Source organism: Sorghum bicolor, chromosome 4, assembly GCF_000003195.3.
Source record: "Sorghum bicolor cultivar BTx623 chromosome 4, Sorghum_bicolor_NCBIv3, whole genome shotgun sequence".
Taxonomy (NCBI): Eukaryota; Viridiplantae; Streptophyta; class Magnoliopsida; order Poales; family Poaceae; genus Sorghum; species Sorghum bicolor.
Window position 1 is genome coordinate 65076022 of NC_012873.2, and position 139405 is coordinate 65215426.

Below are 139405 nucleotides of genomic sequence, written 5' to 3' on the forward strand. Positions count from 1 at the left end.
CCCCCATGCATGTGGTGGATGCGGCTATGGTAGAAGCATTTGCCCCAAGGGATGGTCTCTTGCTAGCACAAATACAAGGTGAGTATGGAAGTCGTGACCACGATGAATGAAGGAGGCTTCTCAGCCACGACGGCAGCCCCTATCTATGGTGAATGTTGCCAACACTGGATGGAATTCGCTGCTATATCTATTAGCCATTGTAATAGGAGTTGTAATTCAGAGCTCATGAATTAACAAGGCAAGCTTTGTTAGATAAGAGTTCTTTTGTCTGGGTTGATGACCCCCCCCCCCCTAAATTCTATCCTGCAATTGATTGTAAATGATGTAACAATTTTAGTGAATTAATAAGGTTTGTCAGATTACTAAAAAAGCCAAAGTGTGTAATCAGTGTCAACGGTGATTAATCACTACTATATAAACCATAACCTCTGCTGGTCCATCGCTGGAATTTTAAAACCGGTAACGGTAGAGTTATCACTGAGAATTCGTAAGAAAAGGACATTACTGCCAGATTTTAAAACCCGACAACGGTGATAATAAGGTGCTCATGTTTGCGTAGATCAATATAGTATATCTAAGGACCTAAATACTAGTGCCTATAATATTGTAGTGAAAATATTGCCTTGTTTAGATCATTTTTTTTATTTTAACACCGTATCATTTTTGTTTTTATTTAACAGATATTGTTTCAATCATGAAGTAAAAATATGTCGCCGTCGTGGCAGTTCCCGGTGAAAATATTATTGAAGCCTTATACTAGCTCGGACGTCGTCGTCGTCGTCGTCGCGCGTCCGTCGTACGTCACACGCTCTCGTGCCACCGCGGCGGGCGAGGCCGCTATAGGCCATGCACGTACGCAATCAACTATTCAACTCACGCTAACGGATCAGAGGAGGGCGTCTACTCAGGGTACACGCGGCTTCTCCAGCGACCAGCGACACCGTACCTGCATTGGTCGACGACGAAAATAAAAACGCTACAACGTACGTGGACGAGTTGCTAATTAAGCTATAAAGCCGGCCAATCGAAGACCAATCATTCGAAGTTTTTGCGCCATGACGAAGACGAAGTAATATAACGGAGAATAATATATGCATCCCTAGCTCGTCATTGCATTGGCATGGCAGCTCTCTCGGCTCGCTCTATAAATACTTGCGGTATCCGCGGCTGATGAGCATCGCAGCAACGCACGGAGAGAGCTCGCATTTTGCAGTAGCTAGCTAGCTAGCCTTTGCATTACAATCTCGCTCGCTCGCTCGCTGCTAAACACGTTCCAATTTGCTCAAACCTAACAGAGCACACACACACACACACACACACATCATCATCATACACAAGATCAAGATCAGAGAGATATATAGCTAGGTGAGCTAGCTCTGCTGCATCATGCCCCTTCGGCAACGTCCGACGATGGGTGGTGTAGCTAAGATGCCGGCTGCAGGGCTCTGCTGGTTAATGCTAGGCGTGTTGTTAGCCATTGGAGTTGCAGCTAGCCCGGCCCAGGCCTCCAGGAATACTCACTACGACGTTGTAAGTTGATCTCCATACATCTCATTTCAACTTATATTTACCAGTTTGATTATTTCATTCAGAGATGCAGGCAGTAGCAGTTGTAGTATTTGCATGCATGCTGGACTATTAAGAAGCTAAGACGTCGGTACAAACGACTAATAATAATGTAAAACGCCGGCGTACGTATGGTAAATTCTTTTGCAGATAAAGGAGACGAAGGTCACCCGGCTGTGCCACGAGAAGATCATCCTGGCTGTGAACCGGCAGTTCCCGGGGCCGACCATCTACGCGCGCAAGGGCGATGCCGTAGTCGTCAACGTGTACAACCACCAGTGGCGGAGCGAGAATTTGAATCTTGAGTATTCCTTTGTTGGTGTTTAGTGGGCCACCACTCAACTGTTATCTATAACCTCATGACCGATGTGCGTCTTCACCGGTCGCTATGTAGGCGTAGCATAGAGACAGAGGCCGCGCCCGCGCTGCACGCCCCGCGCCGCTAGGAGCTTAGGACACTGGGAACCAGCAGTGCCGCTACCACGTTATGCCTAGTCAGCTAGGGTTAGAGATTTAGGAAGGAGGATTATGAAATTGTCTCCTACTCATGCCTCGTTCACTCACACAAAAAGAATACTTTGTTATACATGTTGCCATGTGCAAGACAAATAAGATATGATTTGTACTAATATTTGGTGGCACGAGTCGATATGTATGTGATCTGGAGATAAATAATTAGATTTTCATTTGCAGAAACAACAAAATAGAATAATGTTGGCAATCGAGCTAACATAGAACCTATGTGTAAAAAGAAATACAAGGATAGACTAAAAAGAATGAGAAAAAAATTTTATTTGCTAAATATAAAAAGGCTAATATATTAGATATAAATATATATATATAAATATGTACCTATATATACTTAGTGCATAAAAAGTTGGGTATTCGTGGAAATACCACGAATACCCACGGTATCCGCCCATGACAACCAGGGCAGCAAGAACATCACCCTCCACTGGCACGACGTGGACCAGCCTCGGAACCCGTGGTCCGACGGGCCGGAGTACATCACGCAGTGCCCCATCCAGCCTGGCGCCAACTTCACCTACCACATCAACTTCACCGAGGAGGAGGGGACGCTGTGGTGGCACGCACACAGCGACTTCGACCGCGCCACTGTGCATGGCGCCGTCGTCATCCACCCAAAGCACGGCTCCGCCTACCCCTACCCCAAGCCGCACAGGGAGGTGCCCATCATCCTCGGTGAGTGGTGGAACATCGATGTGGAGCAAGTTCTCCTAGAGGCCCAGCGGACCGGCGGCGACGTCAACATCTCTGACGCAAACACCATCAACAGCCAGCCAGACAACTTCGTCCCGTGCTCTAAGAACGACACCTACAGGATGCTCATGGAGCACGGCAAGACGTACCTGCTCCAGATCATTAATGCGGGGCTCACCAACGACATGTTCTTTGCCGTTGCCGGGCACCACCTCACAGTGGTCGGCACCGACGGCCACTACCTCAAGCCGTTCACCGTCGACCACATCATGATCTCCTCCGGACAGACCATGAATGTGCTCCTCGAGGCCAACCGTGCCACCAATGGCTCAAGCGACAACAGCCGCTACTACATGGCCGCGAGGCCATACTTCACCAACAAGGGACCCCTGGTCGACGATAAAAACACCACGACCATTCTGGAGTACATGGATGTGCCAGCGTCACGCTCTGCGGGGCCACCAGACTCCCTCGACCTGCCAGCCATCAATGACACCGCCGCGGCAACGGCGTACACGGCGCAGCTCCGGTCCCTGGCCACGAAGGAGCACCAGATCGACATGCCGACGGAGGTCGACGAGCACATGCTCGTGACGATCTCTGTCAACACGCTCTCCCTGCGGAGCTAACAAGACGTGCAAAGGCCCCAGAGGGGACCGCCTCTCGGCGAGCCTCAACAACGTCAGCTTCGTGGCGCCGACCGTTGACATCCTCGACGCCTACTACAACTCCATCAGTGACGTGTACGAGCCAAACTTTCCTGACAGGCCACACTTCTTCTTCAACTTCACCGACCCCAACTCGCCAAAGGAGCTCCAGCTCACAAAGCGGGGCACCAAGGTGAAGGTGGTGGAGTACGGCACCGTGGTGGAGGTGGTGTTTCAAGACACATCCATCCTCGGTGCCGAGAGCCACCCCATGCACTTGCATGGCTTCAGCTTCTACGTGGTAGGCCGAGGGTTTGGTAACTTCGACAAGGACAAAGACTTAGCCATGTATAACCTGGTCGACCCGCCGTACCAGAACACCGTCACCGTGCCCGCTGGTGGCTGGGCAGCAATCCGCTTCCGCGCGGCAAATCCTGGTGAGTATTTTGCTATATAAATTTTAGCGACAATAAACTATATATATATATATATTGTTATATGATTTTTTTTCTTATGTGTTGCTGTTTTTTTATTATTAGGTGTGTGGTTTATGCACTGTCACTTTGATCGTCACACTGTGTGGGGCATGGACACTGTGTTTATTGTGAAAAATGGCAAGACCCCAAAGTCTCAAATGATGCCACGTCCTCCTCACATGCCCAAGTGCTAATAAGGAAAACATGAGCCATGACTGCGGTTTGCACACAAGACAATCGAGCAAAATAACTGGTCTTACTAGATTGGTACTTGATTTAACTATTTGGTCTACAGAGTTTAAGTAGATTGGTTTTTCAAATATTTTTTATTTAGTATATATTGTTTAATTTTTTAATTATTTCATTTGGTCGAGAAAATATATTCGTTGTATTCATTATTTTTACATGTTCTCCTAGTTCAATCTTCAGGTGTAATTAAAAATGTATGTTACGATACATTCTGTATCCTGTGAAATTCAATATAAATATGTGCTTCATATATTTATGTATTTATATTGACCATAATAAGATCATAATCATTTAGAGAAAATATATGGAGCTCCCGGCGGCGGCGCCCACGAAGCTTCACTCTACGGTGCTTCTTCTCTGCTACTGGCAGTTGTCGCTGCACCGGCACGATATGGTCTTCAGAGGTCGACGTCTCCTCTCCGCCTGTCAAGATGCTTGTAAGCTATGGGCAAATAGACTAAAAGTAGATGATAGATGGATCCTCCATGATTGGTGTAATCTTTTCACTCCTTCCCCTTAACCCTTCTCCTACCCGCACTCTTTGCGGTTGTAAAACCTTGGCCATGAGCCACTTTGGTGCACTACAAGATATGTGTGGTTTTTTGACGTTTTTAGTATGACAAAAGGTAATAATGTCATTATATCATCCGATTTATGACATTCTATTTCATGTATCTCTACTTAGTGACAATAAAAAGTTGGATGTCATGTCACAAGTCCTAATTTTCTAATGTCATAAATCTTTGACAAATGTTATGTGTCATCACTTATTTTATTGAATTATTTTAAATGTTCTTGTCCATAGTGGCATTCGAATTGGCACGTAGCATATTTTTTTTATTATTTATTTCTTTATTTTGGTTATGTCTTATTTTTTTTCTTTAAAATGGGTCATGCGCGCCGAAGAAAAATGTTAAAAATAGAGGCGGCAGTGGGGATTCAAACCTGCGTGCTCCAAGTTACTTTGAAGCAATCACGCCACTAAGCTACGTACCAATGTTTGATTGGCCAGCACGTTTTATTGTATATATAACAGAAGCTGCTCATTGTTGAAATTTGCGGCCAGATCTTCGATGTTGTATTAGTACCCGAGCTTGACTCTCTATTTATAAGACTTCCTCGGTTACTCCGTGTATACAACTAAAGCATCAAGGTTTGAAATAACCTTGTATGAAAAACCCACAAAAATAAAAGTTGCAGATCCTAAAAAGTTATGAAACTTTGTAGTTGATAACTTTTTTTATTTATATTCGTTTAGAGCCTCAAATAATCAATTTATGCTTGGTTTATGATAGTATATGGGGAACTAAACTCTAATATAGACACAACTGAGTGATAGGTGGAGTGGTAGAGGAGGGTACGTGCGAGGGTGAGGTCTCAGGTTCGAATCCCACGGACCGCGTAGCACGCGATTTTACGCGAAAAAACGGGCGGGCAATTAGCCACCCTGAGATTATTTTTTTTCCTATTTTTAAAAGCCGATTTCATATTTTATAGAAAAATATTTTTGTTAGCAGACACTAGTAAGCAGCGCATAAACCAAATTTTGGATGTCTGGGCCTGGCGCAACCGCGTAGTGGCGCCATGTCTCCGCGCCACACCAAAAAATTTGGAGTGAAAATGTCATTTCTATCCAGACATATACCACAACAACTCTCCTTTGGATAAGGATAGTACAGTAAAATTACCCCCATACCGTGACCTATTCAGCTCATGCTCCCCCAAACCCTAGTCAATCCAATTCACTCCTCGCAGCAGCCGCCACTTTGTTGCCCTCTCTACTGCCTGGAAAGAGGATCCGCCGCCCTCCACTGCCCACAGCCGAAGAGGCCATGCGCCCCCAACGACATCCTCAGCACTCCGCTCCAAGCTTCCTGGACTCGTGAAGATGGCTCCTGGTCGGAAACCGAAGACCCGGCCCTCAACCAGACTTCATCGTGAAGGTAAATTGTTGATTGCCTCCTCTTACTTTGCAATCCATATGGCGGGTAATTGCAGCACAGGCTCTGGTCCTAGATCTGGGGATTTACATGGGGAGGCCTGCCCTACAACCTGAGCAGCCAGCGTTGGCGCCCGGCGCGGCTGCAGGGATGCAAAGGCTCTGGTCCTAGGCGGCGAGGCATTGCATAGCAGCTAGGGGTGTGGGGGTGTGTGTGGGTGGGTGGGGGACATGAAAGAGAGAGGTCAGGGATGCACGTTAGCAGCTGCCATTTAATCTTATGCTTGTTTCTGTTTCGCCTTTTATTTCTGTGTGGATCCTCCCTTTTGATTGTTGGCCGTGGCTGCAACAAGATCCAGGTGAAACTGTGAAAGGGCTCTTCTCGATCTGGTCTATTTGCCTTGGCTGATGTGTTCTATATCTCTGCTCTTTTGAGTAAAGTATGTATTTTGCTGAATAGCTGGTCCTTGTTGAGGATATGAATATTTTATGAACTGTTGTTAACTGTTATAGATGAGAAGACACAATTTCAGATTACTGATGTTCTGATGCTATCCTTGTTGCTAGACAAGTAGTAATTCTGGGCATTGCACAGGGCCTCATCACTTATTTTTAGTGTTTGAAGTACTAGTAAATTATCTTTGCTTCTATTTAAAAAAATTCTAAGTAAGCTCTTTTTTAAGAAACAGCACAAAATCTATTTTAGTACGTGACAAGGCTGTGTATTTGGTCTCATATTTCACTGTGAAATTTATGTACTAATTCTTAACGATACATTACTCTATAGGTTTTGTTCTCACATGCTTAATTTACATGGTCTGTTCTCTCACAAGCTTAATTTACTATGATTTCTTTTTCTCGTGCAAGTACAGAGGCTCCACTAATTGACTATGAGAAGCAGAAGATGGAACAAGTGATGCGGAATAGTCGGATCTTCCGCAGTCTAAACCATAAATCATATAGGAGGTTGTATGTGTCTAAAAATGGTGCTTGTTGCATGGAAAAAAATGTCTACTTATATGCAAAGCTATTTATTTAGGTCTATTTGCTCAAGGATCTGAAATCATCAAGGATGTTCTAGTATGCAAATAGGGTATTTTGAATCCACTTCATGGTGATTTGGCTAGTTACTGATATGAATAATTGGATTGCGGATTCGGCAAATACTGTCTAGTTACTCATGTAAATAACTGGATTGGTCATTCGGCTACATTTGTTTTATGCTTCTACATGGCCTACTCGCATAATGGAAATCAAACATAGTTTTAGATTTATAGCATGTCAGTTGTAATGAAATATGTGATTCAATAAATGTTAAGATACTGCTGGTGTCATGCTATCTTAGGATACAAATAATTAAATGTTAATGTTGCTGCTAATGTGTTGTTGCTGCTGTTTGTTTTCTATTTTTGTGTAATTTCAGAAGCAAACTAAATTTAAGGATGCGCCACCAACTGCGATTGATATTTTCAAGGACACCCACTGCAGCAGCAAGTCAGGTTTTAATGAGCAAGCAATGGATGCCATTGTGAGTACCATTTCTTATTTCCTACTGTGATGAACAACATCATAGCCACATTGTAAGTTTGGATAGCCACTAGATTGCCACTCAGTTTAGCATGTTTAGAGAAATAAATCAAAAGAAAAATGAGTACACAATTCTTTACAACAACATGGAAGATCATTTCATATATAGCATAGAAGGTTCCACTCGATAGATACCATTCCATTTCTTCCACTATGTTGCTTTACCTATAGACATGAGTTCTAGAAATACATAACTAGTGCTGAAATCTAACTTTTTTGGTGCTATTGTTGCTAGGCTCAAATGGAGGCCTACGTTGCTGAACCAACGGAAGAAGGGCAAGATCCAAAGACTCCTGTTCAAGCTATAGCTCATGTTATGCCAAAATCAACTTTCCTTCACAATGTTGGCATGCAGTCTGCAGCGATGAAGAGAAATGCCAAAGCTGCTGCAATGAATGATCGTGTGAATGAGCTTGAGAGTGAATTGCAAGCTGAGAAGAAGGGATCAGATGGACTAAGATCACAGCTGGCTGATGTGCAGAAGCAATTAGAGGATCAGAAAGAGGCAGCAAGGAAGAATGAAGAAGCAGCAAGGAAGAACGAAGAAGAAACTGAGAAGCTGAAACAGCAAGGCCTTGAAATCCAAGGTTTCCTTCGGACCTTGTTTGGCAACAAGTTTGCATCACCTGATCCTCAGTGGTAAGCTGTCTAACTGCATTAGGCTCATTTTGGCAACATATGTGTCTAGAAGGATAAAGATGCTATTTTGGTGGCAATTGCACTATTGGTGCTACCGCTGCTGCTGCTGCTATGCTGCTACCGCTGGTGCTACTATAGCAAGTTATAATTTGAGATATTGAGACTGTGTGTTGAATTGGTGGATGGATGTAATGTGTTGTATTTTAAGACATGTGAAGTGCTTGTGATATTGCAATCATGTGGAGATATTTGTATGGGCTGAAAATATTTTGGGCTGAAAAAATATATGGGTTCAATTGTGTGCTGTGAAAAAATTTGTACAGGCTGAAATTGTGTGGGCCAATAAAAAATGAACTAAAACAATGGCCCAAGAAATATGGGCCCAAAAAATCTTGTGACCTATGGAGGGCTGTCTGGTATGTGGGTTTTAGCAGACCAAGACTTATTTTGTGACGTTTTTTTCCTGCCATGTCAGCTTTTGATCCTACATGGCATTTGCCCATGTGGCAAGGCTTAAGATTTTATGACGATAAACCAAAGTCATCAATCTGTATGACACTAAAACCCAATGTCATAAGCTTGTGACACTGAATGTATAAACGTCACATGATCACTTTGTGACGCGGGTTTTTTGACGTTTGAATTTTTGTCAACTGAATGTCAAAAACCTTAAGTTGTGACATTTATTCTATATATTTTGACATAAAAAGTATGTCAAAAAACCATAGATTTCTTGTAGTGGTGCCTAGCACCCTCCATCACCGGCTTGCCGGGATCAATGGAATTTATTTAGGTGGGTCTCTCACCCTCCGGTGTTATCTTCAAAAAAAATCTTTTTATTTTTAGATGATAGAATAAAATCACATCCAATCCCATCGTTTACAAATTATTACTCGTACATAGTCATAGATGTTTTTTTTTCCATTTGTTATTACATTGCAATAGTTGCACCCACAGAAATAGTTTTGGAAATAGTTTTTTTGGAAGGGGGAGAGATTTTATTCATAAGGTAGCACAATTACATCCTTGTTTACATGCAAGCCTCTGGCATCCAAAAAAACATACACATCCAGAGCCTCCTAAATAATCTTCACCTCTAAACCATGTTGATGACTAGCTAATCCTACCCATTGGAACTCAAGAACGACATGCACCAAAACTTGAAAACACTGCATGATCCAACACCACTAGAACTTCCCATGACACATCTGTCACCTTTTCTTGAAGAAATTGGAGGGGCCACAGGGGCCTCTACATGCATTTATTAGTACTAAAAAGATAGTTCAGTACTTAATTCATCCCAAATTATAAGATATTTGACTTTTTCGACACCAAGTTTGACCACTCGTATTATTTAAAAATTTATGCAAAATATCACTTCTTTTGTCGTGGCTTGGTTTATTAATTAAAATTCTTCAAGAATGACTTAAATTTGATTATTTTTACACAAATTTTTTGAATAAGACGAGTGATCAAACTTAGGGTCAAAAAAGTCAAATGACTTATAATTTGGGATGGAGGTAGTACAAAACAAAGCAAATGAGCAAGGACAAGCTCAAGAAACAAAAAAAAAAGAAAAACATGGACCTAACAAGGAAAATTACAAAAGATTCCGGATCCATAGATTAAAAGTGTGTGCAAGTCTGGACCTTGCCCTTATGGAAAGGATTCTCAATTCTTTTTGGAATAAAGCTTTGATCGCAACAACGCGGTTGTTTATTCTTGAAGATAAGGTCATTCTGCGCATTCCAAATTCCCTAACATGCCCAAGTGCTAATAAGGAAACAAGGGCATTAGCCATGACTGCGGTTTACACGCAAGACAATTGAACAAAATAACTAATCTTTGGGTAGCATCGTGGCGATAGTGAGGGAGCAGGTAGCAGGCCTCGACCCTTGATGGCCAGGTCAGGGTCTGGTTGGCCTTGGAAGTTGGAAGTCAAGGTCAGGGTCGTGTGACGCATCCTGCAGTGCTGGCTTTGGTCGGCGCAGAGCCATATCAGGGCTTGTTTAGATGTGAATTTTTTTTTGGATTTTGCTATTGTAGCACTTTCATTTGTTTATGGTAAATATTGTCCAATCATAGACTAACTAGACTTAAAAGATTCGTCTCGTGATTTACAGACAAATTGTGTGATTAATTTTTATTTTCATCTATATTTAATGCTTCATGCATGTGCCGCAAGATTCGATATGACAGAGAATCTTGAAAACTTTTTGGTTTTCGAGGTGAAGTAAACAAGGCCTCTGTCGTCATCGTCCGCAAAGTTGTCTTGTCTCACTGGCAAAAAAAAAGTTGTCTTGTCTGAACTAGGATGTGTAGAGGATGCATTCTGCCTTGAGATCCCGCGCTTCCAAGGATGGTCGTCCTTTTCGTTCTAGCAGAGCAAACGGCTCCGGTGTGCTTGTCCCTGCCAGGGTACTTGTACTTGGTGGCATGCATCTGGCCTCTCTCTGTCCCTTCTCGGTGTCTAAGATGGAGGAGAGGTCGAGTGACATCACGTGCGTGCAGTGGAAGGAGAATGAAGAGGTCGTGCTAGAGCCTAGATCGCGTAACTTTGCAACTAGCCCAGGACTTATGTAGGTTGAGCGTGCCATGGTAGTTGGGCCTTGGCCGACTGGGCCGCTTGAGAGGCCAACTATTCGATGTGTCGACTGTTGAGATACCAGGGTATCTTGACCTCGACAGTAGCCCCCGAGCGTCTTCGTGATCTTAGAGTGATCGTGGGGAGAGCTGAATTTCTGGTATATAGCGCTGCGGAAGGTGCATCTCTGCAAACAGGGACTAAGGTTTTTGTAAACCCTTCTGTCATTTTAGATTATTTATTGTTCAAGTAAATTGTAGAACAAAAATAAGGATATGTAGCCAATTTCATTATTATCCTCATTAATTACATCAAAGTGTTCTTGTTTTTCAAATTAAAGAAACTTTGTGATTACATTGATGATGGCCTGAGTGTTTTAGAATGTGAGAATGACAAATATTTTGATAGAAAAAAATTGAATGCTAGAATGATAAGTAATATGAAATGGAGGAAATATTTAATCGTCGGCTCCATATACACACAAATATCAAGAAATAGTTAATTAGTTACCGATAAATAAAGTAGTGTTGTAAGGCATCAAATGAATGGCTGATAAAGATATCTTCTTAACAAAGAGGGAAGTATGGCATCACTAATTAATTATTATTAGCCACATTTGCTTCGCCCACCTACCTACAAAAGGTTGAAAGCTTGGACATAGAAGCATCACAAAGCAAGCCTAGCCATAGGTTAAGAGAAGTTCTACGATTAGATTTGAAACAACAAGCTGGTGGCGGCACGACGAACTATTGCATCCTCCTCGTTGCATTGGCAGCTCTCTCGGCTCGCTCTATAAATACTTTGCGGTATCCCGTATCCGCTGCAGATGAGCATCGCAGCAACGCACGGAGCCGAGCTCACATTGCACAAGCTAGCTAGCCTTTGCATTGCATATTCTCCATCGCTCGCACGCTGCTAAACACACGTTTCCAATTCGCTCAAATTAAACTAGCTAACAGAGCACACACACGTCATCGTCATACACGAAGACCAGAGAGCTATCTTGGTGATCTAGCTCTGCTGCATTGCATGCTCCTTCATTCGGCAACCAACGTCCGATCGACGATGGGCGGTGTAGCTAAGATGCCGGCGGCAGGGCTCTGCTGGTTACTGCTAGGCGTGGTGTTGGCCTTTGGAGTTGCAGCTAGCCCGGCCCGGGCCTCCAGGAATACTCACTACGACTTCGTTGTAAGTTGATCCATACATCTCATTTCAACTTATATTTATGTTTGATTTCATTCATAGATGCAGGCAGATAGTTGCTTGAACAGTATATATGTGGTATTAAGAAGACCTCGGTACAAACGACTAATAATGTAACACACCGGCGTACGTATGTTAAACTCTTTTGCAGATAAAGGAGACGAAGGTCACCCGGCTCTGCCACGAAAAGACCATCCTGGCCGTGAACGGGCAGTTCCCGGGGCCGACCATCTACGCAGGCAAGGGCGGTGTCATCGTCGTCAACGTGTACAACCAGGGCAAAAAAAACATCACCCTCCACTGGCACGGCGTGGACCAGCCGCGGAACCCATGGTTCGACGGGCCAGAGTACATCACACAGTGCCCCATTCAGCCCGGTACCAACTTCACCTACCGCATCAACTTCACCGAGGAGGAGGGCACGCTGTGGTGGCACGCACATAGCGACTTCGACCGCGCCACTGTGCATGGCGCCATTGTCATCTCCGCGGCCTACCCCTACCCCAAGCCACACAGGGAGGTGCTCATCATCCTCGGTGAGTGGTGGAACGCCGACGTGGAACAAGTTCTCTTGGAGGCCAAGCGGACCGGTGGCGACGTCAACATCTCCGACGCCAACACCATCAACGGCCAGCCTGGTGACTTTGCTCTGTGCTCCAAAAATGACACCTTCAAGATGTTGGTGGAGCACGGAAAGACGTACTTGCTCCAGGTCATCAATGCGGGGCTTACTAACGAGATGTTCTTCACTATCGCTGGGCACCGCCTCACGGTGGTCGGCACCGATGGCCACTACCTCAAGCCATTCACCGTCGACCACATCATGATTTCCTCTGGTCAGACCATGAACGTGCTCCTCGAGGCCAACCGCGCAACCAACGGCTCAAGCGACAACAACCGCTACTACATGGCCGCGAGGCCGTACTTCACCAACAAGGGACCTCCGGTGAACGATAAAAATACCACAGCCATTCTAGAGTACATGGATGTGACAGCGCCACCCTTCGCGCGGCCACCGGACTCCTCCGACCTGCCGGCCATCAACGACACCGCCGCGGCAACAGCATACACGGTGCAACTCCGGTCCTTGGTCACAAAGGAGCACCTAATCGATGTGCCAATGGTGGTTGGCCAGCATATGCTCGTGACGATCTCGGTCAATACGCTCCCCTGCAGGCCTAACAAGACATGTGCCGGCCCTAGAGGCGACCACCTCGCGGCGAGCCTGAACAACGTTAGCTTCGTGCCACCAACCATCGACATCCTCAACGCCTACTATGACTCCATCAACGGCGTGTATGAGTCGGACTTTCCCGATAGGCCATCCTTCTTCTTCGACTTCACCGCCCCCAACCCGTCGAAGGAGCTCCAACTCACAAAGCAGGGCACCAAGGTGAAGGTGGTGGAGTACGGCACCGTGGTGGAGGTGGTGTTCCAGGACACGGCCATCCTCGGTGCCGAGAGCCACCCCATGCACCTCCACGGCTTCAGCTTCTTTGTGGTGGGCCGAGGGTTCGGTAACTTCGACAAGGATAAGGACCCAACCATGTACAACCTGGTGGACCCACCGTACCAGAGCACCGTCTCTGTGCCCTCAGGTGGGTGGGTTGCAATGCGCTTCCGTGCGGCAAATCCTGGTAAGTACTGTATTTGCTAAATTAAATGTGGGCAACATTGCAATGATGAACTACAATATGTTGTTATATGGTTTTTTTTCTTATATATGTTGTGCTATTTTTTCTTGTTTATTAGGTGTGTGGTTTATGCATTGCCATTTCAATCGTCACATGATGTGGGGCATGGATACTGTGTTTATCGTGAAAAATGGCAAGACCCCAAAGACTCAAATGATGCCACGTCCTCCTAATATGCCCAAGTGCTAATAAGGAAACAAGGGCATGAGCCATGCCGGCGGTTTGCATGCAAGACAATTGAGCAAAAATAACTAATCTTACTAGTAGATTGATAATTGGTTTGGCTGTTCGTTTGTCTTATAAGCCGTATTTTTCTGTCAGCCAGCAATGTTTTTCTCTCGTAATAAATCAGTGAACAATATTTTCTGCCATGACTTTTTAAACCAGCGAACAAACTTTTGCGGCACTTATTTTAAGTAGATTGATAATTGGTTTAATTATTTGCTCGTCATCGCCCCCTTCGCTGCACCTGGCGCTCAGCCCACCGGGGACCGGGATCCCCGACGGGAACCTGAACGCTGCCGTGTGCGCCATGGCGTGCGTGTCCGTGATCTTCGTGCTCATGGTGCTCGCCAAGCCAATGTATATGGGCGCGGCTCGAACTCGACGTGCTACTGGGCCCGCGCCCAAATCCCCTGCCAGAAGCTGCTACTCTCTTCAAGATGCTGGCGACGCTACTCATCTCGCGTTGATTCTCGTCACATTTCTCCTGGACATGTCCTACTCTACCTACGGCCACCTGCTGCTCAGCACCGCTTCTCTTCAATTCTTCTCCTGCATAAGGATAGGGGCCGTGCTCCAAACAAGTACTCATAGTTCTTTTCTAGTATAACTAAATAAATTAAATAAAATATTTAGTTTATTTAGTTACACTATTCATTCGGAGGGTCATTCCCATCCTTGCTTCTGCAGTCCTAGGGGCCAGTTCTGCTCCTACCCTACCCGTGTCAAAAGAATTATCTTTCATTTGCTGGGCGCCATTACATGCCACACACTGACCGTCTCGAAAAATAAAGCATACACCAAGGGCAAGTTGTTTAGCAGTTTAGCACATTTCCGAGGAAGACAGGCACGGACATAACATAAGTGTGTGCCTACCGAGTGAGTGTCAACTGCGATGAACATTTCTTTTGTAATCACCAAACGATATGGACTGATATATATCACCAACGCATAATACATCCAAAGCTTTTACACACAACCGTGAAGTTCCCAATGATGTTCCACCCTAAATTACGCATATAGCTTTCCGCGGGCATATATATTATTAGTTAATGGAAAAAAAAACTTGGACTGCAGGGGATAGCATGGACAAACACGTTTACCAAAAACGAACCAACAGACTCACGTACGTACTACTAATCTTCATTCAAGATGCTGCAAATGCATTACAACGGATGTGATGTTGTCAGGTTATGCAGAAGCACGACAGAAGCAGCAGCAGATTTTCAAGCAGACCCCCTTGATAATTCCTCCGCGTTTCGGCGGCGGCTTGCTCGGTCAGACTGGGCATTCGGTTTAAACCGATAATTCGGTTCGGTTGTTCGGTCTTGGGAAACTTCGGTTTTGGAGAATGTCACAACCGATCGGTCCCAAAGAAAATGAGAAACCGACAATTTCGGTTTCGGTCTCATCGGTTCGGTGTTCGGTTTAAACCGAGATTTGGTTGTCTCGTACCTGTAGCCCAATGCCACCGTCGCTGGCCTGCTACTCGTCAAGACTCATGTGTGGATAGGGTCTATTTTAGGTTGATGTCTGCAATGTGTTGACCGTTGGGCCATGTTGGGCCTTTGGTCTGGGCTGCTGATAGCCTGCTATGCGGATGCCTCATCCTGTGATTTGGAGTGATGGCAAGTGGTAACTGCAGTTCGGTTGATTCGTGTGTTCGGTTTCGTGAACACCAGAACCGAAGCCGACAACCGAAGCCGAAGTTCCCCAGCACGGAAACCGAAACCGAACCGAACAACCGAAAAAACCGACATTACGGTTCGGTTCGGTTCGGTTCGGTTCGGTTTTCGGATTTCGGGTTAAATGTGCCCAGGCTGATTGCTCGGCGACCTCTGCCTCGTGGTCGTCGTCGCGGATTCGTCTCGCTCTCCCATGTGGTGGCCCGACGACCCCTGAGCTCCAGCTCCCTCCATCATCAACGAACTAATGACACGCACAATTAAGCTCACGACACCAGACCAACTTGAGCAGTTGAGCTACTCACTTACCTCTCTCTCTACGCCAGGAGCGTAGCTTAACTGGAACGGATTGATACCATATTTATACACGGTTTCCTTGGTATTTTTTTTACCACAAATGTGGAGACATTTTTCACGCCTGTTTCCGGGTACAAGCAGGAGAAAATACGCAGCCCAGCCCAGGGACGTGCCGATGCCTTTCGGAAAGGAAGTGGCCGCGCGCTTGATCAAGGACAAGGAAGAGCTTTTTTTACCACTCACACAAATATGCAAGGTAAGTTCTCACGTCGCCCAAATGCAATGGTAAGTTCTCATGTTTTTGCGTGCTGCCTTCGCCAACAGGTCACACAGCCAACAAAAATCCAAAACGGTCTCTGTACGTGCATGCAAAGGTTCATTTTTTTTTTCTCTCTCTCTCATCATCATCATCATCAACAATCAAGGGTTCAAATCTGGCGATCGATCGAGCTGTGCAGACGTGCAGTGATCGTGCACGATGCACGACGACACTGTATTTTTCTCGACCCAGAAGAAGGTGCAGGCAGATTGTTCTGACTGTAGCTTTAAGTGGGGACCACCAAATCTTGACGCTTGGTCCCATACGCTAGTGTGCCGAGGTCAGCGCCACACGTTAAGGGCATGTTTAGATTGGAGATGAAAAATTTTTTGGTGTCATATCGAATATGTCGGAAGGATGTCGGGAGGGTTTTTTAGAAACTAATAAAAAAACAAATTACATAGCTCATCTGGAAACTACAAGACAAATCTATTAAGCATAATTAATCTGTCATTAGCACATGTGGGTTACTGTAGCACTTAAGGCTAATCATGGACTACCTAGGCTTAAAAGATTCGTCTCGCGATTTTCAACCAAACTGTGTAATTAGTTTATTTTTTTATCTACATTTAATGTTCCATACATGTGTCTAAAGATTCAATGTGATGGATGAAAAAATTTTAGGTGGGAACTAAACAGGGCCTAAGGCTCCACATTCATCAGTGTCAGATTCTTGCGAAAGATGGTGGTTTTTATCTGGTTTCACGAGTGGGCGCATGCACGTCTCATCTCGGAAAGCTCTCTTTGCGAACAATTATCTTGTTTCACGAGTGGGCGCATGCACACGTCGCTCAAATGGAATGGTGCTTGATGACGTACTCCAGGTCAAACTTGGAAGTCGGAACTCCACCAGCCTTTTTGCTTGAACTTACCAGTAGAATCTATGAGTGGTGTTTTTCTCTTTCAACAAACCAGCCAAAAATGTTATAGTTTATTAGGACGACAGTTAGCAGATGGGCTCTGGGACCTCCAAATCGAGCAAAACAGGAGATACTCATATGCACGACCCACATCGGCACCGTGCGGCACGCCGCCAGAACGCTCCGCTCATGGGCCAAAATGTTGGGCCGTCTGCTTTTGAGCGATGAAAAAGGAATGTGCAAGCCCTGTATTTTGCATGAAAGCGACTAAGGCCTTGTTTAGATCCATTTTTTTTTTGAATTTTAACACTGTAGTACTTTCGTTTTTATTTGACAAACATTATACAATCATAGAGTAATTAGGCTTAAAAAATTTGTATCGTGATTTAAAGATAAACTGTATAATTAGTTATTTTTTTATCTATATATAATGTTTCATGCATGTGCCGCAATATTCGATGTGATGGGGAATCTTGTAAAGTTTTGGGTTTTCGGTAACAAAGCCTAAAGCGAGTGGTGGCCTTCCTCTTTTTTTTTGCACTGTAACGTTTTTTTTGAGGCGGTTGAATTTTTACCCGTCTGTCATTGATCTAGAGACACACATTTTATCACACTACACATAGGCACGTATATATGAACCTAAGAGGCTAAGAACGCTAATTTCCATGAGCGAGAGCTACTGAAGACACACCTGTAGCAAGTAAACTTGGTGGATTTGACTATTATGTTAGAGTAAATGTAAACAGAAATTGTACCATATTGTCTACCCACATAGGGTGTTTGTTCTATGTACTACATAATCAGGCTAAGGTCCAATGCAATATATCCAATATTTCACCAATCTATTCCTATTCTCCTATATATGGCATCACAAGTCTAGGTTTAGATCCTAACCTAGCCGCCGCTTCCGCATTGCACACCTCCGGAGAGAGATCGATCTCTGCGGGGCAGCGTCCTTGTTTAGGCGTACAATTCTATTAATTTGTCTGTCATCGACTCATCATTGTTGGGGTTGTCTCCTTGTGCTCAAGGCCGTTATTCTATTAATCTGTCTACCATTGTTGTTTCAAAGTGGCAAATTGAGTCGTCTCCTCATGCTCATCGGCTCATCGCCATCGCAGACATGTCATCGATGCCTTGTTCCCCAAGCTCGTCGTTGGGCCCTCGCCGTCCTCCTCTTTTCGGATCCACCCACGGTGGAGACGGCTGACCTACGCACCATCCTACATCGCCGTTGTGGCGGCCAAGCTTGGTCGTGTCTGTGACTTTCAACTGCCATGGTGGTGGTTGGGACAGGTCGTGCGCCCTCGCCACGTTTACTCTTTCGACCTAGCACTCGACGTGACTGGCAGCACTGGTGACGCACTCTACCACCGTCTTCACTCGCGACCTGCTCATGCCCTGAGACGCCCCGTCCATGAGGCCCAATGCATTATATCTAATATTCCACCAATTCTATTCCTACAAATTCATCTCAATATTTTTTGTCTTTGATGGTGAAAAGCAGCCCAGTATCAGATCCCACATGCCCTTCTTCAACTTGTTGTGGTCAGGCATCTTTTGCTTTGGGGAACAACTTGACAGCTGAAAACGATATTAGATGTCTGAAAACACTTCTTAAACTGCACAGGAAAAATGCTGGGAGCCTTTGGGGCTCACATTTGGATGATGACATGGCTTGGGGGCTCCCGCTCAGGCAAGTCGATCCAGCCCTAGGCACTGGAAATCGATGGCCTGGGTGAGGTGCCTGGGCCAGGCAAGCATTCCAGTCTTCAAAGCAAACAGGTGCAGACAAGCAGCACTCATGAGGACGTACTTTATAGAGGTTCCACAAGAGGCTGGTCAATTGGGATGCCTGAAGGTTATTATATAGAAGGCTTTAGGAAAAGAATTGGAAAACCACAAAACGGTTCAGTGAAGAAGCAGTCCATTGAAGACATGTAAATAATTGTCACTGAAGAATGAGTCCTATAAGTGTCTGAATAAGTGAATATTTATGAGTAGCTGATGTTGCATGGCCTCTTCAGGGACGAACAAGTTAGCCCCAAATGTATGTACAATATTGTACTGTACCGCCACAAATGAAAGACCAAGGAAACTTGGCATGCACGTACGAGGTAAATAATGCATGAAGGAACACACAAGGGGTACGGTTTGCTACGCTTGTACACACCAAATCATGCTTGAAAACGACTGTGCTGTCATGGAATGTTCACTGAAAGATGCGTCTATGGACCTGTTTGGTACAGCTCACAACAGCTTCATGAGCTGTTATGAGCTGTTTTTTTTTGCCAAACACTTATTTCCAAAACAGCTTCATGGGTGAAGCTGTTTTTCCCCTCCTCTCACAAAGACATAAGTTGGATAAAACTGGAAAAAAGTAGCTTATTGCAGCTTCTCCTCATTTCTCTCTCTCTCAACTATGTATGAAGTAGTTGGTGAAGCTATTTTGTCAAACACTTTTTCCAAAACAGCTCAGCTTCATCTAGAAAGTCACTCATGAAGCTATTTTCTAAAAAAACAGTTTTACTAGTGAAGTTGAGCTGTGTCAAACAAGCCCTACATATACGTACGCCCTCTTGAAGTTAAAAAGTGTTAAAGTGATCGAGTTGCTTGATGTGCAAGGCTTACTCTGCTTACAAGTCTAGCTAGTTTGTGAAAACTCCTGCATATACATTCTACAATGCTCGAATGCATGACTTGACCAGTCTTTTTTTTCTACAGAACATGACTTGACCAGTGACCAGCTAGCAGACAGTGTGAGCTAGAGTGCAAGCGTCACTGATGAAGTGATGAGTGACGATTGCTGTGGGTTTGGTTTGAATTTGACGTCGTCCAACCTCTATCTGATGCCTTCACTGGTCGGCATGCAAGCAACACGTACGACCGCATATGTTACGCGGAAACGGGGACTCGACTCGCCTGTTCGACGAAAAATATGCTCCGTTTGAGCGTAGTACGCCCTCCAGACATTGACTGAAGAAGCATATAGTGTATGGACCGTTTACCTGGCCAGCTTTGGAATGGTTCTAGTGCTGCTACTCGCCTACTTGCATTGTTCGCCGCCCAAAGAGATGCTAATAATTGACAATGATCTGTTGACGTATCGCGTACAGCATCTTACGCGCGTCTTGGTTCGTGCTTGTACGCGTCGCGTACATGCATGAACCATGTAGGAGCATCGTTTAGCTTCCTCACCAGGTCAGCAGAAAAAAAATAACAGAGCACTCATTCATGTGTCTCATCTCTCATGCATGCATCATCTAGGACAAATGTGAGTTCCAGTGATGTAATCCGTTGTTGGTTGGTGAAATGGAATATTTTCAGGTTGCCCTCCAAATGCATCGAAAAGTATGGCATGGTGTACTTGGTACATCTCATGAATACTCGTGAAAGCTTCAGAGAACCTGCATGCTCCCGGGTTATATCTTGCCATGCATCTCTTCAGTAAATTTGCGTGGGGGGAAGAAAAGCAAATCTCAAGCGTTCAGAGAAATGGAGGCGAATAATTCTCTATCGATCGTGGTATTGCCTTTAGAAGCCGTAATATCGGCGTGTAAAGTGTTTACACATAGGAACACAAGTTCTGGACCTGCAGACTGCAGTTGGTATATAGTTTTGAGCAAATTGTCAGATTCACAGAGGAGTGTTAATTAATTAACCCTTTGGCTGATATATTATCAGATTTAGATAGATCTCACAGTCTCATGAGTCATATATATGGCTTGAGACTTTATTCTTAGAACTCGCAAATGATAGAGACATGGACCAAAACATGAAAGATTTTATTCCAGGACGACCTGTTTTACAAGACACTTACACTTCCATTATATTCCACACAGAATTCCAACACCCTTACACACACACACACACTTAATTAACATGACCAGCCACAAATAATCGAACAAAGCAATGAAGTACAAGGACTCTACATATTTCAAGAACCATACAGCTCCTGACGACGGCGTATACAAAAGAATAATTTGGCTACCTTAGATCCTCATGTGTTTTAACTCTGCATCCATCACTTTGTCTTGGGAGATGAGCAACCGCAGAGGTAGTCCCAAATGCTCTTCTTCACGCCGTTACGCGCCATCGCCCTTCACCCACGAGCTCGATTAGCTCAACACGTCCAAACGCTCCAAGCAGATGATCCTAAAAATAACAAATTTATATTAGCTTAGACAACTCAACACTTTGCTCATTGTGTGCAAATGAAAAACGACTATATGGAATATGTCATCATATATAGCTGGTGATACAACTAACACAAGCGGGACCTTCAATTAGCATAGAAGCACGCATATGCCTAGTGCATCTGCATGCATCTCAAGAGAGAGATTGTACTTGTACGTACCTGAAAATCTGAAATAGAAGCTCCTCTGAAATGGTGAGCAATGAGCAATGCCGGTGGTGCATTTGCTGCAAGCCTGCTGCTCCTTTTATAGGCGCGCGTATAAGTAAGTTCGCTGAAGAGTATCCCGCTTTACCTTGTCTTATTAGTAATTGTACGCGATTTTACTTGGAAAAGCTCGCGAGATCGAATAGACGACACATGAATTTTCAGTGAAGAACGAGTCCAGCTTCTTGGACTTGAACAGGAAATGTGCGGTCCTCTCAGAGAAAGCTCAGTGACAGTAGTTGCTCGCCATCAGCTTAATTACCTGAACCTACATACGCCCTGAATTTGAATACGTATATACAGCGAGTCTTAGACGTCCAAGTTTGTTTAGCGCTGCTGCACGTTTGAAACTCTGAATAACGTTGTAAACTGAATGCGACTGCTTCATTATAGTATATCGTTTATAGCTAAAAAAAATGTACAGTAGTGGGCTTCAGTCAATGCTTCATTTCGAGATCCTTGCTGAGTGCATACGCGTGGAAAAAAAAAACGGGGTCGCGTAACGTGTAGCGGGTGTTGCTTTGCTTCTGTACGTCGGAAAGCGCCGTCCAGTGGGATTGAAATTAAGGTTCAGCTCAGGATCAGTTATTACTCGGCAGTTGAAGGGAAAACGTCCAGCGGTCGGGGCTGCCGGCGAGGCGGCGGCGGTGGAGCGCGCGGCTCGTCGAGGGGTGATTCCGGCTGGGTGTCTTCGTGGGATTGCATCAGCTCGGTGGAAACTAGCACGGCAAAAAGGTCAGTTTGAGGTGTGGAACGAAGCGACGAATTTTGGGCATGTTCCCTCTCTGCACCAGCGACGGTGAGCGTGGAGGGCTGGAGGCGGACGATCGAGGCCGCGGCGCGGGAGCGCCGAGGCATGCAGTACCGACGCTCGTCGTCAGTCGTCACATACTCACATCCATCCTGACCAGAAACCATGGTCCATGGCAGATGGCATGACATTCATGATGAGGCCAAGCACCTCGTCGGGCACCATGCATGGCGGCCGCGCGCCGGCGTCGGTCTCGCAAAAAGGGGGGAAAAAAAGGAAATTGAAACGGCCATGGTAGGACGGAAAGGGAGAACTGCAACTGCTGCCAGGCCAGGGCATGCCCCAGGAAATCGAAACGGCCATGGTTGGATTTCGCAAGTTTTTTTCCCGACGATTTCGCTGCTGCAGCAGCAGCAGCGGGAGAGTGCAAGTAGAGCTTACGCGGCGCGGGAGCAGGGAGCGAGCCTTTTTGGTCACAAATTACAACTTCGATCGATGTGCTAGTAGGGTCGCGCTAAATTTGAAGCAGCCTTCAACCAATGCGCATGATTCATTTTTCCAATAAAAAGTGTGCCCCTCGTTAGCAGATAAATAACTAAATTGTACTTGCACACCTGCAAGATTACAGATCAAATAGAGTACAGTAGTACACTCGATCAGTGCAAGCTTCTGCCATCCTACCCTATCGGCTGGTGGCGGCCAACTAGTATATGCCAGCTTTATTGCATATCCAATTATCCTATACACTATATATATAATGAATATACACCATGAATATTAGTAGCTATCACACGAACACATCTGTATGTGTATATGAACCTAGCTAAATACTGAAACTTCACTGTGGAAGCAGAGAGAAGCCTGAAGAAGCATCAGAGACGACTAGAGTGGATCCATATATCTCAATCATCCGTCTTGGATGAAGAAAAGCAGCTGCAGAGCATAGCCAGCATGCTCTTCTTCACGCCGTTGTGGTCGTTCTGCATCTTCCTTCCCTTGGACGAACAGCCGGAAACAATGGAAGACGAAACCTGAAGCTAGCTAGAGAACTGGTCTTGGAGCCTTGAGCTAGCTAGTGAGCAAGCTGCAAGCCCAAGCTGAGTGTGCAAACCAGCAGCACTCCTGACGCCCTATATATAGCGAGTGTGTGCCAACTGCCAAAGATGTTACAAGCTTAGCCCTGCATGAAGATCTTGGGCCTTGTTTAGTTCCCAGAAAATTTTACAAAATTTTTCAGATTTCCCGTCACATCGAATCTTTAAACGTATGCATGGAGTATTAAATATAGACGAAACTAAAAACTAATTGCACAGTTTCGTCGGAATTGATGAGACGAATCTTTTGAGCCTAGTTAGTCCATGATTGGACAATATTTGTCAAATACAAACGAAAGTGATACAGTGTCAATTTTCCAAAATTTTTGGGAACTAAACAAGGCCTTGGGGAAGACTTGGCCTTGTTTAGATGCAATTTTTTTTGAAGTTTGACATTGTAACATTTTCGTTTATATTTGACAAACATTGTCTAACTATGGACTAACTAGGCTCAAAAGATTCGTCTCACGATTTATAGATAAAATATGCAATTAGTTATTTTTTATCTATATTTAATACTTCATGCATGCACCCAAAGATTCGATATGATATGGAATATTGTAAACTTTTGGAATTTTAAGTAAACAAAGGCCTTGGCAAAGAGACGAGAAAAACGCAAGAATCTTTATTCTGCAGCAGTTTAGGGAGTGTTTGGTTTGGGTGGTAAAGTTTAACAGTAGCAATTTTGTCTTATTTGACAATTAGTATTCAATCATAAACTAATTAGGCTTAAAAGATTCATCTCTCAAATTACTCTCCAGATGTGTTTTTAGTTTTATAAATAGTCTATATTTAGTACTCCATGCATGTATCCAAATATTCGATGTGACGAGCGATAAAATTTAACCGGACAAACCAAACACCCCTTTAGAGCATTTTGCTGTCGGTTGTACATAGTCATGCACGCTGTACGCGGTGTAAGAATACGCAATATTGAACGTAGATCAGGACAAATCAAAAACTTTTCAAAATTCTCTATCGTATCAAATCTTGTGGCATATACATAGAGCATTAAATATAGAAAAAATTTAATTATATAGTTTATCTGTAATTTGCGAGATAGATCTTTTGGTTGGACAATAATTACCAAATACAAACAAAAGTGTCACATTGTCAAATAAAAAAAATATGGATTTAAACAAGGCCTTAAACGTACACTGCTTAGGCCTTGTTTAGTTGGCAAAAACTTTAGTTTTTGGCTACTGTAGCACTTTCGTTTTTATTTGACAAACATTGTCCAATCATGGAGTAACTAGGCTCAAAAGATTCATCTCACAAATTACAGGTAAACTGTGCAATTAGTTTTTATTTTTATCTATATTTAATGCTTCATGCATGCGACTAAAGATTCGATGTGACGGAAAATTTTGAAAATTTTTGCGAAGTAAGGCCTTAGAGGATGTTCGAAAGTGATACGGTTAAGGGTACATTTCTGAACGGCTTCTAGTAGCTACCATGACTCGCGGACAGCAACAAGTGCACAAGTGATAGGTGAGTGTGTGACTTGAGTACTTGACCCAGTGTGTGACTTGACCTGGGTCAGCTCTGATGCTTTCTGGTCGGCATTCATGGAGCATGACCACAGATATTACGCGTTAACGGAGACCTTTTCCGCGGTCTGATGCCTGATGCGGTAAAAAAGTCCCCTTGGCTGAAGCATAACACTGACCCGTTAACTTGGTTTATTTTAGGACCGTTGCTTTTTCTTTGCCGTGTTTGCATTGCTGCTCCTTCTCTTTTCTTTTTTCATTTTTCCTTTTTTTAATGTCCATATTTCCACACTACAGATTTTGGTGCAACTTACTATAAGTTTAGTTCGAGTTAGAAAATGTGAATTAGAATAGAGGCATAGAGCTAAAGTAAAAAACATTTTTTTTGAAAACAGAAAAATCATAAGTTGTGTATTTATGTTAACACATTAAAGATTTTGGTGCAATTTATTATAAGTTCAGTTAAGGTTCGAAAATGTGACTTGGAATAGAGGCGTAGAGCTATTTTTTAAAAAGCATTTTAGAAATGAGGGAGCAGTATTTATGTTATGTTTTGATGCCCATGGTCCACTTGTGCTTGTGTGTGTCCATGAAGGGATATCTGTGCAAAGAGCTACGATGCACCTTGCAACAACCACAGAGTTGGACAGTATCGTGTACCACAGAGTTGCAACAACCAGTTATTCTCTTTTGTTTTTTCAGGTGGAATAGTTGTCGCTCTATCCCAAATTACAAGTTATTTTAAGAATCTTCGAGAGTCGAATTTTTTTAAGTTTGACTAAATTTATATAATAAGATAATACCCCCTCCATCTAAGTCATTCCATGAACGTTGGAGAGTCAAAACATCTTAACTTTGACCAAAATTATAGAGAGAATTACAAAGACTTATAACATCAAATAGGTATAATATGAAAATATAATTAATGAACAATGTAATGATACTAAATTGACACCATAAATATTATTATTCTACCATATAAATTTGGTCAAACTTGAGATGGTTTGACTCTCCAAGATTTTTGAAATGACTTATAATTTAGAATGGAGAGAGTAGCATTTACAATACCAACTAAGTATAATTAGATTCTTCATTAGTTATATTTTATAGTATACCTATTTGATATTATAAATCTTTGTATTTTCTTCTATAGTTTTAATCAAACTTGAGATACTTTGACTTTCCAAAATTCTCGAAATGATTTATAATTTAAAACGGAGTGTAGTAGCTAAGCTTCCAGCAAACTACCCGTGATTGGATGATTAATAAAACAAAACACTTTTTACGGCCCTGCAGATGCTATCCCAATGCATAGAACATGGCATGACAAATCTCAGAATACTCCTGTCAACTTCAGACGCCCTGCTTTCAGTTTAGTTGAAACCAAAGGTGGATGCTTCCTCCATCCTTAAATAAGGTGTGTCTGTTGTAAGTTTAATTCAATTTGTAAAAAATACATATAATATTCGTATCTCTAAATAAATTTATTAAACAATTAGATTCAAAGATCTTTTTAATAATACTAATTATGCATTATAAATATTAATATTTTTTAATATATATTTAATTAAAGTTATTTATTGGAAAATAGAGATAGAGGGAGTAGTATCTTAGGGGGAGGTTTGCTTCTGCCGTTTTAGAAAATAGAGAAGCTCTGGCTCGCATGATTGCACGTAGTCAGGTTCTTATAATGTTTTTACCGTTGATAAAAAAAGACAGTAACAATCGCAACGATTTTTATGACTAACTCATGATAGGCAATGAACACATAAAAACAACCTTTGTTCCAAGGACTGTGATTGTAACACATCGTTTTTCAGAAAATCTGAAACGCCAAACACATTCTCTTTTTTTTTTCTATGCCACCAGAGGTGCAACACGACTTTTTTTTATGTATCACCAGGTGCGAGTTTTTTGAGGAAGCCAGAGGTTTACAAAAGGATTTCAGCTCATTTTTATATTATATAGGAGCAGAACAGGGGAAAGCCCAAACAGAGGAGCATGATGTTTTACATTGATACCCAACAACAGAACTAGAGCAACACAGGACCATAAACAAATGGAATCAAACAACTGAGACGACCGACTCGTTACATCTTTCGTGACGCACACAACAAATACATATAAAACGACCAGACACGAACTGAATCAAACAAATCAGCAGACAGGCCTATTGCATCTGCCATTAAACAACTTCTGACGAACTAGTTTCGGAAGTTGAGACCATGGATCTGCCGTCCGTTGAGCTCTGAATCAGTCCGTCGTCTGGGGTGAGGAGCAGCCGCACAGCAGCTGCCAGATGCTCTTCTTCACCTTGTTACGCTTATTACCGTCTCCCATCCTTCCTCCAATGGCTGCCGCCTGCCGGGGGGCAACACAAGCTGAGAATCTGAGATGCTCCAAGAAGGTGTGTTCCTGAAAACAGAACGCCGACATGCTAAAATCGTAAAAAAACTACTTGTAGCTGTCTTCGAATTCTACAACTAAACCTGCAAATGGTACAGGGAATGCAACTGCATCTCCAGGAAAAGAAGATACCTGAGATTCAGCACTCTCTGAAACTGAACTGAGCAAGGCAGGCTTGGCTCCTTTGGTAGCTTGGTGCAAGCATGCTTGCTCCTTTTTTATAGGTGTTATAAGCGTGTAGCGACTGCTCTTAGGAGTATCCGCTGACACTCGGTTTCGTATTGTACGAGATTTTACCGGGAAAAGTTCGCGAGAATCCACATGAACATTCAGTGAACAAGTAGTCTAGCTTCCATGCAGGACGTCTTGAAATTCGTGGCTCCCCGGGTTGCAATCGCAGAACCTTGCTGGAGTCCAAGGAAGTTGAATCAGAATCACTAACATGCTTCAGTCACTGCATGCGGCTAATTCATCCCGCCGCGTAAAATCAGAGGTAGTATACGTATACAGTACAAAATATGCAGTGGACTTTTGAGTATAGAATGTGTCGAAGACTTTTGTGCGTGCTTACTATACGCGTTCAACAAAAGTTCAAAACCTACGCAGCGTACCGCGGGGGCCTGCTTACGTGGCGACGAAAAGCTGGTCCTGTTGATGGTTTGAATTATCGAAAAAAATATTCTACATCCCCCCGATTCCCCATGGACGACGTCAACGCCTCGAAAACCACTGTCATGTCTAACCGAGCCCATGTTTAGCAGAAGGCAGAACCATTGGAGCCCACAGTCTGAATGTTTTCCGGTCGGCCCAACAACAAAGGCCCATGTACGTCTCCATGTCTCGATAGCCCACGAGATCTCAGCGGCAGAGCACAGAACGCCTTCGTTCGGTCCGAGCTTTTAGTACCACCTCGCCAGCCGAAGATAGAAGCGCCGTGAACTCCCGCGATAAGATGAGCGCCCCGTGCAACGTTGCTCCATACTTACCTGGACGGGGCTCCCGGGCGATCACGAAGGCCCGTGGCCTAGGTCAGTGGCCTGCATTGCACTTTGGCTGGTGCGCTGGCTTACCATCTCCCCAAGCGGGAGAGTGGACGTCATAATTTGTGGTAGAGGGGGTACGCGTTCGCGCGGCCCCTGCCAAATCTCAAGAATTAAGTTTTAGTCCCTGGAGAATTATGCTTGGGCCCCTGTCAGCTGCAGGCCTGAGCGGGGTTTGTTGTTCTTAGCGCTTTTGCGTTGCGATCCAGATTTGGGTTTCTGCGGCCCTCTTCCTGGGTGCGACCAGGCCCGTAGATTGGCAGGAGCAGGGCCTCCAAATGACTAATTAATCGTGGTTTGTTAATTGAATCAACTCACCAGCTTCCTTGGTCTGTTCATTTTTCCCGGGAGCTTCTTTTAAAAATTAAAAAAAACTGCTAGGATGTTAGTTTATTACTTAAGTACTACTTTTTACTCTTTTAGCATTGTAAAGATTTGGTCCGTTCTTAATAGTATAGACCCATATAAATTTAAAGTTTTATATAATTATAAGTGAAAATATGTTCTGATTTTCTCGAATTTTAGGATCTCATCATGCATTTTGTTCGTTCAGGGGTCTCCAAATCCTAGGTAGGGCCCTGGGTGCTAGGTTTGTGCTACGTTTACGTTTTTCTATTTTTGCTTCTCCTGCTCATCAGTCAACGTGCAAAGTTTGTGTTACCACTTTTTTTTTACCTCCTTTTTTTTGTGTTTGACGCAATCATTTTTTTTCAAAATATTGTTTGACGCACCCAGATCAGGCACTCAGGCTCGGTGGCTCGGTGTTGCCTTTGCCAGTTCGCCGTACACTCAGACATGCCTACGGCCAATGGACCGAACGAGACTACGAGAGCGAACAGAATTTCCGACAAGTCGTATTGGGGCGTTCGCAGGGCCGAACCACGGCCCAGTTATCTAAGAACTGCCTTATGTGGAGGCCCATTGAATAGTTTGGTCCATGCGGCCTTGACATGCGTCGTCTCTCTTCATCTCTTGCCTCGTGTTACGTGTAGTATGAGAGACAGCGCCTGCCAAGACGAGGTGCTACTGTTGTGTTTCTGCACATGAAACGTGTCAGTATCCATTTCCCTTTGGTGTGTGAGTGTGACTAGCCAATTCTTGGATAGTTGAGTACACAAGTCATGCAAAGGTTGGACATGGAATAAAAATCCCTTTCAGTTTCAGTTAAATTATCCTCGGTCGGATCAGCAAGTACCTGTCATCCATACGTAGTTACGTACGCACTGACAAGTCCTTCCCACACATGTTTTGATCTGTTTATTTATACGCTCTCTTATTACTTTCCGGGACAAAGCTGACCAAAGCAGGTATGCACGACCCTTCAAGACGATCAATGAACAAGCAAACTTTTGCCTGTAGGGAGTAAGGACTATAGGCAATGCGATTCCATTCCAGCACCAGCCTCAGCCTGCAAACCCTACACCGGCCGGCCCACAGTTTTGCTTGTGCAGTCCTGCTAGCTTCAGCAGACAACTGGTAACGATACATCGATACCGTGTTGGGTTCTCCATGCGTAGAACGAAAAATGAATAACGAGGCAAGCTATTTCTGTTAAGAAAGCGACAGTTTCTGTTTTGGTTTTTGGACACCTCTCTTATAGTCGAATTCCATGTGATTGCCCACAGGAAAGAGACCTCGTTGGACACTGATAACTCTTGAAAGACTGCTAAAACTACACTTGGAGCCAGATAACAGCCGGAGCTTTACTAACCTTTGGACCAAGCCACCGTTTCTTGTGCTTTCTAGACAAGTAGAGAGCCTTCTGGGCGTTTAGTGCCATCATAGTATGTCCAGCTGGCAATGCCCTCCCGACCGTCAGAAACCGACTCGATCACATTCACCTCAAGGAATAAAGCCAACCTAGGCTCCTACGAATAGTAGTCAACTGGGGATATTTGGCTCGACTCCAACAATCTTAAAGCTGTACGAGCACTCCAACTCAGAGCAGAACCCGAACTCTTCCCAGGAACAGCGCTATATATAGCTGCCTCTGCGCCTCGGCCTTCCTGCACCACCTTCCTTTGCATCCCAGCTTCAGCTTCACACCTTCACATCTTTCGTACACCAGCGAACTCCGCAAGAAACTCGCAGCAGGTCCGGACATGGCAGCCGAGAAGCGCACCATTGGCATGGGCATGGACTACTCGCCGTCCAGCAAGGCCGCCGCAAGGTGGGCGGTCGACAACCTGCTCAAGGCCGGCGACAGGATCATCCTTGTCCATGTCCTCCCCAAGGGGGCGGACGCCAGCCACAAGGAGCTCTGGAAGAGCACGGGCTCACGTAAGTAGAAACATCTGTCATTGGGTTTTCACTTCGGCTGGTATCTGAGCTCTTGAGTTCAGACTCTTCTCCGTCGCAAAGATTGTCAACTGAACCGTTGTGTTTGTTCCTTTTTTGTAACCTGAAGCTTTGATTCCTCTACCGGAGTTCATGGAGATGAACGTGCAGGCGAGGTACGGATTGAACCCTGATAAGGAGATACTGGAGATCCTGCAGGCTGCATCCAAGTCCAAGCAGGTAATATCTCTACAGCAGCTACTGACTTGTTGGCAGAATTTTCTGAGGCATCACGTAACTTCTTCACTCTTATTCAAGGGTCCTGCTAGATTATTAAGCTAGAGGATGAAAACTGTATTGTTGCATAAAACAGAATGCGTAGTTGGCAACTGATACAACCAAAGTACTTTTATATTTAGAAAAGGCAGCACAATAGCAAGGGCTATGGCCTAAAGATGGAAACTGTATTGTTGCATAAAACAGAATGCATAGTTGGCAATTGATACAATCCAAAGTATTTTTGTATTTAAAAAAGGCAGCACAATAGCAAGGGCTATGGCCTAAAGTTCACATCTAAAGCTACAGAATTGAGTAATATAGTTAGGACCCCATAAGAATTGTACCCAACAAGAAAAAAAAAAGACACACTCAAATGTGTTGTCAGAAGTCAGATCAATCATCATGAAGACATAATCTCAAACTTAATCAAGTTTAGGGTAGCTGGCTAGCTTCTATATGTGATTTTGAATCATAGCTTACCCAAACATCAAACTAAAGATGAATCTTTTTTCAGACATTACTGCCTCCTGTGTTATGCTCTAAATTCTAATAGTGTGAATGCCTATGCAAACGAGTCAGGAACAAAACAATGGGCCGAACACTTACCAACTATTAAACAACCTGCAGAATTAGTAAGGGTACTGAGCAGCTGACATATGAAAATATACAGACAATAGCTCTCTGTGGCACGGCTTTGTCGACGGCTGCTTTTTATATTTTGGTAAGGGTAAGGCAACAGCAACATTGTAAAAAGCACTTTCAAAGGTTACTTGTTGCCTGCCTTTCATGGCTCCAACTATCTACAGAAATATTTTTATTTTGTAGGCAACAAAAAATAACATTGTATCCAAATATACTATTTAGTAAAATGTTGCTTCTATGTTGGCTTGATCAGGTGGAAGTACTAGCAAAGATTTACTGGGGTGATGCAAGGGAGAAACTCTGTGAGGCAGTGGATGATCTCAAGGTGAACTCCTTTGTGCTTGGTTGCAGGGGCTTAGGGCCACTGAAAAGGTTAACATCAAACCTCTCCTCTGTCAAACTACAAGTGTTTAGTCTTTGGCTAACATAGCTCCCTAATATTTTTTACATTTCAATAAATCTCAATGCAGGGCTCTCCTTGGAAGTGTCAGCAACTACGTAGTCAACAATGCAACATGCCCAGTTACAGTGGTGCGCGGACCAACTGGATCGAGTGCCTGATCTTTTCTTTTCAGCTTAAAGGTGGAACTTCTGTAGTGCAAGGATCATTTAGTAGAACTGGGTTGACGTGGTTTGTGAGGATGAACTGTTAGTTCTGGTAATTAACTACAGTATTATACTATTATTGCTTGACATCTGTTGTCCAGTTGTGATATCTGTGAATTCCTCTCTGTTAAATCTTGTCTATATTTATGCTTTTCTTTGTGAAATTGTGTAAGAAAATTTCTACAGACTATATGAATGTGCTAGTGGTGAGTCTGCTTTTATCTATGCGCATGACAAGGCTTCCCCTACTAAAGATCAATGATTACTTCACAGGTTTCTGAAGAATGAATGAAACTATGTAGCTGTTTTTTTTTTGTACAAGTTATTTTGGTTCTTAATTGAAATTCAGGACATAAGGGGACCCTACAGGTTAGCACTTGGTAGCTGCTTTGTTGAGGGCGCTAAAGACCTACAGATAGGCAGGTCTTTGTCGCAGAAAGCCATTTCCAAATTAAAAGTTCTTACAACCAAAAACAAGGTTGCAGGCAGAAAAGACACGCAAACCTCCACATTAAAAAAATATTTATTTCCAAATGGCAGAAAGATGTGCTTTATTCTTAAATTGCATCAGTGCTCTATACAATGTGAACCATCCATTCTGCATTTTCTTGCACAAATGTAAGAGTAAAAACTCTATGATGAATGTTTGCAAGAATGAGCCTTCATGGAAGTGGACCATACTGATCAGAACATCTTACCAGTGCCATCTTTGCGTGGAACAGAATCTTCAAGATCCATTCTGCGCCAGCTCCCAGCCAAAGATGACAACTGGTCAGCCTTATCATACAACCCAAGAAGACCACCTGTGTGGATAAACAGAACTCTTCTCCCTTTCCACTTGGTTGGATTGGCAGCCATGTCTTTTAGCAATCCATAAACCGCCTTCCCACTGCATTCAAATGACGCATGTATTTTTATACAAGTTTACGACTATCAAAGACCAAAACATAGACCACATGCCAAATCTATCTATTTCATTGATTCAGACATAGGTTGCACCTGTAGACTGGATCAAGGACAATGCCTGTTGCTGCAGCTATGTCTTTGACAAACTTAAGCTCCTCAGCTGTGTTCATGGCGTAGCCTAATCCCTTAGCCTGTCAAGGTGAAGTTGAAGAGAATGTCAAACGTTGATTGACCTTTGCAAATTTTTGATTATGAAATGTAGTTTATATATGTAAAACAAGTTGCAACAAGGCACTGCAGATGAACTTTTTGGAGATAGCACACCAAAATGATTTACTAATAAATAATGAAAAGCGTACTTACATTTTTTATGCTAACTATATCATGTGAATCCAAACCAGAATCAAGTCCATCAATCAGGCCTTGGGCATAGTCATAGAAATATTCAGGATCATCACAAACAGAGAATGCATGGACCTATCCACCAAGAGGATATTAGTCTGGAAACTTGAGTGCCAGATAATACAACAAACAAGGGTAGATCATACTTTTGTATTTAAGCTGCTCAATCTGGATCCTAAAGCAAGGCCAGCAATGGTTCCACCACTGCATGAAGTTAAATATTATCCAACCATAAAGTGATGTCTCGCAACTTTCAGAACTTAGGTATAACACGATAAGAATTGTACACACAAAATTACCCATAAGAAGTATACCTGCCACACGCAACAACAATATCATCAAACTGAACATCAGCAGATTGCTGAATTTGCTGCTCGATCTCCCTTATTGCCTCAATATATCCCCTGAACAATAAGATTTAGAGATCAGGCCGCACTTTCTAAACTGAATTCATTATTTGACAAAAAAAACTGAATTCATTAAAAAAAAGCTGACACAGTATGTGCCAGACTATTTGAAATCCAACCCATTACAGCATGTAATCTTGAATCCTTATTATTTTATTAAACTCTGACTCAAGGTCCATAATAAATTATGTAATATTTATACACAAGGCAATTTCTTACATCTGCACTACACCAATATTGAAATGTCTTATGCCAATATTGAAATGTCTTATGTGTATGTTATCACATGATTCAACATCTAATCTATACATATCCCGTTGTAGCATAAAGGCCAACAAATATTTACAACAAAATGACAACAGCCACCATTCATGGACACTGACCCTGACGTAACTTCAGATTATTTATTAAACACAAAAATGAAATATGCAACCAAGAGTTGCCCTTGGCAGTTAGCACTGATTATAGAATAATACCAAGTTCCTAATGAGTTTGATCCACCAACAGGAATCACATATGGCTTCCTCCCTTCTTCCAGAAGCCTTTTTTTCAGCAGATCAGCTAAAGCCTACACCAAATAAGTCAATGTCATACAATTAGAAATTCCCTAGTCCAAAAAAAAAAAGAAACTAGGGCAAGTGTCAGTGCACAGTGGCACAAAGCATAGTTTTATTTACTTAAGTGTAAGCTACTTGATTGGTTCTATAGAGAAGTGACTAATCATGCCTGAATGACAAGTAACACCACAGTGGGACAAAGGCATTGATTACGGATGGCCATGCAGAAACACGATAAATGTTCACATCGATAACATAATTAAACATGAAGAAGAGCTTACCACACTGCCAATTTTTCCATACTCTTCTTTCGACACAAGATCAATGTGTGCCCCAACTAGTCTCTCGACAAGGAGATTGCCAACCAAACCAGGGTCCTTATCCACAAGAAGCTGAAAATGTTCCACCAAAACCAAATTATGCCAAAGCAATCTACAGATTTCACATCACCAACAACACAAAATTTACCTTGGAGGTACGTAGTATCAGGTAACAATCAAGATTGAGATACTTAGCAGCCACAGCTGTGGCACGGCAGTGGTTGCTCTGTATACCACCAACAGTAATAACGCAGTCTGCCCCTTGTGCTACAGCATCTGCCAACAAGAACTCCAGCTTCCGGACCTTGTTTCCACTCAACTGCATTCCTGATAAATCGTCTCGCTACAAATCCCCCAGAAAAGTCCCGTGTCAGAGAAAAAAAATGTCAAATTAACATGAATTACAAGTTTTTGATTGAATTTTAACGGGAACCGGGGAGACTGGTTGCACCTTGATCCATACTTCCGTGCCTTCCGGCAAATTGGGCAGATTCCACTTGTGAATCGGCGTTGGGAACTGTTTCAATTTGATAGCATAATTCACGAGTCACACGAAAGTGATCAACTCAGACACAGCCAAGTCAATTAGAAGTTAAGAACTAATCTGAAATAATGGATAGAGCAGGTAGCGATCAAGCAGTGGGGCAGGAATAGATGGGGAAGGGAAGCTTACCTGGCCAAGCGAGAAGGTATGGGAAGGCATGGGGGATAGGTGCGTGGCCCACGACGGCGGCGCGTAAGGCTTCTTCGAGAGGAAGCCCCCGATCTGAGAGGTGGCAGAGGAGAAGGTGGAGGGAACTCCGGCCACCCCGGTGGCGGTGACTCCGGCCATCCCGGCGGCGGCGACAAGACTCAGGTGGCGGACGGCAGCGAAGCGACAGAGGAGTGGAAGAGTCGAAGTGACGGTCACTCCGAGGAGAGCCATGGAGCATTGACGTTTCCGCGACCAGAACTCCAGAAGGCGGCCCGCACGCCAGTTAGATGGGCCAAAACCGGCCCAACTCTAGGCCTAGGGGCACGCACGATTGGTTTCGGTCTAGCGTGAAACAAAATTTTCATGATCAAAGTTTGAGAGCATGGCCAAATTTTGGCAAACTAGTAGTTTCATCAAAGGGACAAACTAGTTTCACCAAACGCATCTACAACATTGATAAGAAGAACAAATTGTTATGGGTTCTAATAAAACGTGACAAAATCTTTTCCAGTAGAGAAAGGTATAGGTCGGCTTTGATAATAACAAATCGAAATAACTCATTACTCATCAATCAAGTCCAACATTTGCATCCCGATATTTCATTCATCATCATTATTATAACGACTATAAGGAACCCCACTGTGGAGAAAGCATGGCAGGTTAGTAAATGAGATTTTGATTTAGCCAGGTCATTCATGTATAGAACATCTTTACGGCACCAAATTTTTGTAAGAGATCATGAACTTATTCCCAGAAAAGCATGGCAGGTTAGTATATTCTTAAGGCTATTTTTAGTGGATAATTTTATAGTATTGTTGCCCAGAATGTCATGACAGACGGGATGCAATGAAACACAGGCGAAACAACCACCTTCAATGCATGATTTTATTCTACTGTTTCATATACATTTAATCTATAAAATAAAACAAAACCAAGGAAATTTTATTTATATGATATATATTTTTTTAAAGGAGATTACCTCGGCTTTTAAGAAAGCCAATAACAGAGTCATTACATACTGGGGATACCAGTTTCAAAGGAAGCAAAAACCCACACAAGTTCAGACCAGCAACAAAACAATCTAACTAAGTGACCAGCCTACAGAGCCAACCACCCAGAAAGATACAAAGAGCTAAATGACCATCACATCCGACAGGGAGTTGATAGAATGATCTTTCTGCACCATCCAGTCAGATAAGGACTGCACCATCTCCTTCATCTTGGCTCTGTCGCTCTCCCTTTGTAGATCCGTCCAAGTCTGCAGAAGATTGATAGCCGAGTGAATCACAACATCAGGTGAGTTAGGAAAGCGTTTCTCGATGGCCATCTTGTTTCTATTCTTCCAAATTGCCCAAGTCACTCCTGCAAAAAGTGTGAAGCATAGTTTCTTAGAGATACCGAGCCTCCTTGGCACCCATTGAGATGTTACATCATGAATCGACGTTAGAAAAGTGTGAAGATTAAAAGCATCCCTTATGCAACTCCAAACGTATTGCGCAAAGACGCATCCAAACAAAAGATGATTGACCGTCTCAGATACAGGACAAATACAACAGAGAGGGCTTCCCTGCCATCCCCGTTTTGTAAGAGAAGAAGCAGTTTGTAATTTCCTATGGAAAACTTGCCAAAGGAAAACTTTAACTTTTAAAGGCATTCTACACCCCCAAATTAGCTCGTTTACTTTATCTCTGACTCCCCCATGGGTGAGACAGGTATAAAGCGATCTAGTTGTAAATTTCCCTGATTTTTCAAGAACCCAACTGACATCATCCTCTCCTAATCCATCTAAACTCACCTCCTGCAGCACCTCTTGAAAATCATTCCATTCATCCAGAACAGCCCCATGCAGACTTCTTCTAAGAGGAATATCCCAACCACTCTCTTTCCACATACTTTTCACTGTAGCTTCTGGATTTTGACAGATTTCAAAAATATGTCTATATTGTATCCTCAAGGGAAGACCTCCCAACCAGTTATCATGCCAGAAACGAACAGCACTCCCCTTATGCACCTTATATTCAGCACCCCAATTATACAAGTGTTTCACCTTATGGAGGCCCTTCCAAAATTGAGAGGCACCCTGACAAGATGAGCCAAGGAAACCTTTTCCTTTCATATATTTAGCATCTAAGATTTTATACCACAGTTCATTGAGCCTCTTATCAATCTTCCAGATCCATTTTGTGATCAAGCATTCATTCATCAAAAGAGTATTGATAATCCCTAGGCCCCCCTGGGCTTTCGGTCTAGCCATTGCTATCCATTTAGCCATATGATACTTAGACTGTTCCCCTGCCCCTTGCCAGAAAAACTTTGCTCTGATAGCATCCATTTTCTTATGTACCCCCTTGGGCAACATATAAAACCCCATCATATACATTGGCAGATTACTCAGACAAGAATTTGTAAGGATCAACTTTCCACCAGAAGTCATAAACTTCCCTTTCTAAGGATCTAGTCTTTTACTCATGCGAGCAGAAAGCCCTTAGAAAGCATTTATGCCTAACTCCTTGTCAGACACTGGAATGCCTAAATACTTAATTGGTAACTCCCCCAGTTTACAATTTAGCATGTTAGCCTTTCTTTCTTTTTCTATCTGAGAATAACCAAACAACAGAACCTCACTCTTGTGATAATTAATTTTCAAACCAGATAGCCATTCAAAGCAATATAGCAGGATTTTGAGGTTTGTAATTGACTGATCAGATCCATCTGTCATAATAATAGTGTCATCTGCATATTGGATATGAGAAATACCTTTATCAATTAGAGAGTCAAGCACTCCCACAATAAGATTTTTCTCAACAGCTTTGTCTAACATTGAGCTCAGAGCATCAGCTACTAGATTGAATAAAAGAGGAGATAAAGGATCCCCCTGCCTCAGACCCCTCAAAGTTCTAAAGTAGGGACCCCTTGTCCCATTAATATTAATACAAACTTGTCCTCCTTTGACAGTTTGCATGACCCAATTGACCCATTTCACAGGGAAGCCTTTTCCATGTAAAACTTCCTCTAAAAAATCCCATCTCACCCTGTCATAAGCTTTCTCAAAATCAATCTTAAGGATCATTCCTTTCCTCTTGCCATTCCTCAACGAGTGTATGACCTCATGGAGAATGGCAACTCCTTCCAAGATGCATCTTCCTTTAATAAAACCAGTCTGATTGCTACCAATTACATCTTTCACCACAGGAGTCACCCTCTCTGTAAGAACTTTAGTAAAGCCTTTGTAGTCCACATTGAGAAGGCAAATAGGCCTATACTGCTTAATGCAGCTAGCATCCTGAACTTTAGGAACTAAGGTTATAACTCCAAAATTCAATCTCTTTATGTCTAGCTCACCCTTATGGAAATCCAAGAACATTTTAAGATATCTTTCTTTAATGACCTCCCAAAAGGTTTGAAAAAAGAAGGCACCAAATCCATTTGGGCCAGGAGCAGCATCCTTTTTCATATAAAAAAAGGCATGTTTAACTTCTTCTTCTGAAAAATCTTTTAGTAATCTCTTTTTATCATCCTCCTTAACTTTCTTGCCGTCAGACCAGAAATTACCAGATAAGAAGATATGTCTTTGATCCACAGGCCCAAACAATTTTTTGTAGAACTGAACAACATGGTCCATAATCTCCTCTTGAGTTTTGATCACCCCATGATCAGTTTACAGTTGTATAATAGTACTTTTTCTTCTTCTCCCATTTACAAATTGATGGAAAAATTTAGTATTTGAGTCACCAGCCTGCAACCAATGTTTACCCATTCTTTGCCTCCAATATAATTCCTCTTCAGCATATAAAATCTCCATCTGTTTTTCTATATTGTATCTATGCAACCATTCCTCCTGGCTGAGTTCCCTTACTTCAGCCTGAGAATCTATAATAGATAGTTCAACCATAAGCTCATTTCTCTTCTTTTTCTGTTCACCTATTCTCCTAATATTCCAACCTTTTAATTTGGTTCTTAGCCACACCATGCAGCCATGCCATGAATCTAGGGAATAACAAGTTTCTGGGCACCTTGCCTCAGATTCTCTCCAAATACAGGTAGATAACTCTCTAAAACCTTCCACTAGCACCCATTGCTGATCAAAAAAGAAATATCTAGGCCTAGTAGTCAAGCTTTCCCCATCATCCACAATGACTGGAGAATGATCTGACCCTACTCTGGTTAAACACCAAGAGAGAGATAAAGGATACTTCTCCTCCCAACCAGAAGAGAAAAGCACTCTGTCCAGATTAACCATGATTGGTTTACTCTGCTTGTTAGTCCAGGTATACCTCTGCCCAGATCTTTTGAGTTCCCTTAACTGATGATCCCCTATGAAAGTATTAAACTGATCCATTAAATGAAAATTGACATTATCAGAGTTCTTGTCAGATTCTTCTCTTATCAAATTAAAGTCCCCCCCAATGATAATGGGTAACACTGTTTGCTGGCAAACTGAATCTAATTCTGCAAGAAAGTCTCCTGAATATTCATGCTGTACTGGACCATATACAGTTACCATAACCCATCTAAAATTAGAAAATCTATTTCTAATAGTCATCACCACACAATACTCCAGAATATCACAAGCTTCCATTTCTAGCTTCTCCTGATTGACCCCCATCAAAATACCTCCAGATTTTCCTTTAGCAGCAGACCATTTCCAAGAGAACACCTTGTTCCCAGCTAACTCCAGAAGATCTCCATCTGAAAAAGACTCTTTGATTGTCTCCTGTATCCCTACCACTTGCAGGTTATGTTCTTCAATAAACTCTCGAACCTGTCTTTTCCTACTACTCTTTCCTATCCCCCTGATATTCCAGAAAAGAAACCTCATTTAGATAACTTTTTAGGTCTTCCCCTCTTCCTAGGGGCTACTACAACTGTTTCATTGTTAGACTCTACTGCAAACCCTCTTGCTGTATTGTCTATAACATTCAAACTATATTCTTGAATGGCCTCCTCTCCTTGAGGGGCAGTTCTCTTATTAACAGATTCCAAGTACTCCTTGTAATTGGCCTCTGCTAACGCTGCTCTAACCTTTTCCTCGGCTCTAAAAACCTCAATTTGGGTATCAACATTAACAATATCAAGATCAAGAGCCGAAGCTACCTCTTGGATGTAATCATTGCTTAAATTGTTTAATACCAAAAATTGATTAGATTCAGAAATACCTTTTGATACATCATCCCTGTTCTGTGCCCGTTGCATAGCTTTCTCCAGCATGGATCTTCCATCTTGCTGAATCCTGTTGCTCACTCTTGTTGCAATCACCACCTTGCCTCCTGTCTTCTTCTTAGCTTTCTTCTTCGAAGAGCTAATCCAGGTTTGCTCCAGTACTTCAGCCATATCATCATCATGACAGGACTCCATGTCCCCAAATTCTACCTCTGATTCCTGAGTGATAATCCCCAATTCTCCTGCTTCATCATCATCTAATAACCCTGATATCAGTTTACTTCCTTGGTTGGAATCACCAACGTTTTCCCCCAATGCATAACTTTGTGGGCTTTCATTTGCATGATTGGGTTGTGAAATGTTATCCAAAGACTCTCCATCCCCATCAACCACATATTCAGTAGAGATCAACTCAGATTGTTTCCTTTTATCCATCAAATATGTATCCATACCTCCCTGGACAGAGAATTGAAAATCACACATATCCTTCTTCTGTATCACTTGTTCCTCACTTGCCCCAATACTCTTTAGTTTCTCCTCCTGATTTTGCATCACATATGCATCCTTAGGAAGACCTTCCAGCTGTTCAGAGATAGCACTCTGCTTAGTCATGACATCAGCTGGAGCCCAAGCATGTTGGTCCTTCTGTATTTACATGATATATAAGTCGAATAAACTTATACAGAGACTAGTCTAAATGTACTACGATATTGTTGCCCTTCGTCGATGCACCAGTATATCATACGAACACGAAAGCAAGGAAAAAAACAACTACTGGTAAAAAAATGTCCACTCCAGATGCATGCGATATATTTGACTAGAAAATAATAGACTTCGGTGCATTTGACCAACAAAAGATTGTAAAAGTTTTTGCTTGTAAATTGTGAATTGTTAAGAATAGAGAAGTCGAGAAAATGGACTGCTATAATCTAAGCCAGAGGTTGCATTTGAAAAATAAACACTCCCTCCACCTAGAAAATAATACAGTTCCAACACAAAGAGAGTGTTTGGTTGATGGCACATATTCAGTGCCCTTCTGAGTAAGAGTTCAATGTTGGCATGGCGCTACCAGTCACTAGTGGAAAAGCAAGAATAGAACCAATATTTTTGTTGTATGGCATTTAGTATCATAAAATTAATATTTTTACCAATATAATTGATTAAATTTTAGATACTTTAATGGAGAATGCATCTAAAACTATAGTTTCTTTTGGCAAATAATAATCTTACCACAATCACTATAGTTTATGGACTTCATTGTCTACGCGTTAATATGTCTAGATCAGCTATGAAGTTTGTAGACAAAAGTTAATTATGTTTAGATCAGCTAGAGTCTGTGGGAAGTGTAATCTAAGAGCATCTCCAAGAGACTCTGTATATTCTTCCTAAATGATAGGAATAGCAATTTTGTTGAAAAACTATCCTCCAACAGCTTCTCTAAATATTCATCCAAATATAGCTATTGTCTATTTCGGTTTTTTCGCTAGCCAGATATAGAAGATGAGAATGACTCTCTAGAGTACGCATGAGATTTAATAAAATTGTTGGAAAGTAAAAAATATAGAAAATATTTTTTATACAAATGGTTCTCCAGATAATAATTTTAGAAAGTGAATTTTAGAAAGATTCTTAGCTCTAACTAAAACAATTGTCTTTATGGCACTCTAGAAAAGGGGCGAACTAGTTTGGTCAAACACGTGTACTCTACGATGATGGCCGAACAGAAAGCGCCCGTTTTGTCAGGCTAGGAGTACCAAGTCTAGTAGTCATTTAAAACACAAAGAAAATTGACATTATTAGGAAACCTGTGATGGATTCTGAAACAAATCAAACAAGACAAATCTCTTTCCTAACAAGAGAAAGGTATGAGTCAGCTTTGATAACAAATCAAATGCACCCATTGCACTTGCACATGCACACAAAACAAGTCAAAATTACATTATGATGCGTCGACTCGACTAGAAGAAAGAAAAAAAACCAAACAACGACGACGAAGAATCCAGGTCTCCATCCTGCACCGGCCAGGACCCTAGGTGCGGTCGTGGCGCCGCAGCCGCTGGATGCTGCTAGCGACACTTCCACCATCCCATGTTCACAACTTCAAACTTTCACGGACAATGACGAGACGGTCCCCACAGATCCACACATCCCTCGTGCCCCCGCTGTCAGTGACAAAAGTTCACAAACCTAGCACGCCTCCGCCTCCGCCTCCGCCTCCGCTCCTGCTAAACGAGACGAGACGTCTTTTTGACTCGTTGCTCCTTCCCCGCTCTGTCATCTCACTCCTGTCCCTGCTTAGCGGCGAAGCCAGAGAAACGGGAGTAGTAATAATAGATTAAAGAAAAAGAAGAGAGAGAGAGAGAGAGCGCTCTCGCGGTCTCGCCCGCTGTGCGAATCGAACAGCTCGAAAGCGATTTGCTGCTGCCTGCTGCTGCGTGCGTTTCGGCTGCTGATCCCGAACATTTCCTGGCCTCGCGACGAACAGCTCAGGTTAGGCACTCCGACCTTCGCTTTACCCATTCCCGTGCTTCTCTCGGAAGATGTGGTTGGAGTAGGTGCAGCTGTACTAGTGACGGCGGGAGTTGATTTTTAGTTGCTCATCTTTGTGCAAAATCTGGGGGGCTTTTCTGCGGGGGTTTCCGACGCGCTGCAAGTGCAAGGCTCCCGCAACGCGGGTCTGGAGTAATTTCTGGGATTGCTTTCGGTTCCAGAGTTTCCTAACGAAGGGTGGCGCCGCGGGTCGACGCGTTTTGGATGGATTTACTGTCCTTCTTTTCCGCGCATTTTCCATATCTCATCACGGGTGGGCGGGAGGTTGAGATGTGCAAGTACAGAATGATGATTCTGCTCTTGCTTGATTGGGACTTTGTTTGTTTTTGCATCTCATCACGGCTGTGATTTTTTGTCGTGGTCTGTCTCTTCTGGGGTTTACGGGGGATGCTTGGTAATCTTTTCTACTAGTTGCCCATTGTTTCATCGGATTCTCTCTGCTTGCGCGAAGGGGCCTCTAGGGGCAATGAATTGCTTCTGTTCCTGATTGTCTGTCTTCCCCCACCTCTCTCAACCAGATAGAAAAAAAAAACAGAATCCTCGTTAGTTATGTTCTCTTCATTAACGGTCTCATGTGCATGTACTGCCTCCCTCCCAAAATAGTTGCAATCGGGTTTTAGATTGAGTCAAAATAAGTTAGGTTTGACTAATGTCTAAATATATTTCATGGTGAAGCTAATTATAATTATTTGGTACATTTTTTTGTATATATTTGGTCAAAATTGAGATAGATTGACTTGATAGAAAGCTAGAATTGCTCAATTGCATCCTTTCTTCGGTTGGAGGGAGTACTGCACACACAATTCGCGCACCTTTTATCTGGCTCATGTTTACTGTAATGTGCACATTATGAGATTCATTGTTTTCTATGACTCTTCAAACCTTATTTTTCATGCTGTTGCGTTTGCAGGGCCAGCAGAGTTTTAGATGAAGACTTGATTTATTCTTTCAGATAATACAGGTAGGCCTGAGTAGTGTTAGTATTAATGCAGTTTGTTTTGTTGTGTTGATATTGCTTGTATTCTGTTTTCTTGGATTTGTTTTATGTTATTTCAGCAGTTACCATTTATGTGCATTTGCAAGCTAATGATACTAGTAATTATGAAGTCTTATTTATTTCGATGGGTCATTTTTAACCTTGGACACCACATCATTATTCTTCTGTTGTTTTCTCACATTTTTTACTGTTATATCCCACTGTAATTAACCAGTAAATATTGGCTAACCTGGATATCCATGGAATTCTTACTTTCTAAATAAGGATAATCTCATTTTTGTATAAAGGATACATGCATGCTTGCAGAGAATCTATATTTTCGCTGTTTAATTGAAAGTCATGTGCTAATGTAATGGATCTGTGCTGCAGTGTTTTAAAATGACTGACCAGGAGCGAGATGACATTCCCATGTTGCTAAGAAATGTTGAGCTACCAAGATTTCCTCTAAGAAGTACTTCAATGTGTATACCAGTCAGGGATGATGAATATGAAGAAGACACCTTTGTACCCCATACTGGTCCTCTATTCGTTCAGACGCCAACTCAGACGGCACCGGGAATTTCATTTACAAGTAGAGACACACCTGATAGGCTTCCTAGACCTTCACAGGGAAAACAAGTCAGCAAGCCACATGCAATCATGCCTGAAGAAATTAGAGGAAATAGGTGGTCTTACAGTGGACAGGTTCCAAAGAATGAACATTTGATGATGTCTGGACCTTTGGGGCAATGTGATAATCCTGATTGTGTGAATTGCCCTCCTGCTTGTAAAAATAAAAGACATTTCCAGAGAGGTTCGAATGCTTTAGACAATAAGGTATGCCCTTGAAATATGTTATTTGAGCTAAGTTGCAAATAATGGCCTGTTCATCTGTTGAATAAGGTACTAACATGTTTTCCTTTGTTCCTGTTGAAGATTCATAACATTCTTTATGGTCACAGTGGTGGATGGAAGAAGAAAATTGAGCAGATCATGGCATACATTCCGATTATGAACCCACATGCAAAGCCGGTTCAGCAGTGGAATCAATTCTTTGTCATATCATGCCTGATTGCCATTTTCATTGATCCCCTGTTCTTCTTCTTACTATCAGTACGCCAGGTAATGTTATACAAAATTTTCAGTATGCTTCAGATCTATGTCCAGTGCTTCTTATATGCGTTTGATTACGGCATTTTGTTAGTCACGCTTTAATTTTAATCAGAGCTAACCACCTTTTGTTTATTTGATTTTGACAAATGCAGGATGGCAACTGCATAGTGTTAAATTGGAACTTTGCTACAGGACTTGCTGTTGTGAGAAGTGTGACTGATGCTATTTATTTCCTGCACATGCTGCTTCAGGTAAGTTCATCATCCTTTTACTCTTCCAGATCAGCTTTTACATTTTATCTTCTATACAATATTTATCGCTCATACACAAGTTGTTACAACGTACAAGATGGAATGCTTGGTTGCAGATTTAAGATGATTATTATGTGCATTCTATATTAATTATATTCAGGACACTTCTTTGTGAATAAGTTCTGCAGTTTCTTTAAAACAAATCTTCGGTCAGATACTGACTTCTGGAAATACTGAAGTTACACTGTCCAGAACAACTTTCTATTGTTTATGTTGCATATCCTTGCTATCTTGATCTTACTCCCTCCGTTTTGCAATAATTGTCCACAGCCCACCATGTGCAGAGAATGAGGAAGTACTAGCTTCATCAAGAAAAAACAATGTGAAACAACCAACCGTACCCCTATTTTATGGAATTATATAGAACCATACCTTTTCTATCAGCGTTTAATTAGGGAGAGTGGAAATACTGCAATAACGATAGGTTTCTCTTTGTTAATGATCAAGTATTTGTCTTGTCAAAAGAAAGTTGAATCAACCTGCTTATGTCACTATATTTTCATGAATATAATTAGATATTTGTCTTTCAGTTCAGACTGGCTTATGTTGCGCCAGAGTCACGAGTGGTGGGAGCTGGAGACTTGGTTGATGAGCCAAAGAAAGTTGCTATACATTATCTTTGTGGTTACTTTTTCCTTGATTTCTTTGTGGTGCTCCCACTCCCTCAGGTAACATAAAGCTTCCCTTCTGTGCTAATTCTCTTGCTTTAGATACTATAAGTTTCTTCTTCTTTTACTTAATGTATTCACACATCTTATTTTATTGGAAAAAAAATATTGAAACTCTACATGTTACAGACCCCTTTTTGTTTAATTATGTTGTCTTTATTTCTGTAAGGTCTGAGTGTGAGTATTTTCCATTACATTTAAGGTCAACAAGAATATAAAAAAGACATGAATTGTGGTTTCGATAGCCTTGTATATACCCAGGCATGGCATGACTTTTTCCTGTTACTGAACTTGTGACATGTAAGCATCTGGGAAGAATTGATGTCGATTTAGTCATGCTCACATCTAACCATAGTTTTGAGGAATATATTTTCGTGTTTATCAACAACTTGCTGCTGCCTTACCTGTTTGCAGCTTTGCTCCATGAACCTTGTCTGTCTGTGTAGCACTTTATATAATTTTACTTGCATGAATGCCATGTATCTGTCAACAGCTAAAGTTCGTTGTCTAAACTCTAAACTGATGACCTGTTCTTTTCCGATGTAGTTAACAACAAAAAGAAAAGTAAAATATTTTTACACATTTTTTCTTCGTACTCGTTATGCTCTTTGCTAATATTTTTCTTTGTTTATTGATCAAGGTGATGATACTGCTAGTTGTTCCTAAAGTTGGGTTATCTGCTGCAAACTATGCTAAGAATTTATTGCGTGCCACTGTTCTTCTTCAATATGTGCCCCGTATCATCAGATTTGTGCCACTTCTTGATGGTCAGTCCGCCAATGGATTCATATTTGAGTCAGCATGGGCTAATTTTGTGATCAATCTTCTGATGTTTGTTTTGGCGGGACATGTGGTTGGTTCATGTTGGTATCTCTTTGGCTTACAGGTTAGCTGATTTCTTTTGTAGGTTGTTTACAAAAGTTGGTAGTGCACATTGATTCAAATGTTCCAATTTGATCATCGTACGAACAAATCTAGTGTGCAGCATGTTTCACTAATGAAGAATGAGGAATACATGTTGTACCTACTTAAAGTGGAAAATGTGCGGCTCCAAATACCTATGTTAATCTGTAACATGTTCAATTTATATATTCAATCACAACTTATTTGGTAACTACTGATTTTAACTGATACTGAATGTCCAGATCAATCGTATCATTTTCTTTTGTTTCTCATTTTGTCACAGAGGGTTAACCAATGTCTACGAGATGCTTGTTCTGCATCAACCATTCCATATTGTGACTCCTTTATAGACTGTGGACGTGGCATTGGGAGTGGACTGTACAGACAGCAGTGGTTCAATGACTTGGGTGCAGAAGCTTGTTTTAACACTGGAAATAATGCTACTTTCCAATATGGAATTTATGAGCAAGCTGTTTTGCTAACTACAGAAGACAGTGCTGTAAAACGATATATATATTCATTATTTTGGGGGTTTCAGGTATTTGCCATCATTTGCTTGTGCCTTTCTACTTCTGTAGGTGTCTTTTTGTTGCATCCCAAATATGTAACAATTTGACTGTCATGTATGATGTTTAGGTTAATATCTTATGTGTCATGCTAACTAATAAGGTTCCATTCTATTTAAATTCATTACAATCTAACTAGTGTTTTTACTCATAGTTTATGGTTTGATTTCAGCAAATAAGTACCTTAGCAGGAAACCTTGTCCCGAGTTACTTTGTATGGGAAGTTCTGTTCACGATGGCTATTATTGGTCTGGGACTGTTGCTTTTTGCATTGCTTATTGGAAACATGCAAAATTTTCTCCAAGCTCTTGGAAGACGGTATGTGGTTATACTACTGGCTTATTTATCGTGCTACTTAACCCAAATGTAGATATAAGTTCATCTAGGTTTGTCCTAGGTCAAACCTTGTTTTACTTTGACTAAAATATCTAAATTTTTGCTACATAGATTGACAACATAAGATTAACATTGCTGTATTCATTATGAAAAGTACTTCTATAATATAAGCTTCATTTAAACTAAAATACTTTTGTAGATGTTGGTGTTGGAGTATCAGTAATCTAGGCCCATGAGGCTAGGCCCATGAGGCCCTTGTATGGAACTATATGGCTACCCTGTCTAGGGTTGGCCCAATCTGTGTGTGTGTGTGTGTGAAAATTCTAACAGTTGGTAGTAAAACTGTCGTACTGAAGACCGTGTCAATTTTGTAATTTTGATTGGAGTAAGTATATGCTTATATGCTTGTATGGTCATGCACTATGGCATGTCGTGTCCTGGGTACTGAATAGGGATGTCAATGAGCCGATCTCGCGTGAGCCTGGCACCTCAAGCTCAAGTTTGACTAAATTTCTAGCCAAGCTCTACCAGAGCCTGAACTCTAGAGCTTCTAGTAAGGTTTGAGCTCGGGCGCTCGGTTTAATAAAAGCTCGAATAAGGATCAAGCTCGATTTTAGCATGCTAGATTGTAGCCAAGAAGATGACATATTGAGATGGTTGACAGTCGTCGGTGCTTCCCAAAGCTTTGGGCACCAGCATTGTTGCCGAAGGAGGACAACGGTGCCTCTGGGCAAACAGTGTTGGGGATTCTCTTCAACTACATGAATAAGCTGAGGGATCAATCATTTATGGCAGCTAGCCTGCTACCATGCTCAGTGCTGATGGAGTAGTCCATGGGGTATTAGGTGACTGCAGTTTGCATTGTAGCTGGAGGGAAGTGTAAGGATCGTTTCCCTTCAGCAGGGAAGGAGATCGAGGCAAGCAGGCAGAACCATGTGGAGAACAAAATGGTGGCATTGTGTTGTGAAGAAAGAACATGATTAAGGATGATAAGATTTCTCTTTGTTTATTTATCAATTGAGTGGAGTGTGTGACTTGCATATTATGGGCTGAGCATCATGTGTGACAGGGACCTCGAAGGAGGTGGTTGGCTTAGAAAAGTTGAACTGGCTGGAGGGAAGTAGTAGTAAAAGGTGGGAAATTTTATTGTGCTATGTGTGCTGGCGAGTGAGCAATTCAAATTAAGCTCGTGAAACTCGGCGAGCAATCTTGAGTTTGGCTTGATTAGCAGACAAGCCAAGCTCGAATGGAGCTTGTAGAGAAGATCTTCGAGCTTCTTTGACAGCCCTGCCACTGAACAACTGCAAGGAATTGGGTAGAGTTTAGATGGCGATTAGCATTCGATTTGTGGTAGACGGCAGGAAGAGGAGAGATACAGCCATACAGGGATTGGAGGAGCAATTGGAAGGAAGACGAAGCTCCGGTTGGTTTCTGTTCACTCAGCTGCTGTTTGGTGCTTTAGTACCTCTCCACCTTCCCAAGTGACTGGCCTACATAGCAATCTGATCCCAGGGGCATGCGTACATCTCTAGGTGAAACGTGTGCTATCAGCCCCTTGGCTCAAGAAATCTCTATAGGCCCCTTTATACAAGCCCATTAAAGTCATCAGACATCAGTAGATCAATTCACTCAGCAGTTAGCAGTAGTCCAAAGCGCAGTGAACACAGGAAAACCCATGTGATTGATTAAATCATTTTTTTAATTGTAACTATCTTGATGTTTGAACGTTTTACTCCTTTTACCTTCTGACAGGAGATTGGAAATGCAACTTAGGCGACGTGATGTTGAAAAGTGGATGAGCCATAGACGATTGCCTGAAGATTTGAGAAGGTTCCTCTGCAGAACTTACTAAGCAAATCTTTATCACTATTTTTTCTTTCAAAAAACAAAGAACTTAGCTAGCATGTTTCAATATCTAATGCAGCCGTTTGCTACTATACTGTCAAGCAGTAGTACCGATCTGGTTGTGGTTCATGATTGACTAGGGCCCTTGTGACAGCAATGATATACTTCACAAATCTTACTTTGTAGTCATGAAAAAAGGTGTATGCTGTATTGTCAGATAGTCTGAAAACATAACAATAACAATTATTTGATTAGTCCAGAATTGACATTGGCAATTGGGGTTTCAATGTTTCATATCCACAAGATGTACCATCTAGTATAGTGTTAATGAAGAAACTGAATGTGTTTGGAATGTTTTTTTTTTGTGTATTGTAAATTTGTAGTCACGTGGGCTTGTTTGGGTGGAGGTATTTAGAGATAAATCCTTAGCATTTAGTTCAATCAATATTTGAGCTATATACCAAAACTCTCTGATGAAATACCCTAACCTGAAAGGTAGTCATTTTATTCTTACAGTCGAAGATAACAACACCTGCACCTTTGTATATGTGTAGGAGGGTTAGACGAGCTGAAAGGTTCACCTGGGCAGCTACTCAAGGAGTGAATGAAGAGGAGCTTTTGAGTAATTTACCTGAAGATATCCAAAGGGATATACGTCGCCACTTCTTTAGATTCCTTAATAAGGTTAGTTTCTAAGGTGTCAACAAATATTACTCCAATACCTTGTATTTCCACTCGCATCCTTTCTTTCATCTACCATGTCCATAGTTAGTTCTGTGCTTATATGAAATTCTACTGTTTTGGAATCTTTGCTACTGCTGTTTGGTTCTTAGCATTCACAACTTGTAAATGTAACTGTTATTTAGGGAGGGAGAATGGGAAAGAACTTTATCTCCAGGGGAAAGGGGTCTGAATTGTTGTGGGACTACAATCAAATGTGGTGCTGAGCTAAACATATGGTTCAGCACTTCCAAATAAGCAATAGCCCAAAATATTCAGTGCGAACCACCCCATTCAGCAGCACAATTATGAAACCCCCCTTGAAATATATAACTATAATTTTTTTTTGAAATGGTGCAAACTCAATGTACAAAAATCCATGTGAAAATAACAAACTTCAGATGGCATGTGCACTAGAAGGCAAAATTCCTGTGATTATCTTCTACATATGCTACTGGAATTTGTCATTTTCATATGAATTTTCAAGGAAAAAAATTGCATGTTAAACTTTTGCGACAATGTATACATACATCTATATATATGCACTATGGAGGTGCATCATTTCAATTTTTTTTGAGAACTATGTGTTTCAAGGGGTTTTCATGATTGCACCACAAGTGTGGTTGCACCGTATAGTTTTCCACAGTGATGATGGAAACTGGAAGAAGTTTAAGAAAAAAAAGTAGCTACCTGTATTTTCTCATTCACGTTGTAGGTTGCCTCATTTACATGATTTCTTCTATAAATGTTGTCTGGTAAAGATAACTCTTACAAGTTTCAATTAAGAGTTGACTAATTTTTATCTTATTATTTGCAGGTCCGATTATTCACCTTGATGGATTGGCCTATCTTGGATGCAATATGTGACAAATTAAGACAAAACTTATATATTAGTGGAAGTGACATTCTTTATCAAGGTGGCACTGTTGAAAAGATGGTCTTCATAGTGAGAGGGAAGCTTGAAAGCATCAGTGCAGATGGTAGCAAGGCTCCATTACATGATGGAGATGTATGTGGAGAGGAGCTCCTCACCTGGTACTTGGAACACTCTTCAGCGAATAGAGGTATGCAATTTCTGCCCTCCCTGCCTGCTGTTTGTCTTTTGGTTTTGTAGTTGTTCCATCTCATGAGCTACTGCTGTTTCAGATGGTGGGAAAATTAAATTCCAAGGTATGCGGTTGGTTGCTATACGCACAGTAAGATGTTTAACAAACGTTGAAGCTTTCGTACTCAGAGCAAGTGATCTGGAAGAAGTCACCTCACAGTTTGCTCGATTCTTGCGTAATCCACGAGTGCAGGGAGCGATCAGGTAATCACATTTTTGTTTAATTTATTACGTTTTTACCATATTCCTGCCCACCAGAATAGTTAAGGCTGTTCTTATAATTGTTTTTTGCTAATTCGTGGCAAAATATGATAAATTTTAATAATCATGCATCATTGTGACTTAAGACTTGTTAATTCAGTTCCTTTTGAAATACTGTGTCGACTGTCAATTGATGCTTGAACCTCTGCGTCCAATAGATATGAATCCCCCTACTGGCGAACCATTGCTGCAACTCGTATTCAAGTTGCATGGAGGTATCGAAAAAGGCGGCTGAAGCGAGCTGAGAAGTCGAGGTTGAGCGAAGAAACCTATACCTCACATGGGATCTTGACACCTGATTCTTTTCAGCGTGGACAGAGGGGATGATCTCTACCTGACTAGGCACTAACTTATCAGTTTCAGTTCTGCATCTAAAGCTTCTAGAGCTCTGAAATTCTCCGGACATGTCTACTTAGTGGAACCTAGTGCATGGGGCAAATATTTTTGGCTTTGGTGTTCAGAGTACATGATAAGAGAATAGTTTTTTTTTTCATGCATGGTTGCCCCTGTTAGAGCTATTACACGCACATATATGTTGCATTCGGATCACTAGGAGATCAGTTATTTGCCTGCCAACCAGGATGCTCATCAGCTGTAAATAAATATTCATTATAAAAGAAAATTATTTGGCATGAAACAGCTCCTTTTTCAGAGTGAAGAGCCACACAATATTTCAAATTTTCAATCCATGGGGATTGCACGAGATTTGCAGTTAGGCACAGAGATAAAAGTGTGGATATTCCAAGTGAAATGTCCAATCTCTTTGCTATGTTATTCATTCAAACTACATGTTTACAAATTACAGGAACGTCTGAATCCTAGCGAACACCAGTATTAGCCATAGTGCACCTTGCCAACGCCATAATTTTTCTTGAATTCCACAGGAATTTCGTGTCAGGTGAGCATTACAAAGGTCATTTGAAACTGGAGTATTTCTCTAAGGCCTTGTTTAGTTTCCCAAAAATTTTTGCAAAATTTTTCAGATTCTCCGTCACATTGAATCTTTAGAAGTATGCATAGAGTATTAAATATAAATAAAAATAAAAACTAATTATTGACGAGACGAATCTTTTGAGTCTAGTTAGTCTATAATTGGACAATATTTGTCAAATATAAACGAAAGTACTACTATTCCTATTTTGCAAAAATTTTTGGAACTAAACAAGGCTTAATCCTACGGTCCCGAGTTTGAATTGTTTCGTTCTCCGTATGAATCTCAGGAAAATTCTCTGACGAGTGACGAAACTGTTCCAAGCAGTCGGCGATCGCCCGAGCAGTTCTCAGAAACCTATTTATTGTTCCGGCCACGGCGATCGCCGGCTTGGAGCACGACATCGCGGATGTTGTTGACGAACTCCTCCCACCCGAGCCAAGAGCCCTCCACCGCTGGATCGAAGCTCGACGAGAACACCCCGTACGGCACGCCCAGGAGGACGCCGAAGAGCAGGAACGCCACCCAGAGCGGCGGCTGCAGGTCCAGCCCCGTCACCTGTGCCGCCGCGCGCAGCGCCGCCTCGCCCGCCGCGGACGCCGCGAGCGCGGCGGCCGGAACCCTCCGCGCCACCCGCCACAGCACCTCCTCCGACTCGAGGAACGCGAGTTGCCCCTCGCGCTCCCGCCGGAGGGCCCACTCCTCCCACTCCTCGTCGCTGACCGAGGCGTCGACGACCAGCAGCGACCCGAGCAGGAACGACGCGAGCGAGTAGGCGAGCGGCATCCAGGCGGGCACGCGCGCGCCTGCGGCGTCGCCGAGGTACCCGAGCAGCGCGGGCACGCCGGCGAAGGAGAGCGCCGCGACGGCCGGGAGCTTCCACAGCATGCCCAGGTCGGCGTCCCCGCCCGGGAGGTCCGCGTCGATGAGCGCCCGGAGGAGGTCGTCGTCGTCGTCGTCGTCCCCCGCGCCGCCGAAGACGTCCGACTCGTCGACCACGCCGGCGTCGACGAGGTTCTGGAGGAAGGTCCGGAGGTCGTTGTTGCTGTTGCGGTAGGCGTCGACGACCTTCCGTAGCTGCGCCACGAGGCCTTCCTTGTCACTGACGTTGCTGCGCTCGCCCTCGCCGTCGTCGGTGGTGTTCGATCCGCCGGGGCTTGAAGCGGAGAGGCAGATGTGACGAGGGGGAGCGCGGAGGCGTAGCGAGGAGCGGGGGAGGGTGGGAGAGAACAGAGAACAGGAGGCGCCGGCGTGGGTGCGGGTGCGGGTGAATCGAGGGAGAAGAGAGGACTCCATTGCTTTGCTTGTTGGAGCTCGTGAGATCTCGGAGTTGAACAGACAGAAGCCATCCATGGCTGCCATGGCCTTATCCAGGCAGGACCCACTGTAGATTATCTGGGCCGTGAAATCGTGGCCCAGCTACCTCGGAGCCTTTTCTGCATTCCCTTTCGGCCTTATGAAAATTACCACAATTGTGGGTTTAGAAAAATACTAGCACTAGGAAAGACTTTTACCAAATTATCGTTATGTTTACCAAATATTGGCTTCAAACCAAAGCTCATCCAACTTTTGGTATGGCTTGCTTCCTTGACGAGAAGCGATGTCTGAGTCTGAAATTGAGGGCGCATTCGACATTCACCGCCACAACAACGCAGACAGCATTCAAGCGTTCAAAGAGGAGCAAATCCTTCTTTGAAGCTGCAAGGAGAGAGACGAAATATTTTGCATCTTCAATCCTCTAGTTAAAATTGGAACCGGATGTTCATCAGATAAGTGATAACAATAGGTTCAATTGCATCAGCAAACGCCACCTCAAGATAAAATAGGACCAGCATACAATCAAAGGGTGAAATTGAAATCTTTACTATTCACCATCATATCTCTCTAAAAGCTAAGCACTACGGTACGGATTAAACAAGGTCGTTTAGATTAACCAAGGTCTGTTATTACATTTACGGATTTACCCCTTGATCAATCAGTCTTCATCCTCCTCGTACTCCTCTTCGTCTTCGTATTCCTCGTCGTAATCCTCTTCCTCCTCGTCCACCGAGGAAGAGGAATCCTTCGCCATGGAAAGGACGTTCCAGTGCCGCACGGCGAGGTCCCACCCAACGACGGACCCCGTCTCCGCCGCGTCCCACCTCGACGACAGGAACCCGTAGTGGACCCCGAGCAGACCCACCGCGAAGAGCACGGCGGAGCCCGCGGTGGCAGCCCACGCCGGCACGTCCCCGGGCTGCGCGCGCTCGAGCAGCCCCAGGAACGCGGCGTCCGCCGCGACCGCCACCGCGGGGGGCGCCAGCATCCGCCACATCATCCCGCGCCGCATCTCCTCCGACAGGTCCAGCTCCAGCCCGAGCCCGCCCGCGCGCCACTGCTTCTCGGCGCCCGTCGACGACGTCGTCGTCGCCGTGGCGTCGATGACCTCGACGTTGCTGGAGCTGGCGGCCGCAGGCCTGGCGGCGGTGGCGCCGGCGGCGCGGCGAAAGGCGCCGTGGCTGGCTGGGAGCAGCGGCCGCGCGCTGGCGGCGCGGCATGGGAGGAGCAGCAGCTCCATGGCTGGCTGGCTGGCTTTAGCGTGCGTGCCGGTGGGGGGCTCGTGTCCGGCGTGATTCTGCGGCCTGTGTGTGGGTTTTTTTGATAACCAGCCTCTGGGGTTGGGGGTGGCCCGTACGTACGTTTGTGAAGACGAGAAGAAAAGGGCCTGCTGCGTTATCCTGAGCTTTTCCTTTGGGGATGGCAACCTGCGTGTGAGATATTTGAGGTGCAGTTGCACACTTGCACCCATCCTCACCAACCCTCGAATGAAACGCAAGTTTTTTCTCCTAAATCATGCAGCAATTTATTATTTATTTGGTTTCTGTAAAATTTCATGAAATGCCTGTATCACAAAAATTAGTACCTGTTCATTTGTGGATTAGACCGTGATTCCTTGTTTGGTAATAACTTATCCTACAGTAAGCAAATGATAAATCTACTGTGAGCAGGATCTCCAAGATGTTCTAAAAAAACATCCAAGAATATAGACTTAGGATACACTGTAAAAAGACATACTCCCTCTATCCTAGAATAGATGACGTTATGGGATGCATGCTGGTCAAATTTCTCAACTTTGATGAGAATTATAAAAATACATGCAACATTTATATCTCTAAATAAATTTATTATGATAGCATATTCAATTATCTATCTAATAATACTAATTATATATTATAAATATTATTATTATTTTATGTACAATTGGTGAAAGTTCAAAAAACTGACTTTTCGAAAAGCGAATGACTTCTATTCTAGGACAGAGGGAATATTGTTTGCCTTAGTTTCAGCTTATTTGAGCTATATTCTTCTAAACTACTCCCTAGCTCGGTCCTCAAAGAAGAATACCATTTGAGCATAGTATCAAGTTAGTGTATCTTGAGTTTTTACTCACAATAAATAAAAAAATCGATATTTATATTGTCAAATAACTATCATTAAATTTGTTATGAGATATATTTTTATATTAATTTAGTGCCATAAACATATTTTACTTATATATTCAATCAAACTTTAGATACGTTAACCATTTTTGACATAGGTAGTATAACAAATGGACCTTAGGTTCACCTAATATTTTTTTTCCCCCCGGTCTAGTGCCGTTGCTGCATGACTGATGTTTGCCGATTCAACAACAGGCAACCGGGCAGCTGCAGCCAGCCAAGGCTAGCATAGCAGCCCGGTCATGAGTCATGGGTGGCTACTGGGCTACTGGCTATGGCCTCTGGCTCAGCTAGGCCCGCGAGGGATTGACAAAAAAGGACGCACTAATTCGATTGATTAGGAGGGACCGGTCGGAATGTTGATGGGCCTGTGGGAGAGTTTTTAGCCACGCAGTAGAATTGGGAGTGGCCATCGAAATTCGTTGGAGGGTCGATCGGTCTTGTTCTCGGCCCAAAAATGCTGGTTTTAGAAATTGTTTTTTTTTAATTTTTTTTTTGAAGATGCTCTAAGAGACTAAGAAGCATGCTATCATTTGCAAAATGAGGTGCGTTTTGTCCTGATTTGAAGACGGTGATTGGTTCTCTTACACTGATTAGCACATGGCGGATAAAAAGAAAAGATGCTACGTAGCCGTATTAGGCCTTGTTTAGATGCGAAAAAATTTAGATTTCGCTACTGTAGCACTTTTGTTTGTTTGTAATAAATATTGTCCAATCATAGACTAATTAGGGCTAAAAGATTCGTCTCGCGATTTACAGTCAAACTGTGTGATTAGTTTTTGTTTTCGTCTATATTTAATGTTTAATGCATGTGTCGTAAGATTTGATATGACAGAGAATCTTGAAATTTTTAGATTTCGGGGTGAACTAAACAAGGCCTTAGTTTATTGTCCACGAGACGATACCGATACAGTGTCCACTGAACTGGCGGGTTTGACTAAAAACATCTCATCTCTGAACAAAACAAAGCGCCGACGGGGGCAACGGAGCACATGGTCTTTCCTCCACCCTGACACTTGCTTGTCTGAACCAGTGACCCCTTCATGCTCTCGAGCTCGTTGTTGCCTCCAGCTACAAGCCATGCAATGCAAACAAGGCAAGATGTGCACCAGTAGTCTAGTACACAGTGACTACTCCCCCCACATGCAGCTTTGAGATCTGCTAGCTCAACCGGATCTCCTCTGCTAGTACGTGCTAGCATCCATCCAAACTCCAAAAGCATCTAACAAAAGCATCCTTTTCATTTCACCCAACCCTAGTAGTATACTCTTTTTTTCCCCCTCTCCCTCTCTCCGTAAAAAACGACGCGAGACACCGACGATGTGTATGTGCATGCCTTGTTGTGATTATGCCCGGCCGGATCCTACTGCTACTACACTATACTGCACGTACTGACGTACTACACGGTACACACGTTGATGAACCTGCAGAAAACATTGTTACGGAAGGAAAACTAATCACAGGAAAACTTCTGGTGAAACGTGCTTTGTTGCTCCGACAGCCCTGTGCGGAGTACTTTAGCGAGTGCAACATTGCCTTGACACTGACAACTTTCTATCGTCGTCCGTGGCAGCCTTATGTCACGTCAGGCCTTGTCCGGATCGCTGTTCCAGCTTTTCAGGTGATTTGAAGTTATAATTTGACGGCAGGAAATGTTCCCTTGCCCACTGCACTGTCACTTCTGTTCATGCACCGTTGCATGACCAGCACAAGCATTTTAAAAATTTCACGGAGTAGAATAATCAAAACAAAAGAAAACAAAGAAACGAGCTACCGCAGATGCACCACGCACGACATGCACCAAGAACACCGCGAGCAGCCAAAGCTGCGCCAACAACAGCCACGGCAAAGGAGTGCACCTTGACACTACTGCTACCCACTACCCACTACTAGGGGGGGGGGGGGGGGGGGGGGGTTGGTTGCAATGCAACGACGAACGAACAAAATAAAGATTGGTATTAACAACTAATTAATCCGCCGCAAAAATTTCACCACAGGGTACGGCACCACAACATGTACATGTTTAGAAACGCAACAAAAGAATCCAGTCGCCACCACCCACCAGGATTATATGCAACCCCACAACGATGCATGTCCAAGAATCTTAATTCGCGCGTCCCCATGGTAGACGGATCTCAACCAGCCATGCCATGCGCGCCTAGCTAGGCGCCTAGCATTGCTGCACGCTCGGCGGCAGAGGCGCGCGGCACGTCCGCCTTGGGCGCGGTGGCGGTAGCCGCCGGGGCCACGACAGCAGCGGAGGTTTTAGGCGGCACGACCGCCTTGGGCGCGGCGGGGGTGGCCGGGGCCACGGCAGCGGCAGCGGAGGTTTTCTTATTGGCGTGCTCGGTGCGGCCGAGCTGGCCGGGGCCGCGGCCGCCGGTCTCGGCGCTCCCACTCTTGATGCGGCCCTTGCCGAGGTGGTACTGGCAGAGGGCGTAGCCCCCCAGCGTCGGCTGGCTGCACCGCCACCCGCGCCCGTTCTTCCGGCTGCACCGTGACCCCGCTGTCTCCTTGCTTGGGCTCGGCGGCGCCCTCTTCACGCCGACGCTGGTGGCATTCTTTGTCACTTGCTGCTTCTTCTTGGAAGAAGAAGCCTTCGCGCCCGTTGTTGCTGTCGTTGTCACCACCGCTGCCGCTGCGGCGGCAACGCTGTTATTGCTAGCCTGGTTCGTCACTGGCTCCGGCACGTGGCGATGGAGACCATTCTTCTCTAGGCTGCAAAGTGCGTTGCAATGTAGCGTTAACGTTTTGTACATGCTGACACATGCTGGATTTAGACGGGACAGAATAAGATGCAATGAACAAAGAAAGAAACAGTACATCATATACATATCATACAGTAAGCAGATCGATCACACAACATTGCAACCGCTGAGAACAGCGCTAGGAAATGTTAACGATCCGGTTTTCTTGATCACTACAGCACTGCGCCACGCCGAATCATCATGCCCACAGCAAGAAAAATACCAGCCGAACAGACCCAATGGAGACCCCAGAACCTATTATTCGATCGATCGTGCACTTCATTTGACTATATCTGAGTGCATCGCGATTGCATCTCCAAGCAGGCACGGATGCAAAGCACTAATAATGCCTTTCGACAGAAAACAAAGTGCAATGTGCAAGTGAACTGGACTGTTTTCATGATGCGGCACGCACAACCGCACATGGACCATGTTTCCCAAAGCATCCGAGTTGCACTTGCACCCATACAGATCGAAAGACCGAGTTGCACTCATACAGATCGAAAGAAGAACATGGAAAAAACGCAAGGTGCAGATCGAAAGAAACATGGGCAACGCAAGGCAATCAAGCAAGGAAGGTCCCGATCAATCAAAAGAACATGAACGACGACGCAAGGCGATCGATCAAGCGAAGCAAGGAAGGTCCCTGATCTCGAAGTGGCGAATGAAAGAGGTTGCACTGGATGGATAGATAGATGATGTCGCATTCGCATGCATGCACATAAGGGTGGCAGGAGCAGTGGCCGGCGCCGGCTCCACCGTACCACACACACCTTACATGGGTACATGAGGGCTTTGTCTGCTGGCAAGCAAGTGAGGGCATTAATCGATTGGACTGATGTGTCAAGCTGGCATTGCCCACTATAGTAGTGTGAGAAACAGTGAACCCAAGCCCTGAAAATAATAATAATAATAATAGAAGGTGCCTTGGATCCTTTCCCTTTTTTTATTTTTCTATTCGTAAAATTCCCTCAGCCATCGCAAGAGCCCACCCGTACCATACCATACCCCACGAAAACGAAACGGACGGCAACACAGCACACGCAGGCACGCACAGGCCGCAGCACTTTCTCGTTCTGCTCCTGGCTGCCACGGTTTCATTTCAGGCAGCAGCAGTTCGTTCGTGTTCATCACATACATACCTTCTGGTGCGGCCGTCTGCAGGCCCCTGTTGTTGTTGTTCTTGTTCTTGTTGCGCGCCTAGTAGTAGTAGTAGACCCCTGCTGCCCTCCACCACGCCGTCCTGCGAAAGCAGTAATCGAAGAACATGGGGGTTAGCTAGATCTGCCCGCCCAGCCCACAGCCCGTGGGTGCAAGTGCAACGGAACGGAAGGCAACTTTTTTTTATTTCCCAGATTACGAGACGCGACGAGACGACGATGATGTCCTGAGAAATTCCCTTTTCTCGTCTAGGAATGCGCACGCGGGATTGGAATCGATCGAGAACGAACAAGGAGGAGGAACTGGTAGCAGCGAGCGTGCGTACCTGCGGCGGCAATGCCGGGCGCTTGAGCGGCGAGGAGGAGGAGCGGGGGTCCCCGAGATCCGCGGCGGAGGAATCATTTGTTGCGGGGTGCAAGTAGTGCAACTCCCCGTCTCCTTGCTTGTCCCCCGGAGGCGGAGGAGGAGCGCGCTCCTGATGATCTCGCGACGCAGGCGGCGGCGACGACGACTGGGGCGCGGGGTATGGATCTGAGGGCAGCAGGTAGGCGATAGGCTGGCCCGGAGGCCGCCTCCTGATCCTCATGGGCGGCCGCGGGGCGGAGGACGAGGGAGACTGAAATGGGGCAGCAGTGGGAGATTTGGGGAGGGTGCAAATCGAAGGAGGAGGGGAGAGGGGGGAGGGGGGGTGTTTTGGTTGGCCTTTTTATGGCTGCATCTCGCTCATGCTCATGGATGCATTGCATTTATTTATGGGAAGCAGTAAATGTGGTGTGAGATCTTGGTGCAGTTTCCGTCGTCTCGCTCCGGCACTCGCCTCGCCTGCCTCTTTTTGGTTCGATTCGATCCGTTGGGAGGACTAGACTAGAGAGGCCAGGAGGGGAAGATGGCGTGACGGGTTCAGTGCCTGGGGTGGGCACCGTGCCAAGGCAAATGAGATTTGCCCCTGGGGTAGTATTGCTAGGTGTACAGCGGTACAAGCAATGCGTATTTTCCACAACCAGGCATTGAGTACAGTGTATGAAGTTCGAGGGTCTAATAAGATTTGCCCGAGAGTAAAAATTGTGGTGAAAGAATTTATGTTCATCTCGACATAAAAGAGGTTTTGGAGTGAAGGGTGGCTGCTAGTAGCGTGAGTAGTAAGAAGAAATGTTTTCGTTCGGAAATTAGGTTTATATAAGGGCTCAAACCTTGTGTGAGACTCTTCAAAGTAATACCAAAGTGATGTTACGTGTTGACCACGAAACCACCCGAAATCCACGTAACCACTATTACCTACTATGGAAATATTTCTATCTGGATATTAGATTTATATAAGGGCTCAAACCTTGTGTGAGATTCTTTGAAGTAGTATTAAAGCGATTTACGTATTGACCATGAAACCACCTGAAATGCACGTAGTCACTGTTACCTATTATGGAATGTCGTGCTGACCACGAAACCACTTGAAATCCACGTAACCACCGTTACCTGTGGAATGTCGTGTTCACCACGGAACCACTTGAAAATCCACGTAACCACTGCTACATGTGGAATGTCGTGCTGAACACGAAACCACTTGAAGAGGAAAAAATATATATTTGCATGGAAACAAAACTTTAGGATACGTTCGAGGGTCTAATAAGACTTATCTGAGATTAAAAATTATGATGAAAGATTTTTGTAGATCCCAATAAGTTTCATGTTCAACTTGACACAAAAGAGGTTTTGGAGAGAAAGGAGGCTGGTAAGTATAGCGTGAGTGGAATTTAGGTTTAAGAGCTCAAACCTTGTGTGAGATTCTTCGAAGCGGTACTAAAGTGATGCTTATGGACCACGAAACCACGTGAAAATCTACGTAACCACTGCTACCTATAGAATGTCATGCTAAACACAAAAATATTTGAAGAGAAAAAAATGTTAACTTCAATATTGGCATGAAAGCCAAACTTATAGTAGTCCTAGTTTCTATAGAAAACCAATAAACACAACATATTTCAAGTAGCACGAATATGCATTAGTGGTTCGACAATAGCTGACCAAAACTACGTAGTCGTAGACAATTGCACCACAGTTATGGCTTTCGGCTTACTTTGGGGACAACGCGCATTCATCCAAACACAAAAGATGCATGGTCATGTATGTAGAGCCAAACCAAACACTTGAGGTGTTGTATAGTTGTCATACCAAGTTGACCAAAACGAAGCCCTGTCATAAGGACCGTGTGATGCCCTTTCTTTAGTTTTTCACCTACTTTCTCCAAAGTTCAATTGGTTAAAAATATATAATAATAATATTTTTTTGTCAAAAATGAAATACAATCGGTGTGATAGTCTAAAGATGGCAGTAGACTAGCATGCAAAAATATCCTGACTCCATGAGTATAGCATTTATGGTACTGATTAATTTTGACATGCAAAATAGGTTGAGTGCACCCAACTTTTGGCCGGCGCCCAGCATGGCGTGCCTAGTGTATAATCGGCAACCTACCACGAGTACGGGGTTGCCCACGAGAGCAGTGGGTTGTGCTCTAGCGGGTTACCAGCTTGCTGCCAAAATTCTTACTAGGCCAGATCTGCCGTGTCCTGCGTGTACCAGAGTCGTCAGCGTTGACCTAAGGGTTTCACTGACAAGTGGGCCCCTTCTCTCTCCTGAGGCGTTACTATAGTAGTGAGCAAAGCCTGTCGGCTTGTTTGTTTTTTTGCTTACCCCTTGTGAATTGTGATGAATGAAATGAATGGTAGACGAGGCAGTTGGGCCCAGTTGGCTTTTGCATAGGCGGACCTGCGTCTGTCAAAGCCCATCAGGCCCAAGAATTTGGGTGTCAGTAGATGAGCGTCGTCTTTTTGAACTTTCAGCTCTACTAGTGAAATCGTTGAGAGGCTGGGCACACACAGTTCAGGATGCGAAAATGCCTCGTGTGTTTCAGGAATTTTAAGAGCGAAGAGACCACTGATAGATAGAAAGATCCATTCGTCATTAATTTGTCCGTGGGTCTTTGCCGTCTTGGGGTACCTTTTGTATGTCGGGTGGCCTGATGGGGCAATAAATCATGCATTTTGTGTCATGATTTTGTGGGCTGGCCTACATGCAGTCCACATGATGTGTCCTAGAAGAGGATTCAGGGCTGCCACACAAACATGCGGGCATGGCCTTCGAATTAATATAACGCATGGATGGACCATCAGAAGGTTGATGCTTCGGTTGGTGAATGCAGATGGGCAATGGAGCAGAACGTACGTTCTCTAGATCCTTGGACGTACTCATCTCCTGTGTCCTGTCCTCGTGTGTTAAACCCATGCTGCTGCTGCTGCAGCAGATGGTCGTGCCAGATCAGAAACCTAGCTCCATGCCAACTAGGCAGTTACTACCATATGGAAGGTGCGTCAGATCCCAAATTTCAAGCGTCCTTGGTGGCATGGGTGGTACGTAGTACAATCCAATCCTCCTGTGTGTTTAGAGAGGGGAAGGGGGCGATTCAGTCATGATGCCATATGACAAATTGACAAGGGAAAGGACCAGCGACATATGCATGGTCCATGAAGTGTAATCGATCGAGTTCAAGGTAAATAACAAAACGTACACCGTCAACAGCCGAGCTAGGACCTTTTGTCGTCGGGCTCAGCTAGCACGATGAAATTCAAGATTTTTTTAATAGTTTATTTCTTGTTTGGCATGATCCATCCATTTTTTAATTGGACTAAGAGCGTCTCCTAGCTAAACTAATAGATTTAGCAAGCTAACAAAAGAAATAGCAACATTAAATTTTGTTCTTCTCCAACAACCTTCTTTATTAGCTTCTTAAATAATTTTGCATTCGAAATCTTGAATTATTTCTAACCAAACAAATCTTTTTTTATCAAATTTTCCTACCTTTTTCGCATAGGGAATCCTTTATTTTCTTAATTTACTCATGGGTCTAATTTATTTTAGATATCCCAAGAAAAACTTAGGACGAGGAGTACATACAAAGTTCCTCTCGATTGCGAAAACTTATAGTTTAGAAAGGATATTTGGTAGCATTTTAGTTTTAAAGAGCTCTTTTACAAAACTGTTGGAGCATACTTTTTTTCTTTTTTTATACAAAACTTGTGGAGATGCGCTAATAGCTCTGGTATGCTTTGAAATTATGACCTTAGAGCAAGAACAACAATTTATCCTATATTCAAGTTAGTCAACATTTTTGTTGATGTGGAGAAGAGAAGGGAGGAGAGCTCAGCTCTTAGAGCTGCTCCACCAGTTTTTCAATAACCTATCCCCAATATTTATTTTTATAGATACTTGGTAGTTGTTGCAGTAGTATCCCAATATATCTTTCTCCGTAACTATATGGAAGATGGGTCCCGTAGGAGTGTGTAGGAGAAAAGATAGCTGAAATGTGGCAGTTAGGGTGGTTCCCCATGTCATTGGTGGAAATAAAGGAAAACTGGTGAAGCAGGAAATAATATGACGATTTTACGGGGATAGAGGAATGTATTGAAATACTGCTGTAGATATTCAAGCAAGAAGGTTGGTCATAAGAATCTTTACGGTAGTGACTAGTGAACCATGATAACAAGTGTATGTGATAAGGACGAAAGAGAATGTGCACAGAACGCTTCAAACAAGATCTAAGATTAAAAAAGGGCAAATCTATTTTACTACTGGAACAAATCACTTTGTCCTGTATCGAGATTGTTAGTGTAACAGACGAAAAAAAAAAGAGAATAAGGAGACCCTGTTTGAAGTTTTTTTTTAATGTTCTGTTTGAAGAATTTTGTTTGCTTAGAATCGCAAAACCGACATTTACAGTAGGGTTTGAACTTTGAAGAGGTCGTAGAAGTTGCTCCAACAGCCCATGCTATTGCTGAATGGTGGAAGAAGCAACTACTAATCTGTCAAAAGAACAACGATCGTCGGGTGTCGTAATCACTGGAGTTCTAAAACTGCAAAGCGCGACGATTAGAATTTCAAATATACAATTTTCTCTCTGTCGTTGGTGTTGTAATCACTGGCGCATCCAGCGTGCGGCAACCCAGGGCCACCTCCGGTCACGTGGGCATCCAATTTACTATAAACAATTATTGTATATGTAACATCCCAGATTTTCACGAAAACCAAAAATACGAACTTTTTAAAATTTTTCTTGTAATCATGTGTAGCATATAATTTTTAGGCCTAACCCGATCCCAACCCGCTAACAAATCGTGGCATACATGTAGATTTGTTTGTAGGCGAGCGCTTTTGTTCGCGAGTCAATTTGGAGTTGAGTTTTGTTTAGGGTTTGGAGTGCACAAATCCGTAGCAAGGTCTTCCCGAATCTCCGTTGAGCCTATCTCAAAAGGCGAAGCGAATCCTTTCTCAATCTTTCAGCTAGGGTACGTCTCAAACTCCTTGATCCTTTTTGAGCTATTCCCAAAATTCCCTTCTCAAACCCTTTCCTTCTTTGATCTTATCCTAAATCTCCTCCGCAAAATCTATCTTAAGTTCATGGCAACTCATCTCAATCTCTTTCTGAGTTCTCTCGAATGCCCCTCTTTTTCCCCTTTTAAATTTCACTCAAGCCCTTGCGTCAAATTCGTAAATGGAAAATCCATCTCCTTTCATGGGCCAATTCTTTCCCCTCCCCTCTGCCCCCTGCTGCGGCCCAGAGCGCTCCTTGGCCCAACCGGTGCCCTCCCCTTCCCCTTAGCCCAGCTGGAGGCCTGCCAGGCCCAGCAGCGAAGCCCGCGCGCGTGGCCCATCTCCCTCTGTGGCCCAGCTCGCCACCCAACCTCGTGGCCCAGCCGCACCTCCCCTTGGCCCAACCAGCCGCTCGGCCCAGGAGTGCCCCCTCCCAACCCTCAGCCAGGAGGACAGCCGCCGCCACCAGGGCTCTGCCCCGCCCGCGCCCCCAGCCCCTGGAGAGAAACCGCCGCCGCCGCCTGATGTCGCGCCCGCGCCTGCCCCTCCACCTCGGCGTTCGTGCCGATGCGCGCCACGCGTCCCATCATGGGCACGGACGCCCAACAGCAGCTGCGCTCGCCCCGAAGCCCTAGCGTGCGCGTATAAAGGCCGAGCCGCCGCCGCCGCCTGCTCCATTCCTAGACTGCGCCGCCACCACTGACCCTTCCACGCCGTTCTCGCCCAACCCGAGCGCCCCGGCCTCGCCTCGGCCTCGACCCGGAGCTCCGTCCCGCGCCACCAAGCCCCGGCCGAGCCCCGCCCGAGAGCACGACCTCGACGCCGAGCACCGCCGCGCCAAGCTTCGTCTGCGTCCTCGCCACGATGACGCCGGAGCCGCGACGTCGATCTTCGACGACACCTCATCGACAACGCTAGCGCCGAGCCGACCACGCCGACGCCACTGGAGCCCCAACCTCGTCGCGACGCCGCGCGCCAAGCCCCCTGCACCGCGAGCTCCTCGTCGCACCCCGTCGCTGCCGCAGGGTCTCGGCTGGGAGCAGCGCCCCCGACCACGACCTTGCCCCGCGCACCCAGCCGCCGTGCGCTCTCGACCTGTGCCGTGACGTCGCCGACCTCACCTTGGACCCCGACCTGCACGACCCCGATGGAGCTCCCCATCGACCACCGCACCACAAGCATGACGACCACGACGACGTGTCCTGACGCTGCGCGCCGAGCCTCTGCTCCACTACGCCCTGCTCCGACCCCGCGGCCACGCCAGGACGTCGCCATGGTCACCGCGTCAGTGCTGGTCATGGTGATCGCGACCCCGACCACGACATCGTGCAGCGTCGACAGCACCACCTCGCCAAGCCCTTCTCTGCTACCGCCGGTGAGCCACCAGTGCCCAAGTCCCCTTTGTTTCCCCTTCCTGCATTCGCCATGCTGAGCCCGGCCTTCGTGCCATGATTCTCACTGTTGCAGAGAAGCAGTGGCCTCGTTGTGCCCTTGCCGAAGATGTGACGCCTTCCCGATGCCTGCTGCACATCCTGGCCAGCCGCAGCGAGCCTCAGTCGGCCAGCAGTAGGCTTGCAGCTAATCGACGCCCATCCTCGGCACAGCAAGGTCGAGCCCTCCAAAAACCCGTTGACGTCGACGTCAACAAACCCTTGCTCTTCATTTCGATATCATACATGCCATGTATCTTGCTCATGTATGCATTAAGATCTATCTGCATGACCATTTGTTCATCTATCCATGTCATGCACTTGTTACATGATTTATCTCAGTCTATTTATGCCAGTGCCGTGCCTTCGCGCCGGTCTAATTATTTATTTATCTATCTCTATCTCTCTCTTGTGCTATGGAAATGTGCTACTCTGTATCATCTTGCGTCGATCGTGTTGCCAGTCGTTGTGTTGTGGTTCTTCATGCGTTGTTCTGGTGGTTGTGTGTTGTTTGTCGTTGTTGTGGACCGAGCCTTCGAGCCGGTCGGGGATCGTAGTAGGTTCGACCATTCGGTCGTTGGATCGTTCCACGGTGGCCGTAATGCCGAACCTAGCACGTTTCCCTCATTTTAGTTGACTCTCTAGTGCTATGAATAATAGCGACCCTATTCTACCCACAAGCGTGGTCACCATGGACTTGCTGTCGGTGCGCCTCCTACCCGCACTTGGCGAGCCACTCGTGACCTTGTTTAGTGGGAGGATTAGCGGACGATGATCATGGGACTTACGAAAGCCAACTCGTTAGGTGAAGCTCATGGTCGCGAGACGCCTCGCCATGGCCATCGAGCCTATCCTATTTTTCCTCGCATGTTTATCTTATCTGTCTCTATGCTTATACCACCTAGACCCGGGCATTTCCCCTAGTTCTCGCGATGACAACCGCATCGCCTGGAACTATAGGAATGACCCTGTGCCGATTCCGAAGCACCTAGGTCGAGAAGTGTTAGGAGTTGGAATAGATCATGGGGTCGTATCTCTTTTTATCCAACTGTCGTTCATTCCATGATGAGTCGGTCGAAAGAGTAAGAACCCCATTCTTCTTCTCTCTTGCTATAATCCCCGTCGATCCAGTAAGATGTGGGTTTGCCCCTTTTGCTTGCTTAGTGTTTTGATTCCATTTCCACGATTCCCGCTGTTGCTATGGCGAGTGGATCAAAGGAAGATGAATCTCGTGTCCTTTCCCGCCTTTTTGGTTCTTCGTGTTTAAACTCTTGTACGCTTGTACCTATTCGACCGTAGCATTTCTTGGTTCTCGTGGTGACAACCGCACCGCTAAGAACCCTAGTGATGTCTTAGTGCATTTAGTGCACCTTGGTTGTGGTACCCTACAAGTAGTTTGAGCACTCGTGTTCTTGTGTGTCACTCTTTCTGATTCCCCGTCTCTTACCATGGCAAGTGGATTGGAAGGAGTAGACCACTTCCCTTTTTCTTCTCTCTTTATCCCACCCTCTCTTGACTCTCGCCAATCATAATGGCGTACGGGTTGAGAGAGATCAGAGTTTCTTGTGCTTACAACCGTTTGGTTCTCGTCAATCTTTATGACGCTTGGATCGAAAGTTCGTAAGCCCTGGTGTTTACTTAAAATAAGTTAGAGTCTACACCTTTGTTATTAAAGCCGTACAGGTCGACACGATCGACCCGGGAAGTAACGGCTAGGCGAAGACTCCAGCTTGTACTTAGTAAACAACCATTCTCATTTCTTTTAGCCCAGGGATCGGACATCCACCAAGAGGGCTAAGTCGTTATCCTTTCGGTGCTCTTTTAGTGTAGTTGTTCTTCAGTGTTCTTCGTCTCTTTTCGCAGTCTTTCGAGCTCTAGTGGTTTGATTGTTTCGTCTTGTTTGTCGCTTACGAGGTAGTTGCTTCGGGTTAGCGTGGATCGAATCGGAACCAGTCGAAGGAAGGACATGCAGATAGGAGAAAGACCTTGGATGAGTACAACTACAAGTGAACTGAGGATCTTGGAAATGTCACTCGACAGGTGCCACGTCCCACCCAACCTCGTAGAATCCTATTAGACATGCAATATTATAGATGCTAGTGCTTTACTTTTATGCAAATGAACTATGATAGGTTGCATGGTAGAAATGCTTGTGAGCCATTGCCTTGTTGCAACCTATAACCCTCGCACACCCGCTGTTAGGTTAGATGCTTGCATACTACTTGCTACTGCTTCTACTACGCATTATATCTGTGATGTGATGCATTGTGGAGGATTGGATGTGAGTGGATAAGGCACGTGTGCCGATAACTGGTTAAGAAATGGATAATGGATATGGGGAGATCTTGGCGTGTGTCTTGGGTGTGTGGTGAGGGTCGAGTCGACCGAGCAGGATTTACGACGAGTCTTGGGACAAGTCTTGCCGGGGAACGCTACCTGGGCGTTCTCCATGAGAGATACCTGTGGCGGGTACATGTGACAGGGAGAGGTCTCGGAGTGGAGTGTCTTCGTGGGACGAAGCACCGGGATGGGAGGTGCTGTATAGCACGGGGTAGCCGGGTGTCCCGTCGAGAGGGGCATCGGCTGGCCCCTCGTGAAGATGTCCTGTTCGGTTACCCTAAGGACTGAGATGTTCTGAGAACCGGTTCGTAGGAAGCCTTACACGCCACTCGCCTTATTATGGTGCGGGACGGATGTACGACCAGCTAGTGCGGTGCCACTACTACTAGGTTGATAGCGGATAGTGTAGGGAGGTACGGGCATGAGGACCCACACCCTCCTAAGACAGCGTAGTGACCCTTGGGGGCCCGGTACTACGCCTCACAGTCTCAGCATGCCGGTGGTACTCCGGTGTGGCCCCAGTCCTGAGTGGTAGGGTGGCATCGTATTTAGTTGGAAGGCAGCCCGGTAGGCTGGTGATCTTGTGGTTAGTGTAAACCTCTGCAGAGTTTGGTTGATCGATCGATACATATGCCGTCTTCTCGGCTATGGACCTTTCCTATGATCCGCTTCGCTTGACTAGTGAGAGGAGTCCTTTCTACCTTCTCCTGGGTTTGTGTTGGATCCGGCGTTGGCCGTTGAGGCAAGGCACGAGCGGGAGTCGTACTTGCCGCCTAGAGAGTGAGAGTGTGGTGAGATGTGTGTGATGGGATGGATGGATGGATGTGTGGATGAGATGGAATAAAACTTGATGAATTATTATTATAAAATATTGATGAACTTGCATAGGAAAAACTACAGCTATACATAGGCCTCTTGATATACCCTTTGCATTTCCACCTACCACAAAGCTACGCAAAAGCATAGGGTGGGAGCCAGTGGCCAGTACAAATCGTACTGAAAATTGTTTAGCAGGTTTTGAACGTGGTCTATGACGATAACTACGGAGAATAGAAGGATTAGGTGGTCTCGCTCCTGCGCTCAAGTTTGGTTCAGAGATGAAGGCTACGCCCGCTGATAAACTACGCCGACTCTGATGATTGTCCGTGAAGGAGGAGCCTTCACCGCTGACGCGCTACATCGACTCTGATAAAGACTCGCGTGTGTTCTCGCTAGAAAAACGATGTAATAGGCTTGTTGACCAAGAGTTGTAAAGTAAATGTGTTGTAATCTTGTTTCTCATGATGTATGACTACGATAACAGCTGATATATGATAATGCGATGGTTCAATTTTTGAATTATCACATTATAATTCGAATCTGTGGATTTTTCCCTTTGTGGAAGAATCTAGGTCGTTTCAGTATAGCTTGTGTACTCTACTCCAAAACATGGCCTTTATTTTTTATTTAGGTGCTCTCCTACTTTTAGATGGTCAAAATTTTTGCTTCCACTCTAACATCACTCCCAAATGAAGTCCTCCAAATCTAAATTAGCAGACAATGACATGTGGGACCCACACATCACTAGGTCAAACCTTTCTTTCTCGCATCCTCCACGTAAAGGCTAGGACACAAATAAGATGAGAGCTCTCGGCGCATCAGGGCAACGCCCGCGTGGCGGGGAAGAGGCCACGTTGGAGTTGTGCACCGGCAAATCTGGCCAGCGGTGGAGGGAGGGAGCACGGTAGTGAAGATCAGCGTTGGAGGAAGGTGGGCGAGGTTGTGTTGTACGGTGTGGGGAGATAATGGTCACACCACGAAAGATAGGGGCTAGGCTATTGGGCCAACAGGAATGGGGTCTGCATGAAAGATTTGGGTGCCCACCCCAAATTGGGGACTCTAGTAGGGGGCCTGCTAGAGTGTTGTTTTTAGACTGGGCACCCATATTTAGCTATAGAGATTCAAGTAGGGGCTTTGCTAGAGTTGCTCTTAAGATATTAGATTTAATCTGTTACTTAGTCGTTAAACCACTCGGGTTTGGTTTATAAAAAGCTCTGGATCTGCTACTGGTCATAATCTACGTTACGTGGCTCGTGTAATAATAATAAGGTTGTAGCATTGTCAAGAGAAGCCATTGAGCAAAGGAAGTGTGCCTTTATGCAATAAAACTGGCTCGTATATTTTGTTTTGTTTAGGCACCTTCTATGATGTTCATATGTTTGGATCATATGTTTCTCTTCTTGTACCTTAAATGAATAGCAGAGCTAGTGTCTTTCTCTCTTTTTTTTTTTAAAAAAAATAACAGTAATGATGCTTTAGGCTATGCTTTTTTTTTGACAGAACTGGAAGGGCGTGAGCCCCTGCAGGAATTTTTATAAAAAATAAAGGAGTTCGGAACAGTTACATAAAACAGTTACATAAAAGTGGGAAGGGGATTAAGATACGAAGAAGGAGGCTTTAGGCTATCCTTAATGGGAGTTTCATTCAGTTTCCAATACATCCATATTTTAGAAACAGTGCATATGAGTTTCATAGGGATAAAACTCTCTCTACTCTCATAAAACTTTTATCATCTCTCTCTTTATTAATATAACGTCATATCAATATATTTAATATATATAAAACTTTAATAAAACTCCATTGAGATTGACCTTATCAGAACAGCTACGGGGTCCTACCTGAATCGGCAACTCCTCTGCCAGCAATTGTAGTGGTACTCACAAGTTTGTTATTATTATTTCAAAGTGAAGGCATTGTAAAGTAGCAGGTAGTGATTATCTGTATAACTATGGCACAGAGAAGGATCACAATTTCCAACCAATCTAATAGTAAGCAGTTTTTTTTGAAAGACTAAAACAAAGCAGTTGCCTACTTGGTCTATGCAAACAGAACAGATCATGCATATGAAAATATAAATGGCCATTGGTAAATAGACGTATATATATCTGACAAATGACAGCCTCACTGAAATCTTCAGTCGGGCTCCACTGGGAGACATACAGATGTCAACTGCAACCACTCTTCATATTATTCAGAAAGTATACGAAAATGAATTCAGATTACTATATCACTATACAGACAGACAAAAGTCTCACAAAACAAGAAGATCCTCCTATGTCCTCTAATGAACTATCTATTCTCTCTTTTTTTTTCTTATTATTTTTATGCTAACTAGACATGAAGTTTACATCATATAATCCTATTGAGCCTATACAGATTTCGTGTTGTTATTCAGAGCTAGAGATCTGACTAACTGCCTGCTTTACTCTATGCAAGGATTCCAAAAATCCTTGGTCTCACTTGTATAAGATTTCCTTTGACCGATTCATGTAGATTTTTTTATCCTATGAACTTGACGTCTGACTACAACAGTTCATGTACAAGAACAAGTCCACACTTGCCTTTATTGTTGCATCGTATGCTGCTGTTTCAGCAAAATCTGTGCGTAGAGAAGCTCGTTCCAGGAGTCCGGTACTCCAGGAAGGCACCAGTGGCTGCAGTCCTGGTATAGCTCAGGCGATTTTCTTTCCTCTTCAGTCAACTTCTGCTTGCGGTAGACTGAAGGGTGAGCCTCCTTCCTGTAGTCAGTCATCCTTGTTATGTTCAGGTACACAACGGGTGTTTTCATCCCATGGAGCACCTCCTCCAAAATGCTCATCTTTGTTGGGTATGGCGTGAGGTACTGGTCATTCATTATTGGCTCTGTTTCCTTGTCACAACTGCCGCCTGAATTCCATTGACCCCCACTGCATAACAGAGACAGTTAGTGAACATCAGTAAGTCATAGAGCACATCATGCTGAAAATGCAGAGGTTCAGAAAAAGCTTTTTGCATACCTGAAATGGGATGCTGAGTAGCCTCTGAAAAACACAGTGGTTTTCTTGGGGTTTACATTGGAATCAACCCACTTGGCCCAGGTGTTGAGAGCTCTCCGAAAGGCATCATGGACATCCAGCTCACTGTACACGCGGTCGCCCTCTTGATAGTAATCTTTCCTGTGGCACATTTTTTTTTTTAAAAAAAAATCAGAACATTAAAGGGCAAATGAAACGCAGGATGTATGAACTGCCGATCTTCAGTGAATCAGGCAGGGCATTGTTTTGCTCACCCTAGAGAAGTTTTGTCATGCGTCCACCAGTGACCAGTGTTGAAGATAACGATATCTGCGTTCTTGTATCTTGGAAACGCTGAATCAATAATGTCAAGCCTGAGAGTTTCCCTGGTACCCTTTCCATTGCTGATTGGCATCTCCCATTCCTGAACAAGGAAAGGGGAGCGGAAGAACTCCACACTGCAATTGTAGTCCTACATAAAACAACAGCATGTTTGCGCGTAAGAGTTTGTTCTAGTTGATGAAACTAGTAGAAAGCGACAGATAACAGAAATTGGAATAAGGCATATCTACCTGGAACAAGAAAGAGTAGGAGCCCTCAGCCCTGAATTGGCTCCTGCCGGATACCTCAAAAACCTTACTCTTGTCTTTGACAGAATTCCTCAAGATACAAATCAGGGATTCCCACATGTTCCTGTTGAGCGAATCACCGACAAACACCAGCCTCTTCCCCCTCAGCCTCTCCAACATATCAGTTGGGTTCAATCTAACATAAGCAACACAGAACTAACTTTCAAAAAAAGCATCACAGAACTAACTTTCAAAAAGCAACACGGAACTGTATCTATCACACGCCAATAACTAACTATAACTAGTATTGAATTCACCAAAACCGCACAGTTGTTGAAGTAAACTTTTCTCACCTTGGGATTCTGCATCCGCTGGGTTGCCACCGGAGCCTCTCGTAATCTTTGTCAGGCCGGCCGTTGAGGTGGCAGTTGAAGGACTCATCGACGTGAGGACATGATCCCGCAGGATACAGAGGATACGAGTCATCTCGGACCCAATTCCCGTAGAACATATCGCAGCTGGCCATGTTCTCAATCCAATCAACCTTCATGCGCCGACCGGCATTAGCATCTGCTTTCACCGGCACAACACTGTTGTTTCTGGCTATTGGGATGGCCCCTCGTGCAGATTGATCTTTCACCGGACTAGTGCTCCCCTGAGGACTAGCAGTTGATTCATTCTGCTTATTGGCTGGACTGCTATGACTTCCATTTGAAGCAGCTGAACTCTGGTTCTTGTTACCTGCTGAAGCCTGAATTAGGACGGTCTGGTTGTTGCCTGCAGCTGCTCTTCCATTGCCGTCCATGGCCTCTGCAACTGCACTCGCAGTCTGATTAATGACTGCAACAGCAGTGCCGTTGCCTAAAGCTGCAGTCCCGCTTCCCAATTGGTGCGTGGAGCCGGCAGCATTCCTTGCACTCGCTCTCATCCCATTGCCATCTCCGGCATCCACGGAACTCGCGTTGGCGTCGGAGCCGTTGATCCGAACAGACACGCCTCCTTTCGCCAACGTGCCGTTCTGGGCTGAACCACCACTCGGGAGTCCAGGTCGAGGCTCACCCTTCGCCTCGGCAGCGGCACTCGCGGCGGAATGTTTGGCCTCGGCACCGCCTCGCGCATGATCATCGGGCGGCCCCCCGCTCGGCACCGCCGCAGTAGCAGCCCCAGGAACTGGCGCTTCCTTGCCGCTGGGAGCTTCGCCTGCTCCTGCGCCTACGCTGCTGGGCGGAACTCCACCTCCGCTTCCCAACTGCTCCTCGCGGGGTCGAGCCGCGATGGAGCCATTGCCTCGGGAACCGCTCGCCGCGAACCCGCCGCCGCTCGGCCCGGCACGCCTCGGCGCGACGCCACCAGGAGCAGGAGGCACCGTGGAGGAGGAGTTGGCGGGGAACAGGGACGAGAGGAAGCCCGAGACCTGCGTGCGGTACGGAGACGCGGAGGCGATCAGGCCGTCGAACCACGCCGCGGCCGGCGACGAGGCTGGGGGCGGCACGGGGAGGGTGGGCGCGAAACAGAGGAAGACCGCGAACCCGGCGAAGGTGAGCGCGAGGCCGTAGAGGCAGAGCCTGACGGGACGCGTCCGCCCGACGAGCCCTGCTCCGCCGAGGTGGCCGAGGTGGTCGGCCACGGCCGCCACGCCGCTCTGCTTCCACGCGCCCTTCATCCGGTTGGCGTGCGAAGGCGGGCGAGCGAGCGGGCGCGGCGAGAGTTTGTTAGGGTTTATTAGGGAAGGCGAGGCGGCACGCGGCGGGGCAGAGGAGGCGCAGGCGGTGCCGGCCGGTGTGGGAAGAAGCGAGGAGGGCGAGCGAGACCGCCGTGGCCGTGCTGGGGAGCGATCGATCTGTTACTGTAAAGGCTTTTGTAGGAGGCAGTTGAGGCGGCGTCGGCGTGATGCTTGTTGGAAGTAAAACTAACAACCTAGGAGTATGTTATTTGTTGTTTTACTTTTTTCTTTTTTTTTAAAAAAAAGTCTAGTTTGGTTTTAATAAGAGAGGTGGTAGAGCCGACAATGGTGCAACGAACCAAATAATTTCAACATTTTCGTAAAATCTTACGGGTCTTGTGTACGAAGGTGGTGGAGGTCTGAGAGGCTTTTGGTATGGTCTCGTGAAACTACTACTCCGTCTCAAAAAAAAACCTAGCTCAGTTAAAAATTTTAAAATTAAATTAGATTTATAAAATATTTTAACAAAATTTGTATCTCTAACTAAATTTATATAAAAATATATTTTAGTGATTTATATAATGTATTAATTATGCACTGTTAATATTAATATTGTTTATATCTATTTGGTCACAGTTGAACATGCACACAGTACCGCTGTACCTGCATGACACAGATAAGAGACTGCAGTGTCTGACTAGTGCCTAGTGCCTAGGCTAAGGCCTTGTTTACTTCCACCCAAAAACACAAATTTTTTTCAAGATTTTCCGTCATATGGAATCTTTAGACGCATGCATGGAGTATTAAATATAAATAAAAATAAAAACTAATTGCACAGTTAGATCGAAATTGACGAGACGAATCTTTTTAGCCTAGTTAGTCCATAGTTGGACAATAATTACTACAAACAAACGAAAGTGCTACAGTGTCACGAAATTTTTTCACTTCGGGAACTAAACAATGCCTAAGATGTCGGCATGGCACCAATAAGACATTGTGCTTAGGCCTCGTTTGAATCCTCCGGATTTGGAGAAAAAAAATCCCACAACCTGCTAGTATTTTACCCAAACGGGCTAGATTCTAGAGGGATTTTAACTCAAAAAATTTTAGAATATGGAAATCAAATAAAACTGTTGAGATTCTTTTTATCCGATTCTCATAATGGATAATGCCTTCAAATTCAAACAACATCTTAATAATATCGTGTCTAATAGTGCTCTGCTTGATAGCGCCCGTGCCATACTATTGTCATACCTTCTCTTAGGGAACCTATATATCACTGTCTCATCCAAACAGCCAAGTGCTCTTTGACTGTTTGACCGGCACACGTCAGTACTCCCCCGCGCGCACGCAGTGCGACCTTACCTTCCAGGTCCGTACAACTTTGTGGTCTTGTGATTGTGAATTGTGACTGCTTGGCGTCGTTGCATTCCCAATCCGACACACGTCGTTGCGTATTTGCCATTCTGAGGCCCAAACAGTCAACAGAACAGCCGCAGCGCGTATCATGCATGCACCTAACAGTAGGCGTAGCCTCTCCTAAAGAAACAACTGGTGGACTGCATCTGCCAAAGCAACGCTTGCTCCGTGACTTTGCCCGTACGTACACGTCGAGCAAGGGGCTGTCTGTTTTTGTTTTTGTTGATCAGTATACTACCTTGCCCAGTGAAAAATCAAACAAGAACAAATGATTAATAGTCTCAAATGAGCTTGCCTCGTATCTTACGCGGGTAGGATTTATTTAAGCAATTAAGCTTGCTCCAGTCAGTGTGAGAGCAAATTTTCGCTCCTCCGCAATGGTAAGGCAACCCTTGCTCAGCAGCTAGGCCCCACAAGGCAAGGCACCAAACTGTCCCAAACATTGGCCTAGCTAGGATCTAGAGCAAGAGTGGTCTATCTTAGATGTAAAACAAAATTATAAAATAATTTATGTATAATTTTATGATTTTAGAGAATTCATCTATTTTTTCGAAAGAGCGACAAAAGCTCATTTGTTAATTTTTAGGGTGGTGCATGGACCACATGTCTATCTAGATAGCGCCGCATATGGGCCCAACTAGCTAGGTGAAATAGAACGATCAGGGATATGAGATTTATGTGTTTGGTCTGAATCTGAACTGATCTGTCATAGCTGGTTTCTTTTAGCATAATTATATAAAAGGCTAGCTACTTCAATTCAGTGGTTCATGCAGAGAGATAATAATAATACAATAGTTAGTAGCCATTTCAATGCAGCTGCACCATCCGCACAAGCCGAAACCTCTACAACAGGTTGCAAAATCTGATCGAAGGAGGCAACTAGATCTGCATTACCGCCTAACTAGAAAGTGTATAGAGCACTGGCCACTGCATTTTATAACTGTATAATATAATGTCCAGGGCGCCGTGGCCGTACCGAAAGAATTAGGGTAAACTAGCTGGGTTGACCGGATGATCCGATTCAGATATATTATCCATGCCAACTCCATAGTCCAGATTAGACACTACTACTGCTAATAACTAATTGACACGGCAAAAAAGAGGGAGAAAGATTCCGGCTAAAAGTGCAGGTGTTGCCGTGATGGATTGCCAAATAGTGAAGGTGAGCCTAACACATTTCAGAGCTACAGGGAAGGAGAACTGCATGTAAACACTAGCATGAAAGAAGATAGTGTTGTGATTGTGAACACATGGCTCGATCTGAAAAGCAAGGAGATGGTAATAAGAGAAGGGCCGGGAGTGAGTTAGGTCTCAGCTCACCTTAGCTTGTTGGCTCACACAGGATCCAATAATCTCGTGTCGATGCTGCACTAGCAACTCCCCTCCTCTTTGTTGCTTTGGTAAACGACCAGTCTGTTCTCTGCTCCTTTTGACTTGTCATGTTTGCCACGAAGACCAGGCCGCATGAGAAAAGGTCCACTAGCAGATGGGTGAGGTTGGTCATCAATCATCACTACGGTGCCGGGCACTCTGGCTTATCTAGAGATCTAGTTGAAAGCAATGGGCATGTTAAGTTTCCTCATGGAAAAAAATGTAGTCCTTCCATCATTCCAAAAAAAATATTGTAAATTCGGAACAAGTCAGATTTTCTTAAATTGAATCAAAACTATAGAAAGAAATAATATCAAATATATATGTCATGATAAGTTCACCAAATTTAATAATATTTATTCATTATCATAAATGTTTGTATTTTTAAACGATTTAATAATTTAATTTAAAATTGCATAACTCATTTTAAGATTATATGTTTTTGGGACAGAGGAAACATATGAAAATGGTTCGGACTTGTTTGGAACCATTCTCTTCTCTGGCAGCGTGGAGATGGAGACAGGACCGTACCTTAGCATCATCATGAACACTACGATCGTTTCCTTTTAGAACCAAAATCATTTCGTTGTACCACCCATGATCTTCCTGAAAAGGTATTACGCGTCACCATATCTAATTATAAATTAACCTCCTGCATGGTATGAATACGCCCTACGTACAGACGTGGTATTGGCGCCATGAGTACAATGTAATGATGAGAGCCAGGTGCATTTTCCGCCCAAAGATCCGGATGGACGAGGCATGAAAGCTGCGAAGTGTACTCGGAAGATCCATGGAGTACGCCTTAAGCAAGGGCGTGTAGCTTTAATTTGGAGCTTTTATATCTTGCTACTACCGTGAGGTGGGACCACAAGTCGTACAAAAAGGCGAGGAGCGAACACATGCATGCCGCCGGGTGCCCCGGAAACCCATGCAGGCTTCATGCAAATGCAAGTGCAGCAAACAGCTGACACTTGAGGTCGTACTCGTACACAAGACACGGCTGAAGAAAAAGGAAAAGAAAAAAAAAAATCTAAAACGCGCACCTTGTGCCCTCCCCGACGGTGCCAAGGACAGCCGTGAGTGGAAAGGGTCAAGCAACTGATCGGCTCAATGTGACAAACGGGCCAGGAGGACGAGCTGTCAGGCTGCGTGCGCTCTTGCCGGCCCACCCGGATATCCACAGTACTAATCGTTTATTCATTTCCTTTATTTTTTTCACGAATGCTTCTTTTTCCAGACGCGCGTGCAGCCTTGGACCCTGTGTCAATCCGCAATACTATGGTGGAATGGGCTGCAGCCCACGGAATAAACTGAGGGCCCATTTGTACTTATTACAAGACCGCGCTGCGCTCGATTCGACCAACAAAAAAAAAAAAAGGGGAAAAGCGATTCTCAAAAAAAAAAAAGAATAAGAAGGGAAAAGTCCGCATGCAAAAGATCTAGAGATATTTTACGATCCGCGGGGCCCAGACGCCGACGCAGGTGACGCTTTTGCCCCACGCCCGCACCCCACCCGCCTCCTGCGCGACGGATCCTCGTCACCGGATAAGCCACCCGCTTCCGATTCCACAACAACTCGATCAACTCTCCGCCTCCCGTCCCGTCGCCACCTCGCGGCGCTCTCCGTCTCCGATCCCGCGCATATTCTCCACCCCGTCCTCTGCTCCGCCACATCACCAATTACTAGGACGCCGCGCCGCAGCTCCATCACCTCCGAGTTCTGATCACCGCCGCCGGAACCGGTACACGGAAAGTCGGAAGCCAATGGCGCTCCTCGCGCCGAGCCCGCGCGCGCTCTGCGTGCGGGAGGCCGCGGCGGCGGCGGCGGCGCCGCACCCGCACTCGCTGGCGGCCGCCGCCTGCTCGACCGTCGGCGGCGGCGGGGTGGCCGGACGGGCGCTGTGGCTGTGGAACGGCGGCGGGACGGGGAGGAGGCGAAGGGAGCGCGAGGGGAAGGTCCGGGTGGAGGCGTACTTCTGGGACGTGTCCAAGCCGGTGGAGATGGAGGAGATTGATAGCATGGAGAAGCTCGACGACGCGCTCAGGTGGTCCGTCGAGAACAACCAGCCCATCATCATCGACTGGTACGAGTGCTATCGCACATGCTGCCCGACCTGAATAGATTACTCAAATCCATTGATTTGTCTGGTGTGTCTGTGGCCAGTGATTCGGATGTTGATTGTCATTATAGTAGAATTGAGATGTTTTATCGCCGTTATCTGCATGCTATTATCTTAAACCATTATAATTAGATATGCTACCATATGTTATCAGAAGCTGATATGTTGTTTATTGCTGGCAGGATGGCTAGCTGGTGTCGGAAATGCATCTACCTGATGCCCAGAATGGAGAAGATAGCAGGAGAATATCCTGGGTTGGTGTAACTTCACTCAGCTGAATGTTATTTTCGCACAGTTTTAATTTCTGTCCTGTCGATACTTTAGCAAGTAAACTCATCCCGAGTTCTAATGAAGACATTTCGCTGAACAAAGGAGTTCTAAAAAAGATATAAACGTTTCAGATTACAAAATGTATTATTGATTTGCTTAAATCACGTTTCTGTTGCAGAGTGAGGTTTTACTTCATTGATGTCAATAAAGTTCCACAAGCGGTGGTGAAAAGAGGGAATGTAACTGTAAGTTTAGGCAAATTAAGAGATTGTTGACAATATATTAATTGATTCAAAATGACTCTGAAATAATCTGACTCCTTTGCCTTTCTGTGTGCATACTGCACTTCCTATGGTCTTCACATCTACCTTCAGAAAATGCCCACTATTCAGGTGCCACTGCACTTTCTTCTGTCAATTCATTCCTTTTTTTTTTTTGAAGAAACCGTCAATTCATTCCTATTCCTATATGATTGGAACTAGAAAAACGTTGATCTTAAACTATGCATTCATATAATCATATCCAGCTATGGAAGGATGGGGAGTGGAAAGCAGAAGTAATAGGAGGCCACAAAGCTTGGCTTGTGATGGATGAGGTTAGAGAAATGATCCAGCAGAACAAGTGACTAACACCCAAGTTATGCAATGGGTATTGTACTTCGTTTAATGTAAATAGAGACATCAGACGATCTCTTCATATACTAAGCTGAAATCAAATCAATAAAACCATATTTCAGCTCCTTATCATAGCCTTAAGACTCTTTTGGGCTCCCAACTGAATCCTGGTAACAGTACAATATTTTGACTTGGACACAGATAGAGCAATCATGTTGGAATAACCAAATTTTACCTGAAATATGAAGATATTTAAACATTTACAATTGTTCCTAAGTTATAAGGCAGATTATGAGAAGTAACCCCTAGTTAACTTAAAAAAGGGAAGCACTCACATGCCTACTAACTACTACTATCACCAACCTAAATACGGTAATCACATTACCTCGAAATGATCCAGGGAGGTTAAATGCCTCATTTGCTTTATAACATAATGTGCTACTCCCTCCCTTTCAAATTAAACAATAAACCAATTTTAGTTTTCTCCTAAGCCAAACTTGTCTAATTTTGACCAAGTTTATTGGAAATATATTAACATCTACAATAACAAAATACATTTCATGGTGTATTTTATGAATCTTGTTTGTTGTTATAGTTGTTTGTGCCCTTTTATATAAACTTGGTCAAAGATAAAGAAGTTTGACCTATGACAAAGCTAAAATGGCTTAGAATTGTAACAACAAAGGGAGTAAAATTCAAACATCTACAATAACAAAATGCATTTCATGGTGTATTTAATGAATCTTGTTTGGTGTTACTGTCTTTTGTGCCCTTTTATATAAACTTGGTCAAAGATAAAGAAGTTTGACCGATGACAAAGCTAAAACGCTTACAATTGTAACAACAAAGGAAGTAAAATTCATAGGATATACTCTATTTCAGGAATCAGGATGGAGAGAGAGTATCTTGAATTATCTAATCCTTCTTTCTGTGTGTATCATATGGTCCATCATGGCTTCTACCTTGAGAAAAATGCCCAGTATTGATCATACTGTATTTTGTTCAGTTCTCTTTTTTATATGTTGGAACTAGATGAATTTTGATCCCAGCACAAGAAAGTAAGGAAGACATTTATATTCAGTTATGCAAGGATGGAGAATAGAAAGAAAATTAATAGGAAAGGCATGGCTTGTGAATTTGTGATGAAGAACAGCAAGTGACTAAATACCTTGAACCGTTCGATTGATATAAAGAGATTTGTGACAATCTCCTCAGTTATTATAAAGTTTGTAGTGGTCAATATGCTGAATTTTCACGTCCTTGTCATATCATAGCTGCTCAAGTCTATCCAGTCTTGTAATTTTATTGCTCTTCTGACTCATTTCCCAGCAAGAGGCAACAGGTAGTACTTGTATATTCACAGGAAGAAAGAGATTTTGACATGTTGTTATAATAAAGAATCAAATAATCCAGTCTTTCCAATTCTGTTCAATCGATATATGTACAAGAGTCCATCCACTCTACAGCTTGTTTAGTTCCATCGCCCTCGCCTTCACCTAAGGCCTTGTTTAGTTCCAAAATATTTTGCAAAATGGACACTGTAGCTCTTTCGTTTGTATTTGACAAATATTGTCCAATCATGGACTAACTAGGCTCAAAAGATTTGTCTCGTCAATTCCGACCAAACTGTGCAATTAGTTTTTATTTTTGTCTATATTTAGTACTTCATGCATGTGTCTAAAGATTCGATGTGACGGGGAATCTGAAAAATTTTGCAAAATTTTTTGGGAACTAAACAAGGCCTTACTTACATATAGGAACTCAAATACCATTTCCATCCACAATAACAAACCAATTACAATCCAGAACGACCAAATAAACTACCTCCGATTCCAAGGTGCCCAGACCCAGAAGTTGCGGCCATTTCAATCCTCGCGGGCAGCCCTGCGGCGCGACGACGACGCGGCGGGCGACATGGACCACGACGGCGAAGGCGAGGGCTCGTCGGTGCCGACGGGGACGTCAGAGAGCGGAGCCAGCACGCGCCTGACGCTCATGGAGCGCATGGGGCGGAAGCTGAGGGACCTGAGCCCGCCGCCGTCCTTGGAGAAGACGTCGGAGGAGCTGCGGAGGATGAGGTAGACCAGCCCCTGGACGAGCACGAACACGGCCACCTTGGCGAGCGCGTCGCGGAGCTCCGGCGACAGCGACAGGAACGCCGACCCGTCCATGGCGTGGAGAGATGCGCGCGCGCGCGGATGCTGGCAAGGTGGAGAGGGAGATGCGTGTGGAGAGGCGGATGCGATCGGTGAGATGCAGGGGAGATCAGGTATCGCTAGTCTTCGCCTGCTCGCTTGCTTTTATAGAGCGGCTGCGGCAGCGGCCGGGTGGCTTGTGAGTTTGCATTGCAGCATGTGCTCTTGCAGCGTTTGCAGCCGCCATCGCGAGTTGTTTTGTCGTGGCCGTACACGCAAAGCGGTGAAGTGGTGTGGGTTTCGTAGGTATCTTCCGTGCGGTGATTTGGTTTGCTTTGGTTTGCAAGGAAGAACAAGTCTCTGTTCGTGACTGTTCACGTTTTCTGTTTATCGGAGCAGGACAGGAGCAGCTGGCCAGTTTGACGGTTTGACCTGGGGTCCGGGGCATGTGTCAAAGTGTGCGCGCTGCTGAAAATGACAAGGAGGTGAGGGGTGATGTGGCATCCTTATTCTCCAGCTAGACGATAGGCGTAGCACGTGATTGTGTGATCGACCCCTTTCCGGAGCAGTCGCTGTCTTGGAAGCTGTTAGACACGTAACCAAACGGATTAAGCACATGGCTTTGGGCGCAAGGCTTCGATTGGCTAGCTAAATCTTCGATGACTTACCGCGTCACGGTTTGCTATTATAATACTCATACTCACTAGTAAGAGAGAAGGTTAAGACTGCATCATCATCATCATCATCATTGACCTTTCTTTCTTGGGTCGTGGCTCGTGACTGACTCCTCATTGTCGCCGCAGTGACAACCAGGAGCCTTTGGTTAACTGATTTCTCTTTTTATCACATGATTAACTGATTTGACCAACGACGTCCATCCAGAAAGAAAACGACTCGAGATGACGATTCATAACAAGACCATCCGGAAACACAAGACCCATCTTTGTCCCACTAGAACCCTGCTGGCTGCATCGGTCCATGGATCGACGCGATGTTCCAAATTCCAACAAACGCTCGCCTTCGAGATACCCCAATTGTGACAAAAAGAATCGAGAAGGAACGTTCTTGGAGTCTTGGACTTGACAATTCGATTCCATTCCATGTGCGGATGTGCCTCCTTGGGTTTTCAACGGGTGACAGCAGCAACAACGTGTGGCCTCGTCTCCTCTGCCCTGGCAGCCCTGCCCCTGTCCAAGAAATATTATAGTAGAGCCTCACCGGCACACACGGTGGCACCGGCTTGCCTGCCTGGAGACCTGGAGAGTGGAGACGCCAGCTCGACCGATCAAGCCCGTCGTCCGGGTAACCCGTGCGCGTTCGGCGGACGGCCAGCCTCACGCGGTTTGCAAGCCGAGCAAACGTGCCGGCGCCCGAACTGTGTTGCGGTGGCGGGCGGGCCATGCCCCCATGCGGCGGCGATTGATAGCTTGACTTGTCGCAAGGAGATGCCGCCAGAAACATAGCGCTGCAACTGCAAAGTGGTGGCTCGATCCGTTGCGTGCGCCTCCACCATCGGAGCAAGGAGATAACATCACGGTCACGTGAGACATGTGAAAAATGGTCGGTAGACGGGTTTCGATCAGCTTTAAGATGTAGTATGCTGATGTTATCTACAATACCTTTTTTATTAATGATTCTGCTGTGCTATCACAAAACGACGCTTTGGCCGAGTGGTTAAGGCGTGTGCCTGCTAAGTACATGGGGTGTCCCCGCGAGAGTTCGAATCTCTCAGGCGTCGTCTTCTTTTTTTTCATTTTCATTTTTTTCCCACTCCCATTTTTGTCTCAGGCGTCGTCTTCTTTTTTTTCATTTTCATTTTTTTCCCACTCCCATTTTTTCATTTTTTTTCCCACTCCCATTTTTGTCCTACCACTACAGACTTGAAAATTGGGCCTGACGCGCGCCCGCTTCCATTCCTCCCGTGCACTGGAGCCCCAGGCTGAGCCTGAGCTTCTCTTCCATTTCGTGGAAAAAAAAAAAGAGAACAAGAGAAGAAGAGAAGAGATGAGAATAAAACAGAGGAAGGCCCCTTTCATCCTGGCTGAAGAGCGGAGTCTTTTGCTGCTTTCTGTAATACTTGTACGTACGAAATAATAAAGACAGCGATACATTTACAAGAGCCAGTTATAGGCAGCACTACGAAGTGTCTAGCAAATACAAACACATGTCAATTCGGGTTGGGTGGAAAGGGGACTCGAGCGGTTTCTTATTCAGGCATTGCTCAGTTCATCCTCATGCTTCCCTTCCCGTGCTATGCCAGGTCCTCAGCGTGCCCGGAGTGTATTTTTTGGGGCGCTGATCCACGGCGTGCCGGCAATGGCGAACCTCCACGGCGCAGCGACATGCTCGGGGGATGCATAATCGATGCCGACGCGGGGACCAACCAAAATGCTCTCAGGCTCTGGCCCGTCCAATACCTCCAAACCACCTGAAAGATTGAGGACAAAAACAATGCCATCGCTAGGGTGAAAATGGATAAATCAGCCAGCAGTTTCAGGTCGTGGTGAAGGTCAGTCAAGCAAGCATACCAGGTGTGTAGAGAGGATGGTTCGACCAATCAGTGGATAGGCCCAGAGCCTGTCCAACCTGAATACGGTGAACAGAAATTTTAATTTTTTATAATGCTAACACAGCTGTGCTGGAACAGTGAAAACAAGAAACCTTTAAAAAAACAGTGAAAACAAGAATCTGGTCCTGTAAGTAAAAAAAACCTACCTTTCCTGGTCCTGTAAGTAGGATTGGTTTCTCTGTTTGTTGACCTCTGCGCTGCTGAATAGTTGCAAGACCTGAAACAGTTTCAAGAAATTGATACAAGTCCGATTTGAAATACTCCTATGTTATACAATTACATTGACAATGCAAAGAAACACTGAAACTACAGAAAAATCGTTTAACTGACAGATAGGGGAACTACAAGAACTACAGATATTTCAGGAAACTGATTGATGTTGTCACATCGAGCTTAAAGACCTTCTGATAGCAGGATAAGGGAACTCCAAGCAGGGGCATGTGGTTCAGTTAGTAGAATTGGAATTTAAGACAAAGGTCGTGCTCTAGTTGCCAATCAAAGAGATTTATTTTACTTTTCTGCCTCAAATTGGAAGCAACATGGAGAATAAATTGTTGTGGAGATATGTGGGTAAAATCGCTCAACACGTCCTATATTTCTCTTGATCACATATAATTATCTAGTTGTACAAAAAAAAGTTTAAAGTTAGTACAAAATCTTTGTCACAGGTTGCAAAGGTGCATCTGTTGAACAGAGCAATTTAGTTTGGATATAAACAAAAACAAAGCAAGATGCATGACCAAGTCCAGCATTAACCGAACATGTTCCATTCAGCTGCAATTTTCAGACTGTTTATGTCACACAGTAATTATGCTATATCTTATGATCCTAGCAGAATCCACATAGAGATATTCACTCTTTATCCAAGTTGTGAGAAAAGTTTGCTGATGAACAATGCATACCGCTAACTGGAGAACATGACCGGATCAAAACAGCAGCACCAACACCCTCTATATCGGCAACAACATTGAGCATCATGTGGAGTCCATAGCACAGATATACATATGCATGGCCTCCCGGTCCAAACTACACACAGAGGAGCACAGATTTTAGCTCATACTCATGCTACAAAGCCCCAAATTTGCCTTGAGCAGAAAGAACAATGCAAGGAAGCACTGATCCTACCACTGGAGCAGTCCTTGCTGTGATGCCGAACCGGCCATGGCATGCGGAATCATTTGGCCTGTAGGCCTCCACCTGAAATTTCAGGGAAGTTCAGAGTACCGAATACCATAACATGGTGTTTTCGATTAGCTTAGCATCACAGAGAAGAAGAGCATTTCGCCATTTTGCCAAACAAAGATAGACGCTAACATGTTCAGTGAAATTGAGCTTGGAAGCTACTCGTATTGTAACAGAGTACGATAATCTCGATTCGTATGAAAAGACGCGAGACTTCTGAAGAAGAAGAAGAAGACCTCGGTGATGCGGAGGACGACCTCGTCGCGGCGCAGGAGCTTGCCGAGGAGGCGGGGGCCGAGGTCGAGCGCATCCACCTCGAAGAAGTCTCGCGGCAATGTGCACCCAACAGGCGGCACCGCGTCCAACTCCACCGATGCGTGGGGAAGCAATGCCCTCGCCAACGCCGGGGTCCCCGCCGCCTCGGCCTCGGCCTTGCCCTCTCCGTCTCCGGCGGCGACGCGGCGGCTTCTGAGCCGCGACTTCTTCCTGGGCGAGGAGCGCTTGAAGCCTGGGGGCTTGGGCGCGCCAGAGGTGGTCATCGGCGATGGCTCGCCGGTGCCGTTTGTCGGCGGCGAGAGGTGGGGCTTGCGGCGCTTCAGGCCTTGTTTAGTTCCCAGAAAATTTTGCAAAATTTTTCATATTTTCCGTCACATCGAATCTTTAGACGCATGCATGATGTATTAAATATAGACGAAAATTAAAACTAATTGTACAGTTTGGTCGGAATTGATAAGATGAATCTTTTGAGCCTAGTTAGTCAATAATTAGACAATATTTGTCAAATACAAACGAAAGTGCTACAGTGTCGATTTCCCAAAAAATTTTGGAACTAAACAAGGCCTCAGTGCTCGACAGGGCAAGGGCAAGGGGTGCGTGGAGTTGACGGTGGAGATGGAACGGAAGGATGCCAAAGTCAAACTAATGAAGCGAATGCGCGTAAGGTTGCTGACCCGATCATGTTTGACAATGCGAATATGCGATCGATGAAGTAGAGTTTCATGGAAACGATGTCAACGACTAAAAACAAGTGTTACAAAAGACTACTTTGATATTGGTAGGAGTTGGTGGATAAGCTTATTACGTGCTTAGCACATTAGTGTAGTTGCGGTTGAGTGTTGACGATGAGCAGTTGTACTCGAGCATGAGTAGATTTAAGAGACCTCTATGCTGCCAAACACTTCTAACTCCATGAACTCCACTCAAAAAAAACATAAAGCTAGAAGTCAACTTTATATTTTTTCTAGAGGTATTTTAGTTTTGAATTTTATACCTTCACATAGAGTTCTGAGATAATTACCCATCTTATCATTCATTAATCACGGATATTTTCCCCAACGCTTCTACTATGGATGCATTCCTTGGGGCTAGAATTCGCAGTTGTTATGCTTACCTATGGATAAGTATTTATATTCGAGTTATAGCCTTTGTTTAATTTTCTATCATTTAGAATTTATGGGATAATTTTTTATATTTGAATTATGGCCTCTATTAATATTCTATCATTTGTTTTCTATTTTTCTCAGAAAAATCAAGATCAATTCTAACCAAAGATATAATGGATCATTTTCATGAAAACAAACTATTTATGGAGCTGAAGCAGAGCTGTGTGTCAAACAGTACCACCTACCTCACAAACTCTACGATAAAGCTGCTCCATAATAAAACTCATATAATAAAGCTGGAAAAACAGAAGCAGAGCAATCCCAAACACAATTTCACGGGTACAAGTTTGCCACAGGACTCGTCCATCAACTCTGATTATCAACAACTATTTGATTCAATTCAAAGTCTGGCTCCGAATGTTTCTTCATCTTTTTCTTTTTCTTTTTTCAAGGAAAACAGGAGGGTGCCGGCCGGATATTTAGTGGCCGTACGACACCAATCAACTAGCTTTCTTGATATCTAATTACCTATATCCCCAAAAGAATACAACTATAATATACGTGTCAGTTAAAATACTTTACATTTGGTCAATTTTTTAGTAAATAGTATTTATATTTATGATTTTAAATTAAATTATTATAAAAATATACTCACTCCATTCTAAACAACAAGACATTCCAAGAATCATACAGAGTTAAAGTATTTTAAATTTAATTAAAATTATAAAAAAATTATAAAGATTTATGGCATCAAATAGATATACTATGAAAATATAATTAATAAAGAATTTAATAGTTCTTTAGTTAATATAATAAATATTGTTATCTTATCATATAATTTTAATCAAATTTGAAATAATTTGACTCTCTAAGATTTTTTTTAACACCTCATAATTTAGGATGGAGTGAGTATTTCATAATTATTCTAATAATATTTATTTAATATTATAGATATTTATATTTGTTTAAATTTATAATTAGTTAAACTTGGTATACTAAAACGTGACATTTCTGTTAGGGACGGTGAGAGTATTATTCCAGCAGCATACTATACTGGTACTAGTTGCCATAAAATCTGTCCCCTTGCGTATCGCTGAGTGGACTTCCTTCAAGAATATTGTAGGTTACCACAAAAACTAGGATTCCAAACATCACGACCTCACACAAAGACCTTCAAAAGAGTAAATTTGCCAAAGCATAGCTGTTCCCTATAGATACACAACCGAGGAGGCGACGAACAGCTAGCCGGACTCAAGTCGACGCCGATACTATGGAGGGCGACGATCGGAGGGCCCCGCTGCTGGGGTCCGGCGCCGACGCCGACGCCGGCGGCCGCCCCCCCTCGCTGCGGCGCCGCGACTCGGCGCGGTCGCTGCGCAGCAGCTTCCTGTCGCGGCTGCCCGACAAGGTGCGCGCCGGGCTCGACCCGGAGCGCCTCGCCGACCTCGACCTCTCCCGCGCCAAAGGCCTATCCCAAGGTAGAAGGTACCAAAAGCTGCGAGCTCTGATCCCTCATCCGGTCGTCGGTCATCCCTCCTACCTTCTCCGGCTCTCCTGCGTGTAGGTGTGAGAGACTACTACGAGAAGCAGTTGGCGACCCTGAGAACCTTCGAGCAGGTGGAGGCGCGCTGCATGCCCGGCGAGTTCGATTCCGATGTCGAGGCCTCCGACTCGGAGGAAACGGAGCAGAAGCAGAGCGAGTTCGCCATGAAGATTTCCAACTACGCCAACATCGTGCTGCTGGTTTTCAAGGTGCGTGAGTTCAGCCGTCGGGTTGAGCAATCGTAGAGTGGAAAATGGATGCATACTGCAGATTACAGAGGGCGAGATTGCGTGCTGTGTTGATCCGTTTCGGCTGCGGGAATCGCAGGTGTATGCTACGATCAGGACGGGGTCCATGGCGATCGCGGCGTCCACGCTTGACTCGCTGCTGGATTTCATGGCCGGGGGTATCCTGTGGTTCACGCACCTTTCCATGAAGAGGGTCAACATTTACAAGTACCCAATTGGGAAGCTGCGTGTTCAGCCCGTTGGGATCATCGTCTTTGCGGCCATCATGGCAACTCTAGGTGTGCCATCTCTGCTTTGGCTCAGCAACAGCCCCATCTCTAATCCCCTGTCAACAAATGTTATCACATTTGCTATCTGTCAAGACAAATGCAATGCGGAAATGTCTGTAGAAATGATGAACATGAATTTCTTCGTCAGGTTTCCAGGTCTTGGTCCAAGCTGTTGAGCAGCTGGTGGAGAACAAGCCTGGCGAGAAGATGACACGGGAGCAGCTGATATGGTTGTACTCCATCATGCTTTCTGCAACTGCTGTGAAACTTGCTCTCTGGCTCTACTGCAAGAGTTCAGGGAATAGTATTGTCCGGGCTTATGCAAAGGTACCCAATACTTCAAAAGCACTCAGTAACTGTGTTGCGCTGTATTAGTAGTTGAGTCCATGATTTAAACTGACATCAAATTGTCATTTAAATTCACCTGTACATGTGTCATTCAGGACCACTATTTTGATGTGATAACCAATGTCGTCGGTCTGGTGGCCGCTGTTCTTGGGGACAAATTCTTGTGGTGGATTGACCCCGTGGGGGCTGTAATACTTGCTGTATATACCATTGTCAACTGGTCCAAAACTGTATTAGAAAATGCAGGTACTTCCAAAACACTTCACATTCTCCCAGTGAATTTTTGTAAGTGTGGTTCACTCACCCCATTTTGGAACACTGAGATGAGATTAGGATAGCCGATTAAATTATGGAAAAAAAAAGTTAATATTTAGAAAAGCCAGCTAAGAGGAAGATGTGGGATTGGTTTTCCTCTCACTGTTGCAAATTACTACTTTGATCATATTTACAGATGTGCATCTGTAGTTCTGCTCTAAGTGCCTGATCAGATTGTGACTAAGCCCTTCTTTGCTTCAGCTACCCTTGTGGGCCAATGTGCTCCTCCGGAGATGCTGCAGATGCTAACGTACCTCGCCATGAAGCACGACCCACGAGTGAGGCGGGTTGACACTGTTAGAGCTTACAGCTTTGGACCTCTCTACTTTGTTGAGGTCAGTTAACAACTTATAGCATTAGAAGAACACTAGCAAACTTCATGCCCCTACCACTCCTCATCTGATCATCTCCTGCTCCGCTGACTGCTACTACTAGTATGGTGGATATTTACAGTATAAATAATCTACTGTTGCAACGCAGGTTGACATTGAACTCTCAGAGGATATGCTGCTGAGAGAGGCGCACACTATCGGTGAATTGCTGCAGGAGAAAATCGAGAAGTTGCCTGAAGTCGAGCGGGCGTTTGTTCATATCGATTTCGAGAGCACTCATAAGCCTGAGCACAAAGTCAGGAGCAGGCTGCCGTCTACTGATCCCTCACAGATTTCCACATGTTTATGGGAGTTACTCCATCCATTCACAAATAAATACACGTCTCGTTTTTAAATATTTTTAAATTTAACAAAATATATATAAAAATATACTAATATTTATCATATAAAATACATATCATTAAGTTGAGTATGAAATATACTTTCATAGTATACTTATTTACAAATACAAGTGTTAATATTATTTGATATATTTCTAGTCAAACTTATTTACAAAAAAGTTTGACTTTTTCAAAATCAAGATGTGCACTTATTTGTGGACGGAGGGAGTAGCTAATAGCGTGATGTTTTTCTTCAATGGTTACATGTAATAATTCCCTTCACCTGTAAAGTAAAATAAGAGCATCATGTATTTCTCAATGGAATAATACAGGATCAACTTTTCCAGTTTACTGATCCTACTCACGCTTCCGCAGTCGAAGATCATAAATCTCCGTTACATTCGCAATGGCATGTAACATCATCAAAGATTGGGTTGGGTCGGGTTGTAATTGCTTCACTACTGGATAAAATCTTACACGCATAACTTAAGAACGCCTGGCAGTGTTCCATAATACAAGTACTCCCAAGTTCGTAGCAGCTACCACATCACGCCCAGCAGGCATACAGATCTAAGACAACCCTCACCAAACCTTTCGGTTTGCTCACTAAAGGCAAGACGATGACCCACAAAATATAGATGTGCTTCATCTTCAGATTCCAGAGGGGGGCGGAGATCCTTCACATTGCTGAAATTAGCTGGCAGCAGCAACCATAGCCGTGCGAGTATCTGTGAAAGCTGAGATCAGTGCGCCCAGCTGCAGTTTATCGTTGCATGCAAAGCTTAGCCTGTATCTGCATACCAAAGACAAAATCCATGAATTATGTTGCTAACAAACAAAATTTTGATACCAGAAAGAGCTATCACAGTTATTCTAACTGATCATAAGCTCAAATGCAAAGTCAAAGAACATCACAGGTCACTATCTAGCTACTGCAATATCTCAAACATTGCAGTGAGCTCTTAAGTAATCGCTTCATGGAAACAAGTAAACAACTATAGCTTCCACTCTCTAAAAGAAGATTTTACACATGTGGGGAACTACTGCATCCAAAGTTTGCTGAATTAAAAAAATGTTCCAGTGTAGAACTGTTGCAAGGGCTAAACTATACATCTATATCAATATGCTGATTTAATGATTCATGACAATTTTAGTTAACAAAGTCCTAATGTTGTTCTTTAGTTAACTATGAGATGTATCAAGTAAATAGTTAGCTTGGCCATACATTGTTAGTCTTCCGTCCATAGCATCCTCAATTTGGGCAATTACCTACCTCCTACACTTTTGTGTGAACCAAAATAACTATTTCTGGCAATCTAGGTAGAATTAGCAACAAAACACAATCATGGAATGAAATGAAGGGTAAGCTAATTCATGTGCACAACGACACAATTCAACTGTAGAAGTATATAAAGGACATACTCGATATCAGCCAAGTTATTGATTAGCTTTACACGAACATCAGATGGCATTTCTATTTTGAACACAAACCTGCACAGAAGACAGAAAATTTAGAACAATGGTACACTAGGTTCAAATTCAATGCTACAGAAGAAAAATTATGAAGAATGATGAGCTAGTAGGCAGCAGGTAGTGCTTACATAGTAACCTCCCGTATGATATCAACCAAGGCCAGACCTTTTCTCATCTTCATGTCAGATATATCTAAACAGATAAGGAAACATACATTTAGACAATGAATCATGAATCATCAGAAGGATCATATTGACAGATGGTAACTAAGAATACGTTTGAAGCTAGTTGAAAATGGTTCATTTAATAGCCAAAATGCTATCCGCTCAATATCATTTGGCATGGGGTTTCCTGTGCAAAGATAGACAGCTTCTTCTGTGATTTGTTGGGATGCCATGTGTGTTGACTGCACATAAAAAAAGGTAAGTCATTGTAATTGGTGTGTTGACTTATAGAACAAAACAATTGATAGAATGAAAAAAAATACTCCATCCCAAAAATTCTAGGTTTGTCCTAAGTCAAACTGTGTTAGGTTCGACCAAATTATAGTAGAAAACATCAACATGTAGGACACCAAATTAGTATACAATGTACTTAATTTGTTTCATAGATGTTAATTGTTTTTTTTATAAACTTGGTCAAAATTAAAATAGTTCGGACAAATCCAAAAGTGGCTAAATTTTGGGACAGAATTAGTATGCTTTATGGTTCATCTCAATGTTGAACCTAGTAATAGATAACACTGAAAGAATGGCATTAGTCAAATACTTGAAGTACACACAACAGTTATGCAAATCAGAATATATGATTTGGTCAGATCTAAAACATCAACAATTTTGTGCCTTGTTTTATCTTGCTCCCACATGCGCAGAACTTCTATATCTTAAAATGACAAGATATCAAAACTCCTGGTCAAAAATAGTTGGGTCAAATGCACAGCATGACAGCAATTAAGGGATAACCTGCAATATGTTCAAAGCCTTCCTCATATCACCATTGCTTAACCGCACTAGGGCTGTCAAGCCACCCTCATCTACACTGAGCCTGCAAGTACATGCAAAAATTAACATTGCAGATAGGATCCTATGCCAGCATAGTATAGCACAATGTGAAGATTGCAAAGCATGATATAACAGAACACAATATAAGTGAGTTCCCAAGTGACACAAAATAACTATTGAGAATTCTTATATAAACTTAGAAGGAAAACAAGTGCTTACCCCTCAGATTTTATTATATGTTGAAGACGCTCTCTAACATGACTTCCGTCTAGTGGAGCAAATCTAAACCTAGTGCACCTTGATTGAAGTGCAGGGATAATTTTGTTGACATGGTTGCAAATGAGTGCAAACCTTGTGCTCCTTGTATACTTCTCAATGACTGCAAGGAGGGGCAGATTAAATAAATGTAAGGAAGAAAATGCACAGCAATATCACAGCAATGAACAAAGTAAAATCTTGACAACAGAAAAACCTCTTCGCAATGCAAATTGTGCATCCTTTGTCATTGCATCTGCTTCATCCAAGAGGACCAACTTAACAGAAGGCCTCGCTCTGTTGAAATTTAAATAGAAGGCAAAAAGGTATTATTCACTGTATTATGACAAACAGATAACTTGATTGTATATCAAATCTGAAAGACTCCTTATCAAAAGGGGGAAAAAAGGTTGCATGACTTGTAATGCATACCCAAAAGAGAGGCTGCGTGCGCCAGCAAAATCCTGGATCTGCTGCCTGACAACATCAATACCACGTTCATCTGATGCATTGAGCTCCAGGATCATGTTGCTATACTGAGACCCATATAGCTTCCTCGCAACAGCCAGAATCGTAGATGTTTTCCCAGTGCCAGGTGGCCCATATAGCAACAAGTGCGGAAGTCTATTCTCATTTGTAAGCCTGTCAACTACAAGAAGAAAATGGCAATCATCAGCTTACCTCATATGCTACAGTCACAACTGGCACAGTCGCAAAGAATTTAGTAGCCAATACTGTAATAACAAGTTATAACTCAGGAATCACACAACATGTGGTGGCAGAGATAGACATAAATTCAGGGCCAAGAGTAACCGACATACATGCTACGAGACACAAAGAATATATAGCATAATAATGCGTTAAGAAAATCACTGTAACATATCGACCAGTCCACACCCCATAGCGTTCACTGAAACCCAAATCTAACAAAACCCCACCCGAATCCCTCCTAAAACCCTAAACCTCGCACCCGGCATCGGACGAGCACAACGGCCGCGGCCACTTACTGGTGTCAACGATGTCGCGGTGGGCGGCGACGTCAGCTAGGGACTGGGGCCGGTACTTCTCGACCCAGGGCGCCGCCCTCCCGCCGGCGGAGAGCGGCGCCTTGCCCTTGGCCGCCGCCCCGGGCGGCGGCGGAGGCGGCGCCGCGGCGTCGATGTCCATGGGAGCGGCGGCGGCGGTTCCCGCCATGGCGGAGCGGAAACCCTAGTGCTGGCAGGCGGGATTGGGGGGGGGGGGGGGAGGGGAGGGGGGGATGGTTGGCGCCAATTCGAAACCCTCTCGCGCTCTAGGACGGCTTGGCGAGTGAGAGAGGTCGGACTTCGGAGTGGTCAGAGGTCAGCGCGCGCCGCGCTGCGGCCGGCGGTAGGCCGGGACTAGGGACTTGTTTAGGCCCTGTTTAGATGGCCGACGAAAATTTTTTAGCTGTCATATCGAATATATCAAAAGAATGTCGGGAGAAGTTTTTAGAAATTAATAAAAAAATAAATTACATAGCTCGTTAGGAAACTGCAAGACAAATCTATTAAGTATAATTAATCTGTTATTAGCATATGTGGGTTACTGTAGCACTTAAGGCTAATCATGGAGTAACTAGGTTTAAAAGATTCGTCTCGCGATTTTCAACCAAACTGTGTAATTAGTTTATTTTTTATGTACATTTAATGTCCCATGCATGTGTCCAAAGATTCGATGGGATGGATGAAAAAATTTTGGGTGGGAAACTAAACAGGGCCTTACTTCTACGCAAAAACCCAAAATTTTTCAAGATTCTTCGTCACATCGAATCTTCAAACGTATACATGGAGTATTAAATATAGACGAAAATAAAAACTAATTATACAGTTTGGTTGAAATTGACAAGACGAATCTTTTGAGTCTAGTTAGTCCATAATTGGACAATAATTACCACAAACAAACGAAAGTGCTACAGTGTCGCGAAATATTTCCCATCAGGAACTAAACAAGGAGTATGGTAGCTCGAAGGAGGCCAAGCTTTTGGGCTCTTCTCCGATCCGAGAGACCTTAGCCCAGCTCATCTTATGGAAAAACAAAAGCCCATGTGAAGCTGTATATGGCGTCTAACGTTGATGGGCTTTTTTTTTTACAGGACTGGTTTCTCCTGGACTGTATTGTATATGTATCCATATGTACTTTTAGTAATAGAAGTTAAGTGCCATTTCTGTAGAATTATTAATTCGGCAATCACGATGCTCATTTCTGTACCTCTAATATCCAATTATGAAAATACCTGTCATGCTCAATGGACGGTTTATAATGGAGTAATAGTACCAAGGCAGGAGTTTTTCCTTTTATTTAGTGGACGATCATCCGGGGAATAGAACAATCAGACAGGAGACCTGAAAGTAGGAGTTAACAGAATAGTAGGGTCTTTTTGGTTTTGGGTGGCATGTGTCAATGTGTGTGGTAGGCTGGTATAGCTCAAGCCCCACACGGTGATTAGCTCAGAAAGCTCCTTTAGTCATCTATCAGCGGCCGAAAGCGCGAGAAAGGAAGTGCCAGGTTCTTGTCTTGTTGCCGAAAGCCAGGACTAAGATTCCACATCTCTACGTCTTGAAATTCTCAATCATCTAGTTCCGGTAAACGGTTGCAAGTTGCAACTGGTGGTTACCTGATGCATGTATGTCAACAACTCTTGTTGGTCTTTTCATCTTTTATCCTCTTCACTCAACAACCTCGATCTTTTAACCACACGCTCTCCATCTTGACGAGACGTCTCAATGCGTCCATTTTGTCTAGTCGTGGTAATAACTTTTGCGCCTTTTTAACGAAAAAAAGTACACATACACGGCATGTTATAAAAAAAGAGCTTCATATTCTTACAAGTCTTTTTCTAGAAAAAATATTCTTAGAAGTGGGGGATCGAATAAAGTCGTTTCCTAGCACCAAAACGTATATAGAACGGCGTATATACTACTACTACTACTATAAAGGAGTATACAGCATTTGACAGATGCAAGAATTTTCTGCCATTTTCTTTATTATTATATTATTCAGTATCTATCATTACATTAAGTAATTACACTTTATACTACTACTGATCACAGTCTGTGTAGATGAACTAACTGACAATCTGTCCATCGAAATAAATCCGCTCTAAATACGTTTAAGTAGTCACGTAGCTACCAGCTAGCAAGTGTGTTTGTCGAAATCACACCGCCTCCACTGCTCTGCTAACAGGAGCATCCTACTAGATGCTAGCTGGTGATTCTTCCCCATCTCCGGCGCGGCGCGCGCGATCGAGCAGCACTGCAGGAAGCTTGTGATGCCGCCTGCAAGGCTTGGACTGAGCTCGATCACCGGCGTTTGACCAGCGGGAACCACAGGTCCTGGAAGCAGGACTGGTAGGAGACGAGGAGCAGGACGAGGGCGAGCGCGAGCGCCACGCCCCACGGCGACGACGACGACGGCCCCTCCCGCTGGTGGTGCTGGCCGCCCCATCCGGCGCCAGCGTACAAGGAGGGCTGGTCCCCGACCAGCAGCGACGAGAGCGCGCCGCCCCGCGGCCGCCGCGACCCGGCCGTGGCCGCCCAGTACTGCACGGCCAGCAGGAGCAGCAGCGGGGACAGCACGACGGCGAACCGGACCTGGTCCACCAGGCTCTCCACCGCGGACTCGTAGCGCGAGTAGAGCGACGTGGCGCCCAGCAGCGCGACGGTGCCCAGGAACACGAGGAGGTGGAACGGCGCCGCCGAGCCGCCGCCGCCGCCGTAGCCCGCGCTCTGGTCGTAGTAGTAGCCGCCGCTCGCCATGCTTAGCTAGCAGTTCGAATCAGTTGTGTTCGTGCACCGTGCGCGCGTGTGGTGTGTCCGTGTGTGTGCCAGTGAGCGTGCCGAGCAGGATGAGAAGGGAGTGGTATATATGGGCAGAGAAGGGGAAGGGGAGTGTGCAGGCACCGAGCTGCGCTTTACTTGGGGCGGGAGGACTCCGCGATGCCTTCGTCAAGGGGTGAACGAGACGCGACATGGAGCCAACCGCGCGGGGACGCGTGCCCTGCCGCCGACGGATGGAGCCGGGCTGGCGGCCGTCACGGTGGCTTGGAATTTAGGAAGCGCGGGCGCGGCGCTCAAGTCCACGGCCACGGGGCGGCAGGCGCCGACCGACCGACGGATGGAAAAAGGCCGTTGGAGGGATGAGTGGTTGATGGCTTGGAAAGCGCTGCTCACACGTCGACGCGAGCGATTGATTCCCAAGCCTGGAGCCGCTCAACTCTGGCCGGCCGTGGTCGGTCTTGAGAGTTGAGAATCACGGGCTCACGGCGGACGTGCGGTGAGAACCTTGGACAGCGTGCGATGAAAAGGATTGCTTGTGTTGTGTTGACCACTTGGTCCGTCCGCTCTGCTCGTGCACATTTTGGACTTCCTGTTCGGCATCAGGGCTGCTGCAACCATCCAGGATATCCACTTGTGTTTTTCGAGGTTTCAGGGATAAAACCCACATCGTATGAATCGCAACAGGACAAGAGTAATGCAATATCAAGAGCCATGATGCCAGGACAAAAAATAAAGACTTGTCTGATTTATTTACGTAGTTGTAGTTGAACACTTGAACTAGTGCCGGGTTTATGGTAATTAAGGTTCCCAGTTTTTTTCTCTCTCTTTTGTTTCGCTGTGTGTTTTTATGTAGAGGTCGGAAGTGGATTCAAGATTATTATATAAATATAAACTCGATGTAATGATCTCAAATTAATAAAATCCTTTCACTGGAAAAAAAATCAGTGGCAGCGTATTTGCATAGTTTATGGTTTATGCTTGACAGCCTTGATGCGTCTTCGATGCATACATATTTTTGGCTTGCGAAACCCAGTAATAAATGCATGCATACGTTTGCCTTGCAGCCTGTTCTCGACAGTATTTGGAGTTGGCTTGCAGAGGAAGAGTAACTGTCTTACAATTCGTTTGGCTGATAAATCATGGCAAAAAGTATTGTTAGTTAATTTATTGTGAAAGAAAAACACTACTAAATAGCTGGTAGATTCTGACTGATAAGCCCAAACAAATCAGAACGTACTTCAAGGATAGGTTAGTCCCGCCCAGAACGTTGCATTGCATAGTCACATAAAAGACCAAAAACAAGCATATACTATTGATGATGTTGAAACGATAGTGTTCTGATACAATAGAACTCACACTTCAGGGCATATTCACATTTGTTATCCTTTCAATATCCAAGACCAGGATGAGCAGACTAATACATGTTAGATAGTTGAGTGAGAGCATCAGAAACCCGTCAGATTTCCAAACACTTGTCCATTGTTTCTTCAAACCCAGATTATGTGCCTGAAGAACCCAAAATGCCGCTCTAGCATCAATAGAAAGCTCTAGGCACAGTCAGGCAAGGCACTACTGGCATATTGATCACGCGGAGAATATACAGAATGAGACACTAATTCATGCTAAGAAACCGAAAACCCAATACGAAGAACTTACATACAGAAAACCCACACGGCCACACCCAAACCAAGCAGATTTATCTTAACTGATGAGGTCACGAGCCATCATTTTTGGCCTCCGGATCCTCATGGTCATAACCCTGGGACTTCTTCAGTTTTGCTACTAGAACCCACATGTTGGCAAGCTCACTTTCCAGGAAGGCTTCCTTCTGCTTTGACTCCTCCACTTTCCTTTGGAGCTCTGCTTCTTTTTGCTCCTTCTCCATAAGCATGGTCTCTAGAGCTTTTTCCCTTTCATGGTTTGCATTCGTGTCCCTTCTGCTAGCTGGCTCGTGTCGCCTGCTCATGCTTTCCCTCCTAGTACCTCTTGGTCCATTGCTAACTCTGCGTGGAGCTGGAGTTGGACTTCTCAGTGATGACAAGTCGGTCGCAAGCTTCTCATTTTGGTTCATCAGTTTGGTCACTTCTTCTGACAACGCTTTCAATTCAACACCAGCAGCTGAAGCCAAGCCTTTTGCATATGTACTTTCCTCCAGTAGCTTTTGATTGCGATCCTCAAGTTGAGCTTTGATTTCAATGAGTTCAGACACCTTTTGCTTCAGCTCATTGATTTCAACTGACTGAAGACCATAGTGCCAATAAGATGAAAAAGTTAGCTACAAAAAAATAAGAATAAAAATAAAAAGGCTACTCCCTCTGTTTTAAATATATGACGTTTATAAGACAAGTTAATTAGTTCACTTTTCACTAATTAGCTTGGCCTACACGTCCTCTGCTTGCAAACTAGGGGATAGACACCGCAATATAGAATGCAAAATTTTCATACGATATTGGGCCTATTTGAACATCACCAATACTAGTAACACCAAATAATGTTTTCATAATCTACTATTTGCAAACTGGTTATCGTTTCACTAAGTGTATGACCACAAAAATGTGGATAAATAAATTCACCACAGGATAGAAGACAACAGAAATTTTCAGTGAAAAAGTGTTTGCTTCTGTTTTATACCTTAGATAAAATTATAGTTTTTATAAGCGTGCAGCCACTGAAACTAACAGCAGCCGAGCAGCGTTCATGGAAGTTTGCATATTTAGTGCTAACAAGTCTTTAGTATTTATGATTAATAATCCTTACATTACATGTATGCTTTGAATATTGAGTGCTAATGAAGCCATATTACAGGCCAACCACAAATACAATGGCTAACTGCAAATTCCTTCTTTTTTTTTTAGTGTAGGGATCCAGTTATTAAGGAAGTGCAAGCTATGTCACAGAAAGCAAACCTGCTGCTGTTTTTGCTGTGGTTCAGAAGAGATCTCTCTTGGCACATTTTGACCAGCATGGTGTTCAACTTCCTGGTTAACTCTATTATTCTGTATCATGCTATTCGACAGCAAATCCTTAGCTTCAAGAGCTTGGGACAGCTGTTCTTTGAGATGAGTAACTTCAGCTTGCAATTCCATGCATTCACTTATCTGATAGCACACAGCAGAAGTAATTCAAAGAAGTGTCATAAATTGACCGTAATCATTTCACCATTCATCTAAAACAATCTCGCACATCTAACCTTCTCATTCAGCTGATCTTGTATCACTCTATTATCTGCAGCCTTCACCTGCAATAAGAAATATCTAATGGTAACCAAACACCAATCGAATGAAAAGACCAAGAAATATAATTGGATTATTGCAATCACACGTTTTTACAATAAAATGAAGTTAAAAAAAAAGGTAATTGATGGGCAGACAAATTCAGAACAATTTGAAAAGCATACTAATTTTCAATTTTGAAAAGGGGAGCCATAGTGATGAAATTTTGAGTGTCTTGTATCAATGAAATGTCAGATATGCAAGCATGCAACATGAACATAGTGATGAAATTTCTTCATAAATCTTAAATTGCTTATGGCATGTCATCAATGCCTCAAAAAAGGTGTTAACTACTGAAATTGAAATTGTTATGCATTTCCCTGCGTGTGACCTAATGAATCAGTTTCAGTCCAGAAGTAGTTGAGCAAGGCAGACTTTGTATCAATACCTCGAGTTCGAAAGATTTCTCATTGAGCTGTTCAAGTAGTTCATGATAAGACTGCAAAAATCAATAAGAACCATCCAATTGTTAAACAGAAATGCTAAGTAAAGAGAGAGCATAAAACCAAAACAAATATAGAACATTACCGGTGAAAGCTCTAGCTTGTCAACCTTTCCTTGAGTTCCTAATGTTGCATGAGCTATCTCTCTCTCCAAAGATGCTATCTGCTGCTGCTTCCCCTTAATTTCATCGGTCTTCTTCTTCATTTCCATCTATGAATACCAAAAATGGTAAAAGGTTACAATATCAAAGAAAGCTTGTAAACGCACACAACACAAGCTAAGACCGTAAGAGAGTACCTGAATCTTCTCATTCTTTGGGCTTCTTCCAGCTTCCTCTGTGAGGCGCTTAAGAGCACTTGTATTAAATGCAACCTCCCCTGCCAAAATTTTCAACTGCTCTCTCAACAAATCAACATGGTCCATCGTTTTTCCACTGGCCTGATACCCCATCACATATTACAGCATGTCAGTAAAGAAATCTATTGAAACAAAAAAAAAATGCATATATATATCTGATCTCATTGGATCCTGAACAGGGCAATGCATCTCAATGTTGACAGTGAGACAATTAACAGTTTAATTTTATGCAATCTATAAACTCCTAAGCCAGTCCAGTAACTGCAAAGACTAGGATCTGCTGATATCTTAACAATCTAATATAGCTATAAAGAACAGTAAATACTATGGCAGTAGAAAAAGTATCCTGACAAATGTCGCATAAATTTAGAACGGTAACTGCCAAGTCGCAATAATTGGCCTTTCCAAGACAAAACTATACTTCTGAACATCTTTTTTCTTCTCTAAACTCAATAGTGATACAGCAATTCTTATTCTTGGAACTGCTATGTACCATCTGATTAAAAGAAACATACCAAAGGAGTTTCTTCGCCATGAATGCTGCCAGAAGGAAATTCTCCATGACCAATGCTAAACAGATCAGCTGATACATTCTCACCAGCTAATGAATTTGATATTCTTGGTTCAGCAGGAAAATTGATGCTTTCCCCAATAGGTGTTGAAGGAGCTGTTGATTTAGTCAAACTGGACTTATCACCTTCTGAACTTGTCAGAATAGAAGCTCCATCACGTTTCTGAAAATCAGTGTAGCACATGTATTTATTGTTTTTCAATTTAAGACCAGGAATCAAAATAGAACTTCTATGGAGCAGCCAAAAAGCTGTGCCTATGGAGTATTGACACACACACACAAGCTGCAATGAAGTGCAAAGCTGGCATACCCGGAGTTTGAACCAGTTAAGAAGTCCTTTCCTATTCTTTTTTTCTTCCTTCGAAGAATCTTCAAGTGATACACCAAACCCTTCGACAGGAAGAAGTAATTCATTGCTTTCATTGTCCATCATTATATCTCGTCTTCTGTACGGAAGGTATGCCAGCTGCAAAATTAGCAGGCAAACTTTAGCAACTCTATGTTTGATTCGTCCATCAATTCCCAAAAGGCATGGACAGAGAAAGTTAATACAGAAGTTAGTTGAATGCTCCCAATGATCATTTCGTAAGTATATATAGACAAACCTCCTCTTCCCCAAAAGAATGTCTTCGTCTTGGTCCAGGATGTGGAGAAAATCTGGAAGTCGGAGTCGCCTTAGTAGAAACCAGTATTAGTTTTGTTAAACGCTGGATCCTTGCAAGCAAAGCAGCTTTAGCTTCCTCCTCTTGTTCCAGTCGAGACTGCAGCTTGACGTTACCATCTTCTAGCTTTTCATATGTTGGAAAAACAATTGTTAGGAGGATTCGAGGGCACTCTGACAACACACACATATGGCATACAGCACTTAAAGAAGGCATAAGACTATCTGAACAAAATTCACTAAAAACACTCCAGTTCATCACATAAGATAAATAGTTAAATTTCCCCAAAAAAGAAATAATTATGCCCAGCATAGTGCCAGAAGCAGATGTTAAACTGAAATAAAACAACATAGCACCTTTTGCTTCCAAAGGATGATATTATCTTCCTCAGTATCTTTCGACGGTGTGCCGGTAATAATACCCATTTTCAGCTGCTCTAGCTCTTCCTTCAATCTCCGAATCTCAGTTTGGTACTTCTTTATTAAAGATTTCTCATCTATAATCTGCAAAACATAAAAACAGATAAGGAGCATATATATCAGAAACAACTGACATCAGGGATAAAATACAACCCAATAATAATTATCAAGTAAATGTCAGGCCTACTTTGTTTTGAGATGCTTGGATCTCAATGCGCTTTGCACGGTGGGCAAATTTTAGTGTATTATGGGTTTCTTCAGAATTACTTGATGCTGGTGTCACTGTGCAAATCAGCTGCAAGGAAAAAAACAGTTATGAAAATATCCTGATAATATTAGCGATTAGTATCCGCCATGCAATCAGCAACTTACTGAAACACGTCCTTGACCACTGAGGGATGACTGAAGTAGTCGTGTTAATTTTGAATCTCGAAATGGAATATGTGTAGCCTTTCCATCAGTCAGTTTTGATATCACCTGAAATGGGGAAAACATGAGCTAGAGCTGACATGCAAAATAAAAAGAGCATTGTTTAACTAGATTCTTGAAGGTAAAAGGGATAATAGCCAATCTTCTTTCATCCAACTTGATTGAAAAAACATCCACCCATGAAGTTAATATTTACCACATAAACATGTGATTTACTGAATCAACGGCACCAGCAAAGTAAATAAACAGGGCCACACATCCATATGGTGGTTGGTTTCCAATATTTCAATTGATTTCATTATGTGAACATTCTAAATTTATGCAAAAGGGTTCATAGCCAGCGCTTGACTCCTGAATAGCACCTCTAGTTCGTAGGTTCAACTCCAGTGGGAGCAAATCTTAGTTCCATATTGTGTACACTGTCTGGGTTCAGGTGGGGGACAATAGCATGGTGACAGAGCCCCAGCCCCCCCCCCCCCCCCCCCCCCCTCTCTTCCAGAGTTTCTTTTTAACATTTCCGATTTATCCATCTGAACTGAACTCATGAAAAATCAAGTCAATTTGGGACCATGATTGGTAGGATGGATAAAACATGAAAGTGGTAATGGTCGGATTCAAATATTGTGATACACAACTAAAATGATGTGTATTATTAGTGAGTCCTACCGTTCCAAGAGTTAGCAAGCTTTTGTTGATATAAGATCCTTCTTTCCGCCGTACTCCAGTTGTTTCCGCCCTTGAGCTCTCTGAACCTGCCAGATCGATGAGGTTCTGCAAATGAGTGACACAATTAAAGAATCAATTTATGCTCTGGCTGCAAGTATCAATAGACGCCGGATGCATAACAAAATAAAATGCACAAATCTACACTAGTATATGTAACTACATGCTAAGGCGGTCATCAACAGTAACAAATAGCAGGAGAGAAACCCACCAGCTGTGAGAAAGTGACAGCTTCCCCTTCATTAGCCTCACCACAAGGGCTGCTCTCTATAGTCTGTCACATAATAAAATGAATCCATAAGCATCATGTTCAGCTCTTTCAATTAAAGCATGCTATTTAGATACAATTGATTATTGAGTTGCATACACCGATCAGCTTAACCCAAAAGATTAAGCTGATGGGAAAAGGTGGATAATTCACTTGTATTTGAATACTCAACCGCACAAGCAGGCGCTCTCAAGCCTCAAACGGTGGAAACAGGAGTAAGCAACAAATATTTTATTTAATTGTGATAGCCAAGATTTTAAACTCAAGACCCCTGGCTCTGAACCATATTAAATTGCATGCACCAACCAGGTTAACCCAAAAACTTAAGTGATGGGGAAATAGGCAATTCACTTATATTTCAACAGTAATGACTAGCAATATGCCAATACAAAACCAAATATGAGATATTTGTTCTTCAAATAGCGGATAGACAAAAACCATTCTGCACATATTGTGCAGCCTCATTACCAATGTGAAAATAGTATGACTTCTGCTACTCAGTAGATTGAAGTTGGTGGATCCAACATGCCTATGCTCTGCAATAAGAATGGACACAATAAATTACTATTTAGTAAATATATGCTGACAAAAATTAGCTCAGTGGAACAAAATAGTAGAATGGTAGCAAGTTAAGAACCACGGGCACTACATTTATAGGATTAGCTACCTACCATCATTATTTTGAAGTTTAGAGGTTAATTTAAACTTGGAAATGGATTAGAATAACTAGTAGCATAATTATTTCTTTTTAGATTTATTCTATGTATTAGGGGTAATTACCATTAAAACCTTAATTTATAATTAGAGATAAGTTCCTTAGGAGTCAAGTCAAATCGTTTCTATAAGAGGGATAGCATTGCATCCATTCAAACCAAGCAAGAAATAATGACCAGTCCATCTCATGACACCGCCTGCACCCATGCTACCACTATGGTCCAACTCCACATATGCTTTAATTCCAATATAACTAATAACACTAGATTTTTTGTTTTGTTTAACTGTTTAAGGAGGTGGCGTGGTTAGAGGCTGACCATTACATTAAGGAGCCTGAGTTCAGAACCAGAACAACATTTAGCAGATGAAGTGGACAGAAAGATAGCGAGTGGATGGAAGAAGCAAAGGAAAGAGTGAAAGACTGACACTGTTTAGAAGTCTTATAATCAGGAGTGTTGCAATATGTGCAACCTGTTTCTACCACTACTTCACAAATCACAACCAGAAGACTAAAGGGTCCAAACAACTTCTTGTATTGGAATCATACAAATAAGTTGCATGTGAAGTATTTCCATGTTAGTAGCATCTTGTTAACATACATTTTTTTTACAATGGCAAACAAGAGGCTCTTTTAGAGTGCCATTTCGCTCACTACACTACTCAACGATTTTTCACCTTTCTAGAGTCTTTATAAAGGTACGCTCAGTCAGTTTCAGAGCTTTCCAGGAGCCCTTTTTCAGGAGCTTGAAAGGAAACTTCCCCTAACGTCACAATTTCAGTAGTTTAGTGTCATGCTGCGAGACCATTTTCCCCATGAAAGTTTAGACCTATCATGAAGATCAACTCTGAAACAGAATCATGTGAAGACATTGTTGGAAATCACCTTCTCCAGCTGCAATAAGGGACAGGGCATGTGCAGGAGATAATACTACTTCCTCCTTGATACCTTCAACAAATGTTCCCTGAGAGTGTTAATGAAGATCAAGGAACTATCAGAAAACTGTGCAAAACAATACATTGCATCCATCATAAATGCTAGGCAATTTTGGGGGTGGATTTTAATTATTCTGCCAATTTGAACTCTTCACAAAAAGGATTATGTTTTCAAGGATCCCTGTTCTAGACTTCAAGTGAAGAATGTACTGTAACATTTAACCTACAAGTATACAAATTTTAAGACACCACAAAATACATGTTTTCAGTATTAAGTTGAAAGACACTATGAATGTGAAACAGCAACTGGAAACCTTTGCATGGCACTACAATGCAGGTATAAATTTTAAGAAAAAAAAATGGCAATAATCATCCACTGGAGAAATCATTTGCTTGTTAGTTTGAAAACTTAGCCACTAGAAAGAGCAAGACTAATGAAGAGAGAGAGAGAGAGAGTGCATATATTAGCACCTGAGGATCCTCTCTAATTCGCAAATTCTGACCAGCAGGATTTAGTAGATCATTGACAACCTACAAAACCAATAAGCCCTTGATTAGAAAAATTCATTTTGTGATATAAACTCTGATTAAGAGTATGTTTATGCAACAAGAAGAGTTACCTCCAATAACAAATATTATGATGATAACAAAAATGATTACAGTGACAAACCTCATTATAAATTTCCAAGTATGACACACGAAGGAGAAACTCGCGATTTGGTGTCTACAAAGACAAAGAAAGCAATGGCAAGTACATAGAGCATTGTCATCATCATCATCATTTCTATGCATATTTCATCATATCATCATACAAGATGGGTGTGTATTTAAAAAATACCTCTTGTATAATGCTAAATGCATCTTTGACAGCCAAAGGTATAATCCCTGGGGATCTTTGGTCTCCCTGGCTCAAAAGAACAAATATATCAAGATACTAAGAAACATTTCAAAATATGAAGAAATGGATGAATTTGTTCAATATTAATCTAGTCAATTATAAAAAAAATGGAAAATAAATGCTGACGTGAAAATAATAGAAAAGAAAGTTGCAAATCATATGCTTCAAAGAACATGATAGAAAGAAAGTTGCATTTTCTTTTCTCGAACTGAGACAGGAGAACTGCGTTTCATATTGTCATTCCATTAAGTGGAGGAAAGTTGCACATGGTCATGCATCACAGTAGTAGAATTTAGTGAGTGGAGCTTTCATTTCCTCTCCTCTTTATGGGGCTGAGAGACTTGGTATAGGAATACAGAAAACTTAGGTAACTGTATGGGAAAGAAAACCTACTCTACCACCAGCTGCAATCACATTTTAGCTACTCACGATATTTACTTCTGAATTCAGGTTGTGCACTACACAGTCCCACAGCAATAGATTAAAAATGAGATAACTAGTGTTTTTAAGACAAACAAAAATATGAAAGCCTGAAGTATTATAAGTTGTCTCACATGCATTGTGTGTGTCTTCCCACTGCTTGTAACACCATATGCAAATATTGTACCTGCAACAGTATGGAAGAAGTTTATCATCTTTTATTTCAGAGAATTAATTAAAGATACATGTGTCCAATCAAACCAAGAATCCATTGTTGCATTCAATGAATGACATGAGAGGATTAAACCCAACTGTAAATGTTGTAAAGATATATAGAAGATACTCCCTCCATTCCAAATTATAAAATGTCTTGGCATTTCTAGATGCATAGGTTTTGCTATGCACTTAGATATACACTATGTCTAGTCTAGATACATAATAAAAGTAATATATTTAGATTCTAGAAAAGACAAGACCTCTTATAATTTCCAACGGAGGAAGTAGCTTATACTGCAGCAGAATATTCAAAAATAAAAAAATAAAAAGGTTGCACTGATCTAAGTATAAGATACTGAAGAAAATATAATCACAAAAACAAAATGTCTTTACCATTTACTCCCTCCATGGCACCGCTAACAACATGTTGAGCTGCAACATCATAAACATGACGGGTCGTAGTAGTTGGTGCAAAAACCCGATCTGGACAACAAATAATATTAGCCTGTATTCAGAATTATAGTTAAAGAGGTGGCAAACTGGTAGCCTAAGAAATGTGCATACTTTCCTTGGTACTCAAGCCCAGATAATAATTTCTACTTGCTGCATGCGGCAACACAAACATGATTCTATTAACTGACTTATATTATAGGAGACATGTGACACCAGTGCTACAAAGTTTTGATTCATAGTTTGGAATAAGTAATTTTGGGGCCCAGACCTGGAAATGGCAAAATTGATTCCTACAAACAGGGAGTATAGCAAAAAAAATGTATATAGTAATTTGAGGTCCTTATACATAAGTCACATTGTCCATTTCAATTGTTTTTTGGAGACTATGGTAACATAACTAATTAACTATGTAGCACCCAGATGCCTCACGAGCTAAAGCATGAACATTAAGGTAAGGTACATTTAAATATGAATGAAACAAGTTGGACTTCCATGAGAAGAACTATTTTTTCCTTAGCCTGAGTACAACCACAAAGTATGACCTAGTCACAATCATATGGAATATGATAAAGCATAGGAGCCCAAGGCACGTAATTCATAACCACAATGCATTGGATGACAAAACTACCATGTCACAATTTGAGTTTCTCACGAATCGATCATCCCTTGTACAACAGGCATTCTAGCAATATCAAGAGGAAATCAAACACTTCAGGAAAACTACACAGATGCTCAAATTTTGAGGCAATAGTTTCCATTGCATGACAACAAAATGTCACAGAGCCCAAGTCTCCTGGTGGATATGGCATGTTCTTTTCAGCCTTTCCTACGAATGTGCTGAATTACAATAATCTCCAAACCTCACCTAAATGGCTCCTGCCTATTTGTAAAACTGATGGGCAGTTATAAGGCAGATTGCATATGCCTGCAGTGAATCTATGCAGCCATTGACTAAAGTAAGGACTAAGGAGTACACAAGAGCCAGAGTAATCCAACTATCCAACCACAAATGAGACGCCAAAACCGCACCCATACCGTAAGCATAGGCGACGCTGGGGTTCTGCTCGCTCCGTACGACCGTGTCACCATCCGCATACCAGGCGACCTCCTCCCCCTGCCGAATCTCCCGCGGGCTTCACAAGCGAATACCAAAAACCAAATCAGTCCACATTTCTTGAATCCAACCGCAATCAAACCAAGCACCGCTCCAGAAGCCAGAGCGAACTGAACCTGAGCGGGCGGAAGCGGACAGTGACGGTGACATTCTCCTTGGGCGCCGGGTCCTCGTCCAACCCGGCGAACAGCGGCGACACGGGCCCGTCGAGCGAGAGCTCCGGCGTGAGCCGCGACGAGGACGTGGTGGTGGTGGTAGTCGACGTCGGCGAGCCCGACTGCGGGGGCTGCTGCTGATGCAGACCCTTCGGCCCCGCCGCCACCGCCGATGCGTGCCCCGCCTTCCGCTGCCGCGACGCCGGGCGCGTCGCCATTGCCCGCACGGCGCGAGATCTAGCAGCACGAGGCACCCGCCATTGGATCCGGTCGCTTTACGCGGGTTTCTCCTAGGGCTTTTCTCCCCCTTTCCGGTTGGGTCACACGCTCGTGGGGTGGCTGTCGCTTCCCCTTTTTTGCTTCCGTCGGAAGCGATGCGCTGCGCGGGGGGTTGCCGCCGCTGCAAGATGTTGTGGAAGAAAAAGATAGGCGAGGCCAACTCCCCTTCTTTTTCCGTTCGCCAACTGGGTAGCGGAGGGAGCGGGACGGGGGGCGTGGGCGCAACGACGCCGACGCGCGGGACCCGACGCTGACAGGTCAACACAGTGGTTAATAGGCGTTGACTCGCAAAGTCGATGGAGTTCAGCAATTATCATGTGCCTGCCGCTCTTGCTAGGGCCTTGTTAAGTTCACCCAAAAACCAAAATCTTTTCAAAATTCTCACATCGAATTTTACATCACATACATAGAGTATTAAATATAGACCAAAATAAAAACTAATTGTACAATTTATCTGTAAATCACGAGATAAATCTTTTAAGCCTAGTCACTCTATGATTGGATAATGTTCGTTAAATAAAAACGAAAATGCTACAGTTCCAAAAACTTTTCAGTTTTCGAAACTAAACAAGGCCTAGTTTTGCTTGCAGGCACTTTATTTGGACTTCATTAGAGGCTGAGGAAAATCGTTTGTCTTTAAAATGCTTTAGTTGAGTTGCTAACTTGATATTATTATTAATCAATCAGTTGTAGCAAGTTCAGTCGCTGGAAACGAAAAGTGCACTATGTTTTTGGTTCGCTTTTGATTGGAGTCCCGTTCGTCTTTAGCGAGCGTTTATTTGAGCTGTACCTTTTGATTTTTCATTTAAAAACTAGCTTTCTAGCTTTTGTCTCCGGCTATTAGTTTTTTAGTATAATATTTTTTAGCTTCTCGGTACATCAAAAGCAAAAAAGTTATCCAACATATATTTTTCAGTTTTTAGTTTATTTTCTTACCTGACAATTTTTCTAGTTTTTAAAAAGGTAGCTCAAATATATTGTGAAATAAGGTTTAATTTTTTTACATAAGACAATCAGTTTTTAGTTTATAACATATATTGTTTGTTTTAGTTTTTAGCTTTTGTGAAATAAGGTTTAATTTTTTTACAGAAGAAAACATTGTTTTTTATTAAAAAACGAAATGTATAAACAAGCTTAAACGCACGCCAACACCGCTAGGGACACCAACATACAGATAAGATAAACTCCTGGTTCGAACCGTACCAGAGAACAATGCAGCAACACTATTCTTAATTCACTTTCAGAAAAAAATTTGCAGTCATCTTGTCGTCAAAATATCTGGCGTCACCTTCCTTTGCCATCTTTTTAGGAAAGAGAAAATATTGTAGAAAATCTCATTGAAAGGTCTAGAAGACTTCTTCGTGTCATAAGTTTGACTCGATTTGTAGAAAAATACGTGCAATATTTATATCTTTAAATAAATTTATTAAAAATCTAGATTCAAAGATATTTCCAATAATATTAATTATGTGTCATAAATATTATTATTTTTAAATATATATTTTGTTAAAGTTATTTCTCGAAAAACACAAATGACAGCTATTTTAGAACTGGGAGTACGTTTCAAATTATAAACATTTTGATTTTTAAAAGTTAAAATATCTTATAATTTGCAACTTAGAGAGTACTAGCTTAGTAAACACGTTAGGGCGAAGTAATATTATTTAGTGGATTGCTAAGATCTTATGACACGTACGAGCCTGTTCGTTGTCTTAAAAAATCATGGTTGAAAGTATTGTTCACTGTTTTATTATGAGAGAAAAACACAAGCAAACGAAGTCAAATTAACTATGGCGTAATAGTATGTTTAAAAAAATAATAACAAACATTACTGCTCGCGTATCTGACTTTGCGTCTATATCCTCTTATTGAGGCCTTGTTTAGTTGGATAAGTGATTTTTTTCATATTGTAACATTTTTATTTGTATTTAGTAATTATTATTCAATTTAGCTTAACTAGACTAAAAAAATTTATCTCGCGGTTTATAGATAAACTATACAATTAGTTATTTTTTATTTTTATCTATATTTAATGCTTCATGTATTTATCGTAAGTGATGTGACCAAGAATCTTAGAAAAAATGGCTTTTAGGAACCAAAGAGGCCTGAACCAAAGCCCGGGCGCACTGACCTGACCCAGCGACAAACGAATGTGTCCCTTGCCACGCCACGCCACGCTACACGGCAGCTTAAAATATGCAAACTGCCGGGGTCCGTGAAAACGGACACACCAGCGAACAGTTTACCAAAGCACGTCTGCCTGCCTCCACAGGATGCGATGCGATCGCGAAGCATGCGCGACAGGTTAGTTGTGCGTTGCCAGGCGCTACCGATCGATCTCCTGTCGCCATCTGCGTCGTCGCCGTGCTTGCTCCGCCTGCGACGTGCGGAGCCGGCCAGCCAGGGGCGCCCGGGACCCTCTGCCAAGCGGGGGCGGATCCGCGCTGCCCGGTCCGCGCCAGCGACAGCACACGCACGGCCCGGCGGGGAAAAGCCGCCACCGCCGCAGCGGCCGCGTCGGGGCCCGCGGGATCCGCGCGCGCCAGGTCGTTTTCCAACAGCAATGCGCCTCGGCCACTTCCTCCCTTCCTTCCCGGGCCGCCGGGACCGCGCGCCCCCTGCCCCGAGCCACGCGCCACGAGCCGAACCATGCGTCCATACGGCGGCATCTCACTCGCGTACGTACGCCGCCCTCGTGATCGTGAGCACTCGTGACCGGTGCGCGTGCGGGGCATGTCTGCGCGCAGAACGTCCCGGGAGAGGGGAGAGACCGAGAGACCGAGGGAGGGACAGACACAGAGCGGCCTGCCCTGTAGAGATCTCACTTTGGAGGGACGTCGGACGTTGTAAGAGAAATGGCTTGGTGCTTGGCACTGTGGTTTATGGGCTGACCGACACCACACCGAGTGGCCGCAATGCTGCCGATTGAAGCTCTGATCGGCTGCGTGTGGACATGCGTGAGACAGAGAGCCACATGCCGATGCATGTGGCCCCCTGTTGACTAGTAGACAAAAGGCAAACACGCCAATTTGAACGGTCAGGACTAGTTCCGTTGCTCGGCACATGACTCAGAGCCTTGGTCGTTGGCAAAGCCCGTGAGTATTTACTGTTACAGACAGTCATATACAGATGGCGTGCCATGCATGTGTATAGACGAAAACGGACTGCTCAATGTCAAAGCTGCTTTTACTTGTAGCTAGCGTCAATCATCTCCCCATTTTCGTCTTGCCTTTTGTTGTGATGATATCCTATCGTTTGGATTCTCGTTGATCGAAATGAGTGGACGTACGCGTGGCCGGCTAAGGCGTGCACTTTGCATAGATTGCATGATTTTTCAGGTGGACCATTCGATTAGGTTCGTACACTATTAATGGTGAATTTGTCTGTGTTGTATTCCACTGACGCGACTTTGGCCTATACGGCTATTCTATTGCTCAGGCTTTCTGTGAGCGCAGCACTGGAAGCAAACATGGTGAGTTCAGTATAACAGGCCTGGAAATAGCCATTTCTCTTCTTTTTTTCACTACATATAGCAGAGTAGAGAAGTTTCAGAACTTCTTTAAAAAATTCTCTAGTCACGATAATGAACTACATGCCAGACGAAAATCTACCTGACGGGGATGCTTCATCTTGTGCAACTCCAAAAAGAGGTTGGTCCGCACCTTATTTAGTTCCAAAATATTTTGTAAAAAAATTGAAATAATTTGAAACCTACTCCCTCGGTGAAACGGTGACTGCTCATCCATGACTCACCGCTATCCAAAATTATTGAGCATCTGCCCGATTCTATACCGTGATTGAAAAAAGGGACTTCGCCAAAAAGGATATCCAGTATTTTAATGAACGATTTTGGCAGCGCATTCAAGGTCGGAATGAAAAACTCACTATCACAAACAGGAAAAAGCAGGTCATTGTGAAAGTTGTGGCATAGGCAATTTCAATTGTACGCTATGGCTTGTTCTGACCTAACAAAGTGTCAAAGACCTTATGTGAGCAAGCGAGCTCAATGATTTGTTGGTATTATTAGTGGAATCAACAAGACGGAGATAAGATGCATTGGCTCTTGGGATACAGTGGAGCAACCGAAAATAGAAGGTGGGCTTGGGTTCGGAGGTCTGCATGCTTTTAAGATAGGGATGTCTTTGTACTCCCTCCGTCCCTGAAAGAATTAATTCCTAAGATCCGTGCCAGTCAAACTTTTTAAAGTTTGACTAACTTTATAGAAAAGAGTAACAACATCTATAATATAAAATACACATTATATGAAAATATATTCTATGATGAATCTAATAATACTAATTTGATACTGTAAATCCTAGCATTTTTTTCTAGAAATTTGGTCAAAGTTTAAAAAGTTTGACTTAGGACAACTCTAGAAATTGACTCTTTCGTGGACGGAGGTAGTACATGATAGAGCGTCTTAGATTATATCCAAGTTCGGAAAAAAGGAAATTATTTGGCGTATCAGTGATGATGAACCAGTGGACGTTTGGGAAGATCCTTGGCTACCACCACACGGGGATTACTCTCCGACCATGTTCAATCAGGGTAACAATTTATTGACAAAGGTGAGCGAACTCATTCATCCGGTTACCAGTGGATGAGATTTTGACTTCGTGCAGCAATCATTTCATGCTGATGGTGTAAAGATCATTCTTTCAATGATCCTACTCCCTCCGCCCGACATGCACTGCATTTTGACTTCTAAAAGTTATACTACAATATAATACATTCTAGGCGTTGAACATAACCAGATTTGACAAAAGTTGTTAAAATTGAAACCATAATTTAAGGAGAGTCTCGTTAGTTGTTTTTAATCTACGAGTACACATGTGTCATTTAAGTATTTGCTTAAGTTGTTTTCAGGATGAATTGTATTATAGGACATAAGAAGGAAGCGACAATATGGAAGAAATTACAAAGGGCAGTTCGGTGTTAGTTCGACTTGGCCGCTGTCGCTTGTACTTTTTTTTAAAGGTCCGGTTACCCGGCCATATATTGATAAGAGGGGATAAGAGTTTTACAGCATAGGCGCGAGAGGCGCAGCCCACAGCAGCAGACTGCTACCGGGGAAAAAAATACAATTAGCTATATTCTCCCAAAGTTGTGGTCAACAAAGAGGGATCTAAGAGCTTTTCCACCAGCATTAGCCCATAAGAAGGCTTTTTCGCTGATTTGGCCAAATACCTGTGCCGCCGTGCAAGTCTTGTTATTGAAGACAGCAGCATTTCGCCGATTCCAGATGCACCATAGCGTGAGGACGGCCAGTGTGTGGCCCTTTTTGCTCCCGCGATCAATCATCACTAGAAACCAATCTTCGACGTCTCTTGTTTCGCCCCACTGTACCGGTTGTAGATTGTTGCAGTTACTCCATGTAGCTACCCAGTCCCATACAGTCCGGGAGAAGGGGCAGTCGATGAATAGGTGTGTGACAGTCTCCAAGTTCCGAACGCATAAGCCACAAAAATAATTGTTTTCCAAGCCGCGCACCGACCAAGGCTGCAAACCAAATACGTACATCATAGGTGAGTCTCAGGTTTATCGCAAATAAACACAAGCATTCTTTCCGGGGTTTTGAACCAAACAAGCTCTACATGCAAATTTTCACGGTCTGTGATGGGTGATCGAACTTCTGGCAAAGGATCACCGAAATGGCGTTGTCCTAAGCGTTAACAGCCGTACTGTCATCACCAAAAAAAGAAAGTGTTACACACTTACACTACTCGTAGATGTGTGGAGCTTACCTGAGGTGATGCAGCAGCAACAACAACTGACCACTAACTTTGGGGTGACTCTTGGTTGGAGAGAAGAGGCCAATGCTGAAGACAACATGAAGCTGTCAGTACAGGCCTGGTGCATGATTCAAAGATACAGGCTTGACTTTTGAATTCACCTAACGGAGCAAAATCCAAGGTTTTTGGCGTTAACCGGAAGAGGGCTATTTGATGACCAATATTGATAGGTCCTTTATTTGAAGATTCATGATCCGGGGGCTGTGGATTCACTGTCAGGGACCATTCGGGTGAGGCGCTAGCTATGTTTGGTATCCAGACTCTGGCCTATCCAATACTAGATGATGTGGAATGACTCGTCTCAGCTTGAAACAGACGCCAATGTCGTTCGATCAACAGCCCTCAGGCCTTGTTTAGTTCGCGAAAAATTTTAGATTTAGCTACTGTGACACTTTCTTTTATATTTGTTAATTATTATTTAATCATAGACTGAGTTCAAAAAAGTCATCTCATAAATTATAATTAAACTATGCAATTAGTTATTTTTTATTTTTATTTAATACTTCATATATATGTTGTAAGATTGATATGATGTGAAATTTTTAAAAAAAATTAGGAACTAAACCAGGCCTTAGTAGCTCGACGTTTGACAAGACACCTATTAGAGTTATGTTAACTTGAACGTTAACGGTGTCACCTTGAACGTTAACGGTGTAGGAGTACTCCTATAGTTCTATTATAAGAGTACGACACACACCTTGTCACCTTGGGCTCGTAAGTGCCGCCGACAATGCAAGGCCCGATCTGGTTCCGGTCACGAATCGCGATCTCATCAGCTGATGTGCACGCGACACCCGTCGGGGCCGCCATGATCTCACCAAACCACTATTTTATTGGCCAGATCGTTCGCGCGAATCGCGAGTGCGACGCGACTCCGCGAAAGGCACGCTGGACCTCGCGCGCCTGCGTTTCTCTCGATGGGAGGGGTTCGTTCGTGCGCGCGAGTCGCGGAACGGGTAGCGAGTAGCATGGGGACGGGACGGGACATGGGAGTGGGACCGAGGTGCACGTACGCGGACACATGGTGGCGCGGTGCCGTGACCTGCTGTACTCGCCGTGCCTTCCATTCCATGTCAACGCACCAGGTCCGGGCGTTGCGTGCAAAATGATTTCTTTCGTCGTCTGCCTGAGCAGATGGAGCGCGCGTCCGGGCCGCGGGGGGGGCTGAAACTTGGATTGGATTAGAGCCTGAGGGCAGTGGGAGAAAGAGGGTTTCTCAGATCCGGCCTGACCCAAACACGGATACGATCTTGGGCTGGCATTTTCCCTTGCTGGACCAGATTAAGCGTGGCCTTGAGCGAAGACTGGGCCAAGGGGAAGACGTTTCAGACTTTTCAGTTTTTGAGGGGATGAAAGGAGAAATTCAGTTCAGTACGGGCACCATGCCATGGCATGCAGCCAGCCCAGCGTGTGGACTGTGGTCCAAACGCGATGCGAGCCGCACAACGGCACTTGATCGGTGCGTGCTGGTGCACTGACTGGTGGCTAGGCATCGCCGCATCGATAGCGCACTGCTTGCCCTTGTGCAGCGCACCAGTAAAGCGTCACTGCTGACTTGTGAAGGATTGTTTCCCGTGCCAGACTGGCTGTACCGATACAGTTACACGACCTCGGCGTTTCTTGGCGACATCAAGTGCAGCCAAGACTGCTGGTTAGTAGATTCGCTTCTTGTCACATGTCAATCACCCCCTTCATCACTCATAAAACAACGAAAGCATTTGCAAGTAGCTGGCCGCCCTAGGGCCTGACAATGCCCTCCGAGTCCGAGATACGGGTGCTTGGGCCTTGTTTACTTCCACCCAAAAAATCTAATTTTTTTTAAAATTTCTCGTCACATCAAATTTTTATATGCATAAATTAAGTATTAAATATAAGAAAAATAAAAACTAATTACACAGTTTGATCGGAATTGACGAGACGAATCTTTTAAGCCTAGTTAGTCTATAGATAAACAATAATTACTACAAACAAACGAAAGTGCTACGCTGTCGTAAAATTTTTTCATTCGAAAACTAAACAAAGCCTTGCTCGACAACATATCGATCTGATGAGTTCATGAACCTAGCTGCAATAATGATAGTAGTTGCGCCCTACAGTACTTATGGCCTGATCAACAAACTAGTCCCTTAATAAAAGTTTAGTTCTAATCCATTCAAACTGAACGTGGAATAATCTTAAGTTCAGCCTAGCTAACTAATTGTTAGTCTTAAACTCTTAATCCATATCCAAACATAGATTACTTTTTAGTAAGTCCAACTATCTAGCTATTGGTCTTTCTCCGTCTGGTGCCTTGTTTACTTCCGAAAAGATTTCGGATTTCGGTACTGTAGCACTTTCGTTTGTTTGTGGCAAATATTATCCAATCATAGACTAACTAGGTTCAAAAGATTCATCTTGTGATTTACAGATAAACTGTGTAACTAGTTTTTATTTTTATCTATATCTAATGCTTCATGCATGTGTCCCAAGATTCGATGTTACGGAGAATCTTTAAAAGTTTTTGGATTTCAGGGTGACTAAACAAGGCCGGGGTATCTAACACGAAACGGCCGATACAGGTAATCAAACAGTTTCTGAATCGTCATGCGTCCTTTATACGCACATCGTCGTCTCTGCTGCTCTGCAAACGGTTTGCCAAATTTGCCTTGAAAATGCTACCCCTCACTGGTAAAAGCAGTAGGTGGGTTGACGTCAAAGGCGCGCACACAGTAATACTCCTTCAGTCACCATACTGTGTTACAGGCGCTCACCGTACGGCACGTCAGAAACACATGCATGCATTCTGCACCCATTCACCCTTTGCAACTGAACGCGTCTGATAGTTCTGACTCACTCCGAGCGGCTGGCTGCAGTTTCCGCCATTATCGTTGTTCTTAAAAGGCCGTGCCGTGCACCGCATGCATGCACGCAGAAAAGAGATCAGAGAGCATCGGACGTCCATTTAAGACACTCATAATGCAAGACTCTATCACAGAGTCTAAGACACTTAATTACATATTATTTATGGTATTTTGCTGATGTGACAGCATATTTATTGAATAAAGAGGTAGAAAAAATAAGACTCCAAGTCCACATTGTTCGAGGTAATAAATAATTTTAGATTCTATGATAGAGTCTGCTTTGCGAGTGCCCTTAAGGTTAAGCAGGCCGGCTTTAAGCGCCTTGCATCGCATGCATGCTGTCAGATGAATTTGCATGGCCCTGCTGCAGCACAGCAGCACTGCTGTGACTCTGTTGTTCAGTGCCGCTCGCATGCGTCGCATTATCAGGTCGCTCCGATCCCTGCTACCGCGTCGGCGGTAGCTGTACTTGCTGTATGCATGCACCATCCACCCACCCACCCGATCGGTCGTTCTCTCCTTCCTCCGGCCACCGGCAGATTGACGCGGCAGTTCGCAGGTGGCCGCGCTGACGGCTCGGCGGACGGCGGGGCAATGCAGATGGGCGCAAGCTAGGGTGGAAGGGGTCGGGCGTCGGTCGACGACGCATATACTGTGCTGTATATAGCTAGCATAAGCATAAGAAGAGTGTGGAAAGGAAAAGGGAAAGAAAGACACTGTACTCCTATGCGAGTACTGAGACTGCGGCAAGCATCATCTCGTCTCTGAACCGCACATGCCGCAGCTGACGATGATGCATGGGTGTGGTGCTGTGGTGGGTGATGTTCGTATATATCGTCTGATCGATCTGAATCTGATCTCTGCCTGCGTATGGCTTTGCACTGCCCAAGTACAGCGCGCGCTGGTCCAGCCCTGGGACTGGGAGGCGCCCGCGCCCGGCCGGCAACCACTGCATGCAGCTGCAGCGGTGGTGGTTGTGGTACTGCCTGCCTGCCTGCCTGCCCGGCCCGCCGCTGCTGGAGCTGATGCAGCGCAGCACTCCGCCAGTACCCCCGGCCTCTCTGTGGAGTACACTGACTGCATCAGTGGCGCCAGCCGCCAGCCGGCCCAGGCCAGCGCGCGCTACTCGACCGGCCTGGTGCAGTGCAGCGATGCGTGCGTCCACGGGCTTCAGTGACCTGTAGCTTTCTTGGTGTATGCATGTCGCCATGATGGCATAGGAAGCTAGCTAGGCTAGCCAGCAGATGCTGCTGCCTGTGCTGTGCATGCATGCATGCATGTCGCCAGTTCGATAGGTTAAGGCCTTGTTTACTTCCTAAAATTTTTCAAGATTTTCCGTCACATCGAATCTTGCGGCAAATGCATGAAGCATTAAATATAGACGAAAACAAAAACTAATTACGCAGTTTACCTGTAAATCGCGAGACAAATCTTTTGATCCTAGTTAGTCTATGATTGGATAATATTTGCCATAAACAAACGAAAGTGCTAAAGTAGCGAAATCCAAAATTTTTCACAAACTAAACAAGGCCTCGTTTGGTTTGTCCGCTGCTCTTCTTTTGTCCGCTTGTCCCCCGGAAGTTGCATTGCATATCATCCTCCCTGGTCAGTGGTCACCTCTCGAGTGTTTCGGGCCACTCAAAGTTTCAGAGCAATCTTGTGCCTTGTTTACTTCCCAGAAAATTTTGCAAAATTTTTCACATTCCCCGTCACATCGAATCTTTAGACACATGCATGGAGTATTAAATATAAACGAAAATAAAAACTAATTGCACAGTTTGGTCGAAATTGACGAGACGAATCTTTGGAGTCTAGTTAGTCCATGATTGAACAATATTTGTCAAATACAAACGAAAATGCTACAGTGTCCATTTTCCAAAATTTTTCGGAACTAAACAAGGCCCCGGTATGCATGCATGATGATGTGATGGCCACCTCACACGTACAATGCTACAAATGCAGATGCGCAGAAGCGCGCCGGTGCATATGCCACCACCTTTGGGTCTTGTTTAGTTCAGTTTTCAGAACTGTACCACTTTCGTTTGTTTGTGGTAAATATTGTCCAATCATAGACTAACTAGGGTCAAAAGATTCGTCTCGTAATTTACAGTCAAACTGTGTGATTAGTTTTTATTTTCGTTTATACTTAATGCTTCATGCATGTGCCGCAAGATTCGATGTGACAGAGAATCTTGAAAACTTTTGGGATTTCGGGGTGAACTAAACAAGGCCCATGCTAACGAATCTTCGATACGTGAGATGTATAGTCATCGATGCAGATCAATGGTCGCGTTCGACACGTACGTAGTAGTAATTGTCAAGTCGTGGTGCAGAAATCTTCGAACTACCGGTGATGCATCGTGCATGCATGCACCAGTTCCGGTGATGCATTAACAGTAACTTCTTTCAGTTTCAGCATATGGCTAGCTTCAATTGTGCAGTGCAGACACGCAGACAGTTAACTAAACTGAAAAAAAAAATTGACGATGCGTCGCAGAGAATATGCATGTCAGGACCCGGTGCTATGTGTTGGGTGCAATGCATTGCATCATGTTGCGAGATGCATCAGTGATCAGAGATTGGGACACACCGTCGTACAAGAGCCACCTAAATTGATTTCCAGAAAAGTACTGTGGTCGTACAGTCTAAAGCTAGCTGTGCATGACATCCAAGCAGAAGCAGGCCATGCCTTTGAGTGCTTATTAATACATCATGTCCGGCCGCTTCGTCGTTATGATTTTGATGCAGGATCTTGCTACATGAAATTTGACAAAAAAAAAGCAGCAGTATCCACATTTCACATTTAAGACTCCAAATTTAATGGTACTTGTTTAGCACCAATTTTTATCTAAATTTTAATTAAATTTAAATAGTTTGACTGATTATTATTCCTAAAATTGTGTCTTTATTAGAACAAAGGGAGTGCCTGCCTTTGTTTTGTATATCTGTCTGACCTCATCATCATGGCTGGTTTATATAGGGATGTGAGTCTTTAACTAGTGATGTCACGTGACTCCAATAAGCAGAATAGATAAATCGTGCTGCTGAAACATAAAGTGAATTGTCTACCTTTTCTATTAGTTTAAGCATTTTGTTTAAACTGATCGACATACAAATATAAAGTAAGTTGTGTCAAAGGTTTGGAATTCGAATCCTAATTGACATCACTAAATAAAAATATAATTGTTGCTTGCTTACAAAGAGTGTTGAATAAATATAAAGTAAGTTGCTCGTTACTATCCGCTTATGTTTTTGGATTGAATTGGCCACTGCACATACGACTCTACATGCCTCGAGCTAGAGCAGAGAAGCAAACCAAATAATAGTACCTCCCATGTTCCTTTTATTTTATATAAATCGAACCTTTCTATCCGTACATGGCAGAAAGAACATGTTCCTTCCCCATTTTTAAAAATCCCTGCAGTGTTAGCGAGCTGTTACTATCGACATGCCTTTTTCCTTCACGTGCCAAGCTGCCATTAGTAAATTATATTACGCATCTATATGAGGAAGCTGAAAGTACATGGAACACCTGGCTCGTGGCAGAGCACATGCTAAAAAGAGCCATCTCTGTACAAAGCAATTCAGACGGACGTATAGTTGGGGCCAGGGTGCGAAAAAGAAAGGTCATGTACATTATGTGCATCGCCCGCGCCCCTTCTTGGCCCTAATAGGGACCATCTATGTACGTACGGCAGCCTTGGATCCATGCTTTGTTTAGGCCATTAGATCCACACATTTCCAATCTACAGTGGATGTGGATGCACAGTTCTTTAACTTCCCTCCCTGCAGGTCCAATTCTCTTCTTCCTCCCCCACGTAAATAAATGAACATGCAAGTTTTTCATGGCGTCGTACCTCATGATATACTAAGGGCCTGTTTGGTACAGCTGTTGTGAGCTGTTTTTTTTTGCCAAACACTTATTTCCAAAACAGCTTCATGAGTGAAGCTGTTTTTCCCCTCCTCTCACAAAAACATAAGTTGGATGAAGCTGAAAAAAAGTAGCTTATTGCAGCTTCTCCCTCATTTCTCTCTCTCAACTATGCATGAAGTAGTTGGTGAAGCTATTTTGGCAAACACTTTTTCCAAAACAGCTTAGGCCTTGTTTAGTTCGCAAAATTTTGGTTTTTCGCTACTGTAGCACTTTCGTTTTTATTTGATAAACATTGTCCAATCACGGAGTAACTAGGCTCAAAACATTCATCTCACAAATTTTAGATAAACTGTGTAATTAGTTTTTATTTTTGTCTTTATTTAATGCTCCATATATGTGACCAAAGATTCGATTTGACGGAGAATCTTGAAAATTTTTGCGAACTAAACAAGGCCTTAGCTTCATCTAGAAAGTCACTCATGAAGCTATTTTCTAAAAAAACAGCTTTACTAGTGAAGTTGAGCTATGCCAAACAGGCCCTAAATGGATCGAGCTGCTGCTATCTTAGCTTGTTTCTAACACTGTAACACACCAGCAAGAAACAAGTCTATCTTTACTAATCCTTTTTTTTTTCTGTCAACCAACCGAGGAAGAAATTTTTTTTTCCTGAATTTCGTCATCGATCACTTGTATATAGCAGAAAGGCCCCAAGAATTTGAAGCTAGCTCTAGTTAAACTTGAATTTCAGACGTACGGCAAAAAAAGAGTACGTAGAAACGATTATTTAGAAAACTATGAGAATTTGACATGCGCTGGCAACTGCTAATCCACAAGCAAGGGGGAGATCGGAGACCTAAATAAAAATAAATAAACAAGAAAGAATTACAAATGGAGATCCAAGCTAACGCTCTCCTTCTGGTGGCCCAATTCACACCTACCTAGCTTCTTCTCCGGCGACGTGGACGAGCAAGAGGAGAGCGAGGGCGAGGGGGACAACAAGCTCATCGCCGCCTTCTCCTCCTTGCATGCAGCCGCCTCCCCACCAGCCGGCCCGACCAGGGTAGGCTGGATGATAGCCGTGCCACCAGCGCCGTGCCGGCCGGACATGCCGAAATTCTCCATGGCAGTAGTGGTTGTCGCAGCAGGGGGCGGCACCCTCCAGAGCCCCGCCGGCACCGGGCTGCCGTTGATTGGCTGCGACATGGAGCCTGGGCCACCGCCGCCGTAGGGCCCAGCGGGGCTGGCGCTCGTCCACATCGGGTAGTGCGCCGGCGGCGGGGGCGGCAGCGGTAGCGGAAGCGGCGGCGGCGCGCCCGGGTGGTCGACGAAGCGGCCGCCGCCGCCGCCGCCGAGGTGGTGGTGGTGGTAGTTGAAGAGGCCGTACATGTGGCCGGGCACGTAGCGGTGCATGGCGAGGGAGGCCTGGAGGTGGGCCCTCTTGGCGTGCTGCCGCTCCCGCTTGTGCGCGTTCTGGTGCCCGCCCAGCGCCTGCGACGTCGGGAAGTTGCGGCAGCAGTAGTGGCACTCGAACTTCCTCTCGGCGGCCGCAGCGGCCGCGGCCGCCGCAGCCGCGCCGCCGCTCTTGGCGCCGCCGTTGCTCTCGGACGTGACCGTGCTGCCGTTGGCGTTGTCGGGGGAGTCGGACGCGGCGTCTTGCTGCTGCTTGGCCTGCCGCTGCTGGTCGTTGGAGAAGTCGCAGCCGAACAGCCGGATGGTGGCGTCCCTCGGCTGCGCCGGCGCCGGGGCCGGCCGGATGAACGGCAGCTGCGAGAAGGAGTCGACGCTGCGCACCTCCTGCGGCTTCGCCATGGCCGGCTGCGAGCGAGCCCCCAAGAAGAATTCTAGCTGGCTAGAGCTTGTTTAATTTCGTCGTAGGTTGTGAGGCGACCAGCAAGCTTGGTATATGTTTCCGTGTATGTGGGTGTGAGCTCAAGAATTTGGCAACGAGTTGGTGCGGTTTTAAGGGGCCGGGATGGGCGCCGTGACTGCGGTGAGGTCGGAGAGCAAGAGGAGGAGGGCCGGCCGGGGGACCATGCAAGTAAGAGCCAGCCGAGGGGACGGAGGAGACGACTAGGCTTAAAGCTTCCTCCCTCTCGCCACCAAGTACAGATGCATGCAGCTGCAGTGGCAGTTGCAGCTGCTGGTTGTGCCGTGGCTGGCCTGCTCTCGCTAGCTCTGCCGGCGCGTGCTAGCTATATAGCTCTAGCTAGAATAGTCTCCTCTCCTATTCCTAGCTAGCATATGAGGCAACCTCATCCACCTCGTCTCTTCTCACCACAACCCACATATTTGTTGGCAAAATTGGCACTAGCCAGTAGTACAGATTTGTGGTACACGCAGAGAGAATATAAATAAATGTGTTAGCTTTTAGGAAAATTCGCCATGCTATATTGGAATAGCTGCAAGCTAGCTCGGTCGTGTCTTGTCTGGTGCAACGCAACGCAACGCAACGCTAGCTAGCGCTCTCCGGCATCAAGGCCTTGTTTAGTTCCAAAATTTTTTGCAAAACAGTCACTGTAGCATTTTCGTTTGTATTTGATAAATATTATCCAATCATGCACTAACTAGGCTCAAAAGATTCGTCTCGTCAATTTCGACCAAACTGTACAATTAGTTTTTATTTTCGTCTATATTTAATACTCCATATATGCGTTTAAAGATTCAATGTGACGAAGAATGTGAAAAATTTTGCAAAATTTTCTGGGAAGTAAACAAGGCCCAAGTGGTGGGGGAGATACAGATAGATATATCCTTCGCTCTCGGCCTCTCCTCTGCGACCTCTGGATTGGCTCGAGGGTTTCTTTATGGGAGGTTGGCTTCTTTAGAACATGAGAGACGCGGAGGCGGAGACCACAGGTGGTCCTCCTGGGGACGGCGACGTGCTTGCCCCTGCCCGCGCCTTGTGTGTCGTTGCGTACTGTCCTGCTGCTCATGCTGCATGATTACTGCATGCCAGTGCAGGGGCCGATGGATGGTGGATGCTGCATGCCAAGTTTTTATCTCTTTATATAGCTCCGCGGTGATGAGTCAAACTTTTACAAGTTTAACTAAATATATTAAAAAACGCTATATTTATGATGCCTCGTAAGTATTATTGGATTTATAGTATAAAATATCTTTATAATATAAATCTATTTAGATATGCAAATGTAGATACAATTTTTTTTTTATAAATTTACTACTAGAACTTAAATATATCTTTTTTCTAAAAACTTGGTCAAACTTATTTGATGCCACAATACTTTTTTTTCTCAAAGTTTTAAAACTTGACCAAATTTATATGGTAAGATAATAATATTTATGATATCAAGTAAGTATCATTAGGTTCTTCATTAATTATATTTTCATAGTATATTTATTTGATGCCACAAAAATTTGTAATTTTTTCTATAATTTTGGTCGAACTTAAGATACTTTGACTCTTCAAGATTCTTGGAATGATTTACAATTTGGGACGGAAGGAGTATATCTTAATACTAATTTAAATAAATATGCTACTCCCCCTCTGTTCAAACAAATAAATATACTACTCAAAGTTATCACGAAGACCACAAAAGTCATATATAATTTGTTTACATAGTATAAGGTAATAATATTAATAAAATTTATTTTAACTTTACCCCCTTTTTTACAGCACTAGCAGGCTATAATAACAACAATATTATAGGTGCTCCTTAGTGCCAGCTGCAGTGAGTATGTACGTGCTCGATCGATGGCGCTTTAGACTGGGATCCACATGTTTGATGGCTGGATCAAAAGCAACAGCTAGTACGTACGTATACACTTATGCGATCATGACTTAAAATAGCTTGCTCCGATCCTTTTGTTTTTTCTCTCCTCTCTTTTATTGCACGGCCTTTTCATCCCTAGCTAGCTCTCTTTTACCGAATTTCATGCACGCTGCATGTGATTGCTCGCCCAATAATGAGCTGGTAAAGGGCGTTCACTGGATAATATCACTGGGCTGGCCGGCTGCTGCCATAACATTACACTGTTGGAGCATGTGAACAGTTGCCACTGTGTCACGTACGTAGAGTACGTACGTACCTCTCCTGGCCTGGGTGAGAAAAACGCAACCTTTTCTACCTGCTCACCCTTGCTATAGCTGGCGATCGATCCGGTAATTCTTACGTACTGTAGACGACATCAGTGGAAGTGGTAATACAGCCGGAAAGTAGCTAGCTCATTGACGATGGTAGGCATGGTAGTTCCGATCCAATATACAGTACTGTAATAAGCAGAGTCGAACGCGTACCTAAGGCATCCAGTTCTTCCTCGTCTTCAACTTGCCACGGGCTTTTAATATTTGGATGGGACGGCAAGCAATTTCAAGTCCGATGGCGCGTAAAGCCGTGATCCAAGACAGTGTTTACACACATCTGATTTGAGACTGCAGTGTACGCGGTCCGGCCGTCTGGGTAAGTACATGGCCAACGACATCAACCAGTACATGCATGTGTCTCGCCGCAAGTACATCATTATGGCAAACAGTGAAAGTTAAATAAATCTACTACATCTCTTTATTACGTTGCTGGTACCGGCAGATGGATGGATCATGGTATGGATCGTCGTCTCACCCTGCCCCGGGCCCCGGCCCATGACGCGAGTTCGTTAATCTTTGCGGTTAATGCCTTGTTTAGTTCTCAAAAATTTTGCAAAATTTTTCAGATTCTCTGTCACATCGAATCTTTAGACGTATGCATGGAGTATTAAATATAGATGAAAATAAAAACTAATTGCACAGTTTGGTCGGAATTGACGAGACGAATCTTTTGAGTCTAGTTAGTCTATAATTGGACAATATTTGTCAAATACAAACAAAAGTGCTACTATTCCTATTTTGCAAATTTTTTTAAAGTAAACAAGGCCTAAAAAGGTAAAAAAAATTCCATGGATGGACGTTGTGATACATGCCTGTGCTGCTTGCCTGTCAGCTAAAGTAGTAGCAGGAGATGGAAAAAGGCTTGGCGACGAAGAGGAGCACAAACGCGATGCGACGGCAGACGAAAGCGGCAACACCTTCTCGTCTTCGTTCTTCTTTCAAGTGGCATGCGTGCGTCTGACTGAGCATGCTCGCGTGCGGCCGGCTCATAGCTATCTGCTGCTACGGCTGTAGTACGTACTGATCTCCAACGCCAGACAGCTGTGTGTACAGCGCGGGCGTCGTCGACGACGACGACGGCGACGGCGACGGCGACCGGCTCACTTCCTGCTGGCGGGTGCGCGCCGCTGTCGCGGCGACGTCGCGGCCGCGCTGCCACTCGATGTCTCGATGGATCCATCGATGTCCTCCCCGGCCCTTGCCGGCCCCACGCCAGAGATCTTGGATGCGACGCCAAATATTCTCGACCGGGACGGAGGCACAGGCTCCATATGCTCTGCCTTCTCTTACTACTCATTGCCTTGCCGATCGATCGATCGAGTTCACTTAGCGCTCGGATGAGAATGAGACCGAGTGGTTAAAAGTTAAAACAGTCACTTGCCAGGGGCAGGCTAGCTACTGGGGCGCAAGACGCGGCGCGACCACACGATCGTTACCGGCAGTACTGAACAGCGACAGTGTGATAGGAGAGTAGCTGGAGGGAGCCGGTAGATATGCTTGTCAGTCAGGCTGGGCAGGAAAGGATTGACAGAGAAGTACGGTTGCTACTTGCTAGCTCTCCATCCATCCATCCATCGACCATGTCGTCCCGGGTGCAATTATTCAGTCCGGTGCCGCTCACCGTGGGCAACTGATCGACTGATCTGAAAACCTACCACCCGTCCCTTTTGTTCTTGTGTGCAAGAGTTGCAGTGGCAGCATCGGCTCCGTAATGCTCATAATTCCCGGAGAAAGACATGGACTGCATGTTATTTTCGGTAGCAGTGGAATAACCGACGCGATGACTGCTTCTCTGCCCAAATTGCCCATGCCCTGCGCTATATATGCAGCCATGGCCAGGGGAAAGGAGCCTGCAACCGAGATAGGTAGATGAATCCTCGCCAGCTAGATGCATGCATGATGGCATGATGTAGTATATTCCTCTGGTTATTTGACGACTTGCTGTAGCATATATAGTAATGTTCGGGCTTCGTTTCTGAGAATTTCTTGTTAGTTGCATGGTCATGCATGTGTGTACATGTTTTTGCTTGCTTTTATGCTATGCTAGCTTTCTAAGCACTTGTCACCATCACATCATATGCCAAAGTCCTCTCCCAATTAAAGTGAAGCTAGAGACAGTACTCCAAAACAGCCATCGAATTCCAGCTCTATTGATGGAGCTCCCTGTCCCCTTTAGCTTTTAGATGAGACTTTGGATGCTGCTGCTCTGCTCGGGACCAAACATGAAGCCGCCCGCCCGCCCGGCCCAATTGATCCTTGGACTCAGTGATCAGAACTTGTCCCCGTCCTCCTTTCTTGTGTGCCCCAATTTGCACATGTACGGCCGTGACCCGTCAACATTAGCAGCACATCATCAGCCAAGCAAATTAAGCATTTTCTTGGGAGAAGAAAGGAGAAAAGTCCAATATTGACGGACAAACTAACTGGCCAAGCGTTAGCACCAGCTCTAAGCTGATAGATACGGATGAGAGAGAGAGAGAGAGAGACTGCAGTGGACAATCTTAAACATCGTGCTGTAAAAGAAAAATATATCGTGAAATGTACGAGACTGTCTCTTAGCTCCACGGTAGTCTCTTGTCTTTGCACTATTTAGTCTATCTAAACTACTGGAGACGTTCTTAGAGAAAATTGCCTTTTTAATTTACTACTACGTACTAGTGGTAAGGAAGGGCCATGCATCAATTTCCTCAGATGATAAACATGCCAGTGTGACAGCTACTGCTGGCCGAGGGATTATTTGGCTGCTGTGGAAAACACAAAAGTCCACTTGCAGATGAGAGGATCTGGAGGAGGAGGGAGGTGCATGCTGACAACTGAAGGGGGGTAGTGTCAAGGTGTTAATGCAGATAGGGATGGAGGGTAGGCTTTGCCAAAGGCTTTTTGGTGGTGTTCCTCTCAAAGCATAAATATGGGTCTGATCTTGCTGTCGGGAGGGAGATCTCCAATCCTACTATCTACCTAGGACCACCTCAGCGCTAGCGGCTCAGTCCTTGAATCCTGATCGAGCTCACCAGCCAGCCAGTCGGGCAGCCACCACCATCACACCTTCAAGCGTGCCTCCTCACTCAGGCAGCTAGTCAGGCTGAGCTTGAAGGCAGCAGGCGCCAGACCCCGCCCTTCTCATCAAGACAAGCAGGATGCAAGAAAGGGACCGTGGTGGGTGGTGTGTGCTCTCACTGCTCACATGATCCGGTGGAGCAAGAGTTAGAGATATTTATGAATAAGGCTGTGTTGATTGGCGCGGAAGAGCCATAGAAGACACAGTTGTGGGGTACAAGGTTGCTTTCAGCGAGGGGTATGTTTTTTGCCTGCCCTTGGATGGGAATGCATGTAGTATAATTGCATGCCCAATTATTTCCGGGCATCAGGGGATTCAGGCAGGGAGAGGACTGAGGAGAGGCAGGCAGGCATGCCCAGAATTAGATGGAATGGACAAGGACAAAACTGACGAAACATGGCTACCTGGAATTAGTATAACTTGGTCACATTGAAATGGTCAAACCGAGCTAGGAACCAGAAATCCTTGCATATTCATCACAAAAAGAAGAGCAGCAGATTAACAAGTGAGACACTAAATTAAACCGTCTGTGGCCTGTGCAGAAACAGGAGCACGGACCGTCCTTGCTGAACATGCCCTGTTCCGACTTTACTTTTAGGTCCGTGCCTCTTCTGCCCTGCCCATCCCCGGCCGCACCGCAGCAGCAGCACGCACGGTGGCACCGTGGCAGAGATGCCCATGCATGTCCCGCCCAAATTCCCCTCCATTCCGAGCAGTACATCCCATCCCTGCCCGCTGACGCTGACGCTGCCGCCGTACATCTCGTACGCCCACGGTTCACGGCCAATCTGTCGAGCTCGACCAGCAGCTGCTGCCGGCCTGCAGAGCACAGCGCGCACCCAATGTCAACACCGCACCGCACCGGCTCCCATTCTGCCCCCGTGGATCCGATCCGTCGGCCGGACCCGGACGCGCGCTCCATCGCTCGTCCGATCCGATCTGTCGGCGCCGCGACGGGACGGAACCAACGAAGACGACGACGACGACTAATAATCCAGGACGCGCCTCGGAGTCCGGCGGCACACACGCGCACTGGCACACTGCCGTGCCCGTGACCGACGTGACATGTCGGCATCGGCGCGCACTTGCGGCACCGCTGCACCAACCATCCGTTTGGTCGTGCTCTCGCCGCGTTCCATCGTTTTAATGTTTTATCCAGCAGATCAGCACACCCCCGCCACGCTGCATCCGCGCCCGCGCCCGACGGACAAAATATCCAGGCGATCGAGGACGGAGACGCATGCCATGTCAATGCCAGAGCAATTAAACGACGCTGGCTGCTGAAAATAACCCCGTCAAGCTACCACGCGCGCTGGCTGGGCCCATCGGGTTGCATTGTTGGTTTGGTTGGTCGTGGCGTGGACGCTTACGAAGAAGCGTCGGCACGGCACGTACGGCGGTAGATGCACATGCGGAGGCCGGAGGCTCGCTCGTCGGCCCAGGCCGGGGAGCATGTGGATGCATGCCGCCGCGAACCACCTCGAGTTAGGCCTTGTTTACATGCAAAAAGTTTTTAGATTTTGACACGGTAGCATTTTCGTCTTTATTTGACAAACATTGTCTAATTATAAAGTAACTGGGCTTAAAAGATCCGTCTCGTGATTTACAGGCAAACTGTGCAATTAGTTATTCTTTTTAATTATATTTAATACTTCATGCATGTGCCGTAAGATTCGATGTGACAGGGAATCTTGGGCCTTGTTTAGTTCCAAAAAATTTTGCAACATAGAAATAGTAGCACTTTCGTTTGTATTTGACAAATATTGTCCAATTATGGACTAACTAGGCTCAAAAGATTCGTCTCGTCAATTCCGACTAAACTGTGCAATTAGTTTTAATTTTCATCTATATTTAATACTCCATACATACGTCTAAAGATTCGATGTGACGGGAAATCTGAAAAATTTTGCAAAATTTTTCAGGAACTAAACAAGGCCTTGTAATAGGCGCGGGCCGGAATGAAAGTGATGGCGCGAACGAGCGACGTCGCAGTGCCAGTAGTACTAGTACTAGTACGCACGTACTCGCGCATGCCGTAGCGTGCACGTCGGCATCATCATCTGTTCGTAGTACGTCGCGGGCAAGTTATGTGCCGGGCTGTTCGGGTGCACGGGGAACCGCCGGCCGGCGGCCAGCGTGACCGACCGAGGCGCGCGAGTGAAGTGGCTCGTTATACCATGCACTTTGATATGCATGTGCTGACTGATCGTGAGGAGAGAGATGTTCCAAGGATTGCCTACTGCTACTGGACAGTACGTACAGTCAGGCTGTGTGTCTGACTCATATATATATATATATATATATATATATATATATATATATATATATATATATATATAGACACACACACACACACGGGTACGGTTCTTGGATTATTCCTTTTTTCCAATGTAATTGACCGAGAGGTACTGGAAATACTACAGACATCATTCGCTCCTTTTGATTTTTGAACATATGGAGCAGTATACATAGTCGTACGTACTAGTATATAGCAGTATAGATCCATGTCTTGCAATGATACTACATGGATCGGCACACCACCAATCCGGAAAGCTACAGGAAGCAAAATTGATGGGAACGTCAGGGTACGAACGAGAGAAGAGATCTGAAATTTGCGCAAACGTCGTCCTTGGCTTCAGCGGTTCAGTACCACGGCGATGGTGCAGCGCAATTGAATTCCTCGGCCGGGATCCACAAGTGGTAGCAAAGCCGTGCATGCTACTGTCCAGAGCGCCAGCAGCATGTAGTAGGCTGACTGACTGACTGACTGAGCCCATGACGTCCGCGCCCTGACTCTGACTGGCTGCCCCCTCCTTTTTTATGGTGAGTGGAGACGACGCACAGAAACCACTCTGAGCATCATTTAAACGTGGTCCTGAAGTTAAGTCCTTGTTGAGTTCACCCCGAAATCCAAAAAGTTTTCAAGATTTTCCGTCACATCAAATCTTATGGTACATACATGAAACATTAAATATAGACGAAAACAAAAACTAATTACACAATTTGTCTGTAAATCGCGAGACGAATCTTTTGATCCTAGTTAGTTCATGATTGGACAATATTTGTCAAATAAAAACGAAAGCGTTACAGTAGCGAAATCCAAAATTTTTTCGGAACTAAACAAGGCCTAAAGCATAGCACTACATCTGCGCGTCGTTGCATGGCAGAACACACACACACAGAGCAAAGGAGCATGTAGTACATGGGCCCTCCCGGTTCCTGGCTCTCTTGTTTTCTGGTAGTACCAAATGTAGCTACATTCTTATGTTGCAGTGTCATGGATTCACAGTATGTATTGAAATTGCACCTACCATGCGTTTGTACGTATATTGTGAACGTACAATCCCCCTTTCTCTCTCTGTCTTTGCCCCCCCCCCCCCCCCTCCTCCTGCACTGCGCGTGCTGATTGGATCGGGATCAGCCACTGCGCCATGTGCATTGTTGCTAGCAGTAGCAGGACCACTGATGCTGAATTGAAGTAAGAGACAGTCTGTTGTTCGTTTCCGCTAGATTATCGTTCTATAATCATATAGTAGTAGTTACTACTTACTAGTACCTGCCTGTCTAATCTTCCAACAAATTAGTATCATTTGCGAAGTAGAAGGTCGCCTTCAATGCCCATGCTCCACTTGTCCGTGCTCCATAGATCAGCAGGAACCAAGATCTGACATAAAACCAGCTGAATTCTGCAATTGATGGTCGCAAACATGGGCATGGTTTAAAGCGCAGCGAATGTGGATGGACAGCTGGGTAGAAGCATATATATGAATTCCGCTCTTGCCGAAATGCTTCCATCATGTATCGGGATTCATAACATCGACATATATATGAAGTTGCATTTTCTACCGTTGTATAGTCCTTTATATCTGTGTTGTAGTTGTAGTAGCTAGGCTCTTGCTCTAGCTTGCTTGTCGACATTTCTGTCTAGTCCTGCACGCTAGCGTCTTGCCAGCGGGCGTGGAACAACAAGATTTTATCGATGTTGTGTAAGTTTGAAAAACTTTTGTGACCTTTCTTTTATCCTTTTCTCTTAATGAAAAACGGGTTAACGATCCGATCACGAAAAAAATAACAGTCAACATCGGTAGTTACCGCCCAGTTATACCAATATCGTCTAAAAATCAAACAATATCTTATAGGATGTACAACTTTATAAACTTGTTGAATCATATGCTAACTTCATATAACTCTATATACTATTTTTGGGAAGTTTATTAAACTTCAGTATAATATGCCAATATATATGCCGATACCGGAATGCTTGGTTCCATAAAGGAAAAAAACTGACGGACATCTAAAACGGTTTTTACTACAAGTACTGGATGCCGTACAGGTACGTCGCCACGCATGCACCTTATCCTGTTTTGGTCCAGAGGCTGTTTTTCTTTATTTCCAAAAGAAAAAAAAAATTCTAGCCAAGTGGACGACCAGTACTGTACTAGTACTCCTACTATTAATTCAATTCAATAAGACTTTGCCATCGCGAGTCGTCAGTTCGGGCTCCTGCACAGTGCAGGATATGTCAAGTTCTCCAATTTTTTTGTTGCATGAGAGCGACGCCATAGCTGCAACACAAGCTGCTAGCTTCCTCTTCGGAGAACATGGCCGACCAATAATGCACGGCACGGGTGCAACAAGCCAACAACTGACAGACAGGTACGTTTTGGGCCTCATCTCTTCTCCTGCTAACATAACTAGTTAGGAGTAGTACTTCACAAGCTAGCGGTAGGCTTAACAGTTAATGCCGCATTTCATTAGCATAAACCCATGCGTGCATCTCGGCTTTGATTAATTGATTGGTGGCATACTGGCATGCATGGGCATGATGTATTCGAACAGGGAAGAAGCTAGCTAGCTGCTGCTGTTGAGATGGGTGTAAGCCCAACCAACCACAGCACCTGTGTCTGTGTCTCCATGGATGGTCTGGTCCATGTGCTTGCGTGATCTGACCCCCCGGACGCTTGGGTTTGTCACATGCATGTAACGTTCCACTGTGACCAGACGTTGATATGACGGGAGCCTCGGATCATACAAACCTGAATGCATATCTTTTGAGCAGTACGTACCATGGGCCTGTCCACACTGTCTATCGTGCCAGCCTTTTCTTTGATGATACTACAAAAGATGGGAAAAATTCAGAAGGGGCAAAGCAAATTAAAAAAATAGGAACTACGGTCCGATCTCCATCAGGCTGACCATCATCAATATTGCATGGTTGTCTTTCTCGCGGGCTCCTTTGTCCTCGCCATCCGTCGCCGTCGCGCGCGACGTGACGCCGGGCGCATGTGTGTGGTGGCGCCCGCGCCGCGCCGCGGGTCCTCACGAACCGATCGAACGACCCCGCGCGCGCGCGCGGCATCGTCGCGTAAACGTCGGAGAGGTACGTGGAGCGAAGCTGATGGACTCGTCCACCACTACCGCCCCCGGGTGCCGCGTTTCGTCCCTCCCGGCGTGCGTGGCTGATTGGGCGTCACATGTTGAACACCCGGCCGGGGACAGGTCTTGAAAGGCACAGCTCTTGTTGGGGGGGCGTTGAAACAAAGAAAAAGGATCGCGTGGTTGCAGGTTACTGCTTTCTTGACGAAAGGTTGCATGTTACTGTTACCGCGGGCAGCGGCGACGACGACGTCGCTGTGAGCGGACTCCGCAGTCGGCGCACAGGAGCAGAGCAGAAGCTTGCCACGGCCGGGGAATCGCGCGCGATGGCAGGCAGATCGATCGCTGTCTCAAGTTGGGGGAATCGCGTCAGGGTTGCGGCAGTCCGAGGCAAGTAGGCAGCCGTACGTTCGTTCAGCAGGGGGGCCTTTCAGAGTTCATGCATGCTTGCTTTATTTGTGGCAAAAGCCTGTGTTTCCAACAATGGAAGATCGGATCCTCCTGCCATTATCTCTTGGAGCGAGACACCGAGGGCAAAAGTGACTTTTTTGATGTTTCGTTTCGCCAGGGAAAAAAAACTGAAAAACAGGTTGACTGTATATATATGGTCCAGGGTTTGTGCCTCGCTTATCATGCTTTTCACATGTCTGTATTGATTTAATACTCCTAATCTCTGAGACATGGCATTTAAAAGACCTCGCTGGAATTCAGAAGGATGAGGGGTATGACGATGCATGGTTTCGTGACGGCTGGTTGGTGACCATGATCAATTCTAGGAGCCCACTTGCATCGCTGGCCTCCTGCGCTAGCAGCAAATTAAAGCATTCCTATTGCAGTGGCCACGGCGTCTGGAATTTAAGGGCCTTTTTGTTTCAGCCTGTGATCGAGAAAGGAAAACTGGGCGACAACTGACGAGAAACATGTAGCGTGACAGAGGGAGCTAGGGCCCGGCCCAACACAAGCCCAACCGCCTAGACTCGAAGCGCATATGCTGTTCATTACAGACGAGACAAATAGTGTGTGACACTTTTTCTGGCTCACTGCATCTCGGACAGCTACAAGTTGTTCGGAAAATAAACACACTGAATTTTAGCTAGCATGTTATATTCTATACCCTAAAATCCTAAATGGAATACTACTACTAGCTAAGCTGCCATTATTTTGATAGGAATGAGTAGCTGCTGCCGGACATGCTCTTGCAGTCTTGCTAGCTTGGCGGCTTCATCTGTTTTACGCAGGGGAAGGTGACGCCGCGAGGGTGGAGGGACGATCCAGGCAGTACTCGCAGTGACATCCTTTGGGATTCAAGCAGACGCCAATGCCGTCGTGGTACTTGGCGCACCCCGTCTTGCATTGCTGGCGATCACACGGCTTGCCTGGATACAGGGTCATCGACTCCGGATCCGGGCACCGAGCTGAAACCTTGGCCGTCATATCTGTGGTACATCTCAACAGAAATGACATGGTAAGGGGACTATTACATCACAAGCTCTTAAACTTTGCAAATTAAAGTACAGATTATTAGTTTGAAATACACAGACAGTACGTCTGAACGACCATACAATCTTGAAAGTACCTGAAGATACTACCAGGATGGCAATGACAACTAGCAACAGGTGGCTAGTCCTCATCCTGGTTTCCAGTCGAGAGTTCAGAGGAATGCTTGGTACTCCTTAGTGTGTGCTGTGTATAGTGAATGGGTGGTATATTGCTGTTTAGCTTATGATGCTGAGCTATTGCAAACCCATGGGTTTTATAGAAGAAGCTGTACTGGAGTTGCTCTTGATACAGTAAGCGGCAGCAATCATTAGTACCTGTTTTTGTCTGACTTGCGTATCGATGCATTCGAATGCTGCTAAAAATTGAACCAATATGTTGTAGTGGCTCTTGATCACACAAAAAAAAAAGGGAAAAGAAGTTGTAGTAGACTAGTAGCTATATGATTAGGAGACATTTTTGAGGGCTCATCTCATAGCAAAATCTATTTATAATTTTCAGCAAAAATGAAATGCATTTATATTAGGCCTTGTTTGGATCCATGAAATTGAATTCATTCTAATAATTATAATTTAGACAGGTTGTGTATATATAGAATATATTTGTATACTACCAATAGCCGTATAAGGGAGATACTTATTATATGTTGTATTTTTTCTGTAGAGAAACGAGTTGAAGAGTAGAAACACAGCATGATGCTCTATAGAATCAATTTCTATCTTTCATCTCATGAATTTAAGATAGACTTTTATTTGAGCTTGTGAAAGCTGTGGAATGTCAAATTCCAAACCAAATAGCCTAATCCATTAAGTAGATTCCAATTCCTTCAAAATGAGATTCCAATTCCTTCAAAATAAAAGGATTTAAATAGCCCAAAGATCTTTTTATTTCGAAAGTTGTTTTTTTTTTATTTCAAACAGAAGGATACCAAAAATCTACAATGCAAGGTTTTGTTCAAAAAGCAAATTTTCAGTTCGAGAAAGTACTCAACCCGATCCATCCATCACACTAGTCGATCCTTTGGGGCCACGTCAACTAAGTCCATTTATTTCTCTACACTGTCTCTTTGTTTGGAAAATTAGGGATGAAAAGGGACAAAAAGAAATCCCATTTAGTCCCGACCTATTTTCTACTTTTGTCATGTCCCTTTCCGTATTTACGACATTCCAATTTTGTATTTTTAAAAATAGAGAGGGTGTTTCATGTCGTTTTGATCTCATTTTCACTCAAGATGAACATGTATTTATCCCATTTTCATCCTGATTTCAATCTATTCAGGATGTGCCTGACAATTATTTGTCCTTATGTTACATTAGCACACCAAATAGTTACCAAATATGCATGTTAACAAGTTAACATACATGGTATGCAAGTGAATTTGTTCATACCTAACTTAATTTTTTGGCTTTCCATTAGCGACTGTCCATTTTCGTATATCCGTATATCCTGATTTTGTTTTTAGTCCCGACTTTTCTAATCTTGCGCCTATTTTCGCCAAAAATATAGAAATAGAACGGGAAAGGGGTTTTCCTGCCCATTTTTGTTTGTTTTCATTCCTAATGAAAATATTCTATTTTGAGCAATGTTTGATTTGGAAGAAACTGAACGAGCTTTTTTAGGATCAGGATTATCCCCTTGGCCATCCCTTGTGAAATTGGGTTAACCGACAAAGCAGCTCGAGTCATGATGATAGCATGATATTGGATGATCATTGATCAACACCCTTGATTGCTAAAATGGTATGCTTGACCCCATCAGTCTAAACCACGATGAAATTTAGTTCTTGTCTGTCTCAGTTAGAGATTCTAAAAAGCATGTCTTGAGTTTTGGATGGTCTTAAAATGAGTGGAAAATGCTGAAGGTTAAAAAGCTGGTAGATTATGGACATTCTCTCTTTTTTCTTGCTTGCTCATACACAGGCCATCCTTATCTTTTTCTTCCTCTCACCTATCTCTTTCTCCCCACATGAATAGATGGTAACAATCTTTTCTTTGCGATCTCAACACGATCTAAGTGCAAAAACAGATTCTCCATTATCACATCAT

At 44.2% G+C, this 139405-nt stretch overlaps 16 protein-coding genes, 1 long non-coding RNA gene, 1 other non-coding gene and 1 pseudogene across 21 annotated transcripts; 7 read left to right on the plus strand and 12 right to left on the minus strand.

The window, feature by feature from the left end:
• Positions 1387-4104, plus strand: LOC8080490 (annotated as a pseudogene).
• Positions 11598-14176, plus strand: LOC8075219 (putative laccase-9). The gene is made up of 3 exons (XM_021460536.1): positions 11598-12096; positions 12263-13748; positions 13864-14176. The coding sequence occupies exons 1-3, from the start codon at positions 11938-11940 to the stop codon at positions 13992-13994; spliced, it is 1776 nt and encodes a 591-aa protein (XP_021316211.1). The 5' UTR covers positions 11598-11937; the 3' UTR covers positions 13995-14176.
• LOC110434312 lies at positions 20955-21619 on the minus strand. Its single transcript, XR_002451734.1, has 2 exons — positions 21546-21619; positions 20955-21343 (listed from the first exon to the last, which is right to left on the minus strand). It is a non-coding gene; the product is annotated as an uncharacterized LOC110434312 (long non-coding RNA).
• Positions 30189-32406, plus strand: LOC8075220 (universal stress protein PHOS32). Its single transcript, XM_002452857.2, has 4 exons — positions 30189-30651; positions 30779-30888; positions 31823-31941; positions 32040-32406. Exons 1-4 carry the CDS (start codon positions 30474-30476, stop codon positions 32128-32130), a joined length of 498 nt encoding a protein of 165 aa, XP_002452902.1. The 5' UTR covers positions 30189-30473; the 3' UTR covers positions 32131-32406.
• Positions 32681-35720, minus strand: LOC8075221 (putative D-cysteine desulfhydrase 1, mitochondrial). Its single transcript, XM_002454588.2, has 10 exons — positions 35441-35720; positions 35219-35284; positions 34916-35110; positions 34729-34839; positions 34367-34458; positions 33798-33887; positions 33630-33687; positions 33445-33558; positions 33175-33272; positions 32681-33064 (listed from the first exon to the last, which is right to left on the minus strand). Exons 1-10 carry the CDS (start codon positions 35690-35692, stop codon positions 32860-32862), a joined length of 1281 nt encoding a protein of 426 aa, XP_002454633.2. The 5' UTR covers positions 35693-35720; the 3' UTR covers positions 32681-32859.
• Positions 42869-52619, plus strand: LOC8081919 (probable cyclic nucleotide-gated ion channel 20, chloroplastic). Of its 3 annotated transcripts, none has more exons than XM_002452858.2 (14): positions 42869-43111; positions 44082-44132; positions 44538-44984; positions 45084-45269; positions 45413-45511; positions 46102-46239; positions 46880-47125; positions 47426-47680; positions 47881-48026; positions 49797-49874; positions 50444-50573; positions 51427-51673; positions 51756-51918; positions 52134-52619. In XM_002452858.2, the coding sequence occupies exons 3-14, from the start codon at positions 44547-44549 to the stop codon at positions 52300-52302; spliced, it is 2295 nt and encodes a 764-aa protein (XP_002452903.1). In that variant the 5' UTR covers positions 42869-43111; positions 44082-44132; positions 44538-44546; the 3' UTR covers positions 52303-52619. The 3 variants fall into 3 exon arrangements, with proteins under 3 accessions (XP_002452903.1, XP_021314752.1, XP_021314753.1); XM_021459077.1 differs by lacking the exon at positions 42869-43111 and adding an exon at positions 43143-43296; XM_021459078.1 differs by lacking the exon at positions 42869-43111 and adding an exon at positions 43431-43565.
• On the minus strand, positions 53131-54570 carry LOC8075222. Its single transcript, XM_002454590.2, has 2 exons — positions 54441-54570; positions 53131-54359 (listed from the first exon to the last, which is right to left on the minus strand). Exon 2 carries the CDS (start codon positions 54266-54268, stop codon positions 53264-53266), a length of 1005 nt encoding a protein of 334 aa, XP_002454635.2. The 5' UTR covers positions 54269-54359; positions 54441-54570; the 3' UTR covers positions 53131-53263.
• On the minus strand, positions 54671-55640 carry LOC8081920. The gene has a single exon (XM_002454591.2). The coding sequence runs from the start codon at positions 55461-55463 to the stop codon at positions 54882-54884; it is 582 nt and encodes a 193-aa protein (XP_002454636.1). The 5' UTR covers positions 55464-55640; the 3' UTR covers positions 54671-54881.
• On the minus strand, positions 58324-61158 carry LOC8081921. Its single transcript, XM_002454592.2, has 3 exons — positions 60619-61158; positions 60275-60375; positions 58324-59103 (listed from the first exon to the last, which is right to left on the minus strand). The coding sequence occupies exons 1-3, from the start codon at positions 60877-60879 to the stop codon at positions 58548-58550; spliced, it is 918 nt and encodes a 305-aa protein (XP_002454637.2). The 5' UTR covers positions 60880-61158; the 3' UTR covers positions 58324-58547.
• Positions 72326-75621, minus strand: LOC8081922 (protein trichome birefringence-like 1). The gene is made up of 5 exons (XM_002454593.2): positions 74159-75621; positions 73809-74001; positions 73512-73708; positions 73240-73398; positions 72326-73149 (listed from the first exon to the last, which is right to left on the minus strand). Exons 1-5 carry the CDS (start codon positions 75466-75468, stop codon positions 72807-72809), a joined length of 2202 nt encoding a protein of 733 aa, XP_002454638.1. The 5' UTR covers positions 75469-75621; the 3' UTR covers positions 72326-72806.
• On the plus strand, positions 80026-81399 carry LOC110434338 (thioredoxin-like 3-1, chloroplastic). Its single transcript, XM_021458199.1, has 5 exons — positions 80026-80345; positions 80564-80635; positions 80830-80896; positions 81026-81043; positions 81178-81399. Exons 1-5 carry the CDS (start codon positions 80026-80028, stop codon positions 81274-81276), a joined length of 576 nt encoding a protein of 191 aa, XP_021313874.1. The 3' UTR covers positions 81277-81399.
• LOC8081923 lies at positions 82976-83711 on the minus strand. Its single transcript, XM_002454594.2, has one exon. It carries the CDS (start codon positions 83434-83436, stop codon positions 83131-83133), a length of 306 nt encoding a protein of 101 aa, XP_002454639.1. The 5' UTR covers positions 83437-83711; the 3' UTR covers positions 82976-83130.
• On the plus strand, positions 85057-85138 carry TRNAS-GCU. The gene has a single exon. It is a non-coding gene; the product is annotated as a tRNA-Ser (tRNA).
• LOC8081924 (DNA-3-methyladenine glycosylase) lies at positions 85406-87803 on the minus strand. Its single transcript, XM_002454595.2, has 6 exons — positions 87388-87803; positions 87095-87166; positions 86872-86995; positions 86116-86186; positions 85929-85986; positions 85406-85828 (listed from the first exon to the last, which is right to left on the minus strand). The coding sequence occupies exons 1-6, from the start codon at positions 87688-87690 to the stop codon at positions 85665-85667; spliced, it is 792 nt and encodes a 263-aa protein (XP_002454640.1). The 5' UTR covers positions 87691-87803; the 3' UTR covers positions 85406-85664.
• Positions 89673-92314, plus strand: LOC8081925 (metal tolerance protein 3). Of its 2 annotated transcripts, none has more exons than XM_002452859.2 (7): positions 89673-90011; positions 90098-90285; positions 90404-90602; positions 90742-90920; positions 91037-91187; positions 91458-91591; positions 91737-92314. In XM_002452859.2, the coding sequence occupies exons 1-7, from the start codon at positions 89804-89806 to the stop codon at positions 91980-91982; spliced, it is 1305 nt and encodes a 434-aa protein (XP_002452904.2). In that variant the 5' UTR covers positions 89673-89803; the 3' UTR covers positions 91983-92314. The 2 variants fall into 2 exon arrangements, with proteins under 2 accessions (XP_002452904.2, XP_021315810.1); XM_021460135.1 differs by having other exon boundaries at positions 89953-90018.
• On the minus strand, positions 92383-95929 carry LOC8078394 (replication factor C subunit 3). Its single transcript, XM_002454596.2, has 9 exons — positions 95705-95929; positions 95130-95346; positions 94915-94994; positions 94662-94821; positions 94404-94485; positions 93718-93847; positions 93570-93633; positions 93391-93459; positions 92383-92761 (listed from the first exon to the last, which is right to left on the minus strand). Exons 1-9 carry the CDS (start codon positions 95889-95891, stop codon positions 92662-92664), a joined length of 1089 nt encoding a protein of 362 aa, XP_002454641.1. The 5' UTR covers positions 95892-95929; the 3' UTR covers positions 92383-92661.
• Positions 97609-98669, minus strand: LOC8081926. Its single transcript, XM_002454597.2, has one exon. It carries the CDS (start codon positions 98471-98473, stop codon positions 98018-98020), a length of 456 nt encoding a protein of 151 aa, XP_002454642.1. The 5' UTR covers positions 98474-98669; the 3' UTR covers positions 97609-98017.
• On the minus strand, positions 99782-110963 carry LOC8081927 (kinesin-like protein KIN-7D, chloroplastic). Its single transcript, XM_021459319.1, has 23 exons — positions 110504-110963; positions 110309-110406; positions 109214-109303; positions 108739-108791; positions 108125-108190; positions 107957-108010; positions 107758-107817; positions 107237-107315; positions 106108-106175; positions 105583-105645; positions 105315-105419; positions 104592-104696; positions 104407-104514; positions 104157-104303; positions 103744-103926; positions 103449-103604; positions 103083-103301; positions 102508-102648; positions 102295-102420; positions 102155-102205; positions 101685-101732; positions 101401-101592; positions 99782-100733 (listed from the first exon to the last, which is right to left on the minus strand). The coding sequence occupies exons 1-23, from the start codon at positions 110758-110760 to the stop codon at positions 100209-100211; spliced, it is 2994 nt and encodes a 997-aa protein (XP_021314994.1). The 5' UTR covers positions 110761-110963; the 3' UTR covers positions 99782-100208.
• On the minus strand, positions 124079-125612 carry LOC8081929 (zinc finger protein 8). The gene has a single exon (XM_002454600.2). It carries the CDS (start codon positions 125134-125136, stop codon positions 124210-124212), a length of 927 nt encoding a protein of 308 aa, XP_002454645.1. The 5' UTR covers positions 125137-125612; the 3' UTR covers positions 124079-124209.

Excerpts from the sequence above, each read along its gene's own strand:
- LOC8075219 (XM_021460536.1), top strand. The coding sequence starts at position 11,938 with ATGCTCCTTCATTCGGCAACCAACGTCCGATCGACGATGGGCGGTGTA. Across the intron at positions 12,097-12,262 it reads ATACTCACTACGACTTCGTT|ATAAAGGAGACGAAGGTCAC; the intron begins GTAAGTTGATCC and ends ACTCTTTTGCAG. Across the intron at positions 13,749-13,863 it reads CTTCCGTGCGGCAAATCCTG|GTGTGTGGTTTATGCATTGC; the intron begins GTAAGTACTGTA and ends CTTGTTTATTAG.
- LOC8075220 (XM_002452857.2), top strand. The coding sequence starts at position 30,474 with ATGGCAGCCGAGAAGCGCACCATTGGCATGGGCATGGACTACTCGCCG. Across the intron at positions 30,889-31,822 it reads CTGCATCCAAGTCCAAGCAG|GTGGAAGTACTAGCAAAGAT; the intron begins GTAATATCTCTA and ends TGGCTTGATCAG. Across the intron at positions 31,942-32,039 it reads GGCTTAGGGCCACTGAAAAG|GGCTCTCCTTGGAAGTGTCA; the intron begins GTTAACATCAAA and ends ATCTCAATGCAG.
- LOC8075221 (XM_002454588.2), bottom strand. The coding sequence starts at position 35,692 with ATGGCTCTCCTCGGAGTGACCGTCACTTCGACTCTTCCACTCCTCTGT. Across the intron at positions 35,285-35,440 it reads ATACCTTCTCGCTTGGCCAG|TTCCCAACGCCGATTCACAA; the intron begins GTAAGCTTCCCT and ends AAATTGAAACAG. Across the intron at positions 35,111-35,218 it reads GCACGGAAGTATGGATCAAG|CGAGACGATTTATCAGGAAT; the intron begins GTGCAACCAGTC and ends GGGGATTTGTAG.
- LOC8081919 (XM_002452858.2), top strand. The coding sequence starts at position 44,547 with ATGACTGACCAGGAGCGAGATGACATTCCCATGTTGCTAAGAAATGTT. Across the intron at positions 45,270-45,412 it reads TCTTACTATCAGTACGCCAG|GATGGCAACTGCATAGTGTT; the intron begins GTAATGTTATAC and ends TGACAAATGCAG. Across the intron at positions 50,574-51,426 it reads TCTTTAGATTCCTTAATAAG|GTCCGATTATTCACCTTGAT; the intron begins GTTAGTTTCTAA and ends TATTATTTGCAG.
- LOC8075222 (XM_002454590.2), bottom strand. The coding sequence starts at position 54,268 with ATGGCAGCCATGGATGGCTTCTGTCTGTTCAACTCCGAGATCTCACGA.
- LOC8081920 (XM_002454591.2), bottom strand. The coding sequence starts at position 55,463 with ATGGAGCTGCTGCTCCTCCCATGCCGCGCCGCCAGCGCGCGGCCGCTG.
- LOC8081921 (XM_002454592.2), bottom strand. The coding sequence starts at position 60,879 with ATGAGGATCAGGAGGCGGCCTCCGGGCCAGCCTATCGCCTACCTGCTG. Across the intron at positions 60,376-60,618 it reads GCCCGGCATTGCCGCCGCAG|GACGGCGTGGTGGAGGGCAG; the intron begins GTACGCACGCTC and ends CTGCTTTCGCAG. Across the intron at positions 59,104-60,274 it reads GCAGACGGCCGCACCAGAAG|CCTAGAGAAGAATGGTCTCC; the intron begins GTATGTATGTGA and ends CGCACTTTGCAG.
- LOC8081922 (XM_002454593.2), bottom strand. The coding sequence starts at position 75,468 with ATGAAGGGCGCGTGGAAGCAGAGCGGCGTGGCGGCCGTGGCCGACCAC. Across the intron at positions 73,709-73,808 it reads CCTACTCTTTCTTGTTCCAG|GACTACAATTGCAGTGTGGA; the intron begins GTAGATATGCCT and ends TGTTTTATGTAG. Across the intron at positions 73,150-73,239 it reads TACTCAGCATCCCATTTCAG|TGGGGGTCAATGGAATTCAG; the intron begins GTATGCAAAAAG and ends TCTGTTATGCAG.
- LOC110434338 (XM_021458199.1), top strand. The coding sequence starts at position 80,026 with ATGGCGCTCCTCGCGCCGAGCCCGCGCGCGCTCTGCGTGCGGGAGGCC. Across the intron at positions 80,346-80,563 it reads CAGCCCATCATCATCGACTG|GATGGCTAGCTGGTGTCGGA; the intron begins GTACGAGTGCTA and ends TATTGCTGGCAG. Across the intron at positions 80,636-80,829 it reads ATAGCAGGAGAATATCCTGG|AGTGAGGTTTTACTTCATTG; the intron begins GTTGGTGTAACT and ends TTTCTGTTGCAG.
- LOC8081923 (XM_002454594.2), bottom strand. The coding sequence starts at position 83,436 with ATGGACGGGTCGGCGTTCCTGTCGCTGTCGCCGGAGCTCCGCGACGCG.
- LOC8081924 (XM_002454595.2), bottom strand. The coding sequence starts at position 87,690 with ATGACCACCTCTGGCGCGCCCAAGCCCCCAGGCTTCAAGCGCTCCTCG. Across the intron at positions 86,187-86,871 it reads GTCATGTTCTCCAGTTAGCG|GTCTTGCAACTATTCAGCAG; the intron begins GTATGCATTGTT and ends AAACTGTTTCAG. Across the intron at positions 85,829-85,928 it reads CCATCCTCTCTACACACCTG|GTGGTTTGGAGGTATTGGAC; the intron begins GTATGCTTGCTT and ends TCAATCTTTCAG.
- LOC8081925 (XM_002452859.2), top strand. The coding sequence starts at position 89,804 with ATGGAGGGCGACGATCGGAGGGCCCCGCTGCTGGGGTCCGGCGCCGAC. Across the intron at positions 90,012-90,097 it reads CGCCAAAGGCCTATCCCAAG|GTGTGAGAGACTACTACGAG; the intron begins GTAGAAGGTACC and ends TCCTGCGTGTAG. Across the intron at positions 90,603-90,741 it reads GGCCATCATGGCAACTCTAG|GTTTCCAGGTCTTGGTCCAA; the intron begins GTGTGCCATCTC and ends TTTCTTCGTCAG.
- LOC8078394 (XM_002454596.2), bottom strand. The coding sequence starts at position 95,891 with ATGGCGGGAACCGCCGCCGCCGCTCCCATGGACATCGACGCCGCGGCG. Across the intron at positions 94,486-94,661 it reads CATATAATAAAATCTGAGGG|GCTCAGTGTAGATGAGGGTG; the intron begins GTAAGCACTTGT and ends ATGTACTTGCAG. Across the intron at positions 92,762-93,390 it reads AATAACTTGGCTGATATCGA|ATACAGGCTAAGCTTTGCAT; the intron begins GTATGTCCTTTA and ends TTTGGTATGCAG.
- LOC8081926 (XM_002454597.2), bottom strand. The coding sequence starts at position 98,473 with ATGGCGAGCGGCGGCTACTACTACGACCAGAGCGCGGGCTACGGCGGC.
- LOC8081927 (XM_021459319.1), bottom strand. The coding sequence starts at position 110,760 with ATGGCGACGCGCCCGGCGTCGCGGCAGCGGAAGGCGGGGCACGCATCG. Across the intron at positions 105,420-105,582 it reads CTGTCACTTTCTCACAGCTG|AACCTCATCGATCTGGCAGG; the intron begins GTGGGTTTCTCT and ends ACTCATTTGCAG. Across the intron at positions 104,697-105,314 it reads GCTTGCTAACTCTTGGAACG|GTGATATCAAAACTGACTGA; the intron begins GTAGGACTCACT and ends TCCCCATTTCAG.
- LOC8081929 (XM_002454600.2), bottom strand. The coding sequence starts at position 125,136 with ATGGCGAAGCCGCAGGAGGTGCGCAGCGTCGACTCCTTCTCGCAGCTG.